We start from the raw sequence: 118,000 nt of genomic DNA, 5'->3' as shown, positions 1-118,000 counted from the left end.
CATAGCCTGGTTTTCAAAAGTGCATGTGAAAAGTAATTTGAACTAAAATAAATCTACCCACCCAGGAAAGAAGGGAGCTATTAGAGACAATGATCACTAAAAAAGTAAGATAAAAAAAAAAAAAGACAAAAAAATAGAAAAGTAACAAGGTGAACTATAATCACACTACTCTCTTTTCAGTATCTTACTTGGGATGTTTTTATTTGAGAAATTACTCATAAGCATAAAGAGCAATAATTTAAATTGTTGAGTACTATTTTGGCATAAACATTTTAATTAGACATCTTTTCTGAGTGTGCATAAAAAGTGATGCAAAATAAAATGGGTTTTTGCTCTGTAATAATCTTCTAATGCAGATTCATATAAATAGCTCTGCAAGTTGACTTAGAAAGCAAAGTCCTGGGCATTATGAGGTATAGGCAATCAGGGGTCCATGGAAGAAACACCAGAATTGCATTCTCAGTTTACCACCAATGAACTTCCCTTTTCTCCCCTAAGTTGATCAACAACAGATAGATATATATACAGGATTTGAGTTTAGGATATGCTATTAAAAGGGACCCTTCTTGATGAGCCAGGCAAGACATTCCAGACAAGGTAAACATATTAAAAGAGAAAAACTTCTAGGTCAAGGTGGAAGATGGATATACAGTTACTCCCTCTCCTTCCCAAAACCCTATGGAGATTACAGGATCCACAAAAGGGAGTAAGTCCACACCATGGCTGAGAAAGTAGGACATCAGTCCAGAGATTTTAAATACATTTTTTGAAGATGGAAAGCAAATGGGAGTCTATTAATGGATATATCAGAGTGGAGGGTGTCATGCCCTTTAAAATGTATAGAAGAGAAAGGTGGAATCAGGTGAGAGCAATTCTTCCTGGGGTGAGGAGGCCCCACTGAACACCAAATGCGGTGGAAGAAATCCCCAACCCTGGAGACAAATGTGTGAAATTTCAAATCAAGGATAACAAAAAGACCATAAAAGCTTTCAGAGTGAAAAACAGGTTACAGGGTTCTACAAAGGAACAAGAATCTCCATAAGAAGAGCAGTCATATTAGCATGAGTGGATGCCTGAAGTCTAATGTTCTAATGTCTACAAGTTCTGAGGGAAAAAATTTGAAACCTAGCATTTCACACAAGCCAAACTACTAATTGTGAAGGCAAAATGCACTTTGAAAGGTGCAAGGACTCAGAAACCTTATTAGAAGTTTCTAAACAAGACATTTTTTTCCTGTTAAGCATAGCAGGTTAATACACATATTTACCTCGTTTACCTCCCAATAATGTGACAATTAAGGAATTTTAAAAGGCAATATATACATAACGATAAGGAGACCAAGAGCGAAAAAAGCAGAAAAGAGATGACTACAAAATTTCAGGTGGATAAAAGCAGTTGGCTGGGTGGTAACTGTCTTAGAAGAGAAGAAAAAGCCAATTATCTGTAAGGAAGAATTTGAGTAAGTCATTTCCAGTACTCTGGAGGGCATGAGAACTAAGGGCTTCAGATACTTCTTTTAGTGGATTAGTTGATAGTTGGTATAAGAAGCAGTTAAGAGTCTTAGATTCCCTGCAACTGGATTACACAGGAGCAGAAGGGATGTCATCAAGAAAATAGTGAAACATCAATAGAAGGTCTGATATATTTGAAGGTGTTCTGAGATTTTCAATTCTGTCGGGGAATTTGGAGATCATTTAGTACAAAAAATATTAAGGGCAAAAAAGGCAAATCTAGGAAAACTAAAGTTATATAAGAAAGGAAATGTAATCATAGAATACTATACAGCTCAGGTATAAAGGGGAGTTGTGGAATTATAATAAACACCAAATACTGATTTAACCCAAAAGTGTGATATACCTACATTGAAAGGGCAAAGGAGAGTAAGCAATGGAGGCGCGGCATGTGGGAGGGGGGCGGCATGTGGGGAGGGGGCAGGGGACAGGGAGAAAAAGATTAAAGATTATGATTAATCTTTAAAGATTAATCTAATCTAAATTTTTAGATTAATTAATCTGAAAAGAGGAAGACTGGTTGTAAACTAATCTATTCCTCAGGGTATGGTACCCTTTGGTTGTATTAAATCGAAAGGATTTAAGTTTACTTGATAAAACCAATTTAGGGCTTTTGATTGGCCCACATAAGGAATGACTCAGGTTGAGTCCCCACACTGTTGGTGGGCCTAAATAAATGGACACTCACTCAAGTAGACACAGGAAGAGAGAGCTCTGGCATGTTTGATTCTGAGGCCTGGGGAGAGATGAGCCATTCACCTGATAAGTCTGCAGCTGAAGAGGAAAGAACAGCTGAGCAGCCCCAGAAAGGAATAAGCCCTATGCCAGAGACTGATAAAGGAAGCCATGAGTGACATGGCAGAGATCCTGCCATTTGGCTTCAACACATGGCAGCTGACTTTGGTGAGAGAGTACCTCTTATGGAACCTTGAGTTGGACTTGCCACAGCCTTGGGACTGTAAGCATTTACCCCCAATAAATACCCTTTATAAGAGCCAACAGATTTCTGGTACTTTGCATCAGCACCCTGTTGGCAGACTAATACAGAGGCCAATAAAATAAATCCTAAAAGTGAAAAATAACAAACAGCAGATAAGCCTGTTGTTAATAAATTTAAAAATCAATACCTGAGAAAAAGAGTTAAGAGTGGAGAATGGTTGCCTTTGAGGAGCAATGAAAGGTGGTAGAAGGGAAAGATGTTTTCTACTTTAAGCTAACAACTACTAAAGTTACTGAAAGTAAGAGTTTCAAGGTTTTCATAAAAATGGAAATACAAACTTTTCGAGGAAAGTGAAAAAGAGTGTGATTAAAATTTGAAGCAAGCTAAGGAGAGGAGGGGGAGAAGAGAGGAAGGGAAAGAATAGTTTGACACTTTGAGTTGCACAAAACAGGACTACAATTCTTTATGAGTCAATTATACTTCTAGGATCTAATATGAATATATAATAATAATATGGTAAATGCCATTTGTTTCTGAATTTTTAGAATCAAGCCATACATAAAATATAAAAATATTTAATTATAATTACCAGACAGTCTATACATGCTAAAAAAAAAAAAAAAGACCCTTGAAGACAATGCTGGTTATGTAAAAGTGCTATCTGACAAAAGAAGCGAGAGGGAAGCTGAGAGGGGCAGTGGGGAGAAATTGTAGGGGTCCTAATTCCCTTATTCTGCATAGTGGAGCAACCTACTCTCTTTTCTCTCCTTTTGAGACTCCCATTATTTGTAGGCTGGTATGCTGGATGGTGTCCCATAGGTCCCTTAGGCTCAGTTTACTTTTATTCTTTTATTTTTGCTCTTCAGATTGGGTAATTTCAATGGAGCTATCTTCATGCTTGCTGATTTTTTTATTCTGCCTGCTCAAATATGTTGTGAAACCTGCTAGTGCATTTTTTCATTTCAGCTACTGTACTTTTCAGCTCCACAATTTCAATTTGATTCCCCTTTTAGACTTATCCATTGACATTGTCTTTTCATTGGGACATTATTCTCTTTTCTTTAGTTTTTTGTCCATGGTTTCTTTTAGCTCTTTGAGCAATTTTAAGACAAGTTGATTTAGTGTTTGTATAATAAGTCTGGGCTGCCTCAGGGAAGGTCTGTCAAATTTTTCCTGTGCATGCCTTTTTTTGTTGTTGAAAACTGAACATTTTGAATATTATAATGTGGAAAATTTGGAATTCAGATTCTTCCCCACCCTGTTTGCTGTTTTTGCTCTGAACTATAGTCATTCATCTGTTCAGTGACTTTTCCAAACTACTATTTTAACAAAACCTGTATTCCTTGTCATGTGTCCTCACTAAAGCCCCTGTTCATTAACTTATTGGTCAGTCAGTGACTGGAGAGATATTTCCTTAAACATCTAAAGCAAACCAAAACCAAAACCAAACAAAAGATACTCTTTTTCCTGGTTTCTGTAGATTGGCTGACTTGGGCACTCCTTCATTGTTTAGCCAGGCCACCTATATTTCTGCCTTGGCCATCAATTCCTGTTTATGTAGAGCCCCAGAATCTGCCAGAGGTGCAAACTTCAGGTTTTCTCGGGACTGGTGTGGGCAAGCATCTGGCCTGGGGCATGTATGTGGTGCTCTGTAACTCCAAGTATGCAAGCATCCTTTGAAGAACTTATTCCCCCACTTATCTTCCTTCCCATCCTCTTCTTTCCTAGGTCTGTTTGCTCTGACCACCATCCCTCATTCCACGTGGCTGTGGGTAGTATGTCTTTAAATGCTTTTGAAACATGCTATCCATGAAGCCACTGCAGTTCTGAGTTTAAAAGGGGCAAAGGAAGCAGATGTGGCTCAAGTGGCTCCTGTCTACCATATGGGAGCCCACAGTTCGATTCCCAGGGCCTCCTGGTGAATTCAAACAGGCCTATGCGGTGAGCTGGCCCAAGCCAAGTGCTGGTCCATGCAGGAGTGCTGGCCAGCATGGGAAGCTGGCCTGAGAAGAGAGCTGGCAGAGCAAGATAACACAACAAAAAGAGACACAGACGACAGACAATAAGAGATGCAGCAGACCAGGGAGCTGCAGTGGCGCCAAGAGATTGAGCACCTCTCTCCCACTCCAGAAGGTCTCCAGGATTGATTCCCAGTGCCTCCTAAAGAGAAGACAAGCAGACCCAGAAAAACACACAACGAACAAGACACAGAGAGCAGATGATTTGGGGGGAGGGAGGGAGAAATAAATTCTTTTTAAAAAGTGGGGGGTGGCAAAACAAAGGCAAGCTTCTGAGCTGACTCCCAGCGAATATCCAGATAGAGCTCCAAATACACAAAAGTTCTTTGAAAAACAAGGCTCATATTGCTTACTCTAATACCAGGAAAGCTGCACAAGGAAATGTGGGCTGCCTCACAAAGCTGATGCTGAGCTGGGAAATAAGTAGTCAGATAAGCCAAATGCCAGAATGGTCTCAATGCAATTTAACAATCTCTTTAAATTAGCATTACCCTGGTTGTTTTACATTTTTTATTAGGTTCCAGAGTTGTTATATTTGTCAGCCAAAGAGGTGCTTATGCAAAGTACCAGAAATTGGTTGGCTTTTATAAAGGGTATTTATTTGGGGTAAAAGCTTACACTTACAAGACCCTGAGAGTCCAACTCAAGGTTGTTTTCTCATCCAAGTCAGTTGCCATTTATTGAAGCAAGATGGTGGGCCTGGTCTCTCCTCTCTTCTGCCTCGTAAGGCTCTGTGGGCCCAGCTTCCTCCAATTTCAGTTGTAGACTCGCATAGGGCTCATCTTTCTTCCCATGGCTGCAGGATCTCTCCTCTTCTGTCTATGGAGCTTTCTCAATTCCCGTATATCTTCTTCTGTTTCTGTGTATTCCATTTACATAGCCCACCAAGGGAGTGGAGACACAACCCTGAGTCACACCATACTGACATATCTAATCAAAGTCATAGTCTAAACGTAATTTAATCAGACATCCCAGCTGAACCTAATATAATCAAAGGGTATCATACCCAGAGGAAGAGACCAATTTACAAACATAATCTCTCTTTTTGGAATTCATAAATAATCTCAAAATTGCCAGAGTTGTGAAAATGTTGATTGTTTCTGCCAGCTTAATGGTAGCTTCAGCAGAGGGACCTTAGTTTCCTACTGCCAATTTTGGGTACCTAACTCTCTATTATAAACATTCTTAAAAGGACAAAAGTTTAGGAACAGATTAGTGGTGCCAAGGGCTGGAGAAGAGGGAAATGAGGGTGATTATAAAAGGGGAACTGAGGGATATTGTGGGGTTGGAACTGTTAACTATCTTGACTATTGTGAATATATACACCTACACAGGAAAGAAAACTGTTTAGAATACAATACAGAGACTAGAATAAACATGAAATCTGAAGATTGGTAGATTGTGTCAATGTCAATATCCTGTTAGTGATAATATACAATAATTTTGCAAAATGCTACCACTGGGAAAACTGTGCAAAGTGTACAAGGGATCTCTGTGTATTATTTCTTATAATTGCATGCTAATCTGCATTATGTCAATAAAAATTTCAATTAAAAAGGAATGATTCATAAGAGTTGGACTCTGAAGATGAAGTTTTAGGACTACAGATTTATTTTGCTTATAATTTCCTTTTCATGTATCTACTAAAAGTTACAGAATTAAAAATCTGTTTAAATAAATCCAAAATAGTATTTTATATGTAAAATAGAATTGTAAATAAGAAAGCATCACAGTATATAATTGTGATTTTTCTTTTTTAGTGGTACATATATAATGATGCTTTTTTACCATTAATAACAACCTAGACTTTATGATTTATGTATTTTGAATGAGAGGAGGTTAGCTTACAAGTCCATCTTGACTCTATGACTATGACTTTGGCAATAATCATCAAATGATTACAGTAATTAGGGGTATAATAGCACTGCATGAGTAAGAAATTAGTAACGAAACAGAATAGTGACTTGGGAAGCCTATAGTAATTATCCACATTTCTGGTTACTATATGTGTAGGACAATATAAATTCAGGGACAATGTAAGTAAAACTTTTAATAGGAAATGGAATACAGAGTATAAATTACCAGCATTCACTTTTTTAAAAAACACGAATAACTTTAAATTACAGATAAGATATTCACTCACTTTTTAAATAAGATGCATGTAACTAGAAATGCTAAATTCTATTATTCTTTTGACTAAATCCTCTAACGAATAAAATGTTGGTAAAAACTCAAAATTGCCTAGAAAGATTATATATATGGTCTTGTTAATAAATATATTTATCATAAATGTTACACTCATCATGGTTAATACCAATTTAAACATTTACAGAACCATTTAGGTTCAATATAAGTTTATTAAATCAAAGAATCATAGAATCTCATGTTTATGGTTCCAGGTAATAAAGAAACTTTATTCAAAACCATATTTGTCAAAATTTTAACACCATAACAGAAGTCAACATGAAGCTATTCATGCTTACAACACAAGTATACTACTTTCAAGTATTTCTCTTTATGTGACTACTGATAGATGTGTTAGCATGTAATAACAGATAGATTACCTTGTACATTTATTTTATGAACAGATGTCTTGGTAATAAAGTAACATACTAAAGTCATGAATCAAGTCTTTACCTCTTATGCCCAAGGCCTATTGTTATTCACTGACGGGGGAACATTTTTACACATCTGTTAAGGGGTGAGGTCAGCTTACAGTAACAGAATAGATTGATATAAATATTTTTTTGTCCTGTTTTCATTCTTTTTTTATTTAACCAGGATGTGGGGGAAGGAGTATTGAAAGCATTTGGGCTCAACAATTTTATCAAAGTAAAAAATTCTAAGGAATACAATGATGGCATATAAAGTTACTCTTATACCAAAAACCCTCAAGTGAACTACACTTTATTTTACAGAAACTATTATGCTTTAAACAAAAATATTAAGATACATCAGTGACAAGCAAGTTTGAAACAAATGCAGTGATGAACATAATTAACTGTCCTCCTTTTATTAAGCTTTTACAAATACATTCAGTCTTCACTGTCCGAGCAAATCAGTTTTAGTTTCTTCATAGTCCTCCATCTATCCTTTAGCATGACGCTTGTTCGGTTGTTAAATTTAAAATGCAAAAGTATTTTAGACCAGTTTCCCTCCCCATACCTCCTCACGCCAGATCGCAGATTCTTGTCTTCTTCCCAAAGCCATGCCTTTTGGTAAAAGGTAGAACAGTTATTCAAAGCAACAATTCTTTTAAAACAACATACCTACTACAAATACAACTGTTTTTAAGTATTTTTATGATATGTAGATTTTAAGGATAAAAGAATTTCTTAGATTTTTATAAGATCTTATATTTACCATGGCAAGATTTTTAAGGGTCTTCACTATTATTGCTCATTTTATATATAAGCACACTGTGGTTCAGCTGCCCAAGATTAGACAGCTAGAAAGCTGATAGAGCTAAATGCCAATCCAATCTGTTTGACTTCAAGCCCACACTAGCTCTAAAGATGCTTTTCTACAACTGGCATTTATTATTCCATATTTCACAATTTCTTATACAGAACTGAACATATTAGCAAGTTGGTAACTACTCTTGGGTTTAGTATTTTATCAAAACTATTAGTCCAGAATGGACCTAAACCTATGTTGTCTTTAGTATAATATTCTTATCAAGACAATAATCAGAAAGGCTCAGAAAAATGGATGATACCAAAGGTAAAACCCATTAAGTTAAAGTTTTCAATGATGGGATGAAATGTAATTGTTAATACAGAAAACTTTAGAATTTATGAACGTTTAATCCTTTATTAATAGACTCAGTGAAAATTCTGTTCTGCATATGTTGGGTAAAATACACAAATTACCCCTCCCCTAAACCTAAATATTAATTCTTTTTTAAAACAGGTTTTCTAAAGCACAACAAACTCATTGAAAACATACCATTATGGTCTGGGAGAAAATAACTGACATTCAATTTTTTAAAATATCAAATTTAATGTAATACAAAAAAGTACTGCCACTTGGCATTTGCTACAGGTGACTAATAATTCCTCCTGTTGTCAACCTAAAGAAGTGATATGTTCACTGAAGTGGTTATTTACTATGCCTTATGAGTAATCGCCTGGGCAGACTTTTACATTTTTTTAAAAAATCCAGTTCAGTAGTACGAAAAACTGACATGTCAGACATCTTGCCCTATTTGCAGGCTCTTCTGCACAATATCATGGATGCTGGCAGAAGACAAAAGACTCTTCCTGGGTCACAAAAAAGCTTATTATCACAGCAACAGAAGTAGCCAGAGTATAACCATTTGTGCTGTTCTCCAATTGACATCAAGCTACGCAAAGAGGACTGGCATTACAGAAGAACCTGAAGCTTAGAGAACCCAAATCTTTACATTGGGCAGTAAATAGCATAGTTCAATTTCCTTCCAGAGAGAAATGATCTTCATTACACTCAGCAGTCAATAAATCTGCCTTTTGCTCCATAGGGAGACACTCATTCTATCCTCCACAGCTGTTTGCTATACAAACATCCTTGTAAACATAGTTCCAAATTTCTATCTCTAATATTGATTTTTCCCTGAGCTTTAAAACTTTTCCAACTGTCTAACATATTCATCTGGATGTACACAGGTGCTTCAAACTCAAGTGTTTCCTCACCTCACCTCCTAACCAAAGGCTTGAATTATTCTTAATTCTATATTGAAATACAGAATTAATCATATTCATTCTTATATTCTAATCATTTCTGAAATGTGGCCTCTCCTCTCAATTCCTACAGCCAATGCCCTAATTCTAGACATCACCATCATCTGTTACCTAAACTATAGCAGTAGCCTAACCTGGTTATATCACCATCAGTGTTAAACCCTTAAACCCAATGATATGTAACTAATGTATGAGTCAACTTACTCCATTCCTCAGTTTTTCAAAACCATTTAATGGTGCCCATTACTACACAAAATAAAGTTCAAATTGCTATGAATGGCAACTGAGCCTCTCCTCATCTTACACCCTCTCTGATTTCATCTCTCATCATTCCACCTACCTTGCCCTTACATATTCAATTGCTGAACCATGCCATGTTCCACCTTCATTCCTTATTCCTTTGGTCATTCCGCCTGCCTTTCATTTCCATAAACACACCAAATTCTTTCATGCTTCAGAAAACAGTATAGTTTGCTGCTCTCAACTTTTAGGTCTTAAATATCATCCTGAGAGAGGACTTCTCTCAACAGCCTATGTAAGTAAGAATTTTCATAATTTTTCTAGTTAGAATGAATATCCCTGGGTATTTCTCTGAAAAACATATATTAAAAAATCCCTGACTCTTCAAGGTAGCAGAGACCCTGTTGTGAAACAATGGAGTGAAAATAGAAAATGGAGTGAGAGTAGAAAGAACAGTAAGAAAGCCAATTCCTGCAGCCCTTAGAATAAAAGAATATAGCTGAATGAAGAACATGGGTTGAGCTTTCAGCAGATTTATTCCAATATAAGGTACTGGTATATCATGGTATCAGCATATCCTGACCATAGAAAAGCCCTGTCTGAAAATTCCCCTCATAGCAAATATTCTGCTAAAGGCCCTGCCCAAGACACAGGAGCCACAACCAGTAAGTTAGAGGTAATGAGAATTCCTGCACCTACTGCCAAGAAAGTGCACTATAAGAGGGAGGAATATTAGGGCTATAGGAGAAATACAGAGAAAAAGGTCTTCCATTCTAGGTAGAATACTTATCTCATTTCACTCCACCATTTAAAATGCTGGGTTAAGATTGTCAATACTATATGCTTGGAATCCAAAAGTAGTATAATGTTTCTAAAATGACCATTTGAAGTTGTATCTTTTCATAAATTCAATTTTGGGTGTGTGTACGATAATGATGGAACAATCTAAGTAGATATTTAAATGAAACTGGCAATTAGAATCTTAGGTGAGAAGTCATGGCAAGAGAAATAGTTTTAGAAATCACAACACAGATTTAAGAAACTAATCCAAGGTCACACAATAAATTGGTGGCAATGTCTGAATTAGCATTCATGTTAGGAAACTTTTTACCGTATTGTCCTTCGGATGTATAACAAATTAAAACAGGCTTTAGTGACCCCCACCAACATTTTTAACATTTTCTCTAAAAGAAAGTCTTTGTAAATTTCTAAAATACTTACTAGAAAAGAATTTTTATAAGATAACTTATTAATAAGTTGGCTATCGCCTATAATTTCTCCAAGTTTTATATTTATTTTAGTTTTTAGTTTTTAGTATTTAGAAAATACTTTCAAATGAAAAAATTCTAAACTGTAATTAAAATAATTACATTTAAAACCAAGATTGTAATAATGTACAAGTTCTTAATAAACTGGAAATAGCCCACTCTCACTTTACAAGTATGGTTAACTTCCAATTTTATAGAGCAATCTTGCCAAACTTTCACTGGATTACAATGGACTATCAAAATATATCTAAAGCAGTCAGTACTAAATAATCGCCAATAATATAAAATGTGTTACAACAAGATACACTTCCCAAACATTCCTTAGTGTTTTAATATTTTACTTTCATTTATTGCGGTTATACAAACAAATAGCTCTTTGAACTAAGTTATTACTACTCAGCAAGTCAGAAGACTAAATAGTTATCTGTCATGGAAAAAGATCTTTAATAAAATGCTATATATACCTATTATTAAAAAGTTAAGTCATGTGATAGTAACTGCAGATAATTTTGTATTATCAAAAGGAGTTAACATCAATTTCTGAATGAAAAATTCAATGGAACTTTTATCAATTCAGAAGAACCTTATTTTGAGTGGATCCAAGTAAAAGGTGAATATAAAAGCTTACCATGTGGATTTCAGTCTTACCTTATACCCAATGAACTGACTTTTATTATATCATCACAAGATTTCTAAGCCGATGTCGGTATCAACACCTAACTTAATGACTACTTTTAAAACACGATTTCAGTATCTTCTTGTGACTCTGAACAGGCAGATTAATCAAAGATGGCAAGAAGCAAACATTTCATATTCGAGAATTTTTAGGATTGAAAAGAAATAATTTGACATACTTAAAATTGTTCAAGTTATTATTTTTAATGTTGGTATTATGCCAAATATAATGAAAAGCAAATACCTGTTTCTTCCTAGCTCGATGTTTTTCAGAAGATACTGGCTGATTGTTTAAAACATGTAGTCTCCTGCTTTTAGTGGCTGTTGTATGGTTTTCTTTTTTCTTTTTTCCACCTAAAAGTGGAAATACTGTGATCAAATATTATCTCATATAAAAGGAAAAACAGGAAAAGGGGGAATTATATTTTACAGGTTACCATGAGATTCCTACTGTAATACTATCCTAAAGACTATACTAGTTTAACTTTTATTTTCTTCAAATATGGAAGGAGCATCACATGGTATAAAGATCACTGTCTCTGAAAATCAAAGGTGGTTTGTTTGAATCTTGATTCTCTTAAATGTCTTTAAACAAGTTATCACACCACCGACTCTGCTTTTTCATCATGTTTAAAAAAAAGAATAATATTTACTTTGTAGAGTCACTGAAAATTTCTTAACATAATGTTTAAGGAGTACTTGACACAATGTAAGGGCTAAAGTCTTTTCCTCACTCCCTTTACCTTTTTCATGTCAGATCAGTTTAGTAAGACAAGAAATAAAAAATGAAACAAAACTAATTATTGAAAGATAATTGTTTATATAGAAAACCCAAAAGAAACTACAAATATAATTTAAAAAGGATTTGGCAAGATGTCTGGATATAAGACCAATATATAGAAATCAACAGGATTTCTATGCATTAGCACAAATAGTCAAAACATTTAATTAAAATAGGAAGATACTATTTATATTTGAATGCAGTAAATTATAAATCATATATGTATTGATTAAAAAAGCAAAATCTTTTAAAAGAGATATATACTTTGTTCATGCAGGGAATGATATTTTATCATGTGTCAGTTCTCTTCACAACGATCTATTATTTCAATCCAATTTCAAATAAAAATCTGTACAGGTTTCGTTGTAGAAATTAAAAAAGATTACTCTAGAATTGTAAGTGTGGGGAGAAATAATCTACCATGGACCCAGAGCAGCCATGCAGTCCTTGCTGAATGCACAGTTAATCCATCTCCTGATATTGAGTAGTTTCTACAGCTAGCTGCACAGGCAATTAAGTAGGTGAAGGGAAGTACAGCATGTCAACCATTTAACTGCTTTTTTCTCAGGGGAGGGGGGCCAATTTGCTTGCCGCTTGCTACAGTGTTTTGTTGCTTACTCAAAAAGTACTAGGTCCTCTTGAGTTTAACCTTGAGGTTCCAGTTTCTCTTTCTGGGACCTTCCCTTATTATTTATTATTTATTATTATTTATATATTTATATATTATATATTTATATATTATTTATTAGCAGCCCCGGATATTCTAAAAATGCCCCACCATTGTTATGTAATCACAGAAGACATGAGAGTTCTATCTTCATTATGGGCTCTCCAATAAATTTTTAAAAAATTTCTCTCCCCTTCAGCCCCACCCCCCCTAGTTGTCTGCTCTCTGTTCCATTTCGCTGTGTGTTCTTCTGTGTCCACTTGTATTCTTGTCAGCAGCACCAGGAATCTGTGTCTCTTTTTGTTGCATCATCTTGCTGTATCAGCTCTCCGGGTTTGCAGCCCCACTCCTGGGCAGGCTGCACTTTTTTAACACAAGGTGGCTCTCCTTACGGGGCGCACTCCTTGCACGCATCAGCACTTTGCGTGGGCCAGCTTCACTACACAGGCCAGGAGGCCCTGGGTTTGAACCTTGGACCTCCCATGTGGTAGGCGGATGCTCTATTCATTGAGCCAAATCCACTTCCCTCCAATAATTTTTAAAAGGTGAATCCCTTTGTTCTGTTTAATGATTTATAACTTAAGCACTAACTTCTGCTTTCTTTGTTCACAATTGCACCATAAATTTTGGCCATTAAAAAAAAAGTCAGGGGTGGATGTAGCTCAAGTAATTGAGTGCCTGCTTGCCATGTACGAGGCCCTGGGTTTGATGCCCAGTACCTCCTAAAAACAAAACAAACAAAAAAACTAACTCTGTTAATATTATGGTCAAGAACAAAAGGTTGGGTGTGAGGCAGGAACATCTTTGCATAATGAATGACACTGAGTGCAGTGCTACATATTAATAATTACCTTCATGGCTGCAGAAGATAACCAATCTTTTTTCTACATAAAAAGATGGGAGAGTGAAACAAAGCGCTAATACTCAAGGAACTATGAAAAACGCTCAAATGCACGTTATAATTTCTAATAGATTTAACATGAATAATCTTAATTTTATGGGACTAGGAGGAAAAACTGTGGAAGTGGGCAAAGTTCCATTTAACCAATTTGTATTACAAAATAAATTGAAATTGTGTTAGGAATGAAAAAAAAAACAACTGATTTGTATTATAAAATAAATTGTTAGGAATGGGAAAAAAAACACTAAAAAACAAAACTCCTGTTCCAGCTTCCAAAACAAAATGAGACACACCAAAAAGAATGTGAAAAACAGTCTAAGAAACAAATAATCATTAGAACCAGACTCAAATATGGCACAGATATTAGAACAACCATAGAATTTAAAAATAACCCTGATGAGTTACATTAAAGGCTCTAATGGAAAATGTAGAAACACGCAAGATCAAACAGGAAATTTCAGCAGAGATGGAGACTACAAGAAATAGTCAAATGAAAATACTATTACTCAAAAAAAACAGTAACAGAACTGGAGAGTGCCTTCAACTGTTTCCTCAACTCAATACAATCCACTTTTCTATTGATACAGATTACCTCAGTAATTAAAGATATAGGCTGTGGAGGCAGAAGGTATGATTTCAAATTCTGGTTCTAGTTCTGTTCATACTCTCTATGACTAAAAGCATTTTACTTACCTCTTTTTGTCTCAGTTTCCTCATCTGTAATAAACACGATTAAAGTTGCACTGCTTTTATGAGGTTGTTGTGAGGATTAACTGAGTTTATATTATAAAATGTTACTTTTTACTCAATAAATGTTAATCATTATTTCACTGAATGCTGGAATTTCTTCTGGATAGAAGGAATTTGGATTTTGTTGTTGTTGTCCCCCCCACTCCACCCTCAGGATCCCTTGTTTGTTTGCTTATTGTTTTTGCTCTTTGTTTACACTTGTCTGTTTTTTCTTTAGGAGGAACCAAGAACTGAACCCAGGACCTCCCATGTGGTTTCTCTCTCAATTTTCCTGAAGTACTTTTGTTTTTTGTTTAAATTTTTAAAGCCATATTTCATTTTCACAAAACTAAAAAACCATTACATGTGAAAAAAATGTTTAATATATCCTCTCATTGTAAATAGGGATACCGTGGTATCTGGGTAAACTCTTATGTTTTTTAGTGAATATATTGCTGATATCATAATTTTAAAAAAAGGCAAAGTGTGCTAAAACTCACAAGACCTTATATGCTCAATATCTATATTCACCATCAAGCAACTCTGCAATGAGGTTATGCTCTTCCATTGGAGTTTATTAATGAACTACGGAGGGTATAAAAACATGTTTCTTTGAATTTTTGTTTTATTAAATTAAGTCCAGAAAAATTCCCATATTATTCTAGTTTAGAATTATGATTCCTAGCCATGCTGAAGTAATAGATACGGGGAAAAAACCATTTTGGAACTATACCAATATTAGACAAATAGGTTTACTGAGTTTGTTTTCTTACTTTTAAAATGAGAATGATGATAATACCTAAAGATGTAAATGTTCTATTACTGTAATTTATAACTATTAGTTTTTTGTTTTTTTCCCCCTTACTTCTCCCCACCCCCACCCCCCTCCATTTACTGCCTTCTGTGTCCATTCACTGTGTGTTCTTCTGTGTCCATTGTAATCTCATTAGGTGGCTCCGGGAACCCATCCTGCGACCTTCCAGAGTGGAAGACAGGTGATCATTCCATTCTCTTCCTCTACCTCAGTTCCCTAGTTTGCTGCATTTCATATTGTTTCTCCTGTGTCTCTTTTTTGTTGTATCATCTTGCCGCGTCAGCTTTCTGTGTGGGCAGCTCCACTCCTGGGTGGTCTGCCCTCCTGTGTGGGGCTACACTCCTTTTGTGGGGGCCACTACTTGTGCACGGTGACACTCCTTGCGCACAGAAGCACTCCACGTGCGCCAGCTTACCACATGGGCAAGGAGGCCCTGAGTATCAAACCCTGGACCTTCTATATGATAGGTGGAAGCTCTATGTGTTAAGCCATATACGCTTCCCAAATATTAGTTTTTCTCATTATAGTGATCTTGTCAGCCATCAGCTATTAAGTAAATTCATTCAATTAGTATTTACTATAGACCTATTATGTGCCTGTGCCTGGCATCATGTTGTTAACTAATAGACATGGAGAAATAAATGTAAATTCATTTTATCCACTATTTTTACATTGATCACTAAGTATTTAGGTTTGAATCTATAGGTGTAAAATTCCCTGCATTAGTACCGCACCTGAAAGATAGTGTGGGTTCAATAAACATTTGCTGAATGAATACATACCCAGAAGGAACTTTCAATCAAATTATAATTGAAAATAATTATGGACTGCTCTTAAGAACCTTTTTTGGGGGGTTACTGTTGCATATTTTTCAATTTCTTAATTTACAAGACAATAAATTCAAAATGCATTAAAGACAGTAGAGACAGAAAACTTTCTATATATTTATGTTTTCAGAAAAGTCACTCTGAAGTTCCTGAATATAGTTAACACAGAAAATTTCTAAGTTAAGTACAACCTCTAATCAACCCTACGAAGCCAATGCATTTAACCTCTTTCTTCTTCAGTTTCTGAAGTGTGTGTTTATGTGTGGTGGTGGTAAAGTCAATGGTTCAATGACTTAAAGACCCATTCAATTTTAAATTCTTAAATTTAATCACACTACTTACTTTGCAGAGTTCCTGCTCTTTCACCTTTCTTATCAAGTTGTTGTTGGCTTCCACGATTAAACTTAGATAAGAAGAGATCCTTGTGAGACCTAGATAAAACATTAAAGTTTATAAGTGGTACGAAAAAGGAGATTAGCAAAATTACCGAAAAAAGGTGATTTGTCTTAATCTGTGTTCTAGGACCCTCTCCCACTTTGACAAGCTTCCTTTCCTGTTCTCCTTGCTTAGGGCCCCTCATAACCTTTGACCTCTTAAGATTTCTGTTGTCATACTTTCTTCTATCCCATTATTTAAACTAGTTTTCTACATCTTATCCACTTAGAAAGCAAGATTTTTTGGCCTTCCAATTAGACAAAGACTATAAAGTATTGAGTATCATCCTCTCCTACAGCTTACAAATTTATTTTCCAAAAGAGAAATTCCAAAATTCCTTTGCATGTTAGCAATTATCCACTAGATTATCTTTATACTTCTAAAAAGGGGCCTTTTTGAAAGGCAGGGCTGTTTGGAAATACCTAATATGGCATATTTATTTCATAGCCCTGCAAAGTTGGATCATGAGTTTTATAACTAAGTAAACTATACCTCACAAAGTATTTTGCCTAGGTTTAGGCAGCTATCATATCACCATTCCGGTTGCATAGAGGATTTACTGGGATGAAAGTATAGATAAAAGGGACATTTATCTTCTTTGTTGCCCTCTCAAGTAGAGACTCAACTTCACCCTCTAGGGGGTCCAAGGTGGGACTTAACAGTTTTCATTACCTAATGAAGGCCACTTTTCAGGATCCTGTTTCCAAAGAAACCTCAGTGCTTTAGGATTAAAGCCACTCAGAATATAACTTCTACCATTCTTCACAGTCAATTGATTCTTCTTGTAAGCAGTTCCCATCACTCACAGACCTTTCTCTATCCCCAAGTGCTGCTTTTATCATGAATTGTTTCGGTGTTTTCAGACAACCTATATAACATGCCCTCTCAATTTCTCATCTCTGAAGACCCTGTCAAACAGTTCAATTCAGCATCTCAAAACTGCTCTATTTCTGAAATCATTCATGCAGGTTCTCTGCCATCTGAACATGCTATACTGTCTGTCACAGTGTTACTAGAAGATTAAATACAGTTTTTAAGGTCATTTAAATAATAAAATCGAAATTTTGGGATACTGTCAGAAATGTGATCCCTCCACGCCCCACTTTCTGCCTTAGCATCATAACCTTGTTTCTATGACAGAATAAGAGTTTATAAATCATCTACCTTAAATTCAAAGACCACCTATATGTGTATTCCAATAGCCTTGTAGAAATAATGTATAACCACCTAGGATCCTAGAGGCATGTCTCTAGAATTTGGAATTCTAAGACATATCAGAGTTGCCTGCCACTAGAATTATCTGTTGAGATAGGTAGGACTCTGAGACTCTTTAAATCACACCATACACATGAAAGTTATTTTAACATATTTAGCTCTTCATGAATTGTTTCAATCAAAGATTCAGAGAAGAAAAACATCAATTTACTTCACCTCAGCAAGGATACTGTACTCCCTGAGGATTCAGTTGCTGGAGACTGTCTGTCACCAACACTTTAAAAGAAGAAAAATTTTAAGTATATAAACAAAGGAAATTTTTCATGAGGATAATACTTTCCACATAGTCAAGTCATACTTCAATTTATAAAAAATACCACACATTAGGAAAGAAATCCAGGTAACATTAGGATATATCTATATATTACATTTGCTGTAAAAACATGGCAAATTTTTACCCAGGTGTGCTTACAAGAGTTATTAAATCACGCACACCCAAATATAAGTTAAGCATAGTTAATGTTTTAATTTAGCATTCATATTGCTACTCTTTCAAAAAACCTTCCAAAGCTCTTTATTTTCATGAATTCAAGTTTAATTTCTTGGCCTCCCAGTAATCTCCAACTGGAAAATAAAAAAAAAAATTTTTTTTTAATTTTTTAAAGAAATTCCTCCCTTTGGCTGAACTAGTTAGCTTCCAGAAAATAGCATGACCATTTACATCTATATGCATTTAGTGGTTCTAGTCTCCTGAAATGACATTTTGTATTCCACTAATAAGTAAAAATCTTAACCATTCTTCAAGTATTTTCTGTGAAGTTGTCCCTCAACTCCTTCACAGTTATGAAGTCTATCTATATAGACTTCAATAATGAATTATGTAAATTTTACCACTTCTGCTTCATGCCTATAATTCTTGTTGCCTCTGAGAGATTATAATATAATCTTTATGAGAGCAAAATGTTTATTTCATCTGGGCTTGATTACACTGAGGTTTCATATATTCTAGCACTTGTCTAACCTCAGCAATTACAATTCTGATTCTGCTTGCTTTTGTTCTATAAATCCCTTCCTTACACAGGTGAATTTAATACTCTATTTGCCCTGGTTTTATCTGCTTCCAGGATGATTTTAATATTTGCCTGATTCTTTAACCTGTCCTTACTTTTGGTTTTACTATTTGTGGCTGTTACACTACAGTTCTAATGTATGCTAGGTAATAAACTTGGCAACAAGGACACAATACTAATTTAGACACTTAATCTAGTGAGAGATACAGCCAGGTAAACAGAGAAGTTACTATACAAGTCCTTTTATAGAGGTGACTAAGTGCCGTGGAAGCACTGAAGTGTCAACTCTGGCTGGAGAGCTGGGCAAAGATGTTCTGTGAATTAGACCTTGTATGACAAGAGCTTGTCTCGGATAGAACAGAAAAAAGGGAATTCAGAATAGAAGGAACCAAGCATGAGCAGAGAGGCACAAAAAAGCTTGTAATACTTGAAAATCAGGGAGAAGTTCTGTGTTGTCAGAAAGCAGCATCTATGTGGGCAGGGAGACTTATACATAGAGATTAGCTTGCTGAAAAAAAAATACGAAAGGACTATGCTAAACTTTGCAGGTCATGCTAATTGTAATTCATCCAGTAGGAAACAGAAGCAAGTGGTTTTTAAGCTGGGAAATGAGTGAAACAGATTTTTGTGGGAAGTTAATTCTGGAAGTCACATCAAAGATAGACTGGTGTGGTACAAAGGTGTGTAATAATTTAGAATAAAAATGATAAGAAAAATGGACTAGAGAGGCACTTCTGAGATGGGATTCATAAGACTTGGGAGGGAAATTGGATGTGGCAGGTAAAGGAAGAGAGTCAGGATACAGAGTGGCAGAAAGAACATGAAGAGTTCCGTTTTAAGCACACTGATTGTACCTGACATATCTGTGTCTAGGAAAACATTTCAACTATGGATGGTACTACACAATAAAAGGAGAACACATATGGAATTTTTAAATTATAGGCAAGAACCACAATAAGTTTTTGTATTACTTCATTTTATTAAAGCAGTAATAAATAGTATTCTAGTCAGGAAGGCTTGCCACAAGAATGTTGGGGTTATTATTAGACTTTGATTTCCTAAATAAAATGAAATAACAAAGCCAATAAAAAAAATGAAATTGCTACGTCTCATAATGGTCTTAGAAGAAAATAAGTCAATGAAAAATAAGATTTCAATATAGTCTTTGGGGAAATGACACAGTGAAGAGCAGGTTCCTGTTCCTCTTATGGGTAGGAACCACTATAACAAGTCTAACTCTCATTTCTGAGGTATGAGCAATAACCCATCTTGGACCCCAATCTCTACCCCTAAATAAGTAGCTAAGAAGGGGACCCAGCAGTTATCAGGTCATGGTTCCAAAAGGAAACAATAGTATACCCATCACTAAAAACATCTGTCCAGAAACCTCAAGGATTTAATTGGCTTTGGATAAGGGTAGGAAGAAAGAGGGAATGGACTATGGGTTCAATTAAAAAAAGGCCTTTAATGGTAGAATTGTATCTTTTTCAGTCGCAATAGCTACTAAAGCCAGGGAAAAAGGTAAAAACCAATTCTACAAAAATCATCCTTGAAAATCCCTACAGAATAAATAATTTTGAAGACTGAACTACTCTTTCTCAATAGGTAGGACTACCACAGCCTGTTTTCCTCCAGCACTGGAATAAATCACTATCTATATCTTCAGCTGAACACTAAATTAAGTGGTTAACTTGCCGTTAGTGAAGGCATATGAAAAATAACTTTAAATACTAGAATAATCCTCATTACAGTAAGACAGTCACATAATGAAGGAATGTGGGATCTAAGAGCAGCCAATGGACACACACAGATAATTCAAGGTTCCAAATTCAACCTCACTCCACAGCATATATTCACTGAAAATGGCAAATGAAATTACCCACATTATTTAAGCTATATTTTCTAATTTTTTCTTTATTTTGGGATAAAATATATCACAATTTGTGTAAGTCATGAAGTAACTCCATAGTACCCCAAATATCAAAATATTAATCATTGGTAAGATATACCCACTACTCAATAATTATTTTTAATAATAATGGCTCAACAGCATCACTTTTACAAAGAGATAAAGCACTTATAACACAAAACATACATTAACAAATTTACTAACCTTTTTCCTATACACTCATTAGCTTCGGTTTCCATTTCATTATTATTACCATTAGGCTTATCTTGAGAAATTATTGTTCTTGATCTTTTACTTTCCACTACTTTTACTGCTGCCTTAAAAGGGGAATGGGGTAAGTAGGAATACATTAAGCCATTTTAAGTAAATACCATAAATTAAATCTTCAAATTCTTTAAGATAGTCCTAGCTAAAGTATCTCTTCAGAGAACAATAAAGGGTACTTCTTTTCCATTTTAAACAGTAAATATGAACTGCCAGAAAATACTTTTGCTATCTTCTTAGTTCAAAAGCATTATGGAGGCAGGTCTTTCCTTGTAAATGTATTTGAGAGACAAATTTAAGATAGAAACTACATTAAATAATCAATAAAAATTCAAGGTATTTTGAAATAAAACTAAATCAAAATCAATCCAGATCCCCACTATGATTTCACATTAACTTAAAACTTGAAGCCAAGATAGAGAAATATGCTATAAAAATTTTTCTCAAAACACCTCAATCCAATTTTTACTTTTTCTCCCAAAATGTTTTGAAGAAATTTCCCCAATTTTTATTTTGAAAAGTTGCAAAATTACTACAAAGAACACCCATATACTCTTTAGATTGACTACTTAAAACATTTTGCCACATTCTTCTACAAAACCACAATTTAATGTTACTTCTCAAGATTTCTGTATCAAGTATTCTCCTTAACTATAAAACAAGTTCTCCTAAGTCTATTGTCAGAATCTCTCTAAAACAATATGTATACCTTCATTAGAAAGGCTGATGACTTTTCACTTAGCACAAAATTCACATAACTCTTAATTTTCTCCATCATGTGGTTATAGCTGAAGTGTTGAAAAATAGAATGGAATGTATCTTTCTGAGAGATTATCGTAAGCAATTTCCTTTTTAAAGGCTAAATAAAATAAGAAATTTATTAACACAAAGCATGCAAAATTATAAATAAGAAATTTTGTCATGTAATATTTAATTTTAAAAAAAGCACTTTATAAATATAAACCTAAGACAAAGCTAAGAGGTTTTCAGTTTTAAAAGCCCCGGTATTTTTTCTGACGCCCTGAAAGTTTTTTGAATATATGTACCTTTTAAAAATAAATAAAAAATATATTAAAAAAAATATTATGAACACAGCTTAAGAAATATAACACTATCAGTACAGTTGAAGTCCTTGTTAACTACCATATTCGACTGCATTCCTTTCCTTTCTCTTTTAAGATTTCCTGAAGTCTGCTGAATACAGAATTTATCATTCCTATGCATTCCTTTGTACTTGTATAACATATGTATATATCCATACACAATATATAGTATTGGTTAACATGGCTATAATTTTATTTTCATTGTTGTAGGGTATTCTGTTACACAAAAATTATATTCACCTATTCTTCCAGCCTGTTGAGGGCATTTAGGCTACTTGTTATTACTGAAATGCTATCATAAACATTTTACTATATTTATATGTCTTCTTGTGTACAATGTAGTTTTTCTTGGGCATGGGATCTTTCAGTGCTCAATGCACGAAAAAATCTAGAACTTTAAAAAACTCTCAGGCTCCTTTGCAGATCAAATAATAATGTCATCATTAGGGCCTCGATCTCACTCTTTTTTTTAAAGCTTCATGGCTTTAAAAGGCTCAGGAAAGTAAAAACAGTTATTCTAGGTTATTTATCTAGAGGTGGAATTACTGGTATACATGCTGATAGATTTTGTCAAATATTTAAAAAAGGAAGTTATATTAATATTCATTAGCATTCAACACACTAGAAATTACTGATCACCTAAGAAACTTCCTACAAAAATAATTATCATACCTTCTTCTATACCTGTGCTGTACAATAAGTTGGCTACAAGCCACAAATGGCTATTAAGCCACTGAAATCTGGCTATTCTGAATTTAGCTATAAGGTAAAAGTACAATTTATAACACGCTGGATTTCAAAGACAAAATGATTATCTTTAGGAATATATTGGGTTAATAAAACATATTATTAAATGCAGCTACCAGAAAATTTAAAACTACATAGGTAAATTTCATTACATTTCTGTTGGATAGTACTATTCTATACAGTTTAAAAGATAAATCATTCCTTTCCCCCATTTTCAAATTTTTTTCCTTCCATATAAACAGTTCCCCAGAATTCACTTACCGTGTAAGAATTTGGGTCACCAAATATCCTTTCAAAGACTTCTTCTGCTTCCTTAAAATTGCCATTTTCCATACAAACAGCTATAGCCTAAAAGATAACATGAAAAATACATACCTTAGATTGCCTCTTATTAAATTAGAGAAGTTGTGAGCTTACAAAAAAAGTATGCATAATATACAGGATTCCCCTATATCGCCCTATTAGTAACAACATGCATTAGTGCAATAGTAGAGGGCACATTCAAACTCCCCTAAACAGGGGAACTCGTAAGGCCACTAGCAAGCACAAGTCCAGGATAAGACATGCTCAGAAAAGACAGAGGACCCGGGTAGCTTGCATTTGCCTGGGGCTCACCTCCTTGGTACAAGGGTTGAACTCTGTCTGAGCACCAACCTGTGCAAAGCCAATTTGCAAAGACGGTGAAAGACGTTGTTTGCTTAGGTTTGCTAGGTTTTTGTAGCTCCCCATGTTCAAGAAAATGTACCCTGTGCAAAAAAAAATTACAGGGTACATTTTAATATTCTATTCAAACACATCTCTGAAACTTGTGTTTGAGTCTGTAACTAGCTGGTGATATGACAAAGATTTTCTTGAACATGGGGAGCTACAAAAACCTAGCAAACCTAAGCAAACAACGTCTTTCACCGTCTTTGCAAATTGGCTTTGCACAGGTTGGTGCTCAGACAGAGTTCAACCCTTGTACCAAGGAGGTGAGCCCCAGGCAAATGCAAGCTACCAGGGTCCTCTGTCTTTTCTGAGCATGTCTTATCCTGGACTTGTGCTTGCTAGTGGCCTTACGAGTTCCCCTGTTTAGGGGAGTTTGAATGTGCCCTCTACTTTCCAGGAAATAGACCTTCTCCCCCTCCTAGGTGTTCCACTGAAGGTCTTAAGGCAGGTAAGCCTTTGCCTCAGGATGTGTGCCTCATCAGTTTCTCAAAGTGCTTTCCTTGTCACAAGCTGCTTCTGCCTGGATGCCAAATTCAAGAAGATAGGAAGGATGAAGAGAAGTTTCCCAAGTCAGTCTTTCCCTGCTAGAACAAGGCCAGGAACTTAGAGAGGAAGTGCCTGGCTGGCTCCAAACTGCCCTAGGGGATTAGGGGAGGAGCTAGGAAGGGCACCTCCAGAGCTTTCTTCCTGAGTTCCCCCAAAGCGGTGCTTTCTTGCCTCAGTCCTTGCCAGCAAATGGAATCCCTTAACTGTCCTCTACAGCTACTGCCTTTAATTCTCCTGTCACCTTTGTCTGGGACAGGTAGAGCAATGGCCCCTCTCAGAGCTGGGCTGATCGAAAGCTGCCAAACAAAAGCAGAGATGGGGCCGCACGCTGTCCCGGATCTTGGGGGGGGGGCGATTTTTATGTCCCCTGGCACCAGCAAGCTACATCAGAGGCTGGACTCCATTGCTGCCTGGTACAAGAGTAGGGGCTGGATGTCAGTAACCACTGCATGAAGAAAACAATTGACTGGTGTTTATTGTAATTTACCAACCTCTTCCTCCCATTCTTCCCCGGTTGCAATATAGTGCATTCTACTGGATTCTGGAATATCAAAATAGTTAATTCTGCCAGTCTCTGCCAGTTTGTTATTCTAGTGGAGGGACTGATTCCTGGAGCTTCCTACTCTGCTACTCTGCCTTCTTTGCACTGGCAACCAGATATTGCTTTTTAAAAAAAATCTAACAGCTGTTTAATTATTGAAATAATTTAGGTAAATCCAAAATAATTTAAATATTTTATATAATTTAACAATTTTGACTTGATAAATGATAAAATACCCTTTCAAAGAGGAAATAACTGTGGTTTGAAAAGACCCGAAAATTTTCCCTTGGTCCATACATTTTTACTAACAAATGACCAGCATTCTTTCTTTAGGCCAAATTACAGGCAGGCATTTATAAACAAATCAGAATCTACACTACGTAAATTTCAGAGCCATCTAAATAAGAGTTTTGAACAAAAGAGGAATTGAGAAAGGAGGTAGACTGTGTTTATAATGATTAGGACATATAAAACTTACTAGTTAGGATACTTAGAAAATCTCTAAAGAAATATAGGATGCCAGATGCTTTTCAATAATCATTTTACACACTGGCTATTTTGATAGCATATGTAATAAGATAAAGGACCACTATTAAGGACCACTATTAACATTTGCATAGCTATGTAAACTTGGGTAAGCTACTTAATATCTTGGTGCATCAGTTTCCTTCTATGTAAAATGGCGGAGGGGAAGGAGCAGATGTGGCTCAAGTGGTTGAGCGCCTTCTTCCCATATGGGAGGTTCCAGGTTCAGTTCCAGGTGCCTCCTAAACAAACAAACAAACAAACAAAACACCAACTCTGGGGAGCCAACAGACTCTGGTTGAGGGCCAGCTTCCCACACACGAGGTCCCAGGTTGAATCCCTGGCCCCTAGTACCTATTTTTTTTTTTGGATGGTGGAAATAATAGTACAGGCATACCTCGAAGAAAGTGAATATCACAAAAAAATCAAGTCACACAAATTTTTTGGTTTTCCAACACATATAAAAGTTAAGTTTACCATATACTGGAGTCTATTAAACATGCAATAGCATTATGTCTAAAAAAGCTATGTACCTACCTTATTTAAAAATTTTTTTATGGAAAAAAAGCTAACCACCATCTGAGCCTTCAGGGAGTTTTAAATTTTTTGCTGGTAGAGGGTCTTGCCTTGATACTGATTGCTGACTGATCAGGGTGGTGGTTGCTGATGGCTGGAGTGGTTGTAGCAATTTCTTAAAATAATTATAACAATGAAGTTTGCCTCATTGACTGTCTCTTCATTGACTGACTCTTCCTTTCATGAAAGATTTCTCTGTACCATGCAAAGCTGTAGGATACCATTTTACCCACAGTAGAACTTCTTTCAAAATTGAAGTCAATCCTCTCAAACCCTGCTGCTACTTTATCAACTGTTTGTTATATTCTAAATCCTTGCTGTCATTTCAACATTCAGAGTAGATTCCACCTCAAGACACCACTTTCTTTGCTCACCCAAAAGAAGCAAACTCATTAGTTAAGCTTATTATGAGCCTACAGCAATCCAGTCACACCTCCAGGTTCTACTTTTAATTCTAGTTTTCTTGCTATTCCCACACATGTTTATAGTTACTTCCTCCATTGAAGCCTTAAACCCACCAAAATTATCCATTAGTTATATCAACTTCTTGCAAACTCGTGTTAATGTTGATTTTTTTTTTACCTCTTCTCACAAATCATGAATATTCTTAATGGCATCTAGAATGGTGTATACAATCCAGGTTTTACTAGGCCCAGATCCATCAGAGGATCGATATCTATGGCAGCTATATCTTTAGGAAGACTCTTTGTATTCAATGACTTAGAGGTCATTGTAGGGTTATTAATTGGTCTAATTTCAATATTCTCAGGGAATAGAGAGGCCCCAGTAGAGGGAGAGAGACTGTAAATGGCTGGTCAGTGGAGCAGTCAGAACCCATACAACATTTATCGGTTAAGTTTGCTATTACATATGGGTGTAGTTCATTGTGTCCCAAAACAATTACAACAGTAACATCAATGATCACAGATCACCATCACAGAAAAAATAATGAAAAAGTTTGAAATATTGTGAGAATTATCAAAATGTGACACAGGGAAGCGGACTTGGCCCAGTGGTTAGGGCGCCTGTCTACCACATGGGAGGTCCGCGGTTCAAACCCCGCGCCTCCTTGACCCGTGTGAAGCTGGCCCATGTGCAGTGCTAATGCGTGCAAGGAGTGTCGTGCCATGCAGGGGTGTCCCCATGTAGGGGAGCCCCACGCGCAAGGAGTGCGCCCCGTAAGGAGAGCCGCCCATCATGAAAGAAAGTGCAGCCTGCCCAGGAATGGTGCCGCACACACGGAGAATTGACACAAGATGACGCAACAAAAAGAAACACAGATTCCCGTGCCGCTGACAACAACAGAAGTGGACAAAGAGGAAGATGCAAAAAACAGACACAGAGAACAGACAACCGAGGCGGGTGGGAAGGGAAGAGAAATAAATAAATAAATCTTAAAAAAAAAATGTGACACAAAGACATGTGCTTTTGGAAAAATAGCACCTACACACTTGCTCTACATAGGGTTCTAACAAACCTTCAGTTTGTAAGAAGCATATCTAAAAACCCAATAAAGTGAAACATAATAAAAAGAGTTATGCTGTAGTCCTCATTTCACAGGGCTTGTGAGGATAAACGAGTTACTACATACAGGTAAAGTACTTAGAATAGTGCTGGACTGATAGGGCTATAGTAATATTAAGGGTCTGCTATGTACATTTTTGTCACCCACTCAATTTTATCGTACTGTATTAACAAAGGTTAGTTTCCTCTAAACCCCAGAAGACTGGGATAATGTGACAAATCTCTTTGCTCTGCATTGAAACTCTTAAAAGTTACCTTCCTGCTTATTTTCTTCTCTCGGATCCTAATTCTGCCTGATTGCTATTTCTATCAATAATTAATCCTTGGGAATGAAGGGAATCAAGTGGACTTTCTTAATAAATATATAAGATTGAATGAGGAAAAAGTGTGTTTAGCTAAGAAAGACCCTAATGCTTTGTCTATTAGTGAAACATATTTTCCCTGCTTATGTACCTGTATCTTTGACTTTATCTCTCACTCTTAGTTTATTTATACAATTATCTTGATTATGATTAAAATTTTATATTCTCTTGACCACAAAAATCTATTAACTTATTTTCAATGAAAAATATTCTACTTTTTTTGTATTTATAATTGTTAAATAGAAATTGGTAGAATACAAAACACTGATTTTTGAAGATTGCTTGCTGATCTTTAAAATGGATTGTGTATATTTTCTGAAATAGGGGCATTAATACACTTAGGTAGCAAACATTTGTGCAGCTCTAAGTGCTTATATCAAGACTATCAAATTTCTGAAAAATATATTAAATTTTACTCTGGGTTCACTGTTGAACTTTCATTAGGCTCCTCTTTATTTCTTTTAATATTAAGTATATCAATACCCAAATGTTTATTTCCTAGCAAAACAATCATAAGAAAAAAGTAATAGTCAGGGAAGTAGATGTGGCTAAGTGGTTGGGCACCTGCATACCACATGGGAGGTGCCAGGTCTGGTTCTCCATGCCTCCTATAAGATGAGCAAGACAGTGAGCTGATGTGATGGGCTGGCTTGGCGAGCTGACATAATGATCTGGCACAATGAAGAGACACAACAAGGAAACACAATAAGAGACACAACAAGCAGGAGCAGAGGTGGCTCAAACAATTGGGTGCCTCCCTCCCGCATGGAAGGTCCAGGTTTGTTTCCCCATGCCTCCTAAAAAGAAGATGAGCACACAACAAACAGACAAAGAGAGAAGATAGCAAGTGCAATCAATGGGGGTGGGGGTGGGGGGTGTAAATAAATCTTTAAAAAAAAAAGTAATATTCATACTTGAATTTTAATTAAATTCTGTATTTCTTCATGAAGCTTGTCATGTTCCTTTTCAATTGAAGCCCAAATCATCAGTGCTGATTCCAAGGGTGTAATTCGTTCATCACTTTCAAACTGTGCATCTAATAAACAGAAGAAAAATATAAGTAATTGAGAAAGGTAAATAAATCTTAGCCCATTTTCCAAAAAACGAAATTCATTTGTTTAAATATTTACTGAGTCTATTCTATGCGCCAGGCATTGTTGTAGTATATTTAGTTTAAGGAAGTGCTTTGATTTGCTAAGTTAATTTCCTCATTAAAATCAATTATAAAAACAGAAAAGACTAGATGATAGTATGAAACATTTGAAGTTTTTTTTTTTAACTGAGGTATTGTTTTTAGGGACAAAAATAAATTATACTTCACATAAGCCATCATCATAACAGAATTCTTAAATCGTACCTATGTCTAAGTGCATTCTAATATAAACCACAAGACAATTTGTTTATATTTAATTTTATTTTAGCACATAATATTTGAAATCTTTATATATTTTGTGGGCATTTGAAAAAGGCTGTTTTAGTAAGTTATTTCTCTGACAATATTTTTCCAATCAAATTATAAGGGAATCATCGTTATCCTACTTCCTCTCTCTAATAACCATATTCCATTTGCTGAAATATATTGCTTAGTGGCTTAAAAATATTGGCTTTTTGGTTCCAACCACAATGTCAGATCTGTCTTCCCTCAATCTCAATAAAATAGCCAGAGAAGTTTACACCTATCAGCTGTCAGGCAGGGACTACTACATCTACTCAGCAGGAACTAATTACAGAAGAATGATCATTGCCCCTCAGCAGCACCTTAAGAATAAGTGCGTGAACTCTCTGAGGGGGCAGTTGGGGCAGGTTAGTACAAAGAAGACAAACCACAACATGGCCCACAGACAACATGGCTACAAAACCTTGCTGAGAACTTGAGTTTAACCTTCAGGTTCCAGTTTCTCTTTCAGGGACTTCCCCATGGTCCCAGATATTCCAAACAGGGCTCATCATAGTCTTCCACATTGGTAGGGTAACCAATAACAGCTGGGCCCATGCCCTTAGCATTAGCCAGGGGGAGGAATAATTAACAGTTTAAAAGGTAACCACACAGAAAAACCAGCAAGATTGCGGCAGAGTAAGGAGCATCTAGAGGCAGCTCCTGCTACAGGGCAGTTAGCAAACACCCAGAGCTCTCTGGAGCTAGCTGCAGCACTTGTTTGGGGGGCTCCAGGAGGCCAGAAGAGCATCCTGCAAAGTCCTTGGGGAAGTGGAAGGAGGGGACTGCCCGTCTGCTGAGAAGACTCGTTAAGTATAGCACTCCATACAGCGGAGGCTGGTGTCCATCCTCCATCTAGGCTTCAGCCCCACCTCTGGCAGGGAGGAGGCTGAGGAGCCCTGCACCAGCCTATATAGGTAACTGCAGGGAACTTGGGCTGGCATAGACTGAAAATCAGAAGTCTACCGGGGCAAATGTGGTCATTTTAGGACCTGCACTGCACAGACTGCTACCCACACCTGCAGCACCATCCCTGCCTAAGGTAGGGGAGAAAGGGATGTGAAGCTCCTTCAGTCTCTCTGGGCAACTATAGTCTAGGCTTGCACACAGATTATTCCACATACCTGTGACTCTGTCCCTACCCCTGGCAAAGGAGAAAGTTGGAAGAAGCTTCATTGGTCCCTGGTGCAATGAGGGCAGCTTGAGCCTCCACAGCTTACAGCACCAACTACATGTTTGGCTCCTACTGCATAACCAGCAAGGGAGAAACGATAGGAAGCCCTAATCTAGAGAGAAAAACCGCACCCAGAAAAAATACTCTAGTAAAGCAGATGAGAAGACACCAACAAAAAATTACAATCCACACCAAGAAACAGGAAGGTATGGCCCTGTTAAAGGAACAAGATAAGCCTCCAGATGATATAAAGGAGTTGAGACAACTAATCATAGATGTTCAAACATATCTCCTTAATAAATTCAATGAGATGGCTAAAGAAATTAAGGATATTAAGAAGACATTGGATGAGCCCAAAGAAGAATTTGGAAGCATACATAGAAAAACAGCAGATCTTATGGGAAAGAAAGAATGAAATTAAAAAAACATTGTAATCATATAATAGCAGATTTGAGGAGGCAGAAGAAAGGTAGTGAGCTTGAAGAAATGGCCTCTGAAAGTGAACATACAAAAAACAGATGAAGAAAAGAATGGAAAAATTGAACAAGGTCTCAGGGAACTAAATGACAGCAAAAGGCATGCAAACGTACGTGTCATGTGTGCCCCAGAAGAATAAGAGAAGGGAAAAGGGGCAGAAGGAATATTTAAAGAAATAATGGTAGAAAATTCCCCAACTCTATTGCAGGACATAGATTTTCATGTCCCAAGAATCACAGTGTACTCCCATCTGAAAAAATTCAAACAGACCAACTCCAAGACACATACTCATCAGAATGTCAAAGGCCAAAGACAAAGAGAGAATCCGGAGAGCAGCAAGAGAAAAGCAATGCATAACACATAAGGGATATCTAATAAGACTAAGTGCTGATTTCTTACCACAAACCACGGAGGCAAGAAGACAGTGGTCTGATACACTTACAATACTAAAAGAGAAAAACTTCCAGCCAAGAATCTTATATCCATCAAGAATGTCTTTCAAAAATGAGGGCAAAATTAGAATATTCACAGATAAACAGAAACGGAGAGAATTTCTAAGCAAGAGACCAGATTTTCAGGAAATATTAAAGGGTGTGCTAAAGCCTGAAAAGACAGGAGAGAGGAGCCTGGAAGAGAGTCTAGAAATGAAGATTATATCAATAAAAGTAACTGAAAGTGTCAAAAGAGTGGTGAAAATAAAATACGACAGATAAAACCCAAAAGGTCAGGAATAAACTTAACCAATGATGTAAAGCACTTGTATTCAGAAAACTGCAACTCAATGTTAAAACAAATCAAAAAAGCCCTAAAGAACTGGAAGAACATTTCATGCTCATGGATTGGAAGACTAAATATCATTAAGATGTCAATTCTACTCAAACTGATATACAGATTTAATGCAATCCTGATAAAAATTCCACCAGCATTAAAGAAAAAATTGAAAACACGATCATTAAATTTATTTGGAAGGGTAAGGAGTCATGAATAGCCAGAAACATCATAAAAAGGAAATGTGAACCCTCATCTCCAGACTTTAAATCACAATACCTACCTAGAATGGTAAAAACAACATGGTACTGGCCTAAAGACAGACACAATAGACCAATAGAACCAAATTTATGGTTCAGAGGCAGACCCTCACAGGTATGGTCAAGTGATTTTTGACTAGCCTGTCACACTCACACAGCTTGGGCAGAACAATCCATTCAACAAATGGGGCTGAAAGAATTGGATATCCCTAGGTGAAAGAGGGAAAGAGGACCCCTATCGCATACCTTATCCAAAAACTAACTCAAAATGGACCAAAAAACTAAAAATAAAAGAACCATAAAACTTCTAGAAGAAATTATTGGGAAATATCTTCAAGACCTGGTGGTAGGTGTTGGATTCTTAAAGGAGATAAGAGAAGGACTGAGTGGACTACTGATGTTTAATATATATAGAAGTTTTAATTAGCTTTACTGTAAAAGTGTGGAAATGTATAGAGTGGATGGTAACACACAGTAACAGCTAGTTTATAAATGGGGATGTGGCTGAAAATGGTAGTCTATCTATGTAAATGCCAACTGACAGAATGCTTGAGAAAAATCTAGGAACTGGATAGCACAGTAAACCAAGGGGTGGGTGAGAATTGTGGTTGATGGTACAGATGCAAGAGTGTCCTTTGTTAGCTGGAACAAATGTATATCACTACTGTAGGGTGTTGGGAATGTGGAGAAGCATGGGAAAAATACAGCTGGAGTGACCTACGGACTGTGGTTAGTGGTAATAATATTCTTTCATGGATGCAAAAGATGTACTGTGTTGATACTGAGGTACTATGGAAAATGTGAGCCAAATGTACACTATGGACATGGAAATAATCAGATGATATTATCTGTAGCAAATGACACACCACATTGTGGTGTGTTGATGAAGGGGTGTTGTTTGGGAATTCTGCACATGTGCATGACTGTTTAATAAGTTTACAACTTCTGTCATAAAAAAATATATTTAAAAAATAATAATAGGGTGGGTTGGGGGAAAACACACCAAACGTAAGAAAAGAACTAGGATTAGTAGTAAGATTTTGACAGTGTTCTTTCACAGTTTGTAACAAACGTCTCATGACAATAGAAGATGCTAGTGGAGGGTTGATGTATGGGACCCCTGTATGATGTTATGCATGTTTGCTTTGTAGTCCAACTTTTACTTTTACTATACACTTGTTTATGTATGTTCATATATAAATGATATAAAGATAATAATAATTGGATTAGTTAGGGGAAAAATACTTTGTTTAGTAGTAATATTTTGACAATGCTCTTTAATTATTAGTTAAAAAGTTTTAAAAACAATGCAAGTTATTGGTGGTAGGGTGAGATGTTATCTTTGACGTCATGTTTGTTTAAGTTCACAACTATTATACATTGTTTATGTATGTTTATGTAAGAGTGACATATTTCAATAAATGAAACAAACAAAAAAGAAAAAAGAAAAAAGAAAAAAAAAGGTAACCACACAAGGCAGAGGTCTCTCCGGCTAGAGAAGCCTGCACCAAATCATAGTGTGTATTTCCATCTTTCTCTCCCATTTCTCAGCAAGCTCTGTTCTTTCCCCCATTTCCCAATAAATTCTTTTTACTGGTCTAAAAATAAAAATACTGGCTTTTGAGTCTGTGTAAACTGAAATAAGTCAACAACTTCTGACACCAACTGCAAATAATGGCAATGACTGCAGACAACAACTCACATACAATTCAATTCTGACTCTAAGCACCTGGGGTAAAGGCCAAACACCACAGGTTAAAACCAGTTCTCTACAAAACAGCAAGTGTTTGGGAGGTCAGGCACCCACACTTCTGACCAAATGGCTACAAACTTGGGGTTTCCTAACATCCCCTTGGATTCAATAATTTGCTGGAACAACTCACAGAACTCACTGAAAGTGTTATAATTAGGATAATAACTTTATTATAGCAAAAAGGATACCAATAAAAAGCCATGTTTGGGAGGGTCTCAAAGGTGTGAGTCCTCTCTACCTGGAGTCAAAACCATCACACTCCTAGCACATCAACGTGAATTAGCTATCAGAGAAGATCTCTGAGCTTCAGTGTCAAACAGCGTTTATTTTATTGGGATTTCATTATGTAGGGATAACGGATGGAATCAATACCCAAGTGTTGAATTCAATCTCCAGGTCTCCTTTACTTCCCCCCTCCCTGGAGATCAAGCTATTAAATGATGGCCCAAAGCCCCAAAATTCTAATCACAGGAGTGGTCTTTCTGGTACTGCTGGTCTCATTCTGACAACTCATTGGCATAAACTATTCAGGTATGCTCAGGTGCTCACCATGAATCCCAAATACACTCCTATCATGGGAAATTCCAAGAATATACAGAGGTTACCTCCCAGCAACCAGGAACAAAGACCAATCAAGTTTTTCATTATACTACAGAGGCTGCTCCAGACTCAATCACTTATTATCTGTGTAACCCTGAAAGTCATTTCACCTAAGTCTCAATTTTCACCCCTATAAAATGGTGAAGATAACTGCTGTCTCATAGGATTTATGTGACTATTAATATTTAATGAGACATTTGTAATACTGTTCTGCTTTCCCCAAACAGAATTTTGATAAGATTATTCTGATCAAATTCACAATGGTTTCCAACTGCTTACCAAATTATACACAAACATCTCAATCTGACATTCAAGGACCTTCACTATGTTTTACATGCCTTGCACCTGTAATCTATAATTCATTCATTCCATAAATATTTAATGAACACTCACTGTGTGTAGGTATGTGCCTAAAAACTGAAGCACTTTCAGTGGAAAAGATTGTCTATTCTTATGATGCTAACATGCTAATAGAAGACAAGTAATAACCAAATTAACAAATAATATCAGAATAATAAGTGCCAGTAAGAAGAAAAAGGCTACAGCAAATCAAGACTCATGGGGGAAGGTGTGTACTGTTCAATAAATGTAACGCCTGCACCAAAAAAAAAAAGTCATGGGGGAAGGGAAAGCTCTTTAGAAGGATAGTTAGGGAAAGGTCCTCTAGGAAATGACACTGAGTAGAATCCAGCATAATATGAAGTAGCAGTCATACAATGATCTGGAGGAAAAACATTCCACATGGAACAGTAAGTGGGCAGGCCCTAAGAAGGGAAATGATCACAGGGCAGACAAAAGGCCAGTTTGCCAGAGCAGTGGATAAATGGGATGAATGCTACCAGAGAGATGATGGAGGAGGTAATTGTCAGATGTGGAAGTTATTTTGAATGTAGAACCAACAGAACTTGCTAACAGATTGGATGTGGGGTGTGAGGAAAAATGCAAAATCAAGGAGCACTTTTGCAACTGGATAAATGGTGTTGCCATTTACTGACACAGGAAGCGGGTGAAGAGGCTTTAGAATTCAATATGGAAAGCAAGAGTTCTAGCCATGTAAAACTATTTTATTCTCCAATTAACTCTATTATGCTTTTGTCTGAACTACCACTTTGACATTCCTTTTTGACAAAACCTAGCAAGAATTCAAGGAATAGCTCTAACTTAACTCCCTTCTTGAATGCCTTCCATACTCCAGCTCTGATTGGGAAAAGTCCTTTCTTCAAATCTTTTGTATCATTATTTATATCGTTTTTATGCCTTGCAAGCCTTTTATAGTTATACTTACCTCAACAACCGTATTAACTTTTAAATGTCTTGAGGGCAGGAAACTATACAAGGTATACTAATATTCCAAATTTTGGGGCGCAAGAGCCACTTAGTATATTTCTCAAAACCCCTACAATGTCTAGCAGGGTGTAATTCCATTGCAACCATGCAACAAATAAATGAAGAGGTTAAACGGCATTTCATTTTTTTTCCTCTTGAAAAATTAGAGTAAGAATGCAATTTAAAACTAGCAATTTCAAATATTTGTTTTGCTCCCTGTCGTCCTTTCTTATGTTTTTCAATATTTTATATATAAAAATATATTCATTCATATATTTACAAAGTCTCATGTTCCAGGGTTTGTGCCAGGTGCTTGAGAAACAAACATGAAGAAGAGAGAAATCCTGCCTTGTTTAATTCACAAACTAGTAATAGAGTAAAGAGAGATAAATAAATCAACATGACTGGTCCTCAGTGTGTATTATGCCAGTGGTTCCCAACCCTAGCTGTACCTCAGATTTATCTGAGGAAGTTTTAAAAAATACTGTTGCCTGGGTCATTTCCTAGCAATTGATTTAATTCAGTTAGGGTAGAACCCATGTATCACTATTTTCCAAAAACTTTCCAGGACAAACTATTATCTTTTGGGAATTAGCTCTGAGTAGAGGTACTAGCAGAGAAGCTTTCACTAAAGAGAAGCCATCTAAACTATGTTGGTAAGGATAAAGAGAAGCTAATTAAATAAAAAGGAGAAGAATGGGAAGGAGAATATTTCAGGAAGATGAAACAGCAGAAGATTAAGCACAGGTGAATAAAAGATATTGACACTAACAGTTAAACTTACTGAGACCTTACAACATATTAAGCACTGTGCAAAGTACTTCACAAACTTCTTTATCCAAAGAATTTCTTTAAAAAGGTATACACTATTATCAACTATTATCAACCAGAACTTTTAAACACCACTTTAAGTGTCTCAAAAATAATCTAACTCAGGAATATATATATGTCAGATCTAAACTTCAAAAAATTTATAGTTTAAGACTCACTTTCAGGCAGGATGTGTAGATTATAACTAAAATAAACACTGGATGAATTGCAAAATCATGGGAAAGCTACAGAAGCAATGAAAAGCAGATGAACCTAAATTTCAGAAAGAGAAAACTAAGACGGTTAGCTGATGTGCCAATTTGGGACAAGCTGAGGATTCAATGTGCTATAGGCAAAGAGGGATAGTTGAAAAGCCAATATATAAATTAAAATGAAACTTTACATGTTGCCTCATTTGAGTCCATTATGAGAAAATATATTGATTCTTGTTAGATGACCCTTATCTATTTAATCTAAGACATATCCAATAGGGGATCCTGGGGAATTTCAAGATTAAACCATGGGGGTCATATATCAAAAATGGATTTTTTTCTTTTCCTCTTTTTAGGAGTACTGGGGATTGACCCTGGGACCTGGTATATGTGAAGCAGATGCTCAACCACCAAGTTACACCCACTCCCCTACATCAGCATCCAAATCAACTGAAAACTTATTAGTAATATAAAGTCTAGGGTCCCACACCCATTCTAGTGCATCAGAAACTCTGGGGGTGGGACCCAGCAGTGTTTTAACAAGCCCTCTAAGTAATTCTGATGCAGAGTCAATTTTGGGAACTAGCTGTTGTAGGTTAAATTGTGTCCCACGGTCTCCCCTCCCCCCCCAAAGATCTGTTCAAGTCCTAACCCCTCACATCTGTGTCTGTATATGTGATTGGAAAGAGGGCCTTTGCAGAAGTAATCAAATTAAAATGAGGTCATACTAGCTTACAGTAGACCTTAACCCAGTAACTAGTGTCCTCAGGAGAGAAGGAAATTTGAACAAAGAGATGCAGACAAAAAAAAGGTCATGTGATGAAAGAGGCAGAGATTGGTATGACGTAGCTGAAAGCCAAGGAATGCCAAGGATCACTGGCAACCTCCAAAAGTTAGAAACAGGAAAAGAAAGATTCTTCCTGAGAGCCTTCAGAGGAACCATGGTATTTTAGTTTCCTTAGCTGTTCAAGCACATGCCATGAAATGGGTCTGGTTAGACAATGGGAATTTATTTGCTCATGGTTTGAGGCTAAAAGAAAGCCCAGTTCAAGGTGTCATCAAGGTGATGCTTTCCCCCCCTGAAGACTGGCCTTCTGGGGCTGGGTGCCCGCAATCCTTGGTCCTTAGCTTGTTACATGGCAAGGTACATGGCTGGTCTCCTAGTTTCTCCCTTCTCTTCAGGGTTCTGTTGAGATTCAGCTTCTTGCTTCTGGTGGCTTTCTCTCTCTCTGTCTGAATTTCATTCTGCTTATAAATGACTCTAGTAATAAGATTAAGACCCATCCTGACTGAGGTGGGCCACACCTTAACTGAAGAAACCTCATCAAAAGGTCCTACTGACAATGGGAGCATATCCACAGGAATGGATTAGGTGTAAGAACATGATTTTCTGGGGTACACACAGCATCAAACTACCACACATGGCTCTGCCATACTTGCTTTCACAATTCTAGCCTCCAGAACTCAGAAAATAGATTTCTGTTGTTTTAAACCAATCAGGTTGTGGTAATTTATTATGGCAGCCCTAGGAAACTAATCCACTGCAGCTCCAAGAAGATGGGGTCTATGTTTCCTTTTTACTTGCTTTAGATACGCTTGAATGTACATATATCTGCCAGATACATGTGAGCAAAAACAAAAATAATGATAGCTCCCATCTATTTCTTCCCATCGTCTTACCTTTAGACAAAGTTTGAACTATTTCCAATAAAAGATAAAATATATTTACCGAGAGTTTTTCCTTCTGCAATTCTTGTCAAAAACTGACAAATGTAAATAGTTCTCAACTGATAAGATGTTAGACTGGAAAGTCCATGGATAATAGCTGAAAAAGAAAACAGTGAATTTTATTAAAAAACAAAACAAAACAAAAACCTTGATCCAGCTGTGCCACTGTATAGTTTGCTGAGTAAAAGATTACAAACATCTAACAAAAATTACCATACATTTAGAGCTATATGTTTTAATTATTTATACATTTCTAAAAATCAGAATAAAAAGGAATAGCAATAAACACTCCTCTTGCAAAATAACTGATGCATCACATGAAGATTGGTAAGTATTTAAAAATACTTTCACAGGTAGCACTCTATACTAATGAAAAGGGAGATTTTGATCCAACCTGCAAAATATGTCAAATTATTAGTTGGAAGCTTATTTTACACCTTCAAATTCTTCATTTTATAGGAAATATTTTATGTTTCTTTTGTTAAGATTTCAGTTACGTGAAAATCTGTTTGGTTTAAAAGTTTTATTTTCAAAACATTTATTAATATTAATGTCTAAGTATTTGAATACATATCCTGTTTCTATGCTGAACAATGAGTATACACAATGACAAACAAGCCCTAGTCCCTGAATTTCAGTGACTTTTTTATTACCACGCAGCAACGAAAGCAAAAATTACTGGACTAGAGTAAAAAGATGGTGAAAATAGAAAAATACAAGCACAGAATGCTATGGAAGCATATAACAGGAACACCTTACAGTTCACTTAAATATCTTTTGGGAGGATGGAGTGTCAGGGAAAGCTTCTGAGAAAGTTATGCTTCAACTAAGATTGGATGGTACCACTGTTAGCATTACATTTCACCCAGGGCGTGGTTGGTACTTATAAAATGGTTAGGTAACTAGCAAATCAAAAGGCATGTCTGCAGCCACTAAGCAAATAACATAAAACAAACAGATTACCTGACTTCCTCAATTCTAAGATGCCATTATTCTGTTATTCCAGAAATTATGTGGACCAGATAAGGTCAGCATAAAACAGGAGTTAAATACAGAATTCATTCAATAACATCTACTACTTGCCTATGTTAGGTGATGATAATTTAGAGATTGACAAGACAGTCAGTTCCTTCCCCTCAGGACAACACGAATTTTAAAAGTATGCAAATGACTAATTAAAATTGTAATGAGTGTTGCAAATGATAAGTATAGCATGGAATGAGAACAAAAGGAACACCTAATTTGCTCTAAGGAAAGAAATTAGACCCCTTCTAACTTTACTTGCCCCATACTAAATTTACTCCCCTATGCAGTACTTAAAAATATGCTACACAACAAAGCCAGTCTGTTTTTTGTAACTGACAGGCAAAAATCAAAGCAAAAACAAAATTCTACACTGTTTAAACCTAGCTATTTGTTTTTGCCACACTTGTAACTCAGTAAAGCAGACAGAAAGACACATTAGTGAGAATCTAATGGCCTGCAATAATAGCAACTATATATGAATTCTCACTATAGGCCAGGCACTTTAAACTAGAGGTTTTCAAAAGGAGGTGACGTTTCCCCAGGGAATGGGAAATAGCAATGTCTGGAAACAAGCAGCCCAAACAACAAAGAATTATGACCCAAAATGTCAACAGTGACAAAGTTGAGAAACCTTGCTATATATGTATCAATTAACACACTCTTCTCAACAATCGAGGCAGATATTATTACCATTTTACAGATGGAGGAACTGAGGTATGGAGAAGGTAAATAGTTTGCCTCAGGTCTCACAGCTATAAACAGGCAGAACCAGGACTCAAACTCTAGTTAACTCTGGAGTCCATGTTCCTAACCACTACTCTACACTGCTTCCCAGGACAGGGAGTCCCAGTATAATTTTAAGAAACAGGCAAAATGCAAGTAGTTAAGCAACAAAGGTAGGAAGTTAAGTGCATAGAGTTGAGTGCATAATTTTGCAATTTTGAGGAGGGATAGTTTTTGGTGATGACAGGGTTCCACAGTGTGACTCTGGAATTAGATGGCGAATGTGTAATATTATACAGGACAATCAAATGAAGAGGTCCATGAACTGAAAAGTCAAATTATCAGGTGGGTTACCCACAGGGATGCTGTATTCACCTAGGCTGATGAAAGGTGCTGGAATGGAGAAGTGAACTGTGAGCTATCTACCAATACCTACAACGTATAATAAAAGAGAATGCTGAAGAGATCAAGGGAAGGCAATGAGGAAAACAGAGGTAGGAGACAAGTGGCATAAGCATCGCAGGGGTGTTCATAAAAACAATGATTACCTGAGACACCTGAAGTATGAGAACAATGGAATCGGAATAAGAATTTTCTAGAAAGCATCAAGTTGTTTCTCTTTACAGTTTTGAAAAATACGCTAAACAAAATTCCCTAAAATATAAGACATTAAAAAAAGTTCTCTCAAGCATTAAAAATGGGAATACAGAGACAAATCCTATATTCACAATTTGAATCTCCACCACTAATTAGTAGTACAACGTGAAAAAGTTTATTTTATCTGCATTTCTGTGCTCTAACCTTAAAAAGATAGGGCTGGCCTAGATTATTCCTTAGGTCCTCTGGAGCTAAGAATGTTGAAAGACGTATTTTTAAAGTAAACTTTTTTGTTTTAAATTTACGGTATTGTGAAGACAGAAGTGTTCCCACATACTTTGCAACCCTTTACCTATCATTAACATCTTGCATTATTATGGTACATTTGTTACAATTAATGAACCAACATTGATGCATTATTTATTAACTAATGTCCATGCTTATTCAGATTCCCTTAGTTTTTATCTAATGTCCTTTTTACGTTCCAAGATCCTATCCCAGATATATTACATTCAGTAATCGTGTCTCCTAAGGCTCCTCCTCTTGGCTATAATGGTTTCTCAGACTTTCCTTATTTTTGATGACCATGACAGTTTTGAGGAATACTGGTCAGGTATTTGCAGCCTGTCCCTCAAGTTGTGTTTGTCTGATGTTTGTCTCATGCATAGACGGGAGTTATGGTTTTTGGGAGAAAGACCATAGAGGTAAAGTGCCATTTTCATCACATCATATCAAGGGTACATCCTACCAACATGACTTAATCACTGTTGATGTTGACTGTGATCACCTGGGTTAAGTGTTCGTTAAGTTTCTCCACTGTAAAGTTAACCTTTTTTCCCTCATTTCCACACAGTTCCCTTTGGGAAAAAGTCATTATGTACAGGAGAGACATACATAGTGGGGAGTTTTGCTCCACCTCCTTGAAAGTGGAATACCTACATAAATTATTTGGAATTCTGCAAAGGTGATTGTTTTTTCTTCCATTTATTTATCCCCCAAAAATTTTAAAGGCCATGTTTACTAATCTAGCACTATAATTTCAGTCTTGGAATCTCCCAAGCAGCTGGAAAAAGGATAGGAAGAGGTGAGGATGTTGGAAAAAGAAGGGTAGTTCTTAACATGTGGCCTCATTTTTGCTCTAAAACAACTCAGAGACTAGCAAAGAAGAAAACCGTTGAGGCTGGAGATTAAATAAAACAAAGGCTTTTGGTTCAGATGGAAAAGGAGGCCCTCCGGGGTAGAAGAATCAGTGCATCCAGAAGGCAGCTAAAGTTGGCCTCAGGAACTAGTCAGTTTCTTCTTGATATCCAGGTCCTTTTTGATATCTTCAAATTTTTTAGCCAGGTTTGATATGGCATAGTTCTGAGCCAGATATATTCAAACCACATATCCTAAAGTAAATGCAAGCAGGAACTAGAGTAAGATGTAGTAGGAAGTGCAAGGAAGGAGCAAAGGGAGACTGCAGTTCTGGGTGGGTCACAGCCTCCCTCTTCCAGCTTATTTATCCAATTTTTATCAGTATGATTCATGGATATTTATTTTATACTTTGGCTTGTAATCTAGTACTTCTTTATTGTCCTCCTCAAACTGTTTCAGCTTTGGCTACTGGAAGCTCTTTCAGTTGGCTCCTGTGTTTCTCTGACATAACCCTACCATTGGGGGTTTTTATTTTTTAGTACTTCCTGACTTTCTGGCAAGATGCTCCAGGCTCATCTTACATATTTCCTGCCACAGTCCTAGAATCAGCCATTTCTTAAGCTGGCCTGGTTCATTTATTGGAGAATGGTATATATACTAAGATCTGGGTACTGTGTTTGGTGTCCTTGCTTTTATGCCCGTTCATGTGACAGAGCAAGAAAATACGTGTATACTGAACCATTTCTACACAAATACGAGAATATTTCTGTATGTAACAATCTTTACCTATGGTAAGCTAAATGAGTTCATGCTGATGTCTCTAACTCTAATTAATCCATTACCACATATGTCATTTCAACTCTTCCAGGTGAAGGCCTGTATAATAATTCTAGTTATAGCTAATTGGCTTCATTCCAGGATTTACCTTTCTAATTAATAAAAATTATTCATGGCTCCAGTTTAACTGTGACAGTTAAAGGAAAGGTCCTTGAATTGCAAGATAAGGTGTGTGTCAGGAACACCCCCTTAACATTTTCTCTATAAACTAGGAATATTTGCTTCACCACAGGGTTAAAGTGAAGATGAAATGTATTAACATGGTTTTTACAGGATTTTCTATTAAATTCTACCTTTGGGTTGCATTCAGCTGACATTAAATTTAGTGCCAATTCTGAAATAAATACCAGGGCATATTCTTCTACCAAAAATATCTGCGAAGTTTCTCTATGGGTCTATGTTTTTGTCCATCACTTCCAGGGTATCTAGATAGATTTAAGGGAGTTATTTTTATTCTGAGGACTACACTGGGCCAAGTAGGTCCAATCAGGCTTAAATAACCCACAAATTAACAGAAAACCTTTATGCCTGGAGGTCACTGGAGGCCATAGTTACTGGTGAATAACAACCAAGAACTTCAATAGAAAGAACAAACATAGGCGCCAAAGAAGACAAAAATTGGACACTGGATTAAATGAAATTTTATACGCTTTAACTTACTTAATCCTTCTATCCACACTAAACCGGGTATGACTATCCTCATTTTACCTAAATGAAAATCCGAGGGTCACACAGCTGATCATGGGCCGACCGGGGATTCGAACCAAGGCTCGACCCGACCCTCGCTTTTTCCGCTACGCTGCGGCAGCACTGCCCGCTCCTCCTACCCCTTTGCAGGCGGTGCCGCAAACCAGGGCTCCGCCGCCCCGGCCGAGACGCGCCCCACACTCACCCTCGGCGCTGTCGCGCGTCCGGTGGAAGTCCTCGGAGCGGCCGTCGCGGAAGGCCCGGCAAAGAGAGAGGCAGAGAAAGTCGAGCATCCAGCCGGCAGCCACGGCCTCGGCTTCGGCCGCCAGACCCGCGTCTTCTTCCTCCTCGGAGGGCTCCACCTGCACCTGACACTCCAGCAGTTCCTCACATTCGAGCTGCTCCTGGTCGTCCCTCGCCGTTTCCGCCATCCACCCCTCAGGTTGGTCCGCGTCCTCCCCGTCCGCCCGACCCCGCGGGCTTGGGGTCTTCAAGGCGACCTCCTCCGCCATATTGAATCGCTTGCGCGGGATCTACTCCGACGGGCCCCGGGCGGCGATTGGCTTGCGAGGAGACGGTCGTCCTGGAGGGCGTCTCCCGCCTGCACGAAACCGCCAATCACACCGCCAGGACCGGCGAGGGGCTCGAACCTGACTTCTGATTGGCCGAGACCTGCTCCTGCCTCTGGACGTTGAGAGTTCCCGCCGGTCTGCGTCCAAGACATTGTTTGTAAATAGGTCACTGAGGTGTGGGCGGGGAGGATAGGAGGTGAGAGGCTGCTTTATCGTCTTTTTGAAATGCAGCGCTAGTGACACTACACTGTTAGTTAAAAGAAGAAACGTGATTTACCCATAGGGTGCTTTAAAAAGGAATTAGAACATGCCACCGCTACCGAAGGGTAACATTTGACACCCTAGTACTCGTCTAACACCGTTACTATACCAAAACCGTTCCAAGGAACTGCTATCAGGTGCTTCTCCAACCTTTAGCGAGCATCAGAATCAGCTCCGGGGCTTGCTATTAATAAAACTGGTTGCTGCTCTCTGCTCCCAAATCTTCTGTCCTGTAGGTCTAGTAAATTTCCAGGTGATGCTGAGCCTGCTTAACTGGGGACCATATTTGGAGAACTACTGCTCTAGAACAGGGGTTCTTAACAAAGGGTCCTTGAACTTGACTTGAAATTCAAAAAAGCATTTTTCTTGTGGGGACGTGTTGGTGTATTATTGTTTATTAAATAATGTACAGTATAGTGTGGACTTAATAAGGGGTCCCTGATTTTCACCTGACTGGCAAAGAGGTCCATAGAACAAAAAAGGATAAGAACCTCTGTTCTAGAAAGAGCAAATTACTGTAGAAATGTATTTCAGTTTGATCTGAGATAGTCTGTAGAATGCAGCTTGTAAAAATTGTGAGTGCTTATTTTGAATTTTTAGATTTATCCTGGATCACAAGGTGGAATGGGGGAAGAGGGAGCAGGGAGCACTGGCTATATTGTTTCTCTATGTGGGTAATAGTTACATCATTGTGTTCATTTTCTGAAGATTAATGGACTACTATGTATGATTTATGCACTTTTCAGTATGTATATCATACTTTTTAATAAGTTTACTTTAAAATCTTTCTTATAACATCCGACATTATCAAAGTCTTTGTATTTTAATTTCATAGTATCTTTAAGGTACTTCACCGTTGAATAGTGAAGTACCTTAATGACACCATAGTATGTACCAATGACACCATAGTATGTAGTCATTGAGACTGCTTAGGTTGACATGTGCCCAGCCAGATACTCACTAGCTTTGTGATCTTAGCTAAATTGTGTCTCAGTTTTCTCTCTGTATATTGGGGGTATATTTATAGCTTCGTCCTAGGCCTGTTGGGAAGGTAAAAGGGTTTGATAAGTGTACCGGGCATAGAATGAAGCCAGGTGCCTAGTAAGTGCTCAATTAGCATTAGCTGAAAGAGTGGAACATTTTTTCTTGGGGGGGGGGGATCAGTGAAAAGGGATCTTTCCTTCCGGCTGAAATAGTCATTGGGAAATCCTGTTTGCAAACAATACAGAGCAGTAGGAACAGGGGCTAAAATACTAAGGGCTAAAGCACAAATAGAAACTCTCTAAATTACAGGCTCTCAAAGGGGGCCTACTTCCCTTCTGCCCCCTCTGCTCATTCCAGCAGGTTGTCAGATTATTCCTAGGTGTATCAACGAATTTATTCAAAGCCACAAAGTAAACCTAGCACATTTTCCAGGGGCATCAATTTGCTAAAAGATTTAGGGAAGTCAAACATTTATTTTTAATATTTAAAACAATGGTGTATAATGCATGGAATGGAAATGTATATTTTTATTAAGATTATATCATAATCTTCCATGAAATTTCAGTTTGGGAGCTTCTTCAGCTACACAGTGCACACTCCATCCTCTTCACTTACTGATTCTTCTCTGAAGAAAAGATACATCCTGGTCTAATTGTGTGGGTTAGGTATTCACTGAAGTTATTTTAAAACTCTATCCCCATAGAGTCTTAATGGGTTGTGGATCAGAAAACAGGCCCGGAGAAGGAGACCTCTCATGAAATTAAAATTTAATTGCAGGGAAGTGGATGTGGCTCAAGTGATATGGCCTCCACCTACTATATGGGAGGACCTGGGTTTGATCTCTGGGGCCTCCTGGTGAAAAAGAAGAAGAGACAGGGTGCCTGCGCTGTGAGCTGTGAGCCATGTGCCTGTGTGGTGAGCCGAGTGCCCACACAGTGAGCCAGTGCCCGTGCTAGTGAGTCACATAGTAAGTTGATGACACAACAAAAAGACAAAGGGGAGAGTCAAGGTGAGGCACAGCAGAGACCAGACCTGAGGTGGCACAATTGACAGAGAACTTCTCTCCACATCAGAGGTCCCCAGGTTCAAATCCTGGTGAATCCTAGAGGAGAATGATGAGAAGAGGAGACGAAAAGAGAAATAGATACAGAAGGTCACACGGTGAATGGACACAGTCAGCAAAAACAGCAAGCAGGGTGAGAAGGGAAGAAAAAAATTTAATTACAAATTTTTTAAAAATCTGATGACGAGGATAATGATAGATATATTCTTTTCAAATAATACTTTGACATAACCATGATCAGAAAACTCATCTGTGATAAGCTGCTACAATAAAACTTGTAATGCATAAAGTTCCAATATCACTTCAGCCATATATCATATATTTTAATTTAAAGGTTTGGTAGATTAATCAAACACATGGCGTTTCAATAAAACTTGTATATATTTAGTAAACATTATATGACAGGAACATTTTTGACAGAGAAGTTTATAATCTACAGCTTCCCCCATGACTATTTTAAAGGGTAGTTGGATATGGAGAGCTGGTGGAGAGAGAGTATCTTGTGTTTGATGAGTTCATTCAACACTTGGGTAAAACTAGGAAACTATATTTCTTGAAAACTTGAGCTTGTGGACTGAGATCCATAACTGCTAGAGTTGTCTTTAGTTAAAGGGCTGTTATCAGGGGAATGTTTCCATTTGTTTTGATATGGTCCTAAAACCAACTATTGAGAATTAACAAGAGGAGAGAGACCTGTGTAAGTCTCAGGGGACCTAAAACTCTAGTTCTGCTGTTTTCACAGTTGGCTGGGGTAGTTTCTCAGTTGGCTGGGGTAAACTTGGTATTCCCTAGGAATTTCTAGGGCAAAGACCTGAACATTTTTGTTTTTCAGAATCCCCCCAGGTGGTCCCAATTCTGAACCAGGGTTAGTAGCTACCAAACTACACAAATAAGAAGAACCAGGTCTCACTCCACTTTGAGGTAAACATAATACATAATAGTGATAAAAGAACAGGTGTCTACTTTTGAAGATGTCTTCTCTTTTCAGAATAAATTAATGCTAAGGAATAAAGGACGTTTAAAATTAAAATGAAGCAGGTTTTAGAAAGAGAAAAATTATTTTAGGCAATTCTAATCCTTTAGATCTTTAAAAATATTTAAAATAAGATCTTTGCTGTCCTTTGAGATTTTTAATTTATTTAATGCTTTGCAGGGTTAGGATGTGCCATGATTCTGACAGAATCCATGTATGGTAACTAGCTCTGTAAAGAAGATGGAATTTAGGATTAACTCTCCATGACTATTTTATTTCATTGTTTTAATTTTAAAAGTGAACACCTTTAATGCATCATTGATTAGCCAATATCTTTTATCCACCTTCCCACCCAGAAGCTTCCCTCATCTCTCTGCTCATTGTTTGCTCTCCTTCTCCAGGAGGCACCAGGAACTGAACCTGGGACTTCCCACATGGGAGGTGAGTGCCCAACAACCTGAGCCACATCTACTCTCCTCAGACTGCTGGCTTTAGACATCTGCTCATTGTGGCTGGTGTGGCATCTAAATCTTTGCAGTCAGTGTAGCATCTTCCCACATGGGAGGTGAGTGCCCAACAACCTGAGCCACATCTACTCTCCGCAGACTGCTGGCTTTAGACATCTGCTCATTGTGGCTGGTGTGGCATCTAAATCTTTGCAGTCAGTGTAGCATCTAGCTCATTATGGTGTCTGCTTGTCTTCTATAGGAGGCACGGGGCCCTGAAACCAGGATCTCCCATGTAGTAGGTGGGCGCCCAACTGTTTGATCCACATCTGCTTCAGCCAACATTTTTATTAAAATGCATCTGGGGAAGCGGACTTGGCCCATTGGATAGGGTGTCAGCCTACCACATGGGAGGTCCGCGGTTCAAACCCCTTGGGCCTCCTTGACCCGTGTGGAGCTGGCCCATGCACAGTGCTGATGCGCACAAGGAGTGCCGTGCCATGCAGGGGTGTCCCCCACATAGGGAAGCCCCACGTGCAAGGAGTGCATCCGGTAAGGAGAGCCACCCAGAGTGAAAGAAAGTGCAGCCTGCCCAGGAAGGGCACCACACACACGGAAAACTGACACAACAAGATGACGCAACAAAAAAAAGAAATACAGATTCCCGGTGCCGCTGATAAGGATAGAAGCAGTCACAGAAGAAACACACAGCGAATGGACACAGAGAGCAGACAACTTGCGGACCGGGGGGGGGGGGGGGGGGGAATGCATCTGGCAAAAGTGAAAGTGATCTCTCTCTTTCCCTTCTCTCTCCGTGGTGGTGTGTGCTTTGACTCCCAGCATTGCTCTGTCTTCTCACAAGACATTCAGGATCAAACAGAAACAGTTACTAGCCAAGAAACAAAAACAGAATCATCTCATTCCCCAGTGGACCTGAATGAAAACATAATAAAACCATGTACAACTCCAGGAGGAGACATTGGAGAAGAGCCAGGCAGGGTATATAAAGACTCACACGTGATGATGCAAACATATGCTTATCGAGGTCACTAACATCTTGCCATATCAAATTGAAAAAGTCACCCTTATTGAACAATTGGACTTATTTTATTGGGAAAATAACTAATTTTTTTCCCCTTCATTCTTCTGCTTCTGCATTAATAGGTTGGTTCAGCAATAAATTTGTGAGATCTTTTGTTTGAAAAAAAGTGAAAACAATAATATTATGTGGGAGTAAAGGAGACACAAGAAGCTAGGAGCCCAGGGAAAGAATCCATTTTCTACCTTTTTATGTCTGGAAATTAACCAACCCTAGGGCTACAAAAATATATCCTGGTGATGTTTCTTTACTCTTGAACAGAAAATGAAGGGGAAAATCCCTTGACCACAACAGCACTAAGAAAGAAAGACTTTGGACAGCCTCTAGTTATTGTCCTTATGAGAGCAGTGCATGGACCACATGTGTAATTTTAAATTTTCCAGTAATCACAGATTTTTTTAAAAAAAGTAAAAACAAATAGGTGAAATTAATTACAGTAATATAGTTCACTTAATCCAATAGCTTCAAAATATTATCATTTCAAAACTTCTAAACAATATCAAAAAGTATTGAGATATTTTACTGTCTGTCTTTTTTGTGTATTTCTTTGAAATCTCATGTGTGTATTACACATGACACATCTCAGTTTGGACTAGCTGTATATGAAGTGCTCAAATAGCCAGATATGGCTAGTGGCTACTGTATTGGACATGCAGGTGGAATTTTAGGCTCTGAAGTCAGGGAGATCTAGGTTTGAATTCTTTTTCTAACAAGTTCTACATCCATGCTCTTGAGGAAATGATTAAAGATGACTAAGACATTTACCTCCTATTTTCTCATTTGTAAGGTTAATAATACCCCACCCTTAAAGAGATGCTGGATGGATTAAGGACTCAATAAATGGATGTGGTGGTCGATAAGTGTTATCACTGTGCCAAGTGGAAACTGGATTTTTCAGAAGGTTCATTCTACCTCTTTCACCTGAGGAGCTTTTTGTCATGTTGGACAAGATACTTTAGCTCCCTATTTCTCTTTCTTTATCTGTCATATAGGAAATAATAGCACCAAACTCACGGAATGATATCAGTGTTAAATGGGATCATGTAGGTAGAAGTTTTCTACAAACTCTCAACAGTCATTTCCCAAAGTAGAACTATAGACCTTAATAGATCACATGAGTTATAATTTAAAAACAAGGACCCATTATGCTAGGCCCTTGATAATGATGGTTGTACTTATGAACCTTTTCTTGAGAAATTGAAACTTAGCCTAGTATTATATATTGCCTAAGAGTTACCTCCTGAAAGCCTCCTTGTTGCTCAAATGTGGCTCTCTCTGAGCCAAACTCAGCATATGCTCTACTCCCCCCCACCCCAGCTGACGTGGGATAAGACACCTGGGGATGAGCCTCCCTGGCACTGAGGGATTATTACCAAGTGACATCTAGCTAGGCATTTTGAAAAAGATCTTAACCAGAAGGGGAAAATATTAAATAAAAATGAATTTTTATGGCTCAGCGATTTCAAAGTAAGTGGGGAAGTCATTCCAGAGGTGATGGTTATGCAGGTCTCAGGAGGATCTCATTAACTGCCACAGTAACAAACAAAGACTGAGGCTCCTGAGGGTTCCTGAGGGTTCTAGAGACAGCTAGACACTACAGGCAGGGCAGACAATCTCAGGAATTCAGCACTCCATTAATGGGCCTTACCTTGAAATAGATGCTCCCCAAAGTAACAGAGTTAGACTCTATTACAATTTCCCTAAACATGGCTCTCCTGCCCCTTTTATTTGAACTATAATTAGCACTATACTTGTTAAATATATGTCCCCGAGACTTAAGTCTTCAGTCTGTTGATATGCCAATTTAGCCCTGAATCCCGGCAGAGTTGCAGCCAACACCTACTTTCCCCTTCATTGGACTCGCCCAGGACAACTAACAAAAGGATGATGGACAATGCCCATCCCAAAATATAGAATATCTACAACAGCAAGCAAGACAGTTCCATCCATCTACTCCATGGGATCTAAGCCCCCTCAAGCAGAAACAGAGTGGATTTCACCATGCCAAAATCCTCAAGATTGAGAAATGAATAAACATAAGGGGGGAATGCAACTATTGATTTAGGTAAATATTATTATTCCAGTAATGGAAGAACTTCTAACATGGATATAAATGCAGTGGGCACCAAGGGTTCTGAGGGGAGGGAGCGAAAGGGAAGAATGGGTGTAACATGGGGGTACTTTGGGAACATTGGAATTATTCTGCTTGATATTGCTTGATATCAGGCCATTATACATTTTGTAAAAACCTATAAATTGTGCAGGGCAAAGTGTAAACTATAATGTAAACTACAGTCTATGGTTAGCAGCAATGCTTCAATATGTCTTCATCAGTTGTAACAAATGTACCATACTAATGAAAGATTTTGTTAATGGGAGAAAGTGTGGGAGTGGGATGCGGTGAGATATATGGGAATCTCCTATATATATATATATATATATATATACACACACACATATATTTAAGACTATTTTTTTTGCTCACCTTCCCCCGTTGTTGTGTGTTCTTCTGTGTCCACTTGTATTCTCGGTGGTACCAGGAATCTGTGTCTCTTTTTAGTTACATCATCTTGCTGCATCAGCTCTCTGTGTGTGCGGTGCCACTCCTGGGCAGGCTGTGCTTTTCTTGCACTGGGTGGCTCAATGCAGGGTGCACTCCTTGCACATGGGGCTCCTCTATGTGGGGGACACCCCTGCATGGCCCAGCACTCCTTGTGCGCATCAGCACTGCACATGGGCCAGCTCACCACACAGGCCAAGAGGTTTGAACCCTGGACCTCCCATATGGTAGGTGAACACTCTATCAATTGAACCACGTCTGCTTTCCTAATCTCCCTACATTTTTGATGTAGCGTTTATGTAATCTAAAGCTTTTTTAAAAATTAAAAATTAAAAAAAAACAAACCGAAGAAATAGGACCAAGGTGGTGATTCCATGACTGTGTTTGTTTGTCAGTGCCCATAGAATTGCATACATAAAATGGGTGAATTTTACTGTGCATACATTATCCTCAATAAACCTTATAAAAAACAACAAACAATTTTGAGGGAGTGAGTGTAGCTCAGTAATTGAGCACCTGCTTCCTATGTACAAGGTCCCAGGTTCAATTGACAGTACCTCCTAAAAAAGGAACAATTTAGGAAATTCTCAGTTTTAGAAAAGAAGTGCTTTTTCCCTCACGCACTTTTCAGAGTCTTAAATATGCTAATGTGAATTATGAATTTCTAAGAGTGAAATGTAACCTACACGTCCCATTATTAACCATTGCACTCTTTTTTTTTTTAAGATTTATTTTTATTTATTTATTTCTCTCCCCTTCCCTTCCCCCCCACCCCGGTTGTCTGTTCTCTGTCTATTTGCTGCATCTTCTTTGTCCACTTCTGTTGTTGTCAGCAGCATGGGAATCTGTGTTTCTTCTTGTTGCATCATCTTATTGTGTCAGCTCTTCATGTGTGTGGCGCCATTCCTAGGCAGGCTGCACTTTCTTTCGCGCTGGGCAGCTCTCCTTACAGGGCACACTTCTTGCGCGTGGGGCTCCCTTACGCGGGAGACACCCCTGCGTGGCATGGCACTCCTTGCACGCATCAGCACTGCGCATGGTCCAGCTGCACATGGGTCAAGGAGGCCTGGGGTTTGAACCACGGACCTCCCATGTGGTAGACAGACGCCCTAACCACTGGGCCAAGTCCGCTGCCTACACTCTTTTTTTGACAAGACATCCATATAATTATTGTACCAGAAAATACACTTAGGGAAATGCTGCTGTAAACTGCTATATAAATACATGCAGTTACCGAGAGACCCAAACTTAAATCTCCCTCCCAAACATTTCTGCTGTGCTCCTCAATGTGCCCAGGTGTAGCTCAGTTGGCTGAGTGCCTGCTTCCCAAGTACAAGGTCCCAGGTTCAATCCCTGGTACCTCCTGGAAAAAAACAAAAAACAAAATGAAAGAAAACTAAATAGTACTTTAAGGTTTGCTGTATCTATCCACAAAGAGCAGACCCTTCAGTTTTTGTCTTTGCCCCCTTTCACTATAGGAGGTCAGACCAAGTTCCTCAGGCCAGATACTGAGGATGATAATGTGGTAATGATAATAATACCAAATATACCTAACGTTTACTGCATACTTAATGGGTGCTGGGAACTTTCCCAAGTGCATTGTATGTATTAACTCATTTACTCTTCCCAGCAAGTTTTATTAGGTAGATACTATTTTTGTGCTATAGTTTTATAGAGGATCAATGTATAGCACAGAGAAGGTTATTAACTCACCCAAGGCTGGTAAGTGAGTGACTAGTTAGTAAGGAGGGATCCAGGACCTGAAACCAGGCACTCAGACTCCACACTATCCTCTCTTCCCCTAAGGCCTCCTCCTGGGGAGCAGACACTAGCCAGGGTCCGTTTCCTTGTCTCTGCTAGATAGGCCTGGAGATCTACCTCCTGTTTCTTCATTGTGTCAATAATTGAAAGCCCAAAGCTCCCATACATGTCAACTTCTGCAAGTAACTGGCTAGAAGTACAAAGGCAGGGCTGCCAACTCCACTCCACCCATTTAATGACTTAGGATGTCACAGCACATTAATTTATTCTTCCTAAGAACAAGATTATTTCAGATGGAAAATGATAATATTTTGCCTTGTTTAAGAGCTAATTAATGGATTCAGAAAAATCAGTTTTGGCTTATCTCAGATCAGAGTTGTTGAAATCAAGAACAATCTTAATTTTCTCCTGACAAGGGACCTCCAAGTTTTTGCGTTGAAGAGAATGTTTAAGTTCTGGTCAGTGAAATCTATGAGTAGAGAAAAGGCAACTGTGAGCTTTCCTCTGGGCCTGGCTGGGACTCTCAGAAAGCCACAAGGAGGGAAGCTTGGTGAAGTTCAAGTAGGGCAACATCAGCAGGTGGTTGGTTTAAAACAATGCTACATGTAGTTCTCAGACTTCTTGATAGTGCCTCACTTACAGGTCAAGGTTCAGAACAGGTGGTCAGACTTGGCTTGCCTTCTTGTTCTGCCACTTCTAGCTGTGTGACCTAAGGCAAACTGGGCACCCTGGTTTCCTTATTTCCTTATTCTTACGAGCCTGTTCTCAAGAGTAGGCCAATTCAACAGAGAAAAGTTTGCATTTCAGAATGATACATAAAATATTATTCCACTTATATGAAAATTTAAAACTTGTATAATATTTCAAACTTATTTGAAACACATTATTTGTAAAATATTTAAAATGTAATAAAAATTAAAAACCTTCCATATATTATTTATGAATACGAATATAGGAAGGGAGGTATAAAAACACTCATGGAAAAGAGGAACGTCAAGTGGTTCTTTCTTGAGAGGAAGAAGGAAACTTTTCAGAAACGGGGTCACAGGGACTTCTCATGTATCTGAATTATCTTATTGTAAAAGGACCTGAAGAAAATATGCAAAATGTTAAGATTTGATAAGGTTGGGTGGCAAGTATGTGTTTATAATACTAGTCTCAATCCTTCATAGTTTGAAATAGTTCACAAAATCTTTTTAAAAATAAAAGAAATTCAGAGCTATCGTTGAGCTCTATGTATACAACACAGTTTGTTTAATTCTCCCTATTGTCTGTTAGCTTCCAGGAATGCTGCAGAGAAGTCTGGAAATACTTTTTTCCAGTCTAGAGGCTTCTTACCATTTTCTCTCTCTCTTTTTTTAAAATTTATTTCTCTCTCCTACCCCCCCCCCCCCCCGGTTGTCTGTTCTCTGTGTCCATTCACTGTGTGTTTTTCTGTGACCACTTCGATCCTTATCAGTGGCATCAGGAATCTGTGTTTCTTTTTGTTGTGTCATCTTGCTGTGTCAGCTCTCTGTGTGTGCAGCACTGTTCTTGGGCAGGCTGCACTTTCTTTCGTGCTGGGCAGCTCTCCTTACGGGGCACACTCCTGGTGCGTGGGGCTCCGCTACATGGGGGACACCCCTGTGTGGCAGGGCACTCATTGCACACATCAGCACAGCTCATGAGTCAGCTCCACACGAGTCAGGGAGGCCTGGGGTTTGAACCGCAGACCTCCCTTGTGGTAGGTGGATGCCCTATCCATTGGGCCAAGTCCACTTCCCACCATTTCTCTTTATCTCTAGTCATTTTAAATTCCTTGATACTGTACCTTGATGTAGTTTTATTTTCATTTATTGTACTGGACCCTTGGTAAGTCCTTTCAATCTGGAAAATTATGTTCTTTAGTTCTATTGGATGTGTCTGATAATTCATTTTATTTCTGATTATTTCTTTCTTTCCATTTTTTTTCTTTTCTCTCTCTCTGGAATTTCTAATATTCAAATAATGGCACTCTCTAGTCCCCAATGTTTCTTCTCTAAGATTTATTTTATTTATTTATTTCTCCCCACCCTCCTCTTGTCTTTCACTTGCTGAGTCTGTTCTCCTCTTCCTTGTTTCTTTAGGAGGCACGGGATGCAGAACCCAGGACCTCTGATATGGGAGGGAGGTGCCTAATCATTTGAGCCACCTTCGCTCCCTTCCCCTAAGTTTTTAAAATCCTTTCCTTAAAAAGAGAATCTCTGTATCTTTTTGTTTTTACTTTTTGAGAAATAGTATCAATTTAAATATTTCTTTTGACGTTTTTGTTTCCATTAACTTATCTGGAAACCTCCAAGAGCACTTTTTTCTCCTCTGAATATTCCTCTTTAAAAATTGCTTCCTGTTGTTTCATGGATGTCATGTCTCCATTCATGTTTCTGGAGATACACATTATACCTGAGCTCTACCCTAATGGTTTCTGTTTCCCCCTCTACTTCTTTGTTTGCTTGTTTGTTTTGGCCTCTCTCTTTAGTATGAAAGGTTTTCCTCAACTAGTTTGTAATCTTTGTCCACATTTGAGAGTAAAACTAAGCTTATTGGAAGCTAAATATGTTGGTGGGATTGTCTCCTGTGGGCTACCCTGTACAGTGATAAGGGAGATCTGGATCTTTCCCTGAGGTCCCTAACCTTGACAACTTTTTGTATTGATAGATCTTTTCTCCTGATTTTTCCAAGAGGGGACTCCTCCAGTCTAACAGGGCTGCCAGTGACCTGGGAGCCAAGCTGGGAGAAGGGGCTGGGAATTTGCCACTTGATATGTTGACTTTCACACAAACTTTTTGTTTTTAGCACATCCTACCCCTCCTCAGCTGGGTCTGGTAACCAGAGTACTTGGCTGAGGAGTCCAATCATACACTTGGATGAGTCAAACTATTTGTGTTTTACCTGTCCTCTTTTCAACCTCACACAGCTCTTCTGCCTTCACAGGTATCCAGTGTTCCCAATTCTGTTTTCCAGAGTTCTACAGAAGAATCCCCTCATCTTAGAATTCAGTTTCAGCTTTCTGTGCTTTGCTAAGTTAATAACCAATAATCCTGCTTTCCATACTTTTGTGGACATCTACTATTTACTATTGTCACTTCATCTATTCTCCATGCTACTGAGAATTTTTGCCTTATTTACTTTCATGTCAGGGGAGTTTCACATGGGGGATAAAAATGTGTTCATCCTGCCATGTTTAACCTGAATTATTGAGTAGGCATTATTGTTGTTATTATTTTTACTATATCACAGATGAGAAATTAAAGCTCATTGGTTTAATGTTTTGTCTAAGCTAGCTAGTGGCAGAGAAGCTAGACTCTACTCTTAGATATTTCTCTGGTAGGGATAGGAAACACCATTACAAATATATACAAAGCAAGACAATATTAGCGGTATATACTACAGTTCACAGTTGTCAAGTGTGTTACTGCTGTGAAACCTTTCCCTCCTTCTGTGAACTTTGGTAACCCATTTTCTAACATGTCTTCTCTAACCTGTACAGGAACATTACCAAAGCAGTATTCACTTTGAAATACCTGACTAGAATGGATATTTTTAAACATTTTAAATAGATCAAGCAACGTCTTGGTTCCTAAAAAGTTATTTCTTTTTATGTTTGTTTAAATATTTATTTATTTATTAATTTCTTCCCCACCTCCCCTTGTTGTTTTGCCCTCGCCATCTGCTCTCTGCATGTTCCTCTGTGTCTGCTTGTCTTCTCTTTAGGAGGGTACCAGGAACAGATCCTGGGACCTTCCAGAGCAGGAGAGAGGTGCTCAACCTCTCATACTACATCAGCTTCCTGGTCTGGTGCATCTCGTATAGTCTCTCCTCTGTGTCTCTTTTTGTTATATCATCTTGCTGCATCAGCTGTCCGCATGGGCCTGTACTTCATGTGGGACAGCACTCCTGCACAGGCAAGCATTCCGCATAGGCTAGAACTCCATGTGTGCCAGCTCTCTGCTTGGGCCAGCTCGCCACATGGGCCAGCTTGCCTTTCACCAGGAGGCCCTGGGAATGAAACCCTGGACCTCCTACGTGGTAGATGGGAGCCCAATTGCTTGAGCCACATCCATTTCCCTGAAAAATTATTTCTAAACCATTTTTTTGGAGTTTAATTTTTTTGTAATTGACTAATTCAGGGTTGTTTCATCTTTGTTGATAATTGGCCTTCAATTAGCAAGGGATCCCATAATCTTGTTTTAAATTTCTGTCTTCTTTTCTTTTTCAGCTTTGTTCATAATTTTCAATTTAATATGTAACAGATGTTAAAATTTCAAATTACTAGGCACCCAGAAATAATAGATATGAAATTCCAAAATGAGAGACCAAATTTCCATGAAAATCTATTCAAATCCCTCATTTACTTTAAGGCTATAAAAGGGCTCAGAAAGTGGGAAAGGAGGGATTTTGTGAGAAGATTTCATTGCACGGAGCTATTGCTATATTGTGAACTCACATCTTTTCCGTGGGGGAGGTATGGGAGTTAGCTTCTGTCTCCTTCTCATTCAGTCCAGTGAAACTTGCACAAAGACCTGAAGAAACCTCACACAGACCTTAATTTGTGACCTGGCAGTGGGGGACATAGTAGACTAGGGCTACTTCTGCTCAGGAAATGTCAAAGAAGGGGATAAGCTTCCTCTTGCTTTGGTGGGAGAGGCAAGAGAATGCTGCTATGTTGGGAATTGGTCGGGGCCAGTGAGTGCTTCTTATGGACCAGATGTGGACAGCACCTGAGAGAGTCCATGTCAGGTGGTCTCAGGTCCTGTCCGCTAAGGCTGCCTTGAGTGCCTAGGAGCTGAAGAAACTGGAGTTCCTTAACCATCACTGGTAGATACACTAGAAATCATCAAGGGAACAGAGACTCACTTTTGGAGAGTTCAGTAGAAATCTCTGAAGAGCCCATGGAAGCACCAGGAGACAAAAAGAGTCATCGTTAAACTTCTCCCTGGCCAAAATACAAGTACTCGGCTAATAATGGTAATAACTCAAGTAAGACTTGAACTACTTTTCCCCCCTGTCTCTTCCCAGCCTTGGGCAGGTCAGGGACGGGGATAAAACTTAGCTAGGAAAGGAATGGATTGCTGAGAAATAGAGCTTCCAGCCAAGTCCCCTGCCTCCCTGCCCCCTCTCCCCTACCAAACTTCCATCCTAGAGAAAATGAAACCTTGATGACCAGAATGCTGACTACAAACCAGCTTGACAATTTAAAAATAATGGGAACGACAATTTATTGTTTGTTGCTACAAGCCGGGCCTTGTGCTAAATGCTTTACAACATCATCTTGCTAATTCTCACATGATCCCTGTAATATGCCCTCTACACATTTCAGATGAGGAAAAAACCAAGCCTCAGAAAGTTAAATAACCTTTATTTAAATAAAAAGTTAAATGCATCTAGTGGAGCTAGGATGGAGCCCATGTTCTCTAATGTCTTGCTGTTTTCACTGAGAATCCTCTTAAAAGAACTCATTGAGACCTAAAACATATAAAAGTGAAATGCTTCACTAAAGAGACTAAAGTTTTTACACTTAATATTGTGGTTAAGTGATACTCTCAGGAAAAAGATATTCAGGCTAAGGGAATTTTCTAGATTAGTGCTTCTCAGAGTGTGATCAGCAGCTGGCATCAGTCTGTGAATTATGGTTACTGCTCCACACCATACAAAACCAAGAGTATTTAGAAGCTTTTAGAGCAATTAAATACATGCATCCAAGTGCATGATCAGTTAACTCGTTTTGTTAAACCAGGTCTAGACAAGGGCAGGTGTTGCTCGACTCAACATGGTGAGCCTCATGTGGGCATACGGTGAGAGCTGCAAACTGGTCATGCACAATAAGACTACATTATGAGAAAAAAAGGACTACATTATGGTCTACAGAGATGGAAAATAAGAGAATCTTCAATGTAAGGAGTGGAGAATCATAAGAAAGAAGAGGGAAGCGGACTTGGCCCAGTGGTTAGGATGTCTGCCTACCACATGGGAGGTCCGAGGTTCAAACCCCGGGGCCTCCTTGACCCATGTAAGGCTGGCCCATGCGCAGTGCTGATGCACGCAAGGAGTGCCGTGCCACACAGGGGTGTCCCCCGCGTAGGGGAGCCCCACGCACAAGGAGTGCGCCCCGTAAGGAGAGCCGCCCAGCACGAAAGAATGTGCAGCCTGCCCAGGAATGGCGCTGCACACACGGAGAGCTGACACAGCAAGATGACACAACCAAAAGAAACACAGATTCCCATGCTGCTGACAACAGCAGAAGCAGACAAAAAGAAGAACACGCAGCAAATGGACACAGAGAACAGACAACTGGGGCGGGGGGGGGGGGGGGTTGGAGAGAGAGAAAGAAATAAATAAATCTTAAAAAAAACAAAAACAAAGAAGGATAAGAATAGAAGAATTCGGTTATGGTACCACTGTGTATGGGAAGGATGAGGCTGTTGATAGGTTGGACAAGGAGTCAGAATTGTGTGTTCAGGTAGCAGAGCAGTCAAAGACTTTCCCAGTGATGTGAGTTATGGGTGGGAGGCTGTTCATGTCTTCATAGATAACCTAAACTGTGTCCTGACTTCTGGGGGTGGGATAGTAAGAGGCTGCTGTCCTGCCCTTAGTGACCATGGCAACGACTCCAGTCCCAGGAAACAGTTTAGCAATGCAAACTCTATAAACTTTAAGTATTCAGGGAAAATGCAAACCAAATGTGCTAAAAGCTTATCTAGAATGTATGAAGTCCATGCTAAAAGCTTACCTAGGATGTGGACGATAAATGCTAATTCAAGCCTATTGAGCACTGAAACAAAAGAACCATTTTCGCCCTTCTTCTCTGTATAAAAGGAATTCAGAATTCTTGTTTGGGGCTCAGGTTTGAAATAGAAAACACCGAAGTCCAGATGGCCATCAATAAATCATTTTTTTTCTCAAAATCATTCCTGAGTCCTGGCCTTTCTATACGCAAATAATTGAACTTCTCTCGATTTCTACAGCACCAGGACTACCAAAAAGCAGGCGCACACACGCTACCATAAGATTACAAACCCTGGGAGGGTAAGCTCCAAACAACAGGTGGGAATTGTGATTAGCAGGAATAAGTTGAAGAGGCCCCAGGAATCCGTACCAGACAAGATACAGAGACAACTGTAACAAGGCCATGGATTACATATGCTCCGAGTTTTTATAAGTGTTCCTATATAGTCAGGGATCAATCCTCTGATTAGGGAGATCTGAGGCTAGTAGGTAGAGATAAGGAGGATGAAATTAGAGTGGAGAGTTAGAATAAGAGGTTTTTACCTGGGAAATATGAGTGATTTGAAATCTTGGTTTGCTTAATTCTGTTGCCAGAAAGGTTTCTTTCCCTTCAACCCTCCCTTCCATCCATCTGTTTTAGTTTCCTAGGCAGCTCAGGCAAATATCATGAAATGGGTCAACTTAAACCATGGGAATTTATTAGCTTATGGTTTTGAAGCTAAAAGAAAGTCCAAATGAAGGTGTCATCCAGGTGATGCTTTATCCCTGAAGATCAGCATTCTGGGCTGGCTACTGACACCATGTGTCTCCTCTAGCACATGGCAAGCCACGTGGTGGCATACCCTGGTCTCTCTGCCTCTTTTGGGTTCTGTTGATCTCAGTTTCAGGTTCCTTCTTCTGTGACTTTCTCTATCTTTGACTGACTTTCATTGTCTTATAAAGGACTACAATAATAGGATTAAGACCCATTCTGATTGATGTGGGGCACACTTTAACTGAAGTAACCTTATCAAAAGGTCCTATTTACGATGGGTTTTTTACTAAACACCCAGAGAGATGAATTAAATTTAAGGCCATATTTTTCTGGGGTACATACAGCTTCAAACTACTACTCACTCATCAATCATCCACCTATTTATATCTTTTCTATATCTAATCTATATCTATATTTATCTATATTTATATAACTATGCATTCATTCTCATCCCACAAAGGATTTACAGCAAAAATAAGACACTTTAAGTTTTTGTAAGAATGAAGTGAAGAAAAGATGGTAATTTTACCTTGAAACTATGCTTCTAAAAAAACCATGTGACAATGTATAAGTGAAAAAATTAATAACCTCAGAAAAGATATGAAATTCAATACACAAGGGAAACGGACTTTGGCCCAGTGGTTAGGGCATCTGTCTACCATATGGGAGGTCCGCGGTTCAAACCCGGGGCCTCCTTGACCCGTGTGGAGCTGGCCATGCGCAGTGCTGATGCGCGCAAGGAGTGCCGTGCCACGCAAGGGTGTCCCCCGCGTGGGGGAGCCCCACGCGCAAGGAGTGCGCCTGTGAGGAAAGCCGCCCAGCGTGAAAAGAAAGAGCAGCCTGCCCAGGAATGGCGCCGCCCACACTTCCCGTGCCGCTGACGACAACAGAAGCGGGTGCCGCTGATGACAACAGAAGCGGACAAAGAAACAAGACGCAGCAAACAGACACCAAGAACAGACAACCAGGGGAGGGGGGGAAATTAAATAAAATAAATAAATCTTAAAAAAAAAAAAAGAAATTCAATACACAATACTATAAAGGATGGGGATGCTGACAAAACATCCGAATAAATTCTCAGATACCAACCAATGCTGGAGGAGTTTTTGCTTGATGGGTGGAGAGTGTTTGTAAATAAATATTAATTTAAAGAATTAAAAAGGACCACAAGGAAGTGGTTTGGAAAGGTTTCTGCCCCTCCTGCATCTGTGTTCCCACAAGCCAAGCGATGGAGTCTTAGCTCTCCTGCATTTTGGCTCTGTGACCAAGAGCAAGTCCGCTTACTTCCCTGAGCTTCAGTTTTCCTTATCTCATACTCAAGGTGAAAGCTTGTAAGTCCAATTAAATTATTTGTGTAATACTCCAAGAAATTGGAGCATCTACTTTTATTCTACCTATTACTCCCAGTGTACAGATTCATGATGCATAGACATAATATCTTTTCATCAAGTTTTCAATCTTCAATGTTTGTTTTCTAATTTTTGGAGTTGACTTAATTCTGTTTCTGCACTTCTGAAGCAGGCTAGATAGGGAATCAATAGATGGATCTGGAACCAGGCAAGAAGTCCACATGTCATTTGGTACCTTCCAAGATGGACATGGGAAGACCCTCACAAGATTCCACCACTCAGAATGAGATTTCCTCTGGAACCCAGGAGAAGCCCTGGATATTCTCCATGGGTCATAATATTGGGCCCTCCTGGGGGATTGATGGGTGGGGTAATCAATCAAAACAACAAACACCTGGGACTCCTCCTATACCACTAGCAAAGGGGCGGAATAATTAATGGTTCAAAAAGCAATGGCAATGCAGGGGTGTCCCCTGCGAAGGGAGCCCCACATGCAAAGAGTGCACCCCACAAGGTGAGCTGCCCAGCACAAAAAAAGTGCAGCTTGCCCAGGAGTGGCGCCGCACACACAGAGAGCTGATGCAGTAAGATGACGCAACAAAAAAAGAGACACAGATTCCCAGTGCTGCTGAGAATGTAAGTGGACACAGAAGAACACATAGCGAATGGACACAAGAGAGTGACAACAGGGGGTGGGGTGGGGAATGGGTGGGGGGAAGCGGAGAAAATACATAAAAAATAAATCTTAAAAAAAAAAAGCAAGGGCAAAGGCTGAATCTCTCTCTCTCTCTCTCTCCCCCCCTCTCCCTCTCCCTCTCTCCCCCCCCCCTTTGGACCCTTATTCTGGCCTTCTTCACCCCCCACCCCTTGGATCACTATGCAAGTAAACCTGGGGATTTATAATCTATGATGGGAAATTGTAGTCTGTAAATCAGACTGCTTTATTACTTTTCAGGCCCTTCCTCTCTGCGTGGGACCCATAATCTGCTGTTTTCTCCCATTTTTCTACCTTCCCTACCTTAATAAATTACTGGTCTAACTAACCCGACATGTTTTTGAAATTCATTTCTTCAGCTTAGTAAAGAACCTAGACAAAATCCAGTTATACTTCTATTGCCATTCCACCTCAATGGAAATGCTTGCTCTATTCTGTGAAACTTTGCACTAGTCCCATTTTCATGTACTCTCTCTAGTTTACCAATGAAAACCAGGGGAAAAAAACCCAAGTATTTTAGGTGCCTTCCTTCATACTGAAGTTTTAAAAATTCTAGTTTGAGAAGTAACTGGAAATAATAATTGGAAAATTTTCTTTTTTAAAGCAGAACTTCAAACTTTGCCCAACCATATTTTAAATTATCATTTAGAAGTATTCCCTCTTACAGATCTATCCCATAAAAATGCCCTATCCCATCTTTCCAATGCTTCCAGAACTACCATGACAACTCCCTGAAGCAGGTTTGGAAGGCTGTGGAATGTGGGCTTTTCTTTCTCAGTTTCATTTTATAAAAAGATTTTTAAGGATATGAGTTTATTCAAAAACTTGTAAAGACTTTCCATAAAAGCCTACCTCAGGCCTTGGAAAATTAATTTGCCAAGTGCATTCTATATAAATTATCTCAGGGAATTCTCACAAATCCAGAGGTGCTTACTCTTATTATCCCTATTTTAGAAACAAAGAAACTCGCCTCAGGTCTCTTATTTTGTTGGTGGTAAAGTTGCAGTTAACCCTAGGTTAAAACCTCACAGAATCCCTGAGCCTGTGCTCCTGCCCCTTGCTCTATACTTCTAGCAGTCAAAATGGAGTCAGAAAGGTGGGTTTAATTTTCAAGCTGCAGTGTGTGCTTGGAATTGGGATTGAGATAGGGAGCTGGAGGAGCTGGACCAGAACCATCAGCCAGGAGCCATCCTTTGCTACATAGAAAGTCATCCCAAAATTTAGTGGCTTAAAATAAATACTTCTCATGATTCCATGGGTTGGCAGTCTGGATGGTCCTGCCTGGGGTTCCTCACGCAGCCAAGGTCACCTGATAGCTCGTCAGATACCAAATGTCTATCAGCTACCGTGTGTGCACTCAGCCTCCTTTAACTTAGACTTGATTTCCACAGCTGGTATGCATGTGATATCCTTGAGCTAGTTAGCTCTTTGATGGTCAAATAGGAAATCCTGGGACCTCTGCAGCCAGGAGGAATGATGACCTGTAAGTGTGAAGCACCATGGTGCTCCTGGGTCCTCTGGTCCTGATAGATGTGTTCAAGGGCTGCCATAACAAATTATCATGAACTTGTTGGCTTAAAGCAACAAAAATATATTCTATCATATAGATTTCGGGGCTAGTAGAGCCATGCTCTGTCCAGTGGCTCTAGGGAAGGAATCCTTTGTTCTCTCTTCCTAGGTGCTGCTGGTGGCCAGCAATCCTTGGCATTCCATGGCTTGTAGCTGCATAACTCCTGTCTCTGCCTCTGCCTTCACTGTCCTCACCTGTGTGTCTCTGTATCCGTGTATTTTCTCCTAAGGACACCAGTCACTGGATTAGGGCTTACAGCACTCCAAGTGTTAATATGGCCTGTGCATAAATTCAAACTTATTCCATATCCAAGTATGCCTAGTTCCTGGAAAGCCAATTGAGAGGTATAAGCTCTAAAAGCTTTGGATATTCAGGGAAGATGCAAACTATATGTGTTAATTCAAGCTTACCTGGAATGTGGGGGATATGTGTTAATGCAAGACCTATCTGGTACTCAGATAAAACACTTGAAACTCTAAGAAACTAACAAAAAAAAGTTCCTTTTGCATATAAGCACTGTTTGACTCCCCACTCCTAAACCCTCTATGTAAAAGAGACCCAAAAATCCTATTCGGGGCTCAGTTTTTCATTAGGACAGGTGTCCGCCGAGCCTGGCCAGCTATTAATAAATCTTCCTTCTCAGCTTCTCACTTCCTGGCCTTCAATACTGCATACACCTGACTTCTCTCTGCTGCAATAGTGTGAGTTCATTTTAACTTGATTACATCCGCAAAGACCCTATTTCCAAAAATGCCACATTCAGAGACACTGAAGGTTACTACTTCAAGATATCCTTTTGGGGAACAAAATTCAACTCATAACATGAGACTAATGTGGAATTCATCCTCCCACTAAAAGGATGAGATCATAAAATACCCCTTCCATCACCCTAACTTGGGCAAAACCCAGAAGCAGATGGCCAGACAATATGGAGATTCTAATTAGAGAGAAAGCTGCAGGGCCACCAAAATAGGAAACATCTTCCCTTGGTAGTAACTAAGCAGTGGTAGGCAATTTTGCAGAGTGTTTTGGAGGGTAACAAAATCTTATTTTTGTCCAAGTGTGAACTTGTATGTGGACCATACAAGATTCAGGTGAAATTCTCTGCTACAGGGTCCTTTTTTCCCCCATCTTCTTTTCAACCATCCATTCCACACAAAAGTATTTTTGGTTTTTATTTTTAAAGACTATGAACAACACCTGATACTCATAACCCTGGCAGAGGTGACTTTTATGAATGTAATGTTCTGTAGTCCATACAGACTCTCTCCAGACCCAAGGGCTAGTATTATTATGGCAGTAGCAACAGCGATAGTAAACAACTAATATTTTAAATGAAATGTGTGCCCTTTTCAAGGCACATTCATTTTTCTCAATTATTTGTATTGGTGTGAGCTATGGGTGGGAGGCTCTGTGGGTTTGGGATAGTAAGAGGCTGCAGTCCTGCCCTTGGTGACCATGGCAATGACTCAGTCCCAGGAAACAGTTTAGCAATGCAAACTCTATAAACTTTAAGTATTCAGGGAAAATGCAAATCAAATGTGCTAAAAGCTTATCTAGAATGTATGAAGTCCATGCTAAGAGCTTACCTAGGATGTGGGCGATATATGCTAATTCAAGCCTATTGAGCACTGAAACAAAGAACAATTTAACCCTTCCTCTCTGTATAAAAGGAACTCAAAATTCTTGTTCAGGGCTTGGGTTTGAAATAGAAAGCTCCCGAGTCCTGCCGGCTGTCAATAAACCATTTTTCCTTCTCAAAATCATTCTTGAGTCCTGTCCTTCCTATATGCAAATAACTTAACCTCTCTGAACTTCTACAACAGTATCATTTATTTATTTATTTATTTATTTTTTAAAGATTTATTTATTTAGTTAGTTTTCCCCCCCTCCCCTGGTTGTCTGTTCTTGGTGTCTATTTGCTGCGTCTTGTTTCTTTGTCCGCTTCTGTTGTCGTCAGTGGCACGGGAAGTGTGGGCAGCACCATTCCTGGGCAGGCTGCTCTTTCTTTTCATGCTGGGCAGCTTTCCTCACGGGCGCACTCCTTGCGCGTGGGGCTCCCCCACGCGGGGGCACCCTTGCGTGGCACGGCACTCCTTGCGCGCATCAGCGCTGTGCATGGCCAGCTCCACACGGGTCAAGGAGGCCCGGGGTTTGAACCGTGGACCTCCCATATGGTAGACGGATGCCCTAACCACTGGGCCAAAGTCCGTTTCCTCATTTTTTTTTTTTAAACCTCTGTGGTGAATCTAGGTTTCTTATGGCTCATGGAACTCTGAATGGGTTATGAGGAATCAGAACTTGAAAACTGGCGGCAGACTTGGCCCAGTGGTTAGGGCGTCCGTCTACCACATGGGAGGTCCGCGGTTCAAACCCCGGGCCTCCTTGACCTGTGTGGAGCTGGCCCAATGCGCAGTGCTGATGCGCGCAAGGAGTGCCCTGCCACGCAGGGTTGTCCCCCGCGTAGGGGAGCCCCACGTGCAAGGAGTGTGCCTGTAAGGAGAGCCGCCCAGTGTGAAAGAAAGTTCAGCCTGCCTAAAAATGGCGCTGCCCTCACAGAGAGCTGATACAGCAAGGTGACACAACTGAAAGAAACAGATTCCCGTACCACTGACAACAACAGAAGCGGACAAAGAAGATGCAGCAAATAGACACAGAGAACAGACAACTGGGGTTGGGGGGTAGAAGGGGAGAGAAATAAATAAATAAATCGTAAAAAATAAAATAAGACCTTGAAAACTCATAATGTTGTAACAGAGAGAAGTAGGATGTTTGCCGTACTGAAGGCCAGGACACGAGAATCTGAGAACAAGATTTATTAACAGCCAGCCAGGCTTGGTGGACTTCTGTCCTAATAAAAACCGAGCCCCAAATAGGAATTTTGGGTCCCTTTTATAAAGAGGATGTAGGAGTGGGGAGTCAAACAGTGCTTTTAAGCAAAAGGACTTTCTTTGTTAGTTTTTTTGAATTTTAAGTGTTTATCAGATAGGTCTTGAATTAACACATAGCCCCACATTCCAGGTAAGTGTGAATTAACACATATCCCCCACATTCCAGGTAAGCTTGAGATCACACATAGCATCTGCATCTTCCCTGAATATCCAAAGCCTATAGAGCTTATATCACTTAATTGGCTTTCTGGGAACTTAGGAATAGTTGGATATGGAATAAGTTTGAATTTATGCACAGGCCATATTAATAAGATGGTGTCATTCTTGCATCAAATTTCCTTTTAATTATTTGGGCATTTTATTATTTCCTCCTCTAGCTTAAAAGTGTACTATTTTTAGTGAAAAGCAAAAAACATCATAGTTAGAAGCCAAAATTTAATTAGAATCCATAAATGTTAATTTTGTCCTTCCTCTAATGAGAGCCATTATTTGTAGTACTTCCTGTCTATGTGCCCATTAACATACAAAATGAAAGATAGTGGTGTTATTGGTTTAATTAGCTTAACCTTTAGAAAGGTGTGTTCAAAGGATGGTTTGTTAAGAGCTAATGAGTGCAGTTCTCATAAGTAGGTTTGGCTTACAGGGCAATGTGAGAGAAGAATGGGTTCTATGCCTTTAACAGCTTAGGAACTGCTGTGGAGTGTAGTCCTAAAGACCCCAGCAGTCCCGAGCTGAAGGAACATTTTGTGTCACATGAAATAGGCCCAAGGCAGATCCAGATCTGGAAGAGCCTGAAGGGAAAGCTGCATGGGCGTGTAAGAGAAACCAAGAGCAGTCATATGATACATAGGGCACTACAGCCTTAAGTTCTAGGTTTAGCAATGGAAGATAATTTAGTTTTAACTATGTCATCTCCCTCTCATAACTCATAGCAATGTAGCTGTGCATGTATTACCTATTATTGAGAAACTGTCTTTAGTCACAAAGTAAATTTCAATTTTTTTCCCCCCTTATCTGCACCTAGCAAGTTCCTACTCTTTTCCCCTGGTCTGAGCCTGGCAAGACTGAAGAATTTACAAACAATGGGAGAATTGAAATTGAGTCTTGAGAACTAACAAATAACTATAGTCACTGAATTATTACATAGAGGATTTCTTCAGAAACTTATTTCTTTGATTCAAAATATTGATCCTTTGTTTTATTTCTTATAACTCCGTTATCTTTAACTGGTAAGTAGCACCCACTGGTATTTTCCCTTATATTATCACCCATGCCTGAGCTGGATTTAGTTAATTCTTAATAGCCCCTTGATGACCCATTTTGTTTCATTTCCTCTAAGGGATTTACAAATGTTTTACGTAAATTTCCTTATTCATTATCTTGTATACACTGAACTATTTACAACCTTATCTATTAACCCAACCAAATTTTGTCAGTTCCTGATGGATGTTAATTAAATAGTTTATGATCCCAGTTGTAAACCTGTAACCTGATGGTTACCCCAGCCAGCCTCTGGACCTGTGCTTACACACTTCTAATTAAACAAAGCAATCAATATCCGTTAACATCTCAGCATCCTATTCCCCAGTCTTTGTCAGAAAATAATAAAAACCCTAGCCTTCTTTGTTTGGGGAGGCAGATTTTGGACTTGCTCTCTTGACCTCCTCCAGCTCAATAAAGCTCTTTCTCTTGTGTGATCAACCTTGGTATGGACTTCAATTCTCTGCACCACGCAAAAACCCAGGAAGCTTGCCTGGGTCATGTTCATGTGAATCCTGCTAGGGCTGCAAGGGCTGGGCCCTGCTGAGCAGAGAGAGGTGAAAAGGAGAGAGGGCTTCAAAGAGGAAACAAGAGGCTGGGAACACATCTCCAAGCAGCACTCAGGCTGGCGGTCTTCAGGAGTCTCCACAGCAAGAGGTCTCCTGGAGTTGGCCCTTCAGGAAAGCTGTGAACTCCTCAGGCAGTTATGTGGCATGGGCTCGTATAAAAGTAACTGAGGGCAAGAGCGTTGATGACAATAGAAGGACATTTGTTAGCTCCCACTTATTCTCTAAGCCTCAGGGCAAAGGTCAATCATCCCAAGAACCTTCCTTGACCTCACCTTTGTGTCCCCAGTGTCTTATTTATACTTCTCTTAGGACACTCAACACAACACACTGCACTAATTCTTTCTCTCTATGACTATGACTTTTAGCCTATACCTTGTAAGAGATGAGGACTCTGCTTTACCCATTTTTAAAACTCCAAATCTTAGTTTAATAACTGGTTCGTGATAGACTTAAAAACATTGGTTTTATAAGACAATTTACCTGCAATAAAATACACCCAATTTAAGGTACAATTCTATGAGTTTTGACAAATGTGATTATCTATGTTACCACCAACACTGGATGAATTTCTTGTGGCTATTATTATCCTGAATTTACAGATGAGGATCCTGGGGCCAAGATCACTCAGATTACAAATGACAGAATTAACTTCTAACTCAGATCCTCCAACTTCAAACTTAGAGCTTTTTCTCCTATATCTCAATTACTAGATTCCATCCCTGAGAGTTTTCTGTACTTCTGGGGAATAGACTTGGCTGTGTGAAAACCAAAGCTATGAGATTTCAGAGGTGGCTGTCATTTCTTCTGCCTGCAAGGGGACAGAGGGTGTCCTAATGAGTAGAATATTCCATATCACCAAAAATTAGTGTTTGTTATCTTGGGGGTAATCCTTTCATTAAATAACTGTGTATCAACTATAAATTCTCTAAGGCAGACTTATTTTAAAGTTCAGAATTCTTCACATTAGCAGATCCTGCAATAAATTTAAGGGGCCTCTAAATTTTAAAAAAATATGAAATAGAATAAAATAGAGAAAAATCAGTACTCACTAATTTTAGTACTAACTAAAAATTAGAAAGTCTAAATATTGTTTCATTGAAGTCTTGTTTATAAACATGCATGTGTTTTATGTACATATGTTGTATTATTTTCCTAGGGCTGCCCTAAAAAAGTACCACAAACTGGCAGCTTAAAACAACAGAAATTATCATCTCAGTTCAGACAGTAGAAGTTTGAAATGAAGGTGCTGTCAACATCATACTTCCTTCGAAGTCTGCAGGGAAGGCTCTGTTCCTGGCCTCTCCTAGCTTCTGGCAGGGGCTTGCTGGTACCCCGTGGTATTCTCCCCTTATTATTTGCCTATGGTATGAAGGTAATAAATGGTGGACAGGGCTTTTGAACTCAGACCATTTAACACTTGGGCTTGGATTTTTAAATTTTACTTTCTTGTGATAACATATTTATATATTATAAAATTTGCCATTTTAACTATTTCTAAATGTACAGTTTAGTGGCATTAATTACATTTGCAGTGTTGTGCTACTATTGGCTTGAATTTTTAACCATCTACATTTTCATCAAATTTTAAGATTAAGGGAAGCAGACTTGACCCAATGGATAGGGCGTCTGCCTACCACATGGGAGGTCCACGGTTCAAACCCCAGGCCTCCTTGACTCGTGTGGAGCAGGCCCACGTGCTGTGCCACACAGGGGTGTCCCCTGCGTAGGGGAGCCCCACACGCAAGGAGTGCGCCCCGTAAGGAGAGCCGCCCAGCGTGAAAGAAAGTGCAGCCTGCTCAAGAATGGCGCTGCACACACGGAGAGCTGACACAACAAGATGACACAACAAAAAGAAACACAGATTCCTGGTGCTGCTGATAAGGATAGAAGCGGTCACAGAAGAACACACAGCGAATGGACACAGAGAGCAGACACCAGCGGTGGGGGGGAGGTAGGGGATAGAAATAAATAAAAAATTTTAAGATTGAGAACCACTCAAAAAAGATTAGGAACATTACCACGGACTATAATGGAGACTAGATGATTGTTTCTGATCTTTTCTGTAGTTATAATTGGACAGTTTGGTTTTGAATTGTTCTTATCTTTTGCAAAAATGGCAACAATTTCATATTAACTCTTTGCATCTTGGGTTATCTGGAGAAAGAGTGAACATTAATCTTGTTGAAAACATTTTCTTCTCTCACAAATTTAAATCAACCTGATTTTTCCATTGATGGTGGCTATTAATAATACTTTCTGGAAGTGCTTGGCCTGTCTTTAAGATTTCCACATAAAAGTCAATATGGACAATTTCTCAGAGATGAAGGAAGGTCCCACTACTGCCCAGACCCCTTATTTCCCGGTTTGCTACTTCCATTTATTAAATGGTGGTGTCGTCCTTCTAATGGCCACCCATTTGGAACACAGTTACATTTCTGAAGACTCAAAAATGAGTTGGTGCTCTCCAACAGGAAATGGCTCTTTGGAGAATAACTGTGGCTGACTTGTTTAGTGAGAGCAAAGCTTTCCATTTTTCCAGAGAATTTTTAGGTGGTTTATGAAATTTCTTTTTTTTTTTTTTAATTTAATTTTATTTCTTATCTTTTTTTTTTAAGTTAATAGCTCACACAAAATTTTTAAATTGCATTAAAAAACATAAGATGTTCCTATATACCCCACTCCTCAACCCCCAACCCTGGTTTATGAAATTTCTATAACTGCCTTATTATCTGGGAACTTTTCAGGGCAATTTGAACCAAACTTAAGAGTAAGTATACTGCCCAAAGAAATGTTTACAGGAGGTATTCTTGGAGGCAAGTTTGGAACTGTAAAATTGTCAACGGGCAAGCCAGTGGGAAGGACTTGACTTTTGTGCAGCCAATTCAGGATCAGCACCAGCAAGTCACTTTTTTCCTTCTTATTTTCTGAACATTTTCTCTGAGCCTTATTCTACAACTCTGAAACAGTGATGACTAGCTAGGCAGGATATGATGAGGCTTAAAGCAACACAAGGAAAGATGAGACCAAATGCTCCACTCATACATTGGTTACTCCTTTACCCTTTGAAGTCCAGTTGACATCTCTCCACTGTACTGAAATAGCTATGACTTTTTCCTTTTCTTTTTCAAGTTTTTATTAATTTGAAAAAAGATTCCAGCATATGAAAAAAGTCCAGGAAAGTGAATGTGGCTCAACCGATTGGGAGGTCTACCATATGGAAGGCCCTGGGTTCACTTCCCAGTGCCTCCTTGTGAAGGCAAGCTGGCCCATGCCCATGGAGAGCTGGCGCAGCAAGTGATGCAACAAAGGGAGACAAGCAGACACAGAGGAACACGCAGCGAATAGACACAGAGAGCAGACAGCAAGCAAGTGACAAGGGAGGGGGGAATAAATAAATAAAATAGGTCTTAAAAAAAAAAAAAGTCCAAATAGTACAAAAAATTCACAGCACAAAGTACTTACCTCCCCTCCTCAACCCAGCCCCCAATTTCCCAGCCTCCTCGCCAGAGGCAGCCATGGTTACCATTTTCCTTTTGTAGTTAAGAACATGTCTTTGCTGAGGGCAGGGAGAGGGAAGAAGAGATGTGATGTGGGGGCATTTTCGGGACTTGGAGTTGTCCTAAATGATATTACAGGGACAGATGCTGGACAGTATATATCCTGCCATAAAATCCATGTGGTGCAGCAGTGCTCCAAGACGTATTCACCAAATGCAGTGGATGTGCTACAGTGATGAAGGAGGTTGTTGATGTGGGAGGAGTGGGGCAGGTAGGGGGTGGGGTATGTGGGAACCTCATATTTTTTTTTAATTTTTTAATTCATTTTTTAAAAATATTACATTAAAAAAATATGAGGTCCCATTCAACCCCACCGCCCCCACCTTACCACTCCCCCCACAGCAACACTGTCTCCCATCATCATAACACATCCATTGCAACGTAATTTTTAATATAACATTTTTTGTGATCTATGTCTCTTCAAAAAAATACAATTAAAAAATGCTTAAAAAAAAAGAACATGTCTTTGGGGGTACTTATCTACCCTAATTTTTTTAAACAGCTTCATGGAACTCCATCCTATATAATGTGATTAGTGTAACCCTCCTTATTGATAGACATTTAGGTTTATTCAGTGTTGTTGTTTTAAATTAAACTGTGGCTCATATCCTTGGATGCAACCTCTTTACTCACGCGGAAACAGTTCTTTAGGATAAATACCTAGAAGATAAGTTGTTTGGGCTGTATTACAAGGCTCTTTATATAGAAGTCCAGGTGCACAAGGACAAGTGATCCCCAAGAGGCATGAAAAGAAAGTTTCTCGGTATTCACAGGTCCTGGAACAGAGAGGGGCTGCATGCCCTGCAGGTCCCATGGGGAAACAGGTCAGGAGCATGAGCTCACCCAAGTAGGCAAGGAGCAAAGTTTACAGTGGCCCTGGGAATTGTTCCTTTACAGCAGGGGTTCTTAAGAAGGGGTAGGTGAGCTTGAATTGAAATTCAAAAAGCATTATTCTTGCGGGGACATGTTGTGTGGTGTGATATATTTATTAAATAATATACAGTATAGTGTGGACTTAGTAAAGGGTCCGTGCTTTTCACAAAGGGGTCTGTGGTACAAAAAGGTTAAGAAGCCCTGCTTTATAGTGTCACAGGCATGGGGCTAGAGTCCTCGGTCAAGCAAGAGTGGGGATTGGGGAGTTTGAATTTGACCTTTGTTGGGTATGACCCTGGGTAGTGCATGGGGGAGGAGAGAAAGAAGCTATTATTATCATTTACATGGTCGTTTCTTTATGGTGTCTGAATATCCAAGGGTTTTGAGGAACATTGTTGTTTGAGGCATGCATACTTTGGTAGTCTGTGATAGCATAGGAGTGACCACCTGACTCCATTTTAAATCTCCTGGCTATAGTAAACTCTATTTTATTTCATTTCTTTTCATAATAGTTTATTAAGAAACAAGAAAACTAGAAACGAGATAAGTACACAGCCCGAGACATAGCTTGTGGGCATCCTACAAGGTAAGATGTACACATGGGGCCCCAGGTTAGGCGTTTTTAAAGCCTTTCCTAATACTGGGGAAGGGTCCCAGTTGTTTGCTATTCTGATGGTTGCCCTACCTATCAGCTCTCAGGCGCCAATGGTGAGGCCTTTTGTTTGGAGTTATCTGGGGCTTCCCTTTGACCCGGAAAGAGCTCCAAATGGGACCTCATGGCCAGGGTCTCGGCAGGGTCTTTCTGGCTGCTTTTAGTATCAGCTTTTCCCTCAAGGGGGGTTCTAGGTAGGGTCTCATGACCATAGTCTCTACGAGGCATCAGCTGTGACTCGTCTTCCCTTTTCCCTGTACTAACCTGCTTCATAAAGAACTCCGTAAATTATCTAACCTGAAGGACATTTGAAGCACCCTGAATAGCCACCAATCACAAACAGCTTATGTAATCAAGAAATCCTTGCCTGGAAGCACCAAGACGGGACACAACTTGGGTGGCTACCTGAATCTGTGCTCCCAGAATTGCAATTCTAAAACTCAAAATACACATTTTTGTTGCCTTGCAGCTTAGTTTGTTATTTCTCAGTCATCATTATATGGTGTCAGAAATGGGATCCAAAGCAATCACAGACCTGGCTTTGGAGCCATTGTTGGATTTGAGCAGGGTATCTGCAAAGCCCCTTGCTCTGTTATTTCCCCAATGGCCCAGGTTCCTGTTGGTGAGTCATTTCAGCTCAGAATCTCTCTCTTTTTGGTTGAGGATCTGGCCTTTCTTTGGGAATCTTCTGGTAAAGGGCATTTGAACTTTCGTTCTTCTAGCTTGGGATGGTGCCAGCCACCTTTTTGTGTATTTGAACTTTTCTTCTTCTGGTTTGGGCTGGTGGCAGCAGTCCTTTTGTTTTCCCTCTTTGGAATACAAGAACGCTTTGATTGTCTGATGTGTACTCTAATGGGACTTTTAAATCTCTCACTTTGGTATTGAGCTCTTTTCAGTGGAGAGATGCCTCCCTAACAATCAATTTGCCCTATGTTCTGACTGTGAGCACTCAAATAATTATTTTAGTGGGTAAAGAACAGGCATTTAAATGCTATTAGAACACTTGCTACCTTTTGATGAGAAACCTCGGCTTCCAAAGACCAAGACTCACGTGAAAGAATAAGGTGGTCACAGACAAGGTTCTGGGTACTTGTGTTACTGGATTTTGATGAGGTTCTTTGACTATGCTGCAGAAATGAGTTTCAAGAGCATGTTGGGTGAGTTAGGCCAGTAATTTATTCAGCTAGGGAGGGAAGAGAAATGGGAGAAAATAACGATCAGTGGTCCCAGGTAGAGAGGAAGGGACTGAAAAGTGATAAAGAGAGCTGATTTACAGACTACAATTCCCCTTTATAGGTTATAAATGCCCAAGTTTTACTTGTGTGGCACATGGTAGAGGAAAAATGGCAAGAATAGTGCACAGAGGGCAGGAACAGGGGTCACAAGAGAGAGCTCAGACCCAGTGCCTGCCTTTTTGAACTGTTAACTATCCCACCCCTTTGCTAATGGCAGGGGAGGAGTTCCAGCTGTTTACCATTTTGATTGATTATCTCTCCTATCAATCTCCCATGAGGGCCCAATGATAAAGTCCTTGGGGAATATCCAGGGCTTCTCCTGGCTTCTGGAGGAAGTCTTCTTCTGAGTGGCAGAATCTTGGGGAGGGTCTTTTAGCAGCCGTCTTGGGGGTTATTGATGTCCACGTGGACTCTCTGACAGGTTCCAGATCTATCTATTGATTCCCTATTTTACTAGCCGACTTCACTTGTAATTACTGTAAACAATCTGGGTATCGGAAAATTGACTGCCCCAACTAGCCGAAAACAGCAGAAACCCCCTGAATGCTCTCTAAAAAAGCAAGATGACTTTCAGTGCAACTGCTCAGGCTATTCAGGGGATACAGCAGAGGTTTTTCCAATGCTCATGTTACATCTTTAAGCAAAATAGATTTGATAATTGGAAATAGAGGTATATGGGCTGTCATAGATACTGTGTGTTCTTCTGTGTCTGGTTGCATTCTTGTCAGGCAGCGCTGGGAATCTGTGTCTTTTTTGTTGTGTCATCTTGCTACATTAGCTCTCTGTGTGTGTGGCACCACTCCTGGACAGGATGCGCTTTTTTTTTTTCACATGGGGCAGCTCTCCTTGTAGGGCACTCTCCTTGTGCAGGTGGCACCCCTACACGGGGGTACCCCTGCGTGGCATGGCGCTCCTTGTTCGTGGCAGCACTGTGCATGGGCCAGCTTACCACTTGGGCCAGGAGGCCCTGGGTATTGAACCCTGGACCTCCTATATGGTAGACGGACACTCTATCAGTTGAACCACATCTGCTTCTCATGACAGCATAGCTTTAACTGACCAATTATTAATCCCTCAAATAGATTTACTAGAAATCCCAATTGATAAAGCAGATGTCTCCTGGTGTACAAATGGTTCCTACATTATACCTCAGGAATCTATCATGATGGATATGCTAATACCTCTAACCATGAAATAATAGAAATAAATTCCCTACCTATTTCCATTTCAACCTAACAAGTTGAATTTTTTTCCTTCATAAAAATGTGTACTTGCAGAAGAAAAAACATATAGGTTAGTATGCCATTTGGGTTGTTTGAAAGCTCTTATATTACAGAATTGTTAGGTGATATACTGTTACCAAATGCTTTGGATATAATTAAAATTCCTGGTTATTTTCAGGCAAATACAGAGGGAAGCACTGGCAACCACATGGCAGATAAAGCTGCAAAAAAATGCAGCTATAAATTCTAATCGTATTTCTGTTTCTATAATGACTTTTGAACCAAATAACTCTAATGGAATCATAAAAAATTACTCCTTGAGGCTCAAAAAAATGCTCTTCCCCAGGAGACAGAAAGATAGAAAAATACTGGCTGCTTTTATAACCTGCAATTAAATTATGGTTGCCCTTAGCAGGAACCATCCTCCCTAATTGCTGAAAGGAAAGAGTTTTGGAAATTATTCACAATATAACTCATTGGAATACTGATAGAATGGTAAGCTGAGAAAAACAATATATCTGGATCCATCTCCTAAAATAGCTATGAAAATACATCGTGGGAAGTGGACTTGGCCCAGTGGTTAGGGCGTCGGTCTACCACATGGGAGGTTTGCAGTTCAAACCCCGGGCCTCCTTGGCCCATGTGGAGCTGGCCCACACGCAGTGCTGATGTGCGCAAGGAGTGCCGTGCCACGCAGGGGTGTCCCCAAGTAGAGGAGCCCCACACACAACGAGTGCACCCCATAAGGAGAGCTGCCCAGCATGAAAGAAAGTGCAGCCTGTCCAGGAATGGTGCTGCACACACGGAGAGCTGACACAAGATGATGCAACAAAAAGAAACACAGATTCCCATGCCGCTGACAACTACAAAAGTGGACCAAGAAGAACACGCAGCAAATAGACACAAAGAACAGACAACTGGGGTGGGGGCGTGGGGCACCGGAAGGGGAGAGAAATAAATGGAAAATAAATCTTAAAAAAAAAAAAGAAAATACTCACAATTGTTTAATTGTCCAGAGCATAATCCAGAAAAACCTTCCATAGCTCTCATGGATATTTTTCCTTACCAACTGGACCTCTTGAAATTTAGCAGTTGGACATTTTTCAATTACCCCATCTTGAGGTTATAAGTATGTTTTAATAATCATTTGAATGTACTCCTATTAGACTGAAGCTTTTCCCCATAGACAAGGTACTGTTGCTACTGGAGCAAAGATATTATTAAAAAAAATAACTCCAAATTGGGGGATTCCCTCTGTACTTCATAGTGACCAAGGAACCCACTTTATAGGACAAATTGTAAAAGTAATATGCAAAAATATGTTCTATTTTACAACATTTTCATTATGCCTATCACTCCCAATTCTCAGGCTTAATAGAAATGGTATAATTAAAACTCAATTAGAAGAACTCATGGAATCCCTCAATCTACCATGGCCAAAAACCTTATTTATAGTCTTATTAAATCTACGATCCAATACTTTTGGAAAATATAAGTTATCCCCATTTGATATAACATGGAAACCCATGAATATAAATTCTGGAATATGTGAGCCCTGTTTCATAAAAGGAAATTTACTAACTATTGTCAATAACTAGTCAAAATCTTAAAATAATCATTTTACAGCACCATCCTGGGAAGTGAAGATATTCAAAACCACAATCTTCAGCCTGGCAATTTTGTATAATGGAAAAGATATAGCCATAAAGATGAACTCCAGCCCATCAGGTACTGTTAACTAACCCATGTACAGCTAAATTAGAAGGTATTGATTCTTGGATTCATATTTCTCATTTAAAGAAAGCTTTCTGTCCTGCCTGGAAATAAATTCCTACTTAGGATGTAAAGTTCAAAATTATCAAGGACCAGAAATAGATGGCATCTGATGTAGATGGCTAATACAAAAACTGGGAACAGGCCTATATAATTAATATTTACTGTTGATATTAGGCTTAAGCCACCCAGGAATAGATGGCATCTGATACAGACAGCTAACCCAAGGACGAGGACCAGAACTGGCTTTCCTCAGATTGAAATGAATGCAATAAAACAGCTGTAATCTTCATTATTACCCTATTAGTTCTCTTATTCACATCTTTTTTATTCCCTCACCCCTTGTTATGTACTCCAGTCCATCTCTGTTCTTCCCATAATGAATCATTCCCCTTTTAAACATCTTATTTTCACTCTTACCCTCTCTTCCTTGTCATTCATCATCCTTCCTTTCTGGCCATACAAAAGACTGCTGACCTAAGTAATCTATCAAATTGCTGGGTCTGTGCTAATTTAGACTCCATGGAAAGGCCACACACATAGGTGTTCAACCCCAGATAAGCATTTAAAGACATTAAAGGTAAAATTCGAATATTACATGAACTGGGGAACACTGAGGCTTAAGACTTACTTAGTTCACTAATCTTCAATCTTGGGGAGACTGGATTTTTCCCTATTATAGTTACTACAATGTCACTTATTTGCCACTTCATCTATAGAATAATAGACTGAACTAGTCCCTGAGTCAAGCCCTTGATCTTGATGCTTGCACTTATGAACTTGTTGCTGTATTTGTAGTGGAAGCAAAGAGGATTCAATGATTATGTATTGAAGGCTAGGACTCAGGGAAATCTGAGAAGGAAGATTTATTACAACCAGCCGGGCCCAATGGCCTCCTGTCCAAAAAGTCAAGCCCTGAGTAGAGTTTAAGTTGTTTTTATACAAGAGACATACATGGTGGGGCCAGAAGATGTTTAGGGGTCAAAAAGACTTTCTTTGTTAGTTTTTTAGGGTTTAGTCATTTGTTTGAATACCAGCTAAGCTTGAATTAGTATATTGCCCACATTTCAGGTAACCTTTATTTAGTTGTTTGTTTGTTTGTTTATTTGTTTGTTTTCTCCCCTCCCCCCCCGTTGTCTATTCTCTGTGTCTATTTACTGCATCTTCTTTGTCTGCTTCTGTTGTTGTCAGTGGCACAGGAATCTGTGTTTCTTTTTTTGTTGCGTCATCTTGTGTCAGCTCTCCATGTGTACGGTGCCATTCCTGGACAAGCTACACTTTCTTTCACTCTGGGTGGCTCTCCTTATGGGGCGCACTCCTTATGTGTGGGGCTCCCCTACGCGGGGGACACCCCTGCGTGGCATGGCACTCCTTGCGCGCATCAGCACTGCGCATGGGCCAGCTGCACACGGGTCAAGGAGGCCCGGGGTTTGAACTGTGGACCTCCCATGTGGTAGACGGACGCCCTAACCACTGGGCCAAGTCCGCTGCCCCTCAGGTAACCTTGAATTAACATATCGCCCACCCTCCAGGTAAGCTTGAATTAACATATTGCCCACATTCCATCTGGATGTAACTTTGAATGCACATTCAGTCTACATCTGGTCTGAATATTTAAAGCCTATAGAGGCTATATTACTTAATTGGCTTTCTAGAAACTAGGCACACTTGGATACAGAGTTAGATAAATTTGAATTCATGCACAAGCTATATTATATTGACTAAGCCTAATTATAATTAACACCTGAGAGTCACCCCCTGAAAACCTCCTTGTTGCGCAAATGTGGCCCCTCTCTAAGCCGAACTCTGCAAATAAACTCACTATCTACCACCTACATGAGAAATGATTCCCAGTGATGAGTCTCCCTGGAGCTGAGAAATTAAGTGCCAAATGTTGATCAGCAATGCTTTTGGAGAAAGATACTGATCAAAAGGGGGATTTGTGAAAGAAATAAAATAAAATAGAATAACAATGGCTAAGAGATTTAAAATGGAATCAGGAGGTCATTCTGGAGGTTACTCTTATGCACATCTCAGTCAGATATCTTCAACTGCCAAAGCATGCAAGCCTCAAACAACAGTTCCTGTAAACCCTTAGGGCATTTGGACACCAGAAACAAACCACAAGATAATGAACTCAGTAAGTTATCTAACCTGAAGGATATTTGGAGTGCCCCCAATATCCACCAATCAAAAATAACTTAAGTAATCTTTTTATTTAGAAACCCTTGCCTGGAAGCACCAAGACAGAAGGCAATTTAGGTTGCTACCTGAATCTGTGCACTCCAAGTCACAATTCTAAGAACCCAAATACATGCCTTTGTTTCCTTGCAGCTTAGTTTGTTCTTTCTTTTTTTTTTATTCATTTTTAAAAAATTTTACATTAAAAAAATATGAGGACCCATTCAACCCCACCGCCCCCACCCCACCACTCCCCCCACAGCAACACTCTCTCCCATCATCATGACATATCCATTGCATTTGGTAAATATATCTCTGGGCATCACTGCACCTCATGGTCAAAGGTTCACATCATAGCCCATACTCTCCCACGTTCCATCCAGTGGGCCAGTTCGTTCTTTCTTGGTTGACACTTTTTCTTGTCTGAGCCAGTGTCAGGAATGGTCACTAAGAGACCTAATAACAGGGTCTAAAATGTGAAAGTCTGTTATATTACTAATGACCTTGGAGATGCTGAGGCAGGATGAAAATGTGAAAAAAATCCCTATTTTATTTTATTTCACCACAAGGGCAAAATCAAATTTTAAAATTTTAATAGATACCATTAAATTTTCCTCCAAAGAAGTTATACCAGTTTACACTCCTGCAAGTGTATGAAATGTGTTTTCTACATTCATTATTTATATTGTACATTTCCTTAATTGCCTGCTAAAGAGTCTCCTAGAAGGCTTGATAATATCTCAGATACTTTGCCTTGTTATTTAAAACAACTCTTTGCCATTTCCATAGGAGAAAAAAGAGATCTTAATGTTTTACTTGGCATTTCTTTTGAGTGAAATTGAGTACCTTTTAAAAAACCCTTTGGAATTCTTTTCTGTAAATTCTCTCTTCAGGGCATTCTTTTTCTTACTGATTTGGAAAAGCTCCTTATTTATCAAGTAAAATAACCTTTTAATGGTCATATGTCTTGCAAATATATTTTTCCAGTTCTTAATTTTTCTTTTAAACTTACTCATGGTATCTTTGTTGTTTTACAATTTATGTTGCAAGATTTCTTCTTAGAGATTCTAGATTTTGTGGGCAGAGTTCTCTTTATAAATGGATAAATTCAATGATTTCTCATCCTCATTCCCTATCATTTGACAGAACTCATCTTTCCATCCTTGCAAGTCCTTCCTTCTTTCTCCTGGGTTCTCTTCCTAATTTCTTTTTTACTACTTCCTACTTCTTTTCTCTTCTACATCTTCTTTTGGCTCTTTTCTACTAAACCTAACACTCTCAATTGGAAGCATGGCCCCTTAAGGAGCAAAGGTGAGTGTGTCCCTATTATTATCATCTAGGAATATTCCAAACTACATGGGGTTCACGTCCCTACCAGATCTTCCTCCCCATACTCCTTTGACTCTATCCTTAGATGCTCAATGCTTGTTGAGTGAGAACTGTTGCTAGAGAAGGACATCTACTGATGAGAAGGAACATATCCCTCAGGGAGAATATTGGGGATTGTGGGGGAGGTTGAGATATAAGTTTTCTCCGGTGTTTTAGCTTCTGCCCTTTCCTCTGCTTTCTTTATGCTTATCCAAATGAAATGCCATCTACTTCCTTAGCTCTAGTGACAGTTACCATGCTCATGGCACCCAAATCTATTTCTTGAAACCTAATTTCTTTCTTATTTATAGATAATCATCGAGTCATATGTTGGATGTATTTGGTCATGTTAAGTGACTGCAGTGGTTTGGAGTTTTATGTACCCCAGAAAAGTATGTTCTTAAAGTTAATTCATCCCTGTGGGTGTGGACCAATTGTAGTAGGATCTTTTGATCAGTAGGATCTTAACTTAAGATGTGACCCACCTCATTTTGAGTGGGACTCTTACCAGAGTCCTTTTTAAGATAATGAAATTCAGACAAAAGAGAGAAAACCATGGTAGCAAGAAGCTGGAAGCAACAAAACCGGGAAGAGAATGGAGAGACCAGCAGATGCAGCCATGTGCCTTGCCATGTGACAGAGGAGTCCAGGATTGCTGGCAGCCAATCTTTAGGAAAAAGGTATTGTCTTGATAATGCCTTTGCTTGGACATTTTCATGACCTCAGAACTGTAAGCCTGTAAACTAATAACTCCCCAATGTCAAAGCCAACATTCTGGTATTTTGCTTTTTGTAGCCTAGCAAACCAGAACAGTGACCAATGAATTCTGGTCCTGGCAGGTTAGGGAAGTTCACCCAGTGTGGCTCCAATGAGATAGTGTACCACCCCATTATACCAGAGTAAGGAAAGACTGGTTGGATGATAATTCCCCAGACTTCATTAGGTGATGAGGCCGTGTGGATGGACTGCATGCTTACCAATAGGAACTCTGCTGATTACTTCTGGGGCATACTAAAAGCACAGGCTTATTAAATGAAAATCAGAGACACAAATCATATGAGGTAACACATTATAGATACACCACATTTGTGGGAATTTTGCACAGCACATTGAACACACCATGAATATCATTGAACATGCTATGTTTTTTGTTTGTTTGTTTTTTAAGATTTATTTTATTTATTTCTCCCCCCTCCATTACCCGTATCTGCTCTCTGTGTCCATTTGCTGTGTGTTCTTCTGTGTCTGCTTTTATTCTCATTAGGCGGCTCTGGGAACTGATCCTGGAATCTTCTGGAGTGGGAGAGAGGTGATTACTCTCTTGAGCCACCTCAACTCCCTGTTCTGCTACATCTCTTTATTTTCTCTCCTCTGTGTCTCTTGTTGCATCATCTTGCTGCGCCAGCTCTCCATGTCAGCTGGCAATTCTGTGTGGGGTGGCTTTCCTGGGCTGGGCGGCATTCCCATGCAGGGCAGCACTCCTGCATAGGGTGATATTCCCGCATGGGCTGGCACTCCATGTGGGCCTGCTCACTGTATGGGTCAGCTTGCTCTCATCAGGAGGCCCTGGGCATCGAACCCTGGACCTCCTATACAGTAGACAGGAGCCCAGTGCCCAGTTGGTTGAGCCATGGCCGTTTCCCAGAACACACTATGTTTTACAGTACAATGTCAAAAAAATATTTATTATGCACCCTTTACATTTCCCTAGTTGCCCAGTGGAGATCCTCCTAGAGGGTTTGATAGCATTTCAAATCCAACATATCTGAGACAATCTCACCTTCCTTATAAATGGTTCCTTCTGTGTGCCCTGGTTTGTATAGTAGTACTGCTCTCCACCAGGACAATCAGGTTTGTTTGAAACCTTGAAATAATGTTTAACTTCTCCCTCTTTTTTTTTTTTTTTTTTTTTAAGCACACATCATATACATTTTCAAGCCCCCTCCAGTTTAGACCAAGCTTTAATTTCTTCTGTGCTGGGTTAGTCACAGGCTTTCTCTCATTTTCCCCTTGCTCCCATTCTCCTTGGCCAGCTCATCATTACCATGCCCACAGAGAAATCATTCTAAAGCTTAGTCCTAATTCAGTTTAGCATGGCTAGGAGTTGAGAGATGGGTATGGTTCATGACCTCAACAGTGACTTGGCTTTTCTATTGAGCAACACTGGGGTTGCCTTGGATTATGCTGTTCTTAATTGCCCCAGACCCCGTGTGCCTCTATTGACACTGCACCCAGTGATGCTACCACCACACAGGGGACCACAGAAGTCTTGTGCAATTAATTAGGAAGCATCCATTTGATGTCAGCATACAACTTGGAGCTGAGTAGAACCTCCAAAGGGATGGAACGCTCAGGACTCATGACACATTAGACTTTTTCTTCCTTTCCAAAATGCCATGCAAAAGAAAAAGAAAAAGAAAGAACTTTAAATTCTATCAATGACAAGCCAGAAGCCTTTACATCTTTTTGTCTGCTGCATCTCCTGATTTGTTAATTATCGTGATAATTTGTACCTTGATATTCCAGATTCTCCTTTCTCTTGTGTTCCATCTCTTTTCCATTCAGCACAGCATATGCTTTGCTCTTCTTTGAACTTAATAAGTTAGAATAAGTTCTCATTTTTTGGAAAGATCTAGGCCAACCTTATTCTTGATGGTGGTGAAGGTGAGGAGCAAGAGCCTAATAGGCTGGTCTTTGCCCTAAAGGCAATGGATTTAAGCATAGATACAGCCAGATGGTCCTAGGTAACTGCATATAAATGTTGGGATGCCATTATTAAAAGCTGAGGAATATTATGGGATTTTCTTATTTGAAGCTCCTGTTTCTTTGGGAAATGACTTTATAGTAAGCATCGCAAGGCAATTGCTTGCTAAAATAAGGTGCAGCCTAACTTATGTTTTTTCTGAATTCTGTTTAGAAAAAAATATTTGAACTCTTAAAATAGAAAAATGTGACATTGTATTTATTTCTTCCTTAAATATTAGGATTTCATAATCAGTTTGTTTCTACAAGCAATAAATATTCATTCAATCATATCCATCCTAAAATAAGACATTTCAGCACAAATTAATTTATTCATACAAGTTAGTGACTCGAGTGCTTGAGTTTCCAGGACCTAACCTTTGCATCACTTCTAGCACTGACTTTGAGATACTTTTGAGAATAATTCTCTAAACAGGATGTGTGCTTCAGCACAAAATGTAGAAATGCAATTGATGGAAGTTTAAAAATATGTTTTTGTTAATTGCTTGCCTACCCCCCTTACTAATTTGTCATCTGTGCTAAGTGGCTGTAGAGACAATTTAATGATTACAATTTACCACAGACTTTACAAAAATAAATTTGATCTGGAGCACCACAAATTACAGCATCTTGGAAATGAAAAGGACACAGAAAGGTCATTTGGTTTGTCCTCCTTCATTCAGACAGGTTTGCACTTCTCATTACGGCTGGGTGAAGATCTATCCTAATTCCTGAAGACATGCTGAGAAGATTTCACCAGCTCCCTCGTTATCACTAATGTGAAACATCCATCACTTGTGGAAAATTCATCTGAAGGACATGTAATTTCCTCATACTGGAGTTTATTCCCATTTCTTTTAAATGAATCTTCAGTGATGACCACATAGATTTCTGTTAACCAACACTTTAGAGAAAAGGGATTACATGGAAAGATAATGCATAGAAAGTTCTTAGGACAGCCCTGCATATAATAGGCTCTCAGTACCTTAGCTGCCATAATCATAATTATCATGGTCATTACCACAGAGGGAGAAATCATATTCTTTGTTTCTCTGGTGTTAAGGAAACATCAAGAAACTTTGGAATTAGCTGCTCTGGCTGCCTGGTGGTTGGTTGGGTATTTCATCCTGAGGCTGTATCCTGGTTCATTGGAAAGTAGAGTATGATTAGTGGCTGATGAGAGCAAGGCAGGTGCATGAAAGCAATGGCAGCACTTGTGCCAACTGTTCACCCTCTCTGTATGAGGACCATAAACTGTTGGAAGACAGGGACCACATCTTATTAGCCTTAAGTCCCTAGTTCTTAGCACATAGCCTAGCACAGAAAGACTCTATGTCCTGAGTCAGTGAATGCTATTTGAAAAATCGCTCCACCAAATATCTTTATGTGAGTGTTATCCTGGCCTCCAGTATGGTGTTATAACTTAAAAACAAACAAACAAAAAAATTAAGCACATTTCTATTTCTTAGGTCAGCCCTCTCATTTTCATTTTTTCCATTATCTTTTATTTAGCCTTAGAGGTCACCATGACTCTCCTCCAGAGGTACTTTGAGTTCATCCAAGCTCTTTGCGCGTTACAAGGGTCAGAATTAAACCCTATGTCTCCTTACATTCTTGTGCTGAGTTCTGATAGATCTGTTGGTTTCTTATATGATTAAAGATAAAATTCAAAGTCATGTGATGTTTCACCTCACGTTTCACCCAGAGACTTCCGTGCAAAATGTAACCCCAGTCGTGATCCTGTTGGTCGACCACTTTGGAGTCAAGCTCTCAAGATCTTGTGAAGGAACCTAATCATCTTTAGCTCTTAGAGGATTGTCAGAGCTGTCAAAAGGATTGAGAAAAGAAAACTTGAACTGAAGTAAGGAACAGGCTCAGTTTTGTCTCCAGCACTCTCTCTGCTACTCTGCAGCCATTGGAGACACAGTCACATCCACCTGATCACATGAGGTTGAGTATGGGAGCAGGTGGGGAAGAGAGCAAGAGCCTTTTCTTAGTTCTCTTAGAGTAGATGATATACTATTCTTCCCCCTCCCTTTCCATCTTTTTTGAGGCCTATCTCTTGCACTGAAGGGTTTATTTTTCTAGGGCTGAGGGAATAAGGTGAATAGGGTACCTGGAGCAGAAAGAAGGGACCATAGTGATGGGGGGAGAACTGCGCTTTCAGCCAGGTCAGCAGGGCAGGAGACACGGGCAGCTGTATTTATTCCTTCTCCCTTGGTTAAATGGAATTCCAGGAGTCGTGACTCTTCCCCCAACTTGTCCCACTCATTTTCTTTCTTAGTTTGTTTCCCTTGAACTTTCAGAAAGGGAGGGTTTGGGTGTGGGGTTGAGGTAGAAGAGAAAAGATTATAAGGAGAAGCTTTGTATTCCCATCCGTGGACAGATGGCCCTTATCTTGGGAAGACCAGAGAGCCCTGTTGTTTTGACTGAAATGGCTCCTCCTGAAGGAGCAAACTGAGAGGGTGTGGGTGGAGCAGGCCCTTTGGGATCCTTCTTTTCTATCCTGTGACTTTGGACCTTGAGCATTAGCCCAAAGGAGAAGGGCTCTTCCTAGAATAAAGGAGCAGTGAGCACCGATTTCTTCTACATCACTAGCCCCGACTTCTTATGGCCATAAGAACGGATCCTTGATGTGTTCATACCACTTTTAAGTGAAGGAACAACCAGGAGGGTCACAGTTGTTCATGCATGCTGGCACTCATGTTTTACATAGATGTGTGTGTGTGTGTGTGGGGGGGCAATCTGGGGGAAAGTTTTTAAGTGCCATTGAGCCCATGGCCATCTAGTCTGATGGTCACTTCTCTTCCCTCTGCTATCAGTGCCCGAGTTGGCTGTAGAGAGACCAGTGCCCTGCATTCACATCTGTGTGAGTGCACAAATACAATGCAATATTTTACTTAATGTGTACAACCATTTTAGGGCTTATTAATTTAATTCAGACAAGTGCCCGGTATTAAGGGCAGGGAAACATTTGCTGCAGAGAGTTGACATTTCCCAGAAGGAATCATCCTTGACACTTTTAGATACTAAGCAAAGGTGGTTAAGGTAAAGACTGTAAAGCACATCCCCAGTACTCTACTGATAAGCCAAGTGATAAACTTGACTTTGCTGGAAAGGCAAGCCTAGCAAAACGAGGGTCAGCATGGCCTAAATGGTCAGGAGCCCCACTCTGTAGCTGGAATGCCTGGGTTTAAGTCTTGGCTTTACTACCAGTGTGACTGTGGACAGGTTACTTAACTTCTCTATGCCTTGATTGGCTCATCTGGAAAATGGGATGATAATATTAGCATTATGAGGATTAATTGAGAAAATACACGTATAGGACTTGGTGCTTGGTAAGTTCTATGTATGAGTTTGTAAGTGCTATATATGAATGTATTAAGCTTTTGTCTTGGAGAGAGTGAATCGGTTGGCAGTCTTTTCATTACCTCTCTGGTAAAGCAGGACTGGTCACATAATTTGTGGGACTCAGTGCAAAATGAGAATATGGGAGGGCTCTTCTAAGCGTGGGGCCCTGTGCCCAGTTCATATTCCCAAGGAACTGATCCTGTGATCAGGAGTTAAGATTTGTTGAACCAACATGAACTGTCCTGAGTTGGCTTCAGGAATGGCTGTGGGAGACTATCTTAAAACAGTTAATTTGATTATCTTACCCCAGGCTTTTGGAAAAGTGGTTTGCATTGAAATTTTTTAAAAGATAGACTAAGGGACTTAGATATGTGGACTGTCCCAAAAGATTCATTTGGAAAGGAGAGTACAGTCTTTCTTTTCCTTGAATGGCAGTGGAACCTGCTTTTATTTTTTCCCAGACTTGGCAGTTTTATCCCAGCATTATCCAAAAGCTCCCTGACTAAACAGTCAGTAAGGAGGGGTCAAGAAGCCATGGACTGTTGGGTGGTGCATGTATGCCATGCTCCAAGTGACTTCATGCAGAGAACTGAAATGACACAGGTGATTCATTTACACATTTATTTTTCTATCTTGCTTATTCTACCAGACTGAAATGGAGAACAATGCCAGAAATTTTATAGACATTTTGACATAAAGTAAACAAGTATTTTGATGTTGAACAATTGTACGGACTACTACATGCATATAAATATGCTGATTGGTGCAGAAATATTATTGAGTTGATCAGCAAAACTATTAATATGGAATCAACATTTTCTTTTTTATGGAGTTAAAATGCAGCAGATATGGGGACACTGATACAAACACCATTAAATGGGAAAGAAAGCATTGTAGGTGCAGGTGGACAGCTGGACAAACACGAGTATGCTAAATTGTATCTTCTTTATAAAAAGAAATAAAAACATTTTGTTTGCAAATATAATGAAATGAAGCATGTTGAGGCAGATGAGTGAGGCTAGACAAGACTCACCACTTATGCATATGCTTTATCTTCTATTGAGAGTTTGCATTAAAAGTATTTTAGTGCGGTATAAGATGAAATGCTAATGCAATTATGCTTGTGGATAGGACAGTAAAACCCAACCAAGAAATCTAAAAAATAAAATATGGCTTGTGCTTCTCTTTTTCTTCAGCTTTCAGAGCATTCATAGGCTGGTATGAAAACGCTCTAAAACACTGCAGTTACTAAAAGTGAATGATGCTTCATGCAACTGTATCTATAAATGTAATACCAGGTATAACTTTGAAATATGAAATTATTTTAGTTAATATGTACAGCAATTTTAAGAACTGTTAATTTAGCTTTTAGTATCTGATACTCTATTACTTAGGTTTTAAAAATAGCTTTGCAGGTTTTTAATCTGTGAGATATTTGGGACTTAATAAAAACTATTAAAATCTCTACAACTTGAGAAAAAATAAGTTGTATTTCAATATCTTTCACAGGGAAATTACCCATAACTATTCCCAAAAAGTTTTTTTTTTCATGTATATTGAGCACTGATAGCACTGAACAAATTCACCATAAGTTTTCATAAAATTACATTGTGTATCTTCAGCGTTGTACTGAGTTTAGCAATAAGCTTATAATTCTAGCATTAAGCATTGAATTAATGAGTTTTAGGAGTTAGGCAATTTCTTTTAATGATATATGACTCTAGTTAACCGAAAAAGCAGTAGATAACTCAGCTCCCCCCTCCTGACCCTGACCACACACAAGCCACACACAAGCCACACACACACACAAACACAAATTTCCCCAAAGCACAATCAGCTTTTTAAAATATACCCACCTCCAACTTCACATTTCCCCCATTTAACTCACTGGTAATTTACCTTTCTCTATTAGTTTTCCCTTTCCTCCCCTTTCCTTTCTCCCTCCCTGCCCTTCCTTATTTGCTTCTTGCAACAAACGCTGGCCTTTGAAACTGTATAGATGTTAAATTCATAGATATCTCACTTTAATTTTTGGAGACCAACATTAATTATGCACTCAAACACTGGACACCACTAGATGGTTCACTTCTGAGGACTGTGCTTTCTTTGACTAGTGAAAAGAGCATGATCAGAAAGTAAGTTCACCGCCTTCTCCATTTATTTTACTCCTAACAGTGGTCAAAGAAACCATGTAAGGCAGGTCTACCCTCCAAACAAAAGCAATTTAAGGAATTATCTGGAAAATCAGTAATATTTCTCTTTAGTTCAATTTTAAACTGAATTAGTCCACATATTTTGACTATATAGGTATGACAGAGATTTTTATTACAAGCCTGAGAAAAGTAAAAAAATACGACTTCAGTATTTATGATAAAGAATACACAGATGGAATGATTCAAACAGTGAACAATTTTAACTAAAGGCATTATTGCACAGCCTCAGACCTTATTTGAACTAGATGTTAAAGTAGTTTACAATCACTTTGTACCATGGCTTATGCGTATGACACCATAACATAAGGTGTTGGCATAATAAGATGACAATGACACTGGCAGCTTTTAAATGCAGCAGACATGGGCAATCAGCATTAAATTTTTACGTATGCTACATAGAAACTGGTAATAAATACGTTTAGTGAGCTGGGCGGCATATCGCTTTATCAGGACACTATTTAATAAGCTAGGAACTTTGAGAAAACAGAGGGGTATTCGTTGAGTTACAACTAAATATTGATGAGATCTAAGCTATCATGCCGTTATGGTTTAGAGAATGGATTATTTTTTCAAGCATCATAATAACTCCAAACTAGGTAATATGTTATGTATAGCCAAAAATTATCTCATTAAAATCAAAGTATTATTTTTAGCTTATCAGTGATGGCTACTAGATACCGTAAAAGTGAAATTTTAGTGTATTTGGAAATTCCTTTCCAGATTCAATGAAAGAATTTCTAAGTCAGTGTGTCTGTAATATTAGAGTTAGTTGCAACTCCCCATGGTTCTTCGGTGGCCAGGATGACTGGGTTTGGAGCAGTGGTTAGAGATGCTGGGATTCCATTTAGAAGTGTTACATTGTGCATCAGCTAACTTGCTCATCACCTAGCTGCTGTAGGAAATAATGGCTCCATCTACATGTTTTTATGAGCTGGTATTTTTAATAAATTGAAATAGAAAATGAACTTCTTCCTCTGTTACTTTCCTTGGATAATAAAAGATTTTAGCATGAAAAAAAGTAAAAAGAATTTCTGATGAAACTAATGAATATCTAAACTTTAGATTGTAAAATCAAAATTTAATGGAGCAATTCTTAACATTGAAAGATTTTTATTCTCGTGTTATAACTTATTCCAACAAGTAGCAACTTAGGGTGAATCTGAAACTAAATTACTTTATAAAATATACCTTTAGGTTTACAAATATTTAAAGGAGAAAGATGAACTGGTATGTTTAATTTCAGATAATGATTACTAGGTATGTTTAATTTGATGTTAATAGGGAGCTTGTGAAACACTTCTGAAATAAATAATATATCCAAATAGCCAAATAATTTTGTGAAACTGATTTCTCTCTAGAAAAAATTGGTATGTGTCTATTAAACATTAAAAATGTATTATCAGGTAAAAAAAAATGCACTGCCTAGTTTTCATAGCATATTATTTGTCTAAATAATATTAATTTTTTTTAAAGCCATATGTGTGAAGTCATATAAGTATGTGTGTGTGTATAATTTAGCAAGTAAAAATTTCCTCTATTTTAAGGTGACAATGAGTAAAAAGCTACATTTACAGTTTATACTCACACATATTTAAAATTGTGACGTTTCAGGCAACCACAGAAGAGTTTTAGCAGTCTAAGTATTAGCACACAGATGTGAATTGAATGATTTCTTTTTGGAAAACTTTTTAATAGGAAAATACATATCTCCTATTTGTCAGGCATTTGCCATACGCTTTACTATATGCCACCTCATTTAAATTATGTCTTTTTTTACACTCTTTATAATAAAACCAGAAATATTAAACAGTCATCTAAAGATATTTTTACATAAAAGAATTTTTAAAAATCTTAATCCAAATACAAGTTATTTATATTTGGGTAGATAGAAAAGTATAATTTTTCAATATGGCTTTCCACTACTAATATCTTTTGTTAAAGTTTTATTTAGCTTGCTATGACAGTTTGGTCCATAAAAAATTACCAGAGTAATGTCAGTTTTCCCTGATTGAGGCGTTTGTTACAATTGTACATGATGACAGAGACAGTTCCGTTGTCATCTGTCTCCTCTACTCTTCTGACTGCCTGACTACCAGGACAGTCTCCTTCCACTCTTGGCTTTAGGCTTCAAGTAGCTGTTGCTAATGGCCTATGGGGTCCTGCATTTGACCTTGACTTGGTACTCTTATCAGGCAGAGCCTAGGGAAGGGTTGCTGGGGGTGGGGGTAGAGGTGGGGTGGGGCGGGGGGACGACTGAAAAATCTGACTGAGCAGATTTTGGGCTTTGATAAAAAATAACAATCATTTCCAAACCAGGCAAAATTTCACAAGAAGGTGGAAGGGAGTGAGAGACAGTTTCCATCGTACCACCGGGTACAGAGGGACTGTGAAATAAATTGTGCAATAATTTTCTCCTTTAAACATATTCTTCCACTTATCCTCACTTCTTCAAATAAAACAAAGTTAGCAAGCTAACACACAAACAGCAGCATAAAACAAAGGCTTTGGGAGTGAAAACAGGTGCTAAGAGCTGACATAGTCATTACGTAGTTTTAAGTTAAAGGTTATTAAAAATGTTTTGGTGTGGTAATGGTACCATAGATCTGCTTAATAAGCCTTTTTATACATTTGTTTTTTAATTCTTTTTATAGTTTCATAACATACCTCTTTAAAATTGCATAAGTTCTAAAATTTGTCAATTATGACATACTTTGTTTTGTAACTTGATTTTTTAAAATTTTTCCTAATTTTTTGGTTTTGAACTAATTAGGAAGACTGCCAGTTCTTTAGTGAGATTTTCAGTTTGCACATTTTCGTTCATGAATTCTGATCATAGCGTTTTGCTGAGTAAGCAATTTGGGTAATATTAGTACATGTTGCTTTCTGTGTATTTGCTTTCCTTTAAAATAGTCTCCTAATTTCCATTAAACATTATGATATTAATATAATTTGCAGGTTAAAAACACAGCCTAACCCTTATGCTGAAAAGTAGAATGTTAGAAGCATCTTGGTTTAAAAAAGAAATTTAGCTGTAATAGAATCTTCAGCTAACACCCATAGATGGCAACTGGGAGTTTAAAAACCACTTGAATTTTTGCCAGTGTCAAATCAGGGTATTTCAGGTTCCACTTGTAATCTCCTAGTAGATTAAAAACTGTGTGTTTTGGAGTGAATCAACTCAGTAGCTTTGTCTTCATAGTCTGTGATTATTAAAAATTGGCCATTTTGAGTTCTCTTCTGTAATAGTTTCCCACTAATGGCAGAAAGGTCAAGTAGCTTTTATTGTATTTCAGAATGAAGACTGCTAAATATTTAGCTAAATTTGTGATTTTGTTTTAATTTCCAGGAAATAGGTACAAATACTCTGAAAGTGCTGTGCAGAGGGTAGCAACGGTTAACCAGATATTTTGGAATAAGAGAAAGAAACTAACACACAAGAGGGAGAAATGATCAGTGAAAAGAAATGCCTGGAACGGTGTTTTGATTTGGCCGTGTGCATGGGTAATGGAAGGTGGAAAATGGTAGAGAGATTTCAAGTCTGTTCTTTCTTGGCAGATAGAATTCCCGTTCTCTCAGGCTGGCCACAAGAGGGCACTCAACTGGAAAGGAACATTAAAGCAGTAGTGTTGGGCTCGTGATGCCTTTTCTAAGTTTATACCTTTGCTTCTGGTCTATCGTCACTTTTCTGTACCTGTTTCCCTTAGTCTTGCTTTTGAAAGTTGATTTGTATTGCTTGGTATGCTATGTCAAGTCCCTTTTAGATTTAAATGGGGCAAAAATAACTAAAAGAAAAAACTGTTCGGTCATACTAATTAGTATTGTCCACAATAGATGGGAGATAAATTCCATTGCTTAAGTGGGAATTAAGCTTTCATCACATCAGCACATTCTGAGTACAGAGGCTGGGATTTTAAAAAAAAGAGTCAAACAAGACAGTTATGGGAGTATAAAAATGATTATTGTTAACCTCATTTTTGATAGACTAATAAATTCCATTTCCTGAAATGGGCAATGTCCTGTTGAAATAAACAGGGCAAAATTTAACTATTGTTACTAGATTTTTGGGGGCTTCTATATTTTTAAGCATGGTGCTTAGAAAGTTTATGTGGTGGTAGTTTAGATTCTAGATTAAGGAATGAAAATAACTTGCATCAATGAAAATAAAAGGGGATTATAGAAATTCTAAGGTAGCAAACTCAAACATTATTGCCATTCTATTTCTGGATTTTACTTGGGAATATCATCTCTTTAAATATGAAACCTCTGTTAGACTCTAAACCTGAGGAAATGGACTGCATGTGAGTTAATTTCTAGCACATATAGACACCTAGGAAAAGTTTGTGTTCTACCAACAGCAATCTGAAAGGATCTGCCAGCTGATAAATAATTTCTTCAAGGGAGAAAATGAAGTTGGAATTATGGCTTCGATTTAAATTTCATATCAATAATATGATAACATTTTTATTCAAGTATATACATATATCTAATAGATTTCTTTGCTTAAAAACATTCATTTTACTTATACTTTTCTCAGTCTTTCTCTTTTTTTTGGTATTTGAATCTTTTGCTGGCCTTGGGTTGCCTTATTAGTAAAGAGATGTTACTCCCCTCTCCCCTGACCCCCTACCTACTTTTATTTATATGTATATTTATAGATTAATACCCTTTTAGATTTAATGAGGAAGAGATTATGCATTACTGGAAATGGTAAATAAGGATTTAAGTCAGGCTGTTTTGAAAAGGCCAGAAGTGGAAATGGTGACTGAAATCACTAAAGGAGAGCATTATATTACAACAATAATACAGGAAGTTCGCTGAGATTTTGGAATCGAGACCTTTCCTTTTCTTATGGGGGTGGGGCGCTTTAAATGTTTCCATATTATTTAGATTTTGTAGAGTTTCTTTTTTTTTTTTTTTTAAGTTCTTGTTGGGTATGGACAGTGGCAGTGGCAAAATACCCAATATATTTTCAAATCCATAGGGAACTAGTGACTAAATTGCCTTAAGTCAAGCTAAATCATTTTTGAATACTGAATTTTAAATATTTTCCATTTAGAAATTCAGTGGCATCAACAGAGAATGGTGATACATTGCTAAATGTTTCATGTAGTCAGAACTAAGGAAAATCATTAAAATACCTTGCTTTTAACCACATAACCATGAAACATGCTAAGATACACATTTTACATAGAATTTTCCACTGGTATTAATTTTTGCTCTAGTTCCTTGTGATAAAATTTATTAGTTATTCTGACAAGCAATATATCCAATTGAAATTTTATTTTTCAATTTATCAGATAATAAGGAACAACAATCCGTAACCTCACTCAGTCAGATTAACAATTTGTTAAAGTGTGAAATCTAAATTGTGGTTCAAAAATAATTGTGCATCAAACTTCCATTTATACCATCCATGATTTCTTAGGAAAACAGGTCTTTGGAAGATAATTTCATTTGTTCCTGTCTATGTGCTTCCCTAGTTTCAGAAGAGGAATTTTTCTGGAACCCAAATTATCCTCAACCTGGTTTAAAATGGATCAGGTAGTAAGCATGACATGCCAGGGGTTGTACTCCAGCCCCTACCTCGATGCCTTATGTAGTCAGGGGTGCTCAACTAACATTTTCCGAATGAACGGACAGTGAAATGACAATCAAAGCCATTATAGAATACATTTGATCTCAGATTAGAAGTATTTCTAAAGTTCTACTGTTTTTGTTTAAGAAGATCAAGTGGCTTCCTGTAGCTCTCTGCCTAATGATGCATTTTGTGTTACATCATGAGTGTTGGATTCTATTCTTTAACCCAGGGATGTGTATCTTATTATCAGAATTCCACATTGGCAAACAGATGTGCTAAAGATGATCAATGTTATCTTAAATCATTACCATTTGGCATGATATGCTGCCACTTTAAAACAAACTGCATGACTATAAATGCATCTCTAGTTTTATTTACATAATTTCCTGGTTAATGGAAAAAAATAAAACTCTTTTGCAAAACATACTTTCCTATGGTATGTTGGAATGTCAGACTTGAAGCCAGAAGATGTTGATGAGGCCAGGCTCTACTATTCACCTGCATCAACTTGGGTGAAATACATAACCTCTCTGGTCCTTTACTGGTAAATAATACCTAATTCAGAAGGCTTGTGTGAGGATTAGGTGAGATAAGACACTATAAAATATTCTACATACATAAGGCATTTTTTTTTGCTATACAAATTTCCAGGGAAAAGAGTTGGATTGTTGGCTTTTGCAGAACTGTATTTACCCGAGAGTGAGCCTCATTTGACGAGAAATGAATGGAGCTAGTCACTTGGTGCCTATTCTAGACATATCAGAATGATGTTTGATCAGAAGGCAGCCTTCAAAGCAGGTAGTAATGCCAGAATGGAGAAATTCCTAGTAAAAGTGTTCAGTGACTAAGTGACTAAGTCAACTCCAGGGCCCCACTTAGCCTGCCACTATTACGTGTGTGGTCCAGTCTACAATAGCAATGGATTCCCCTGTGTCTGACCTCTTGTGCTAGATCTCAGTCTTCGGGCTGAAACAATCTTGTGGCAATTTGCACTGGCAGTTAAGATGGCCAAAAGAATCAAATAAACCATCCCTGGGACTGTGTTGGCAAGCGTTCCTTCCAATAGTCTTTCCTCATTGACATGTGTCTCTAGTCACTGAGCTAGGTAACGATGAGTGACATCTCCTGGCAGAAGAAAGAACCTCCAGTACCCCTCAGGGGAACCTGCCTAAATTCTTTTCACTCCTGCAGTGCTTCTCAAAGTGCGGATGTTTTTCCTCAGGGGATATAAAGGAGAGGTATTTGAAGAAATTGAAATCAGTTTTACTGGTTGATAAGTAATATACAGCATTATTTTTAAAAATATGGAAACATATATTATATGGAGTAAAAGGAAGCATTTCCAAGACTTTTCAATATAAAACACAAGACTTCAATAGAACACTATGCTTGGTATGCACCCAAACCATTCCAGACATATGCATTCATTCTCTGTTAGACACAGACCACGGGAAATGTTTAAGAAGCACTGCACAAGTGCATCCTGGCTGCCCTCATTCCCCAACTGCCTCACCGTGGAAGTGTCAACACTAAAGTTTTCTTTAGAGGAACATTTTCTTTTTTCTTAGCCCAGATGGCTAAGAAGAGAATGGAAGGATGTCCTTGGAAATTCTTTAAGATTAAAAAAATGCCCTGGCTTGAAGAAGAAAAAGCTTTTAGGGAGAATGCTTTCAGGGAGAAAAGTCTAAGAGAGGACATGGTTTCTAAGCATTCTGGATCAGGGCTCTCAGCAAAAGGCCTGAGAGGCATGAACATTGGCCATTGGTGAACTGTCAAGGCAAGAAGACAAGCCCACTTATGCAGAGAGAGAAATAAAACATTCAGTAAAAAATAACCAATTAAAAACAGATTCGTCAATATGGAGACACTAGAAAAGAACTGCTTCAAAAGGCTATGCAAAGAAAATGATTTCCGTAACATTTGCTCTTTGTCGAATAGCAGATATACCTGCTTGGCTTTGAAAATCTATATATAGAAAATTCAAATAAACACTCTCGATTTACAAAAATGGATCAACATTTAGTTTTAGACACTAAATAAGCACAAGTGATATAAATATCAACAATTAATGACCATGACCTCTTAAAGGCTATGTTCTGAAACAAACATGAAAACCATTAAGAAATTCTAAGCACAATGAAAAAAGCAATGTTTAAAATTGTTTTTTAGCAGTAGGCTGTTTGGATTTCAACTAAGGTCAAAATTTGTTTTCTTATCTGAGATATAATGACCAGATTCTGGTAATAAAGAAAGGTTATTCCTTAAACCCCTAAGTTAGATTCTAAATATTTGGGCTATTTTTTCCATTTGTTTTTCTTTCAAAAGTAACATGAAATTAGATTTTTTCCCCTGTAAACGATAAGAATAAGTTGTGCTTAAAATTTGGTCTGGCATTTTCCCAACTATTCCCAGAACTATGTATACCAGCATAGAGAACATATTGCTCTGGGGCAAAACCTGGACAATCCTGAGACCAAGGACTCATAATAACTGGAAGTTTTAAGAGAGTTTAGAAATCATCTTGTCTTGGTTGTTACAGGTGGCAAAACAGAGACCAAGGGATATTGTAGAGGTACCTGGTTAGCCGTGTAGTTGGAACCAGAGCCTCGATTTCCTGTGAGGCCAGGTGGTACGAAGGTCTTGGATTCCAAAGCCCTGGATTCTACCATAGACACTCCCGTTTCACCGGGTCAGTAGAGATGGTGGAAGTGGTTTTCGACAAGCCCTGGAGGGGCTGGAAATGTAGGGGAATGCTCATAATTGTTGTGGTTCCTGGAGGGTACTAGTGGCATCTGGGGCTCTGGGTTCTGGAAAAGGAACAACTGTCCCTAAACTGGTGGTGGCGTGCGGGCAGCGGCGGGCCTCCCTCCCCCATTTAGAAACACCAGGTTAACCATCACCAGACCAAGGCTCTTGTCTCTGTCCACCTCTTGTCAGTGAGGTGGGTGGCAGTCTCAATTGACTCTTGCTTGTCAAAGTTCACTTTTTGGAATTCTCACTGTGGCATATCTGCATTCTATTTTTCAGATCTTTAGCTAGAAAAGCTCATGTTGGATAGAAATGGAAAATATAGTCATCTTTAGATGGGCAAAATACAATTTTTTTTAAAGAACTGACTTTCAAACATGGAGTGCCATTTTTTTTTCAAGTGTAGTTGCACAATCTAATCTTTCTAATGTTTTCACATGTTTTAAAATGCTTAATTCTGTAATAGGCTGGCTGTGGCATGATATATAATTGATTGGCAACATTTCATGTTAAATACCAAATATTTTGATATCTGGTCATTAAATCTTGCCTATGTTCATGTTCTATAAAAAAATCACAAATGCTACAGTTGAGCAGAAGCAAAAAAGCAAAATGCACCCTATGGATTAATTACATCACAAATAAATAAAAATACTGTATTCGTTTAAACAAATGAGCAAGATACATGAGATGGTTTAAGAACAGGTTGTTGCAATTTTGCAACAGGAAGTCTGAACAGCTCCTCCAGGCAGTAGCTGTGAAGGAAGTACCTGTGTCTCAGAAACTTGTTTCCATGTGTTCTTGACACTTTTGCACCCTCCCCCAATATGTACAGTTATGCATTTTGCAAGCTCAAAGCACCTTGCTCCTCATAAATAAGAATGCATGCGTTGACATTTCATCCTTTCATGTGCAAATTCTAAAAATCATTGCAACATAAAAGTTAAAAGTTGAAACTCTGTCTACAATTTTAAATGAAAGGATAAAAAATGTCAGACATTGCAGAATACTGGTTCCTAATAGAGCTCTCTTTATTCACTGTTCTTCAGTCATTTTTGTTTGTTTGTTACAAAATGCAGTCTTGACTTTTTATTTAAACAGTTCTTAAACTAAACTGTTCATGCCATGCAAAAATAACATTTTATGCACTTTTTTGGGGGTGGGGCGGGGAGGCTTCCCATTTTTTAGTCCACAGGCATTATTAACTCTGTTTTTAAAGAAACAAGTGTTTGTCTGTTTTTTATTGCTTTTGTAACTAGTCACATGCTGGTTTCACGTGTGGGAAAATAACCTGTGTCTCCTGGGTTGGAATGAGTCTCTGGGGCAAACAAGTGGTTTTCCATCTTGCACCCTTCTTGACTATTGTCCTTTTTTACGTCACCCACAGCGTGGTAAATGTCTTGCCTACAGTTGTGATCTGTGTTCTGGGGGGAGGAAGAGCCAACAGAGGCCTCTTCTCTTAAAGGGTCTCTTCCATCACTAGGCTGATCTGCAAAGCAATTTGGGCTGGCGTCTGCCTGCGCGTCCTGCCTCGCGTCTTGGAGCTCTAAGAAGTCACTGTCTTCACCAGTGTCTATTTCAGTGAAGCTCCTCCTCTCCCTTGAAGAGAAAAGAAACAGTTTTTGCTTGGGAAACCGAGGGGATAAGCCTTTGGAAGGTCCCTGACAGTGGGCTGAAACCTCCGCGCCCAGCAAAGGTCTGTCTCCCTGGGGAGAGTTTTCTTCCAAGAGGATGGTGCTGATGTGCTGCGGCGCGCTGAGCGAGAAGTCAGCCGCGGTGACGGGCAGCGGCCTGGCTGTGCTGGGCGGGGTCTGCGGCGCGCTGCCCCTGTTTTCCTGAAAGTTCACTTTGAGGGATCTGGACTTGAGTGGGTTGCTGCCCTTCAGCGAGCTCTTCGGGCTGTCGGGGCCAGTGCCGGGCTGCGGAGGGCTGTGCGGGCCAGCCTGGGAACCGCGGGCGCTCAGGGTCACGGTGAGGTCAATCGGCGCCTGCGCGCGCGCGGCCTCCCGGGCCGCCGAAGCCTTCTCTCTGGCCAGTGCTAGAAACGGGGGGGCCCGGGCTCTTTGGTGCTCTTCCGTCCCGCCGAGGTCAGGCGGGAACTTCATCTGCAAATGGGAGGCGGAGGGCGGCGGCAGGGGCGATCGCTCGGTCTCGGTGAAGTCGGTGGCGCAGCTGGTGAAGCTGTCGATGCTGGAGATGCTCTTCATGTCGGTGACGCCCTCGGTCTGCGCCACGGCCAGCTGCTCCCGGGGGCAGGCCACCTCCTCCATCTCGATCTCTTCCTCACACGCAGACGGTCTCTCAGACGGTTCCTGGCGGTCTGGGTTTAGGTGAGGAGGAGGCTGTGTCTTGGTGATTTCGTTGTATAGCATCTCCAGCTTCTGGGCGCTCAGGTGCTGAGGGCTGGAGGAAGAAGTGTTGTTGAGCTGCTCGTGGGAGTCCTTTTGGCTGACCTCCTGGTACTTATTCTCGTAAGACTTGTTGGAGCTTGTTTCCGACAGGGCCTTCCTGGCCCACTTCCACCGGCTGGGAGACAGGTGATTGTCGTCGGCGGAGTCTTTGGTGTTGGCCGACTCTCCTGCCTTCTCCACAGCCACGTCAATCAGCTCCATACTTCGAGCGAAGGCATCCTTTAAGTTCATAGAAACGATGCTTCCGTTCCTCTTCGCTCGCTCCAGAGCCTCTCTCCTTTTAATTGCTTTCTCCTGGCGTTTCTGCTCCTTGTAAAACTCAGAAAAGTTGTTGACAATGATGGGGATGGGGAGGGCAATAACCAGGACCCCGGCGATACAGCAGAGGCCACCCACGATTTTCCCTAACAGCGTTTTAGGGTAAATGTCACCGTAGCCTACAGTGGTCATGGTGATGGTGGCCCACCAAAATGATGCAGGGATACTGGTGAACTTGGTAGCATCTTCATCCTTCTCGGCAAAAAATACCAGGCTGGAAAAGATCATGATCCCCATAGCCAAAAACAGTATCAACAAGCCCAGTTCATTGTAACTCCGTCTGAGGGTGAAACCCAGAGACTGCAGGCCTGTTGAATGCCTGGCGAGTTTTAGGATTCTCAGGATGCGCATGATTCGGAAGATCTGAACCACACGCCTCACATTCTGGAACTGCAGCACACTCTTGTTGGACTCTGTCAGGAAAATGGTGACGTAGTATGGTAAGATGGCCAGCAAATCAATGACGTTTAGTGGGCCTTTAAAGAACTTCCATTTATTGGGTGAGGATAGGAACCGTAATAGGTACTCCATGGTAAACCAAGCAATACACACAGCCTCCACATGTGCTAACTGGGGATTGTCATTGAATTGTCCAAATTCATCTGTTTCCTGCAGCTCCGGCAGCGTATTGAGTGACAAAGCGATGGTGGAGAGTACGATGAATAGGATAGACACGATGGCCAAGATCTGGAAGACAATAAAGTCCAGGTTAGCAAACCCTCTCAGTTGCTTAGGCAGCCAGGAGACATACGATAGTAATTCTTTAAATGATAGGGGAATGCTCAAAGTTATCCCTGAAAGGTTTACAATTTAAAATTCCCAAACTAATGCAAATACATTCACCCTTTATGAATTTATTTCACTTAGATGCCTTACGTAGTATACATTTAAATGCCAGGAACTAAGTAATTTGAAAAAAAAAATCTATCCCCTTCTCCCCTTTTCCATTATCCTTGGTCACATTTCTGTGATATTCATCATTTGGACTGGGGAACTCATGTTGCAGAAGTATATTTTGGGAAGTTATTATCTCTCCTATTTATCTGTAAGTTTTTCTCTCTTAACCACCTGGTTTATGTTTCTTTTGAAGTGAAATGCCTTACATTTTTATTCTACAACAAAAGTATAAATGCAGACCTACATACAGGGAGAAAACATGACACTCAATAAAACTGGTTCTCATAAAAACAAATACTATTTGGTAAGTATTGACATCAGAACCAAGGTGGAGTGGCTTTCGCTCTGGGGTGTATGGGCTTCTGGCCAGCATGATGTAGGAAAGAAAGATTATGCCTAATTTGTTCAGTCAAGGAAGGATTTGTAAAGCAGTGCTTGAAGACCATCCATGATGTTCTTGGTGCAGGGCAGAAATTATAGGCATATGAAATAGTGGCACAAGGTCAAGGGTGGAAGAAAAGAGGAAGAGATCAGAGAGTAGTAAGAGGATCAAGTGCCTGGGTTTTAGGGTCAAATAGTTGAGCTCTGAGCCTGATTTTACCACTTACTATGTGACCTTGGGCAATTTATTTAACCTCTGTTTCTCAGTTTGCAAAACTACAATAGCTACAGCATGGGTTGTTGTGAAGATGACATGGTACACAGGCATCCTAAATGATTGGAACCTACTCATATTAAAATGGGCTAAAATGACCAAGACTTCATTCTGGAAAGACTAAGGCAAACAATGGATATGTTGGAAAATTATGAAATCATGAAAGATATAGACGGCCAAGTGTTCTAGATTCATGGTGCAAATTGTGAAGACTAAGGTTTGAGGGCAATGGAAAGAAGCACTTCTTAACTTAGTAGACATTGTTCATCTGGAACACAAGATTCTTAGTTAAGTAGGAAACTTCTAGGTTAGGTCTGGCTTGGTTTCATCTGATCTTTGCCAACAGCTTTGGGAGATGACATGGCATTGGTCTCAGTTACTGTCTGTAGCCCTGAGAAGAATTTCTTGGCAGTGTCTATTTCATTTAGACATTAGCATCTAATAAACATTTCAGAGGTCAATGATTAAAACATTTTGAGGCCATGTAGCTTAGTAAATAGCAGTCTGTGAGAAGATTCATTTATCTCCAACTGACATTAGGAAATACTGAACTTCTTTCCTTTTGATCTTCTTTCTCCCTCTATTTAATTTTCTGTATCTCTCTAAATTTCCTTACTTTTGGGTTATTCTCATTTCTCTTCCTCCTTTCTCCTGTTATAGCTCCTTTATACCTTTCATTGTTTTCCCTTCCCTTTGTTCCATCTCTCATCCTTCCTCTTAAATTCCTATAAACTGTAGGACCATGTATTTCAGAATGTATTGCAGATATTAAAATTGATGGTACCTTAAACTAAGAAGTGTTTTATTATTAGTGTTTTGTATATTTTTTCTTAAACAAAACTAAGTAATTTTTTAAAATTTTATTTTATTATTTATTTATTTATTTATTTTAATTCATTTTTAAAATATTACATTAAAAAATTTGAGGTCCCCATGTACCCCCCAACCCCTGCACCCCACTACTTCCCCAATAGCAACATTCTCCTCCATCATCATGACACATTCATTGCATTTGGTGAATACATCTCTGAGCATCGCTGCACCTCATGGTCAATGGTCCACATCATAGCCCACACTTTCCCACGTTCCATCCAGGAGGCCATGGCAGGACCTACAATGTCCGGTAATTGTCCCTGCAGCACCACCCAGGACAACTCCAAGTCCTGAAAACACCTCCACATCTCATCTCTTCCTCCCATTCCCCACACCCAGCAGCCACCATGGCCACTTTTTCCACACCAATGCCACATTTTCTTTGATTACTAGCCACAATAGTTCATGAATAGAATATCAGTAAGTCCACTCTAATCCATATTCTATTCCTCCATCCTGTGGACCTTGAATTGGTTGTGTCCATTCCACATCTATGTCAAGAGGGGGCTTAGATTCCACATGGATGCTGGATGCAATCCTCCTGCTTTCAGTTGTAAGCACTCTAGGCTCCATGGTGTGGTGGTTGACATTCTTCAACTCCATGTTAGCTGAGTGGGGTGAGTCCAATAAATCAGAGTGTAGCAGCTGAAGTCTGTTGAGGCTCAGGACCTGGCTATCACATTGTCAGTCCAGAGATTCAGATCCCCTGTGTATATCTTAAACCCCAGCACCAACTACAATTCTGGTAAAGTAACAGGAAAGGCTTGTGAAAAGAGATCACATCTGAGTCCAGCTCCATCACACAGAAACACCAACTCCAAAGAAGGGCCAACTGACATGGCACTGAATTCCATCTGCCATGACCATAGAACCTGTGGGTCTCTGTAGCCCTCAGAAGAACCAATACCTGGGGTTGTATCTACTTTATCTGTCTCTGGGACTCTGCTCAGGTGTGCATAAGGGCAACCCCTCTGATAACCTCCCGGCTCTTTTTTAGACTCATAGCCATATAAACTCATTTGTCCTTTCCATTTGCCCCTTAATTTAGGTCAAAAAGCATTTTTAACTCCTGTTATTATATGTAGACAGAGATATTCTGCTGGTCTGAGTTGAACCTTTTATTCAAGGTCATTTTCTAGTTACGTCATCAGTTGGTACTTGGTATTGATTCCTCGGTGCCAGGGAGGCTCATCCCCAGGAGTCATGTCCCACGCTGGGGGGAAGGCAACGAATTTACATGCTGAGTTTGGCTTCGAGACTGGCCACATTTGAGCAACATGGAGGCTCTCAAGAGGTAACTCTTAGGCACACTGCTGCTCTAGGCCTTGTTCTTATTTCAGGTGCACAGGCTCACAAGCATAGCCATTAGTATCAGGGGCTCATTGTTGGACCTTCATTCTTTTTTGGTCTTTGCCATTGCACTTGGGGGATTGTTGCTGTACTTTTAGGGACTGTGATAGAGCTCCCCTGGCTAGAATCTCAGCACTCCCTCAGTTGTTGTTTTTAATTGTTTCTACTATGAAAACATCCAAACATTTTTATGTACCCTGGAAAACTAAGTAATTTTTACTTGAGTGCATTTCAGAATTTCCTTTAAAATTTTGGATCAATGAATTGTATTACAAAGAAAGGTTCTCCTCATCTACTCTAAGGAATTGTGAAGGCTAAAGCTGAAACCCCTTCAAGGAAGATTTAGATAAATTCATGGATAATAGATACAGCTAGCTTATTAAAAGCAGTCAGAAATTCTCACCTTGAATCCTCACTCTCAGAGGACAATGGCAGGGTGATATTTATAATATTTTGTCACTAAACTATTCCATAGAAAGCATTGGCCAGATCCCATCCATTATTATACTATTATGATAAGGAATCAGGTCTGTCTGTATATTTTTTAAGATGTCACACTGTTGCTGATATACCTTTGGGCATTTAAAGTATTGGGATCACCTTACCATTTTGGATGCATTTTACTGATGATTGTCACTTTATTTATTTATTTTAAAAAGATTTATTTATTTATTTATTTCTCTCCCCTTCCCCCTATACCTGGTTGTCTGTTCTCTGTGTCTAATTGCTGTGTCTTCTTTGTCCACTTCTGTTATTGTCAGTGGCATGGGTATCTGTGTTTCTTTTTGTTGAGTCATCTTGTTGTGTCAGCTCTCCGTGTGTGCGGTGCCACTCCTGGGCAGGCTGCACTTTCTTTTGTGCTTTGGCAGCTCTCCTTATGGTACACACTCCTTGTGCGTGCATGTGGGGCTCCCCTACGTGGGACGCCCTAACCACTGGGCCAAGTCTGCCACCAATTGTCACTTTAAAGAGCAAGGATAAAAGTAGAAATGCAAATGAACCCATTCTATTACCTTCCAAACTTTTAGACAACGGATAACTGAAAGGTCCAAGGTGGACGATCTATAGATTCCAGTTTTTTTGACTCCAAAATCAGAGCTACATTGCAAATCACTTTATTTTTTATTTTATTTTATTTATTAGAGTTAATAGATCACAAAGAATGTTACATTAAAAAACATAAGAGGTTCCCAATAGCCCACTTCCCACCCCTGCACTCCCATCATTTTTGTAAATTATATATTTTTGAAGACATATACATCTCAAAAAATGTTACATTAAAAAACCTAAGAGGAGGAGCGGACTTGGCCCAATGGATAGGGCACCCATCTACCACATGGGAGGTCCACAGTTCAAACCCCGGGCCTCCTTGACCCATGTGGAGCTGGCTCATGTGCAGTGCTGATGCGTGCAAGGAGTGCTGTGCCACGCAGGGGTGTCCCCCGCATAGGGGACCCCACATGCAAGAAGTGTGCCCTGTAAGGAGACCGCCCAGTGCAAAAGAAAGTGCAGCCTGCCCAAGAATGGTGCTGCACACATGGAGAGCTGACACAAGATGATACAACAAAAAGAAGCACATATTTCTGGTGCCGCTGATAAGGATAGAAGCAGTCACAGAAGAACACCAGCAAATGGACACAGAGAGCAGACAACTGTGGAGGGGAAGGGGAGAGAAATAAATAAAATAAATCTTAAAAAAAAATAAAAAATAAAAAACCTAAGAGATTCCCATATACCTCCTACCTCCCCACCCAATTCCTCCCACACTAACAACCTCCCCCATCATTGTGGTATGCTCATTGCACACGGTGAACACATTTTGGAGCACTGCTGTACCGCATGGCTAATAGTTCACCCTGTAGTTCACACTCTCCCCCAGTACATTCAGTGGGTTATGGCAGGATGTATAAAGTCCAGCATCGGACCCTGCAATATCATTTAGGACAGCTCAAAGTCTCAAAAATGCCCCCAAATCACATTTCTTCCCTCTCCCTGCCCTCAGCAACTACTGTGGCCACTTTCTCCACATAAATGCTACAATTTCTTCTATTACTAGTCACAATAGTTTTATAGTAGAATATCAGTAAGTCCACTCTAATCCATATTTTATTTCTCCATTCTGTGGGCCCTGAGATGGTGATGTCCACTCCACCTCTAGATCAAGAGGGTACTTAGATTCCACATGAATGATGGATGCAATTCTTCTGCTTGGAGTTGTAGGCACTCTTGGCTCCCTGGTGTGGTGGTTGACCATTTTCACCTCCCTGTTAGTTGACTTTCTCCTGAGAGCCTCCATGTTGCTCAAATGTGGCCACTCTCTAAACCAAACTCAGGGTGTAGGTGCATTACCTTCTTCCCAGCATGGGACATGGCTCCTGGGGATGAACCTCCTTGGAGCTGAGGTATTGTTACCAATCACTAGCTGGTGATGCAACTAGAAAGAGACCTTGAATAAAAGGGTCAACTCAGCAGAATATCTCAGCTTACATGTAGGATCATGTGTTAAAAACTGCTTTTTGACCTTGAATAAAAGGGGGAAATGGCAAAGACAAATGAGTTCATATGGCTAAGAGTCTTCAAAAAAGAGTCAGGAGGTCATCAGAGGGGTTGCACTTATGCATGCCTCAGCAGGATCCCAGAAAAAGCCAAAGGAGATACAACCATAGGTACTGGTTCTCCTGAAGGCTACAGAGACCCACAGAGTATATGGTCATGGCAGATGGATTTGGAGTTCTGTGCCATGTCAGAGGGCCCTACTTTGGAATTTGTGTTCCTGAGTGTGATGGAGCTGGACTCAGATGTGACCTTTCTACACATGCCTCTTCTGTCACTTTTACTGAACCTGTGGTTGGTCCTAGGAATGGTGTATACTCAGGGGACTTGACTCTCTGGACTGCCCATGTGCCAGCTGGTCCCTGAGCCTCATCAGACTTGCAACTCCTACTTTCTGGTTCGTTGCAAATCACTTTATATACCATAGCTAATTTAGGGAGAGAAATAATGAAACACTGTGTAGTATTGTATTATTATAATGCATTCTATAGGCTACTTGCTTGCCCTTTAACAAATATGGCTACCTTTAGCACTTGGAAATTTAGCACATGCACAAAATGGTTTGGAGAACGTTATGAAGAAAAATAATTACTAAAGGAGAAATCAAACACTCAAGCCCTTAGCAACCCTGCATTCATATTAAAGAAATCATCAAGCATCAGCATATTATATTCAGTCTCATGCTCAAATTCAATCTCAGTCAAATCCATTTACTCTCAATTTAGAAAAATGGTTTATTTAAAATATCTTGTGAAGCTTGGCATTCTCCCAGAAAGACAATATTTTGGGCAAATTAAGATATACCAAAGATGATGTGTGGTGCGATAAGGCAATGCAAGTTTATTGTCTTATGATAGAGATTTTATTTTTTAATACAATAAATATTATAATGTGAAATGTTGTTCAAAGCTACAGGCTACACTTCCAAAAATGTTAATTTACTTCAGTCTAGCAAACCTTTATGGATTTTAGATATTGCTTCATTTGTCATAACTATGCACAAGTTAGGAAACTTAACTCTTATTTTTAATTCCTGTCACCCCCAAAATTTGGCCTCGAGGTTGGCCATAGCTAAACTGTTTTTCTCTCAGCTCCAGGAAACAGACTTATGTTTGTACAAGTCAAGTAAAATGGACACTCCAAGCAATTATCTGTTTGATGTTGGTCAAACTCCCTTGGGAATTTGTATTAGCTCATCTCCAAGGTTCCTTTCACCTTTAATATTTGGTGATTCTCTGCCTAAAATATTTTGCCATTTCTAGTCAGACATGTCAAACAGAACAAGGACAAGTCGCAAGTGAGCTTATCATTTTGGTTGGGTGGCCAAAATAGAATTTTATTGCTTAAGAAATAAAAAATTCAAATGGGAAGGCTTGGAAAAATATTACACTGATTATGTTCCAAGCATGTAGTTACTGGGAATAGAAATTCTTTCTGGATACAACTTATCCCTCCTAGTTGCCTGGATAATGACTTCAATTTTTCACTCAGACACAGGCATTCACACGGTCAGGTAAGGTTGCCAGCAGGGCTCCCCACACTTGTATTAGTAGGTACTCAGGGAGAGTTGAATGAATTGATTTCTGTTTGTGAGAGGAAGTAAGGCATCCAGAGACTTGCCTCAATTGTAGTAAATTGTTGATATTATATCTTTCTAAGTTAACCAGTGTTTCGTGGTGGGAAGTACATAGGACAAGGACATAAAAGTAATGACTTTAGTCCCTGCCTCTGAGTTTCTTCATCTGTAAAATGAGGTGTCTCACCTGCTTCAGAAGGTAGTTAAGGATTAAGTGACACGATCACATGAAGGCAAACTGTAACATGTAAAGTGTGATCAAAAGGTAAAAGAAATACCTAGAGTAAGCAAATTCATAGAGGCAGAGGCGAATGGGGGAGAATGGGGGAGAATGGGGGACTTATTGTGTAATGGGTACGGAGTTTCTGTTTTGACTGATGAAACTTTGGTAATGGATGGTGGTGATGGTGGCATAATATTGTGAATATAACTGATTTTTAGAACTTGATCAACAATAGAAAACAATATGGGCAAACGGGAGTGTAGCAGTTTGATATTATTGATGAATTCCAAAAAGAAATATTGGATTATGTTTGTAAACTCGTCTTTTCCTCTGGGCATATGAGATTATATTGGATTGTGTCAGTAAGGCATTGAATACCTGCCCCTTGGTGGGTAGGGACTCACAGATAAAAGGCATGGTAAAGGACAGAGTTGAGGGTTTTTGAGGTTGGAATTTTGATGTTGGAGTTTCATGCTGAAGCCTTAAGCTGGAGCCCTGGGAAGAGAGGAACCCTAAGCCTGGAAAGAAGCAAGCCTTGGGAAGAGAGAAACCCAGGAAGCCTGAACCCTTGCAGATGTTGGCAGCCATCTTGCTCCAACACATGGAAATAGACTTTGGTAAGGGAAGTAACTTATACTTTATGGCCTGGTATCTGTAAGCTCCTACCCCAACTAAATACCCTTTATAAGAACCAACTGATTTCTGGTATCTTATATCAGCACCCATTTGGCTGATTAATACAAGGAGTAAAAAAATCTTCAAAATAGGACCAACTCAATTAAATTGACAGGAAGGAAAAGGCCCATGAGAGGCATTCTTAGAAACATGGATTATTTTCAGTTTAAGGACAACACTTTGGCATTTCTGAGCCTGTAAATCAAAGCCCAAACCATTTGTTGAGGGAAGAGGTGGGAAGTCAGTAAAAGATCTAGTTCTAGCTATTTCCTAGAAGACTACTGGAAGCTGGACGTAGCACACCAGAAAATATCTCCCTTGACTTCCACTGAAGAAAGCATCATCAATGATTCTTTGAGGCTAGCTTCTCATATTCTTTGAGCAACATGGCGTTCTTCCCTTCTGAGGCTGGTGGCACTGAATTGATGAGTGGCCCACATGTTGTGGCAGTTTGATATTATTTATAAATTCCAAAAAGAGATATTGAGTATGTTTGTAAACTGGTATGATCCTCTAGGTATGATACCCTTTGATTGTATTAGATTCAGCTGAGATGTCTGATAAAATTATGTCATTAGGGCATGCAGGGTTGAGTCCCCACTCCCTTGGTGGGCTGATAAAACAGACTCTCTCAAGGAAGCAGACACACAGAGAAAATACACATAGGCTCCTGCCGCCCTGGGAAGAGAGATGAGCCTGATAGTTTACAGCTGACCTTGGGAAGAGAACAGAGCAACTGAGCCCAGAAAGAAATGAGCCCTGGGGAGAGAAACCCTATGCCAGCCTACAGCTGAGATCAGAAGAAGCTGTTTTTCTTCGGTGATGTATATATCTTCCAAAAAATACAATTTACAAAAAGGATAGGGGTGGCGGGGTGGCGGGCTGGGGAGTGGGTTATATGGAAACCTCTTATGTTTTTTAATGTAATGTTCTTTGTGATTTATTAACTTTAATAATAATAATAAAAAAGAAGAAGCAGGGCCCTGGAGCCTTAAAAGGAAGAGGAAGGCTGAACCCTCGCAGACACTGCCCACCATCATGCTTCAATACGTGGCAAGAGATTTTGGGTGAGGAAGTACTTCTTAATGGTACCTTGAGTTGGATGCTTCAGGGCCTTGTAACTGTAAACTTTTACCCCAAATAAATACCCTTTATAAAAGCCAACAGATTCTGATACTTTGCATCAGCACCCCTTTGGCTAACTAATACACATGCTTTATTAGCTTTGTGGTCTGGGCACCATATTTAACTTTTCTCAGACTCAATATTCCCATATAGAAAATGTGGAAAATAAAATCTTGTTTTGCTCACCCTCTATAACAGTGGTTTCAGGACAAATAAAGTATGTGACAGCCCTTTGTAAAACATAACATTGCTGAAAATTCTTAATTATTCTACTTATTTGAGTACTTCCAAAATCACATATTTATTCCTCTTGAGTCATAAGAAGAATCCATATCCTCATTCTGTGTGTGACTCCAGAGCCTAGATGTGGGTTCTCTTACGAAGAGAGCTTATTCATATGGATGGAGTAACTAGGAAGGCCATAAATACATGGTTGCCTGGTGTAAATGAGTGAAAAAGTATTTTCAAAGTTGGACATTCTTTAACAGCTGCCAACTTCCTAAGATGCCTCCTCTACTTAGCTGAGCTGCGGTGAACTCAGGGAGAGTCTGTGAAAGGAAAATAAAGATTGCACACATAATACATTCTCAAACCACACACAAATTGTTTGTTAAAGCTATGCCTTTTGAAGTCACCTGCAACCTTATTCCCTCAGTGTTGTGTGGGGGATCAGTAGTTGATACTAGTTTTTTATTTTTTAAAGATTTATTTTTTTTATCCCCCCCTACGCCCCCCCCATTTGTCTGCTTTCTGTGTCCATTCGCTGTGTGTTCTTCTGTGACCACGTCTGTCCTTATCAGCGGTACCAGGAATCTGTGTTTCATTTTTTTAAAAAGATTTATTTATTTATTTATTTTTCTCCCCCCCCGCCCCCCTGTTGTCTGTTCTCTTTGTCTAATTGCTGCATCTTCTTTGTCTGCTTCTGTTGTTGTCAGTGGCATGGGAATCTGTGTTTCTTTTTGCTGCATCATCTTGTTGTGTCAGCTTTCTGTGTGTGCGGCGCCATTCCTGGGCAGGCTGCACTTTCTTTCACGCTGGGCGGCTCTCCTTACAGGCGCACACCTTGTGTATGGGGCTCCCCTATGCGGGGGACACCCCTGCATGGCAGGGCACTCCTTGTGTGCATCAGCACTGCACATGGGCCAGCTCCACACGGGTTAAGGAGGCCCGGGGTTTGAACCGCGCACCTGCCATGTGGTAGGCAGACTCCTATCCATTGGGCCACGTCTGCTTCCCGATACTAGTTTTGAGACCCTGGTATAGAACATTTTATTTTCAGGTACTTTCGCTTTTCTATCTCTTATGACTTACAGTTGGTAGTTGAATCCACTTGAGTTCCTCACGCTAGGTGGGCTGGGGTCCTCACTGCCTGTTGGCATGCCATTGCCACTCAGCCCACCTTTCACCACCTACCCCCATGGCCCTCCGTCTACCCAAATCCTACCTCTTCTCCATGATGCCCTCCCCGGCATGCCAGATCACAGTGGCCTCTCTCCTCTGAATGCTCATGGCATTTATTTTCTGACACTGCTTGTGGTCACTAAGAATGGACGGGTGTCTCTTTGGAGCTTTGCCTGTACGCAGCTGCCTCCTTCTAGGGATGCTAGACTTTGCACAAAAGAATACAGGATGCCTAGTTATATAGAAATTAAATTTTTGTATGAGGCATCTCCGTATACTAAAAAATTCTTGGTCGTTCACCTGAAGTTCCAATTTGACCAGATGTCCTGTAATTTATCTGGCTTGTTGTTCCAGAGGACAACCCTTACTTCAGGCTGGCCCAATTGGATTTTTTTTTTTTATATTTATTTTATTTATTTCTCTCCCCTACCCCCTCATTGTCTGCTCTCTGTGTCCATTCGCCCTGTGTTCTGTGTCCGCTTGCATTCTTGTCATGCAGCACTGGGAAACCGTGTCATGTTTTTCTGTGTATCATCTTGCTGCATCAGCTCTCCGTGTGTGCAGCAAGTGGTGGGCTGCACTTTTTTCACCTGGGCGGCTCTCCTTGCAGGACGCACTCCTTGTACGTGGGACACCCCTATGCAGGGGACACCCCTGCATGGCATGGATCTCCTTGCGCATGGCAGCACTGTGCCTGGGCCAGCTCACCACACAGGTCAAGAGGCCCTGGGTATTGAACCCTGGACTCTCCATATGGTAGGCAGATGCTCTATCAGTTGAGCCACAACCGCTTCCCCCAACTGGATTTTATTGCTCCTGGAAATCTGAAAGTTTGACCTGAGAGACTTAGAGATTAGGAGGTGCTGGGATGGAGTCTGATGAACAGCAGTGCTCGGCAAGGAAGAGCCCAAAACTCATTCCTGCCTTTACGGGTACAGACATTCCAATAAATACAACGCCTCTCTTCTCCCCCACTCCACCTCCCTTTTAGCTTAAATTAGACAGGGATGATTTTTTTTTTTTTTAATCCAGGACCTTGTACATGTGAAACAGGCAATCAACCACTGTTCTACAGAGTTTTAATCAGGTTTCTATTATATCCCCCAAAACTTTACAGCTTTCTTAAATAACCACCTAACAATTTCATATGACATGGTTCTGTTTCTCAAACCAGATTTTTAAATAATGGGAGGCAAAAGCTCTTTTCTACAAAATTCCTTCCAGTGCCTAGCACAGAGCAGGGACTTAGCAAATTCATTTTTAATAAATGAATAATCAAAAAAGAAGGAAAAACTCACAGAACTACAGAAAATAAGAATGGACTTTGGAGAAACCAAATATTTTCTAATCACCCAAGAAGAATAAGACAGATCCTTTGTCATTTTCAACTGTTTCTATGAAGCCCAAAAGCTTTAAGCAACTATAGAATTTTGAAAATAGAAATTCATATTACAAATAGCCCATTTTGAGATAACAGAACAGCTTTATGAGCTCAGCAACATAATCATTTCCTAGTTTTATGCTTTATACACTTTATTGATCCTTCCTCTTCATTATGCTAAGCAGGTTGTCTGTGGCCCATTTTAAGACCTTATTCTTTGGAAAGCCTGCATTTGACTGTATATTGGCTTTGGGCTCCACCTTCACAGAAGGATACATTTTCTTAAATTTAAAAATAAAGGGGAGGGGGTGGTGGTGTGTGGCATTCATTCCACATTGCATTTCTTTGCGGAGTATAATTTGGAGTTTGCAGTTAATCCAATTAATACCAGTTAATGAAGTGATAGTTCCATATATAGATCTGGGTAGATTCAGGTTTGTGTAATAAAATGTCAAGCCACTGAGAAGAATAATGTAAGTTGTCCATTAAAAAATATTGACATCTATATATATTATTGTTCTGTTTCATGTAATAAAAAGTGAAGCTTTTATTAAGTTTTATGTTTATATGGAAACATAAAATTGCAAATCCAAGAGTTAAAAATTTTCATAAAAGTGTCAACATATGAATGCTGTATGTTCTACTTAAAGAAGTTATTTTACAAGCTTAAATTGTTAAAATACGAGTGAATAGAAACAAAATAGCTATGTGGAGACCTAGAATAAGGTAAGAAAATGGATAGAAACCTCCTTCTCTTTTCTCCTTATTATTAGTTTTCTAGTTCTTTGAAAGGAAAATTCATGAAAACCTGAAGGAAAAAAAAAACAGATTTTGAACACTTATCTGGATTCTATAATATTTCACCTTTTTCAGTTGGAAAATGTTTTCTTTGCTCTAAGTTTCCCAGTATAAATCTTTATTTGGAGAGGGAGGCCTTAACAGACAGGTAAGAGATTTCTATTCAGTAAAAGGGATAAAAGTCATTTTTGGTTGTGGGGACAGGGTGGGCAAAGGATTCAAAGCGCAAAAGATTATTGTTTGCACAGAAAATTCCAATTTATGTTGTATGGCTGGGCACCTCCATCAGGAGTTTTGGGACAGAGGGGTCCATGACGATACCAGGTGGGGCTGCTGCAATAGCGGGGAGCTTGTTCACTGGTCAACTCCAGAAGGCACCAATCGAGAATGGTGCTTAGGGGGAACCAGTGTGGCTCAGTGGCTGAGCACCATCTTCCCACATAACGAGGTCCTGGGTTCAATCCCACCCCTGGTACCTCAATAAAAACAAAACAAAGCAAAAAGAAAGAATGGTGCCTCCATGATTTGTGCAGTGCGCAACCTGCACAACTGATTGCAAGGGCCCTGATTTCGGGAAACAGAGTCTTGTGGTGTGACTGGATGCAGGTGGAGGAGCAGAGAGGATCAGGGGTGGGGCAATTCTGGGAACCCAGGTAGTGGCCAAATTCTGAAGGACGCTATGACAAGGAGGTTGTTGAGCTTCTTTCTGTGGACCAGTTTCCTCAAGATGTGATGCTGGCCCTGGAGGCAGCTTGTTAGAAATGTAATTTCCTGGGCCTGACTACAGAGTACTAGTGAGAAGCCCAGCACTCTTGGGTTTTAACAAGCCCTCCAGGTGATTCTGAAGCCTGCTGAAGTTTAAGAACCCCTAATGCAAAGGTTTTTAACAAGGGGTCCATGAGCTTGAACTGAAATTCAAAAAAACATTATTCTTGTGGGGACGTGACGGTGCGGGTGTGATATTTTTATTAAATAATGCACAGTATGGTGTGGGCTTAGCAAGGGGTCTGTGGTTTTCACCTGACTGGCAAAGGGGTCCGTGGAACAAAAAGGTTAGGAACCCCTGATTTAGTGTATATTCTGAAATCACACAGGACAAAGACTAGTTGAAGTACCTACATTTACTGGCTGTTCCCTGAAAGCACACTCATTTGTTGAACTGTTTCTTACCCACGCCAACATCTGGGTTCTGCCAGGGAGTCTTCTAAATTTCCAGAATTAAAGTGCCATTAAAAACTGGCTCCTTGGCTTTTCATGAACCAACCTGATACATAAATTTTATCAAACCTCCCAGCACCCCTTGAAGACTTAAATTTTCCTTGTTCCTGCAGCAAGAAACAGGGCGGCCACTGGCTGGCAGGCAGCCAACAAGAAACCGAGCCCCTGAGATGGACCGTCCAGAGGAACTGGATGCTGGCAACAACCCGTCTGAGCGGGGAGGTAGGTCCTGCCCCAGTGGAGCTTCAAGTGAGACCACAGCCCCATCCAATACTTTGGTGGCAGTTTGGGAGATCCTCAAGCACAGGACCCAGTTAAGCCATGCCCAGACTCCTGACTCACAAAAATCGTGAGATAACAAATGCGTGTGTGCATGTTTTTTAAAGATTAATTAATTTATTTCTCCCCAGCCCCTCATTGTTTGCACTCGCTGTGTCTGTTCGTCTTGTTCTTTAGGAGGCACTGGGACCTGAACCCATTGGAGGCATTTAATCACTTGAGCCACCTCTGTTATCTACTTGGTTGTGTCTCTCATTGTCTTTCCTCCTTGTGTCTCTTGTTGCGTCATTTTGTTGCGTCTGCCTGTTGCGTCAGCTCGCTGTCTTACTCGTCTTCTTTAGGAGGCACCGGAAACCTCCGTTCCCGGCTTTGTTGTGTCTCTCATTGTGTTTTTCTTCTTGTGTCTCTTGTTGCTTCAGCTTGCTGTGCCTGCCCATCGTGCCAGCTTACTGTCCGCTTTAGGAGGCATCAGGAACTGAACCAGGAACCTCCCATGTGGTAGGCGAGAGAACCAGGGACTTCCCATGTGGTAGGTGGGAGCCCAATTGCTTGAACCACATCCCCTTCCCAAAATGTGCATTGTTTACCACCACTAAAACAAACAAACAAACAAACAAACAAAAACCTACCCTAGCTCCTCGGAACCAATTCTGACTCATTGGCTCATCAATCACCACTAAAAGAGAATTGCAAGGATTTATCACCACTATTATCCCCATATCTAAAGACTTAGTCCCAGTAGCTTCAAGGAAAGGGAAAAAACCCTAAAGCCATAATGCAATAATTATTTTTTCTTTTAATGAATCTTTGCAGTAAACCTCTTTTGCAAAGTACTTTTGGGGTCAATGTCGTTAAGTATGCGTTATAGAATTCCAGACATCCTAAGAACACACTGAAATAGAGAGGCTCTGCCAGGGGGAAAGCTGACTGGCAGAAATCTGCAGAAAACTTGTGTGATTCACTCTACTCTGCTGTCGCTCCTGTTGCATGGGTGTCAGGCTTTCTCCAGGTTGTGACCATCAGAAGCAAGGCTCTTTAACAGAGTCGTATGTGGCTTGTTTGGCAGCAGCAGTCGACCCATGAACTGAATGGGCTCAAGCATTTCTGTACTTATTAGGGACTCAGGAGATTGGGTGAATGGGGTCCTTTTTTTTTTAATGACTGTCTGATCAAGGCATTTTCTACCATCACAAAAACCAAATCAGTTATCTGCTATGCCCAGACAGACGTGGGTTCTGCCAGGAGGGCTTCGTAGGGCTTCTCCAGTCCAGGTGTGGCTCACAGACCAGCAGCAGCACCTGGGAGCTTCTCAGGCCTGCAGGCTCAGGCCCCACCCCAGCCCTGCTGACTCAGAATCTGCCGGGTAACAAAATCCCCAGGGGAGGCGTAGACGCATTTGACTGGAGAAGCCTGACCTAAGACACAGGTGCCTGCCACTTTAAAAAAAAGTGGGACGTTCTTCCGTACATTTTAAACCAAGGAATCTCAGTTCTGGGGGCAGGGGTGGAAGGTCAGGCTCCCTGGGGACTTTTCAAGGGTAGGTGGGTATAGCTAGCCAGGAAGAAAGCCTTATAGATGCTGCTGAAATGGGCTCTAATCCCACCCTTTCCTCCTCTCCCAGCCTGCACTTTCATAAGGAGGTTCAGAGTGGCGGTGGAGAGAATGCTCGGCCAGCGGCTAGGGGATATCTGACCTTACGCGCGGTTCTGCATTACGGAATGAACTGCATGGGTTTCGTTTCTGCATCTGTAGTCTGGGGCTAGTCATGACAATTCCATTACTAGTTTATAGTGATGAAATTACATAATGTGTGTGTACGTGTTTTTGAAAAAAAATTCTCTGTGAAGGCCAATGCATTTGATTAAAACTAAGTCCCTTTTTTTTTTCTTAGAGACTATGGCGTTTTGGGCAGAATTATCAATAAGTACACAATGCTGGAGATTGAAGAAATTATTCTTACTACTTCCTGGTTGAAGTTAGCATATTATTTCCTATATTATCTTCATTTGGCCCATTTCTGTAGATATTGCTGATTGATTTC

At 39.4% G+C, this 118,000-nt stretch overlaps 2 protein-coding genes across 3 annotated transcripts in view; both read right to left on the bottom strand.

Annotated features, from left to right (window-relative positions):
• Positions 1-6,855: 6,855 nt before the first annotated feature.
• Positions 6,856-48,112, bottom strand: TERF1 (telomeric repeat binding factor 1). Of its 2 annotated transcripts, XM_004462479.4 has the most exons (10): positions 43,370-48,112; positions 38,159-38,254; positions 28,529-28,650; positions 23,094-23,180; positions 21,692-21,841; positions 20,923-21,035; positions 17,956-18,015; positions 16,432-16,520; positions 11,615-11,724; positions 6,856-7,681 (listed from the first exon to the last, which is right to left on the bottom strand). In XM_004462479.4, the coding sequence occupies exons 1-10, from the start codon at positions 43,674-43,676 to the stop codon at positions 7,505-7,507; spliced, it is 1,311 nt and encodes a 436-aa protein (XP_004462536.2). In that variant the 5' UTR covers positions 43,677-48,112; the 3' UTR covers positions 6,856-7,504. The 2 variants fall into 2 exon arrangements, with proteins under 2 accessions (XP_004462536.2, XP_004462538.2); XM_004462481.4 differs by lacking the exon at positions 21,692-21,841.
• A 48,607-nt stretch (positions 48,113-96,719) lies between these two features.
• The window catches only part of KCNB2 (potassium voltage-gated channel subfamily B member 2), a 448,889-nt gene continuing 427,608 nt past the window's right edge, over positions 96,720-118,000 (bottom strand). The window contains exon 3 of the mRNA XM_004462482.3: positions 96,720-101,642. Coding sequence (XP_004462539.1) covers positions 99,486-101,642 — 2,157 coding nt within the window. The 3' untranslated portion in view covers positions 96,720-99,485. The remainder of the gene's footprint in view (positions 101,643-118,000) is intronic.

The sequence above is a fragment of the Dasypus novemcinctus genome, chromosome 14, assembly GCF_030445035.2.
Source record: "Dasypus novemcinctus isolate mDasNov1 chromosome 14, mDasNov1.1.hap2, whole genome shotgun sequence".
NCBI lineage: Eukaryota > Metazoa > Chordata > Mammalia > Cingulata > Dasypodidae > Dasypus > Dasypus novemcinctus.
This window is presented reverse-complemented; position numbering and strand designations above follow the sequence as displayed.

Excerpts from the sequence above, each read along its gene's own strand:
- TERF1 (XM_004462479.4), bottom strand. The coding sequence starts at position 43,676 with ATGGCGGAGGAGGTCGCCTTGAAGACCCCAAGCCCGCGGGGTCGGGCG. Across the intron at positions 23,181-28,528 it reads AGAATTTAATTAAAATTCAA|GCTATAGCTGTTTGTATGGA; the intron begins GTATGAATATTA and ends GTTATCTTTTAG. Across the intron at positions 16,521-17,955 it reads AGTACAGTATCCTTGCTGAG|GTCTCACAAGGATCTCTTCT; the intron begins GTGAAGTAAATT and ends TGTTTTATCTAG.